Below are 125,868 nucleotides of genomic sequence, written 5' to 3' on the forward strand. Positions count from 1 at the left end.
CCACTATAAATAAACATTACTGCCAGCTAATTCCAAAGATTCACCTAACATAAAAACTGTAGGGTAGGTTCTTGAATGCAATGATTTGGCTGGAAAACCCAGATTATCCTTGGAAAGAAATGAGCACCAGCAGAGAAAATAAAGGGTGATTAGCTAGGAAAGGAGTGCTATGAAGGGTATCCTATTATCAGATGAAGGAACAGGCATTTGGTGCCAAATCACCTGTTATTTTATGCAGATGTATATACAGTCCAATTGTTTTACACTGTCTCAACCAAAAGATCATTATGGTCATTATTCCCAAGAAGCTAGATTCAAAGACACTTAGAACTGGAAGGGGATTATTGAGATCATCCAGTTCAGTTTGCTCATTTTCCAATAAGGAAACTGAAGATCAGAAATGTGACTTGCTCTCAGTAACCAGATCATGTGCTCCTTTTGAACCCCCCTGCTTCAGCAGCAACTGCACCAAGCATAAGTTATTCAGTAAGTGGTGCTAAATTTGTATTCATGAGCAAAGCATGGGAAGGGTCATTTTCATGGTGCTTATATTCTAGCTGTGCTTTTGGAAGAAGGTTTGTCAACAGAAAGATTTCTAAAACAGGGAGAAGTAAGAATATGATGTAGAATGTGTCACTGAGAAAAACCTTTAAAAAATTTTTATTGTGGAAATTTTAAAAAATTAATGAAAAGAGAATACAATGTATCCCTAACCACCTTAAACAATTATTGACATTCTGCCATTCTTATTACATATGCATTTCCTCCATTTGTTTTTTTCTTTTTGCTTTGTTTTGTTTGCCTAGAATATTTTTAAAGCAAAACTGAGACATTGTATCATTTTACCTATAAATATTTCTATATGTATCTCTAGGAGATGAGGATTTTTAAACAACATAACCACAGTAACATTATTATACCCTTAAACAGGCTAACATCTAGTCCAGGAGAAATTTAGTTCTATGAGAGTATTCAAGAATTGATCAAGATCTCAAGTTTTTCAATAAGGCTAAGAATTCAAAAGAGGAGAACTTCAAAACTAAAGATTGCAATCTCATTTTTTCTTGTATTGCTCTGCAAATACAAATCTGGATACTCAGATTCCAGAAGAAGATAAAAATAGTCTATGAATCAAAACCACTAATCATATCCTGTTATTTTTAGTTATGTTTCTTCCTGATATTTTAATTCAAAATCAGTTTAATATATTTAATCACACTTTTTTTTCAGGGAAAAAGTATTTTAGGTTGAGGTAGAAAATTTTGACCAAAAGATAAATTTAAAGCTAAATTAGGGTGGTTGTCAGAGCCTATATCCATGACCTTGGATGAGGTGCTTACTTACTCACTTGGAAAGTCTCGTGTTAATAGTCTATTCTACGACTCAACTATCTGCCTCATAGAGATAGTACAAAAACACCCTCAAAACACTCACACCCGGAAAGGTAAAAAATCACAAAAAATATATAAATGGTAATTGGGTGATAGGTCACATTACCCTCCATACTAAAAGCAGACACTAATAACAGGAATGTTGAGATAGCTTGTAAAAACATCTGGCTCTGCGTAAACTTAGAGTCAAAGTAAAGTACCAGAGTTTTACTTCTGCTGGAATATTTAGAAAGACCCCTCCATACACAGTAGATGCTCAATAATATTCACTGACTGGATTTAATGCTGGAACCAAACTTTTGCAACATAGCAACTATTAAATTTCCGATTATGTAAAATGTAATGGATATGTATTATTCTACATCCTGGAACTGAATAGGAGAAAACGTTTTTCTTATACATGCTTTTGCTCTGCACTCAGCACTTTTTCTGCTGTCCCAAACCTATACGTTCATATTCAGGGTTCATGCTGAATTTGTGTTTGTGTGGATGGAGACATCCAGCGTCTCTACTTCACCCCCATCCCCAAATTTCAGGGAAGCCAGAGGACTGTCCACAGAGTGAGTGATAATGGGGGCATTTTCTGGGCATTGATAGAAAGGTACTTACCGACACTTTATTTTTTACACTAATTCTTCAGGATAGACAGCCTACTTGGTAAGGATATCAGACCTCTCCAGACAATTCTATTTCATCTTTTCCTGACCTAGAATTCACTAAACCTAAGTAGACTTTATATTATCATGTATGCTTCTAATTACATACCAGCTTATATATAAACACATTCTATCAGTCCACATATTTGTCTACCAGCACACTTTTACTCCCAACAGTAACATAAAAAAACAATAGCACTTGGCCTGTCTGTGAAGCCTTAGGCTGTATTTTGCAGGAGGGATGATATGGACAAATAAATTTATATTACCTAGAGCCAAAATCAAACCAACAAACAACAACAACAAAAACTGATGTGGCTTGACTAAGTTTTCCTTATTAGCTATGCTCCTCTCCCAGTCATCTTTGTGAATAGGAACAGTGCCTTCAGTATATTTGCTTTCTTAGAAGAGTTCATCAGAATCACATAAAGAATTTTTTAAAAACATGAGTCCCCAGGACCTTGCAGCCCTTTACCACAAATCCCAGAGTGTGAGACCCAAGAATTTATGATCTTAACAATTCCTCAGGTGCTTTTTCTGTGGCCAGCACCAAGAGTGTGTGAGAATCACTGCCCAGAATACCTAAAACAGCACTCTACACATAGTTATTTTATATAAATGTTTGATAACTGAATGAATGAATAAGTCAAGATTGTGGAAATTAGCAAATCCATGTGTTCTAACCACACCCAAGATCTACTGGTTTACGTACCTTCTAAGTGTCTTGCATCTTGCATAGTCTGGCTTAGATAGACACTGACTCAACTCTGATCTGTGTAATCTCACCCCCATTCTACCCTGAGCAGCCAGCAACAATCCCACTTAGCCAAGAAACAGTGATAAGAAAACTGCTTTATTTTTACCCCTTGACTGGTAAGGTAAACAGACTGAAATCATAAACCCTAGCCTCACAGAAATACCTCCTGGCATTCAATGGAACTACTTATTGTTTATCTACTATAGACTTTATATATGTCATGCACAGTATAAGATACAAAATGATTACAAGGCTTGATACATGTCCTTGAATATTTTACATTCAAAGTTGATAAGACAAAAGGATGTGTCACGTCCTGTGCTGGGAGCTTTTTGATATCATCTTATTCATTCCTCAGAGCAATTCTATGGAGGGAAAAGTATTATCTCTATGTTATAGGTGAAGAAAGTGAGGCTTATAGAGGTTAAATACCATCTCAAGGTTATATATTGGCAGAGTTTGTATCTGAATTTCTCTTCTTTCTGACTCCAGAATTCAAGCTATTGCCCCAAAACTACTATGCACCGTGCAATGGAGATTACTATCCATTCAACATCCACTCCAGAAGTATGTAATAAGCATTTACTATACACTAGGTCCTGGCATAGATGCAGATCACACAGGGTCTCTGTCTTCATACAGTTTCTAGTTTAATTGGAAAGGCAGACATTAACAGTAAACACAACAAGGATTATAAGGGAGAACTAGAACTAGAACTAGAACTATAAGGATGTTATACAGGAACCTGTAACCAGGAACTTATTTTGGTCTAAGGATTCAGGAAGTAGCTGAATCCATGTAAACCCAGGAACTCCACTTCCTAGCTGCACAGTTTGGGGAAAATGACAGTTCCTTATTTGCAAAATAATGACAACACCAGTTACAGGTTTTGTGAGGGTTAAGAGACACAATGTATACGGGCTTCCCTGGTGGTGCAGTGGTTAAGAATCTGACTGCTAATGCAGGGGACACGGGTTCGAGCCCTGGTCCGGGAAGATCCCACGTGCTGCGGAGCAACTAAGCCCGTGCGCCACAACTACTGAGCCTGTGCTCTAGAGCCTGAGAGCCACAACTACTGATGCCCACGTGCCTAGAGCCCATGCTCCACAAGAAGAGAAGCCACCGCAATGAGAAGCCCGTGCACCGCAATGAAGAGTAGCCCCCGCTCACCACAGCTAGAGAAAGCCCACGCGCAGCAACGAAGACCCAATGCAGCCAAAAATAAATATATAAATAAATAAATATATTTAAAAGACCAGAAAGAGATACAATGTATGTAAAGCACAGAACCTGACAAAATAACTACTCAATAATCATTAATTAGCAGTTATTTAAAATATTCATTCATATTTAAGAATATACAAAAGCAGGGGTAAAACAGAGAAAAGAGCAGTAGAGGGAGAAGGAAAATGCAGGGCAAAGGCCCTAAGGCAAGAGGGGCAAAGCATCACATAACTTGGTTTAAGATCCAGTCCTGCTGGCTAGAAAGTAGAGAGCTCTGCCAGAGAAAGCTGGAAAGGCAGGTGGGGGACCACAGCAAGCCTTCAGGTAAAGATTTTTATCTTTATACAGAGGCAACTGAAGCAATTAAAGGAACTTAAGACGAGGAAGAAACTTGTTGAGATTCAAATTTTAAAAGATTACCCCAAGGGAGGGTGGAGCAAATTTCTGTTTCCATTTTCTTATTGTACATATATACATATATATAATTTCCAACTAGCTTGCACATGCAGCTTTTGTAATTTAAAAAATAATAAGATCAGTGATGAAAATGTTACCTTGCTTGTGGTAATAGTTTCATTTGACTACAGATGACTAAGGAATAATATACATTACACTGTATTCCATGTGCGATGCCAAGAAAATTCACCAATTTTACCTAGACTACATAATATCCCAGTGTATATTCATCCAAAGGCTCCTCTTGCCCCTGGGGTAGAATCCAGACTCAGTCTAGAAGGCTCTTTGCAGTCTGGTCTCTGATCACCTCTGCAGTTTTGCTTTTTACTTCTACTTCTCTTTCGCTTTAAGCAACAGAGCTACCAAGATACTTTCTTTTTTTTCAAGATTTTTTTGATGTGGACCATATTTAAAGTCTTTATTGAATCTGTTACAATATGACTTCTGTTTTATGTTTTGGTTTTTAGGCCACGAGGCATGTGGGAGCTTAGCTCCCCCACCAAGGATCAAACCCACACCCCCTGCACTGGAAGGTGAAGTCTTAACCACTGGACCACCAGGGAAGTCGTCCAAGATACTTTAAAATCCTCAAACATGCCATGTTCCCTTGGGTTTAGGGGTGTCTTTCCATATGATGCTTCCTCTGCCTGCACCATTCTTCACCCTTCTCTATATGCAAGCCAGCTGCCTCTCTTTCCCCAAACACTGTCCCACCAAATACTGCAATTACCTCCCCCATCACAGACACACACTCACTCTTAACATACACCCATATATGTAGCTAATTCCTATAAAATGTTAGGATCCATCTTCCCTGACCAGCCCTCTCTGCATATTTGGTTTAGGTGCCCATTCTTCTGGCTCACATGGTACCTTTTAATTCCCTCATCAGAGCATTTATCACCATTAGTTATAATTGCTTATAATTTTTTTAACCTCACCCCTTTCTCATCCCACTTGATTATACACTCCCTGAGAGCAGGAGTTTAGACTGTCTTATTTGTTGAAGGAAAAAAGAAAAGTTAAGTATAACATATATAAAGTTAAATGTCCCATACTAAAATTAAAGCAAATAATACAGATTTATGATATACATCATGACATTTACAAATAGCAAATACAGTTTGAGTAATGTATTAAGAATTCCCCCCCCCAAAAATAAAAAATGCTTATAGGGCTTCCCTGGTGGCGCAGTGGTTGAAAGTCCGCCTGCCGATGCAGGGGACACGGGTTCGTGCCCCAGTCTGGGAAGATCCCACATGCCGCGGAGCAGCTAGGCCCGTGAGCCATGGCCGCTAAGCCTGCGCGTCCGGAGCCTGTGCTCCGCAACGGGAGAGGCCACAACAGTTAGAGGCCTGCGTACCGAAAAAAAAAAAAAAAAAAGAATTCCCATTCCATTTATTTTCTGCGATCCACTTCAAAAAAGGTAAATTCTTCCCCTGACATTAGGTCATCTCTGTGACCTAATAAAGTTCTATGCAATACTTATTAGCAAGACTGATGCCAATTCTTTAAAGCAAAATTCCCTCTACGCTGATTTTTTTTTTTTTTTGGTGGGGGGGCCACACCTCACGGCATGCAGAACTTCCCTGATCAAGGATCGAACCGGCGCCCCCTGCAGTGGAAGTGTGGAGTCTTAACCACTGGACCACCAGGGAAGTCCCCTCTAGGCTGATTTAAGGAAACTTTCTTCTAATACAAGGCAACAATAGTTATGATTTGTTAACAATGCACTTCATCCTAATAAGCCCTTAAACCCTTAACTAGTACCATGGGCTGGCTGACCAGCCCAGAAGTCACACTGCTAGAGAACAGGCAACAGGCTGTTGCTCATTGTTTTTTTCTTCCACTGTTCCTGGAAAAAACTTACCTTTTGCAAATTTGGGTGCTGAACAAAAAGTAATAATAAAAATCTTGAGCCCAAATTTTCTTTCATTCTTCGACTTTAGATAAAGGTCAAAATGTTAAGCAAATAACTAGAACTTATATTTGCATGGTACCACGTAAGCGTAAATACTTTCTCACTATCTCCTCATTTCATAACATTGATAAAGTTGGATAATTAATGCATTGCTGAATTGTTGATTCAATTTGAATTTTAAGGAGAGTGACTGGGGATTTCACTCTAAATCAGTAATCTAGTTACTTTAGTGTTTTTAATTGTATCAGACCAAATTACTGATGATTTATTACTTAATGATTTTAAGCAACTGTATTTCTTGCTTTTGGTGTTAATCTTTTAACAATGGATAGTATTTGTTCATGCTTATTCTTTCTGTGCTTTTTAAAGAATCACTTTAAATCACCTTCTGTCATTGAGTTGAGGGAGATTTCACCAGCAATGGTCATGCAGCATAACGCTCTACCAGCAAGAAAAGAGCCTGATCCGGTTAACAGCATCAGTCACTGTACCTGAAGGTCACAGAGCAAGTGATGAAGAGATACAGTCCTTGAGTGAAGGGTCAGAGAAAGTATGCAAAGAACCTTCCAGACTGCATCAGCTTTGAAGTTAGACCTAAGTTCACAACACCAACTCTAGCACCGATTAGCATTGTGAGCTTAAAGCAAGCCCCTTATCCTTTTTGAGCCCAGTTTTATGATCCGCATTGCAATTTGCCACGTAAAATGATATGTGTAAAGGACCCAGAACAGTGCTGGCCAGCAAGCATGTGATAATTTGCAGCTATAACAGTGTAGAAGAAGTTAATGCAGCACTAACAGTCCAGTGAGAACCACAGAACTGATGTGTTCAGTTGCTGCCAGGGGCTCCTAAGGCCTAACTTCTTGGTTTGCTGCAGCCTGGCTAACCCCTCAAGATTAAAAGAACCTTCTCTGGCATCAGAAAAGGCTCCCTTCCTGTTAGTGGTCTCCAGAAAGGGCATCTTCTCAGGCAGATTGTAGAGATCAAAAGGAGACTTTAATGTGGAAGAACTTTAGAACTAAGATCTATGGCTCCACTTCATTGCAGCCAGCATAGGGTGACCAACAATCCCACTTTGCCCTGGACTGAGAAGTTTTTTGGATCATGGGACCTTCTGTACTAACATCACGAAAGTCTCATGCAAACTGAGATGATTCATTATCCCAGCATTTTCCAAGGTTGGGCAGGTGGCCTGGTAACATGTAGCCTAATAGGTGGTACTATTTTATTAATCATGATTAACACTTTCCAAGTAAAAATCTCATACAGGTAATAATGAATATTGAAGAGTTTCATTTCACTGCAATTTACCCAGTCTGTTAAATACTTTGAGAAGCTTTTTCTCAATTCTCTTTCAATCACTATTCCTCTTTTCTTTTCTTCCTATCAAGACAGTGCCCTATAAAGTTAACAATGGTCCAATCCCTCGAGTATTGTGCTTACTATTAATTCCCATTTGAAGCAATTATCTCACTGATACTCTCAGCAACTCAAAGAAGTATTTCTGAAATAACTGTTTAATTAACCCCAGCAGGAATAAAAATGGAGAATACAAAGAAATAAAATCTGAACTGCGTGTGAACTACCGATACTCTGTAACACATGAAATTCTATTTTCCAATAGAAGCCTGAAAGTTATTCAAAATACCTAATCCCAGTGCTAACAAAGAAATGTACTATCATGAAATAATGCCATTTACAGCAACATGGATGGACCTAGAGATTATCATACTAAGTGAAATAAGTCAGACGGAGAAAGACAAATATCATATGATTTCACTTATATGTGGAATCAAAAAAATCTTCAAAAAATGATAAAAATGAACTTATTTACAAAACAGAAACAGACTCACAGACACAGAAAACAAACATGGTTACCAAAGGAGAAGTGATGGGGGAGGGATAAATTAGGAGCTTGGGATTAACAGATACACACTACTTTATATAAAATAGATAAACAACAAGGTCCTATGTATTGCACGGGGAACTATATTCACTATCTTGTAATGACCTATAATGGAAAAGAATCTGAGAAAGCATATATATATACACATATATATATAATTTTTTTAACATCTTTATTAGAGTATAATTGCTTTATAATGGTGTGTGAGTTTCTGCTTTATAACAAACTGAATCAGTTATACCTATACATATGTCCCCATATCTCTTCCCTATTACACCTCCCTCCCTCCCACCCTCCCTATCCCACCCCTCTAGGTGGTCACAAAGCCCTGAGCTGATCTCCCTGTGCTATGCGGCTGCTTCCCACTAGCTATCTATTTTATGTTTGGTAGTGTATATATGTCCATGCCACTCTCTCACTTTGTCCCAGCTTACCCTTCCCCCTCCCCGTATCCTCAAGTCCATTCTCTAGTAGGTCTGCATCTTTATTTCCATCTTGCCCCTAGGTTCTTCTGACCATTTTCTTTTTTTTTTTTAGATTCCATATATATGTGTTAGCATATGGTATTTGTTTTTCTCTTTCTGACTTACCTCACTCTGTACGACAGTCTCTAGGTCCATCCACCTCACTACAAATAACTCAGTTTCGTTCCTTTTTATGGCTAAGTAATATTCCATTGTATATATGTGCCACATCTTCTTTATCCATTCATCTGTTGATGGGCACTATATATAGTTTTTTTAAAAAAAGGGAAATGTACTACAACCTTACTTCTCTTAATTGCTATGTAGCAATAAATGATTTGAATTGGTGGCTTCACTTTTACATTTTACATACAATTGGTTGGGCAGCAAAAAAATTAAAAGTGACTTATACTTTGAGAAATGCTACAGGCAGCAGCCAAAGTTACAACTTTAGAGGTAATAATTGACTACTGTATTTACATCCATCAGCAATACATCAATTTTCTCTTATCTGCCCTAAAACATTAAGAAATCACCTTTTCTGTATCTTCAATTACCACCTGCCTAGTTTCCTTTGTAATCTTTTCTATTTTGCATTCCCTAGACCCACTCCCTTTCCTATTGGTCTCTGGATCCGTGCCCTTTATCATTACTCACTACCTGACTTGTAACTTCCAGCCTAAGGCAAAACTGTGAACCAGTAAGTCTCTCTCCTCTAGTTCCTTCCTCTTCCCCTCCTTTCTTCTCCATGATATTCTCTGTTCATTAATGACATTATACCCTCTTGATTTAAATCCACTGCTCCAAGAACTTAGTTCCTCCTCTTAGCTAAGAAAATTGTGGGGAAATTTTGGGTGGACAGTAGACTCCACTTAATTCAAATTTCTTTGACATATGACTTGTGATAAATGAACACTTTTAGCCAAAAATGCACCTTTTATTCCATTATAAAAAGGGGTTGCTGAGCAAATTAAGAATAGTCTGATAAATAATGAAAATCTTTATCCTTTACATATATTTTTATATAACATATATAGTAATATATTTAGTATATAACATCTTACAAGTTGGCAAAAGGTAATTTTTCAAAGCACTGGCAATATGTTTTCTTTATTAGCAAAATTACAATATCTGTTGAGGTTTATATAATGAGATTACATTTTCATACAGTATTTGGGTATTATGGTTTTCATTATATCAGGCTCATACTATTTCACAATTTTACTAATTAAGATTTGCTGGGCCATTGGTGAAAGGAAACCAAAATTGTCATGTGCACCTAAATATTTAAGAAACACTATTACTAATGAAGAATGATACCTTCATTGGTTCTTTTGTTTTTCACCTCATACCCCATAAATGTTCAGTACCTATGGGTTTATAGAATCAATCCCAATGAGAAGGGTAGAAACAATAAAACTGCTAGCAAATAAGCCTGGGCAATCACAAACAAAGTAGGTCATACTGTTTGGAGAATCAATTTGTTTTCAGTAAGAAACTAGGTTGCCCTATTTCATATATCAATTGGCAATTTGATGTTAACCTAAAATTAATGTTTAAAAAGCAGAACTGGAAATTAAATGCAAGTTTTCATTCAAACTGTCATGAAAACATTTTTGTTATGACAAATTTATCTACACTAAAAGGGTGTTAGGAGAGACGCAAATAATCCAAAACAAAATAAAATTTTTAAAGAGTATTATTTGGCTTTGAACACTGTACCAATATCTAGAGATTGCAGTGAGATTTTCCCCAAGATATTGGAAATAAGGATAATACGACTGCCTCCTGAAAGCTAAACTTTAAGATTATATACAATGCATATGAGCAGAAGTAGGCAAAGTCACCTTTAAAACACAAACTGGGGCTCACCCGGTGGCGCAGTGGTTGAGAGTCCGCCTGCCGATGCAGGGGATGCGGGCTCGTGCCCCGGTCCAGAGGGATCCCACATGCCGCGGAGCGGCTGGGCCCATGAGCCATGGCCACTGAGCCTGCGTGTCCAGAGCCTGTGCTCCACAACTGGAGAGGCCACAACAGTGAGAGGCCCGCGTACCGGGAAAAAAAAAAAAAAGAAAAACTGGCCTGACTTGATTGTAACTTGACTTTTAATGAAGAATATTGTTAAGAGGTTTGGGTAGCCATGGAAACAGAGAAAAGAGCATACAGGGTCACTTTAGGGTCAATGCCCATCCAAATGCTGTCAGGAGAGAAGGAGCCCAAATCAACAGTGCAGCAGGATGCCCCGACTATATTGGAGATCAATGTACAAAGTTGCAACCATTGGAAACTGAGTATTTCTATCTCTGGGACAAAACAGTCTGATCATGGAGTTAGATGAATCAAGAAGTGTCTGTATACACAACTCCACTTGTTCTGAACCTGTGCTCATCAAGCAACCTTCTGTTAATGCCTTTGGTTTCCTGAGTAGGTTTGTCTACATAGAAAATGCGCTGGCTTTGCAATCTTGAGTATTCAGGTATATAAATTACAGCTCTTGGAAATTAACAACTATTCTGGCCGTATACACCAGTCTTGTGACCTCAGTTAAGGTAAGTTCATCTGATGGCCGGAGCTGTTCTACATTGCTAATGAAAGATATTTCTGTTCTAAAATACTCTAGACAACATCCTAGAGTATTTTGGAAAATTCACCAAAGTTATGCTTCCCTGTCTGCCTGGGGACAGTCAGCAGGCCTTTCGCTGGCAATGACCCTATATCAGCCAAGCTTTTCCATTTCAAAAAACTATTGATTATCAGTGGGGTGGGGGTTGAGTGCCTGTGATTTACCTCTCTTTATTATTTTATTTATTGCAACATTGCTACAGTGACAATTTCATGACCACAATGGTATAGAAGACAGCTCAGACCAGGAGAGGTGGTAGGTAACCTTTGGATATAAAATATACCATAAACAATTTATAAAGTGGACACAAGTTACCATCTACTACACATCCACCATATGTTTAAACACAGTATTATCATTACAGTCCCTCACTTACAGATATCCTTGCCTCCCTATGTTACACATGCCTGGTAAAACTCAGCATGGGTGAATCTTTCTATCTTTTCTGTAGCTGTACCAAAAGAGCTAACATTGCTGGAGAAATCATATGAATAAACTGAATGGCATATTTTAGATCCATAATCACAACTTCAAAAAATGCTCTCAGCAGATCATGCGAATCCTACTCTTCCTCACACTAGGTTTACTTTTTCACTCTCTGAGATAGCTTTTGAATCTCCTTCTCCTCAAACTCCGACATACCAAGCCCTCTCAACAGATTACTTTGCTCCCTACTTCGCTGAGAAAATAGAAGCCATCAATGGGATTTCCCTTATGCTCCCATCATCAAATCATCAATTGTCCCTAGAGCTGCAACTATCTTCTCCTCCATCAGTGCTCTGGACTCACCTCTTCACACCTTCTCATGGATTTCTCTCTTTTAGTTTCCCTCTCTCTATTACATAATTGCCACCTCTTCCCTCTTCTGGATTATTCCTATTATCATACAAACATGATCTATTGTCTCCAATGTTTTAAAATGTCTCTCTTTACTCCACATCTCTCCAGCCACTACTTTCTTTCCCTGTCATGACAGAGTTCAAGTTCTGGAAAGAATGGTTTATCTATAGTCTCCACTTTCTCAACATCTATCTAATTTTTAGCTCACTACCATATGGCTTTCTGACCTCAGTGCTCCACCAAAAATTCTTGTAAAAGATACCAGTAACCTCCATGTTGCCAAATACAACGGACACTTCTGGCTCCTTCTTCATAAGACTTGACCTCTCAGCAGCATTTAACATAGTCGATTGCTCACACTTTCTTACAACACTCTCCTCTCTTGGCTTCTGTGACATCATCCTCTTGGGTTTTCCAGTTCTCTGGCATCTGCTCAGTGTTCTTTGCTTAATCCTCCACCTCCACCTAACCTCCAAATGTTGTTGTTCTTTAGGTCTAGCCCTTTATTCTTTTGTTTCTCTAATCTCTCTCTCTGAGTTACCTTATTTCTTCCCACTGCTTGAAACACGTGAAGTACATATGAAACATGTCTATGAAGAGCAAATCTCTATCTCCAACCCCAACCTTCCCTCTGAGCCCAAGACATCCATGTCAACTGCATACTTTATCTACAGTTGGACACTATGTGAACACCTCAAATTTAACATGCCTAAAATCTAACTGTTCTCAATTTTTTCTTTTTAATATTTAATTTTTATTGCTCCACCAACCAAACTGCTTTCCTTCCCTCTCCCAACCCCATGGTCTCTATAAATGTCACTGTCATCCACCCAATTGTTCAAGCCATAAACCTATGTCATCGTTGTTTTTTTTTAATTTTTGGCCGCATTGTGCAGCATGCAGGATCTTAGGTCCCTGACCAGAGATGGAACCTGTGCCCCCTGCAGTGGAAGTGCAGAGTCTTAACCACTGGACTGCCAGGGAAGTCCCTAAATCTACGTCATCATTGATTCTTCTCTCTTCTTCACACCTTCCCCTCACTTAGAAGTGATCATCTCCCACAAGCAAATATATTCTAGCTCTAAAAATATATACCAAACTTGTCTACTTCTCTCCATCCCACAGCCTCTTATCCTACTCCAAGCTACTATCATTCTTCACTACTGTAATTACTTCATTACTGCCTAGTGGGGCTCCTTGCTTCTATTCTCACCTCCCTTTAATCCATTCTTCACACTCTTCACTCAGCAGTAACAGTGAGCTCCTTAAAATGGAAAATCAGACCATGTGACTCCCCTTCTTAAAATCTTCCAATGACTTTTCATTGTACCTGGAAGACATTCTGAACTCCTTACCCTGGCCTCCAAGGCCCCTCTATCTAAGCCTAGCCCTTGTCTCTCCTTTTAGTTTCATCTTGTGCCACTCTCTCTTAACTAAGCTCCAGACAGACTCCTCCTAGTTCCTAGAACATTCCAAGCTCTTTCCCAAATCAGGGCACTTGTAATTGCAGTTCATTTGGTCCAGAGCACTTTTCCACCTACTCTATGCATTGCTGAGTAGGTCCCTACTCTTATCATTTAGGTCCCAGTTTAAATGGCACCTTCTCAGAAAGGTACTCACTGACCACATAAAGTAAATCTGGAGTGCCTGTCTTCCTGGTTATTCTTTTCTTCCTTCCTGTTTCCCTTCCTTCCTTCCCTCTGTCTTTCCTTCCTTCCTGACCTTCTTTTCTCTCCCTTTTTTTCCCAGTTATTCTTTACCTTAATATCCTGTTTGTTTCCTTCACTGCACATATCCGAATCTACTATGTGATCTGCATCACTACACTGTTTCATTAGGACCAAGATCTTAACTTTTCTTTACCTTTGTATCCCAGTACCTAGCACATATAGTAGGTGCTCAATAAATATTTGGTGAGTCAATAACACAAACTTGAGAAGTAGGTGTTATCTTCTCCATTTTACAAAATGAGAAAACTGAATTTAAGGGATGTTAACTTATCCATACTACATAGTAATTAATTAGCAGAACTGTTCATTCATACCTGTTTGAGTCTTATTTTAAAGCCTAAAAAATATGTAATCCTTTTTGTATCTTAAACACAATGCTATATATACTTACATAAGCATGCACACTATATACACACATGTATGCACTATATATGTATACACACATTTATCATTTGTTTCTCATAACAATTTTATCACTCACAAAAATTTTTCTGATTGTAAAATCTGGAAATTACAGAAAGCCATGCATAAAATATTTTTAAACATCTGATGGCTCTAAGAAAACTATTGTTAAAGTATTTAGCATTATAAACATTTCAGAGTACTTTTTTTTTTTTTTTTTTTTGCGGTATGCGGGCCTCTCACTGTTGTGGCCTCTCCCATTGTGGCGCACAGGCTCCGGACGCGCAGGCTCAGCGGCCACGGCTGACGGGCCCAGCCGCTCCGCGGCATGTGGGATCTTCCCGGACCGGGTCACGAACCCGCCTCCCCTGCATCGGCAGGCGGACTCCCAACCACTGCGCCACCAGGGAAGCCCCAGAGTACATTTTAAAGTCTTTTTTTTTCTATGACTATGCATATATGTGTGTTTTTAATAGCATATTTAGGGCATAAGCGTATTATGGCTTAAGCATTCCCTTGTCCTTAAACATTATTCTGAATTTAATGGCTTCCAAATATTCCATAATATTGGTGTAACATAATGCATTTATCTCTGTATCTTTATTAACAAACAGGTTTTGGTATTATGAATACTGAGTATTGTGTATGTACATTTCTAGAAAATACTGATACTGCCAAATACCAAGGTTAAAGATTATGCATAGTTTTATTTTGATACACACTGCCAAAGTGTTGTTTTAACCAATTCACACAACTATCCAGCACCTACAAGAGTGCTCACTTCCGTGAGGCATAACAACCTGTAATGAGGTCTCTAAGAGTTCCTGGAGAGATCTCAGGCGAAATCTTCACCCTGCATCTTGAGCTCTGATCGCAGGAACTCCCTCGGTCCAGCAAGCGGCGCCGTCGCCTTCCGTCGAGGTTGGGTCGTCACGGAGACCTCACGTGATCCGGCCGTCTCTGCGCCGGGGGGCGGTCTTGCGGGGATTTGCCTTACGTACGCCGCCGCATGACGTCGTACGTAGGGGCTGGCTAGCCGCCATCTTGCTTCTTTTTCTCGCTCGCTATTTCCCTCTCGAGAAGGAGCGAAAGTGCTTTGGCGGTTTGTCCATCCGCAGCTTCGGCTCTCTGGGGCCCGGGGTCCTTACAGCCGCCCCCTACCCCTAATTTCCCCTTCCCCTTCCCCCTATCAGAGCTCTGCGGAGCCCCTCGAAGCGCGCAGGCACACTCAGCTTGACACTCATCCTGGCCGGTAAGGAAAGCGAGGGCGTAGGAGCTGCGATCAAAGCGGGCCCTATCCGGGAGGGCTGGCGTGGGGCGGCCCGGGGCGTGGGAGCACACGCCGACCTGGCGCCCAGAGACGAGGGAGCCGCGTGGAGAGGGCCTTGGGTCCGGGCATCCTCTTTTTCTCTTTGGCTACCATCATCTCTGCTTCTGGGGGAGCCTCGGCCTCCTGCTTGGGGAGCGGGAAAAACCGGAGTCAGACCCGCCCCATGTGGTCTGCAGCGGGAGTTCCGGACCCGTCGGCCTCCTCCCACTCAGGCCCTGTAGGGGGATTACGCGCGTTGCCGGGTAAGGGAAGGGAGTTTCCTTCCCGCGGGATAGGCGGGTGCGCGGTCTCTTTTCCTAGTGTGGGTATGTGTCCCCCCAAACAACTCAGAGGCTCATCTAGGCTCTTTAATGCCTACCTCTTCTTCATGTTTAGTGAGGGTGAAAATTGCAATGAGTAGTGTGCGGGAGAGACCGGGTTAAAGGCCGGGCTCGGTGAGAGGCTCTTCGGGGAATGAGGACCAGTCCTACTTCCGCTAGGGACGTGCTTCCCCAACTCCAGAGGCAGGTTCGGATAGTCTTTTCTCACCCTAGGCCTCTGCATCCGCTAACCTGCTTGGTGAATCTCACTCCGCAGCTTTCTCTCTTTGAGATAGCATTAGTGTTGGTGTTACGGTAAAGGCCCCACTTTAGGGCTTGAAGAAAAGGGCATAGGGGGCCAATAGGAGCACTGATAAATTCTTCCTTCCCTTGAGAGGAATGTGTCTAATTCCTTTAAAGGGATGTTAATTCCTTTAAAGGGATGTGTATATGTTTTGACTTGATCTGAGATTCTTTTGAGGTTTCCGACGTGTCTGATGTTTGCTGGCTTCTAAGGCTAGCCGGATTTCCGCATTGACCGATCTTCAGACTATGTCCATAGATTAATACCTCGCCAGGGTACTTAGAATTGTACAGTAGGCAACTGTGCTGTAAGATTTTCATTTGGAATGCCCCCAGAAGAATCGGGATTTTTGATTAAATGCTTGATAGCTTATTCCCGCAAATAAAAATGATAGGGTGATACTTAAACGCCGACTAAGCCCAACTCCAGCATTTGTTAGAAGTAGATTAACCTCCTCTGTTGGTAATTAAGATACTGCTCAGACTGGAGCCATTTTTAGGTGTGTGTCATAAATGCACTGCAGCATCTTTTCTGGTTCACTTCAAATGCATTGATCCCCTAAAAAAAGGAATAGGTTGAATTTGAGTTTCTAGCATATAGTCAACGAGTAATTCTCTCCTTTTCCATAATGGAATTTTCAGAATATAGACTTTTTACTTTTGTGTTTCGGTATGTGGCTGTTTTCCCTCCACTAGTTGACCTTTTACCATGTACTGAGCACATAAATAAGCTCTTTACAGACATTCTCTTTGTTAATCCTACAGCAAGCCTTTGAGGGAGGTACTATCATCATCCCCATTTTACAGATGAGGAAATGAAATCTGAGAAATTAAAGTAGTTTGACCAAGGTCACACAGCAGTTATTGATGGTGCTGTATAGATTCAAACCCAGGTTGTCTAAACGCAAAGGGGATGCTCTAAGCTGTCGAACTGCCTCCCTGTTTCTTGTAATTTTGCAAACTATAGGACCTAAATAAGATACAGCATTATTAACCTAGTTTTTGTTTTCCTTGACTTAGTATAGAAACATGGTTGCATGTGAAGGTTGAAGTGTTCCAAGGTGTAAAAAATACATTATAGCTACTCTGGGGATAGAAAAGCCAGTCGAGTAAAACTCAAATGCTGTGGTATGACAGATAAGTTTTAAATTTTGATATCTGGCCTATATTATTGATAAAATATTTCCTCATCTGTAAAATGGAGATGATAATAGTAGTAACTCCTTCAAAGGCTTGCTGTAGGTTTATCACAGATAATGTATGTAAAGAGCTTATTACTGTGCTCAGTACATAGTAAAAGGTCAACTAGTAGTGGAAGGAGAATGACAGAATACTGGTAGAAGAAAATACTCTTCTTCCAAGCAGTGGGTAACCTGTATATTCTCAGAATGGAGTATACCTTTGGGAACTTAAGAAATAGTTTTCCTTTTTTTTTTTTAAGGCTTTTTTGGACTTAAATATCTTTTTTTTCTTTTTTTTTACACTTATATATTGGGTTTTGTTTCTTAAAGATTTCTTCATGTTCTAGAGTCAGTACCCCTGTGATCAGTATATTGGGCATAGCTGAAAATACAGAAGTTCTGCCTCATTCAAAGTCCCTGTCTCCCCTCTACCCCTACCCCACCCCACCATCCTTATGGTAAAATGTCTTTGAAGATTATATTATGTCCTCCTCTCCCTCCAAGTGGTTTCCTTCTTCCCCCAGACCCCAAACACCACTTCAGTTTGTAATTCAGTTGAGGAACTCGTTTTTCAGATGCTATTTATGCCATATTTGTGTAAGGCACGAATTGATCATTCATAAAATGTTGACACAAACTGGTATAGAACCCTATTCTTACCATGAAGGAGATCCAAAAGTTGTGTCTGCCTGAGTTATGACTAATATACTTTCAGTAAAGCGAGCCTTGTCATCTTATGAATAGGCTGACACAATGAAAGCTTGTCTCAGTCTGTGTTAACTGTTGCTTCGAAGTCTTGAGAATTAATAACTTAGTTTTGAGTCATAACATTTAAAAATTCTCAATAATGCCATTGATGCATCAGTCAGGACATCTTTGGGGGTAAAAGTGTTCTCTAGAGAGGGTGATTTCAGTAAAGTTTTTATTGTATGTGTGTCCTCCCCCCTTCCCCAAAGGCTAAATGTAGTCTGACCCTTTTGCCAGTTATATTTCTAGTCATTATTTTGCTCTAGATTGACAGAATGCCTGTCACATTTTGGGGGCTTTGTGTGCACATATTTTCTGGTAAATCAGAACAAGGACTATTACTGAGTTTCAACAGTTGTCTAGTTGACAGAAACTTTTATGTGGTTAGCCTATACCTAGAGTTGAACACAAGATAGCAGTGGAATTATTACTGTTAATGTAATGTACTCACCCATGTGTGGTGCTGCTAGGTGCTCTATATTAAAGAAGAGCAGGACATAATCAGCAATTGTGAAGCACATCTAGTATTAAAAAAACACTATTGGGTGTTTTTTTTTAATTTATTTAATTTTGGCTACGTTGGGTCTTTGTTGCTGCGTATGGGCTTTCTCTAGTTGCGGCGAGCGGGGGCTACTCTTCGTCGCGATGCACAGGCTTCTCATTGTGGTGGCTTCTCGTTGCAGAGCACGGGCTCTGGGCATGTGGGCTTCAGTAGTTGTGGCATGCGGGCTCAGTAGTTGTGGTTCACGGGCTCTAGAGCACAGGCTCAGTAGTTGTGGCACATGGGCGGCTTAGTTGCTCCGCGGCATGTGGGATCTTCCCGGACCAGGGCTTGAACCCGTGTCCCCTGCATTGGCAGGCATATTCTAAACCACTGCGCCAACCAGGGAAGCCCCAATACTGGGTATTATTTACATAACATTATATAGTAGTTTTCTGTTTCTTGTCTGCCTTCTGATATTAGTCTGTTTTCCTTTACTAGACTGTTTCCGTGTCTTATCACTTTGTACAGTGGTTCGCATGTATCTAGAGTTTATTATATGTTATTGAATAAATGAGATTAGGAAACAGAAAGATTAGACCCACAACTAAGGTTCAACTGACAAATGCCTTAGTGGAGCAGAAGAATACCCCAGTCATTTTTCCCCCTTTATTTACCTATTAGAATAGTATCAGATGCTTTCAAATAGTTTGTGTTTATGTTCTGTACATTGTGAGATTTCTTTGCATCAGATTATCCTTACTAATTTTTAGATTTATTCAACAAACATTACAGATTCTTTTAATTTTGTAAGGCACAGTGCATGAGAGGAAAATGGCTTTTGGTTCGTACTGCCGAGATGTTCACAGTCTTAAGGATTAATATTAAAAGTTATCATGTGATCTTTGGATTCATACCAGAATATAAAAATAAAGATATACAGACAGGTAATGGAAATTTGGGGCAGAAAATTCATATATGGAAAATTGTCCATAGTATATAGGTCGAGTACCCAGTTGGTTACAAGTAAAGCCATGATGGCCAGGAGGGACTAAGAATAATTGTAATTATTAATATTTAGTGAGCACTTACCATGCCAGGCACTGAGCTAAGAACACTTTGAGGATTATCTCTTTCATTCCATACAATAAGCCTAGAATGTGGATTATTTTATTCCCATTACACAACTAGAAAACTGGATTTAAAGAGATGTAGTAATTTGTTCAAAGTTACTTAGCTAGAAGGTGAGATTCAGATTATTGACCCAGAGCCTGAGTGCTTAACGTCTATGCTACATGGATTTCCCAGTGGCCAGTGTTTCTCAAACTTCAGTCATTCACAATTTTTGCTTTATCTTCAAACCATCTGTCAATATTTTTGTTTAATTTAGCTTCCTATCTTTTAATTAAGTGAGTTTAAAAGAAAAATTTATGTGATTATTTGGTGTTAGAGTTTTTTCCCCCCAACATGTGTTAAACATGTAATTTTAAATATTCCTCTATGGACTACTTAAAATCATCTAATATACCATCAGTACTCATTTGTATCCTACCCTTTGGGACATAACTGCTATAAGAAATGAATACTGCATAGGATCAGGCAGCAGTTGGAATTAATGAAGGCCAGAAGTGATGAAAGCCTAAAAATAGAATAGATTCATCAAACAGGAAATTGCAGCATTACAGGAGTAGAGATATAAATTAGAGCCTTAACTACATACTTGGGACAACCATTTCCAGGATGAACTGCAAAGTGGAGTGGGTTTATTTAGACAGAGAAATGTAACAGGATGTCTAAGATAATCTATGGCAAGAGAAGGAGAACAAGAATGACTAACTTAAGAAAGAAGTCACTACAGAAATCAGGGTGGAAAAGGAAAATCTCTAAAATAGGATTGTGACAGCCAAATGTAGCAGAGTTCAGAAAAATATGTGAGATAGGGCTCTTGGATTTGGCTTGAGTGATCCTTGGTGACCCTAAGAGAATTTAAGTCAATTAATGAGGCTGAAAGGTTATAAGAAGGGAGGAATAAGTAGTGAGACCTCTTGATTTTTAGGTGTGTTGAATACTCAAAATGAGCTCTGGACTAGGAGTTTGAAAATCTGGGGTTAATCCTTTTGTCACTTGGGGGCAAGTGACTTGGCTTCTTCAAGTTGTGGATACACTATTCATCTGGAAAATAAGGATAATATCGGTTTCCCCTATCTTAGAGGATTGTTACAAAGATCACATTAAATGTATTTCTTATACTTTTTGAGTTTAATATTCTTTGATATCACATGAGTCTTAACCACATTTAAAACAAAAGGGACGCGTGAAAAGTAGAAAGTTGAATTACGGGAGGATAGGTTCTCAACGAGATTGGAAGATCTCCTCATGGTGCATATGTAGTTAGAGAATGGGTGTCTAGAGAGGTTAATAATCGATCTTCCTCCTTTCCTAATGAATAATCTGAAAGTGCAGGGCTGCTGTATATGGTTGTACCATTTGTGCACTGCACAAAGATGCCTGGCTGAAGGAGGCAACAAGGACTGAAATCTAGCCCTTGATCTGCTTTCAGAGTCCTGTGCCCTGGCTAGGCCTCCAGCAGAAATTGTGCCTCCACTTCTCTTCTCCCTCACAAGACATCAGCCCTCTCACCAAGATGAGTACCTGTATCTTCCCAGAGGGTGTGTTTTTCTATTTGCACAAAGGCCCTGTGGAGGCCAGTGCTCTGAAAGGCTCCTTAAGGAGACATATTAAGGATATGGGTTTAGAGCAACATCAAAAACATTTGGGAGACTGGAGAAATGGTCACTAGGAACAGAAAGCTTAGAACTTATTATGAAAATGGGTTAAGTAGCTGCCCAACAGCAAGTACAGAATTCTAGTTTATCCAGTGTATTTTAAAGATGGGCATTATAACTTATTAAGTGTTTCTAATAATTTGGAAACAAATGTTTATTAAAATATCATATGTAGATTATCAGCTTTCAAAGAGGAAAGAGAATATATGAATAAAACTATACTTAACATTTTAATCTTCAAAAAAACCACTTTATACTTTTTCAGTTGCAATTACAATTTATATTTTTGGCAATATGACTATTATTGCTTGGCCTATATTTGTATATATTTTTAATGTTATTTATTTTGATGTTTGAACTTTTTTTTGGGACTGTGTTGGGTCTTCATTGCTGCGTGCAGGCTTTCACTAGTTGTGGCGAGCGGGAGGTACTCTTCGTTGTGGTGCGCGGGCTTCTCATTGCGGTGGCTTCTCTTGTTGTGGAGCACAGGCTCTAGGTGCGTGGGCTTCAGTAGTTGTGGCACGAGGGCTCAGTAGCTGTGGCTCATGGGCGCTAGAGCTCAGGCTCAGTAGTTGTGGCATACGGGCTTAGTTGCTCCGCAGAATGTGGGATCTTCCCGGACCAGGGATCAAACCCGTGTCCCCTGCATTGACAGGTGGATTTCTTTTTTTTTTTTTTTTAAACACCTTTATTGGAGTATAATTGCTTTACAACAGTGTGTTAGTTTCTGCTTTATAACAAAGTGAATCAGTTATACATATACATATGTTCCCATATCTCTTCCCTCTTGCGTCTCCCTCCCTCCCACCCTCCCTATCCCACCCCTCTAGGTGGTCACAAAGCCCCGAGCTAATCTCCCTGTGCCATGCGGCTGCTTCCCACTAGCTATCTATTTTACGTTTGGTAGTGTATATGTGTCCATGCCATTCTCTCACTTTGTCACAGCTTACCCTTCCCCCTCCCCATATCCTCAAGTCCATTCTCTAGTAGGTGTGTCTTTATTCCCGTCTTACCCCTAGGTTCTTCATGACCTGTTTTTTTTTTCCTTAGATTCCATATATATGTGTTAGCATACGGTATTTGTTTTTCTCTTTCTGACTTACTTCACTCTGTATGACAGACTCTAGGTCCAGGCAGGTGGATTCTTAACCACTGTGCCACCAGGGAAGTCCCTTGGCCTGTATTTTTAAGAAACTGGGGTTGTTTTGTTTTGTTTTGTTTTTTGTCGTCGTTGTTGTTTTTGCGGTATGCGGGCCTCTCACTGCTGTGGTCTCTCCCGTCGCGGAGCACAGGCTCAGCGGCCATGGCTCACGGGCCCAGCCGCTCTGCGGCATGTGGGATCCTCCCGGACCGGGGCACGAACCCGTGTCCCCTGCATCGGCAGGCGGACTGTCAACCACTGCGCCACCAGGGAAGCCCTAAGTAACTGTTTTTAATGTTAGGTTTAAACTTTGTAGATCTTAATTGAACATAATATGAAGAATTACTTCTGAAATGGGACAGATAGAGAAATTTTATTTTAAAAGCAGGGAAAGGATGTTATTGAAATAAGCCTTTTGACAGAGATGTGGAAGGTTGGTTACATTGCTGTATAAGTGTTAAAATTTTGATTAAGAAAAATTGGATTTTTTGATATGTGTAGTTACATGTAGCCCACACCACAATTAGGATACAGAATGTAGAAAGATGAAATATCTCCCAACTGTAGAATCAGAGTCTTCTGACATTTTGGAGACACAAAATATCTCTCCTGATGAAGAAAGAGCTATTGAGTAAGGATTGAAAAGTCAAGAATAGCTTATATGTGCTGATTGCTTGATTTCCTGACCTGACCAAAAAATAAATAAATAAATTTCTTTGATTGTATAGTTATATTTATGACAAATTTGAAAACATGGAAAAAAATCAAAGTAGGAAGTAGGAGAAAGAGATGGGTAGGTTAACATGTCTCAAGACAGATAGTTTTAATGGTAGAGGAATAGAGCCAGTGCTTGGTGGGGAGGGATGCTAACCCATTCTCTACACTTAAAAATTTATACTTACAATTCCAACCCTTAAAGGCAGCCCTTTAGTTATATGAAAGGTTTAGAATAATTCATGATGTTGGATGAGCATCTTGAACAGAATGCTTCTCTTTTTCTCCCATAAAATCCAGCATACTTGCCTTTAAAAAATAAAGTTGACTAAGAACTTATTTATGCATTAGTTTTTATTTACTATCTATAAGTTTTGAAAATGTTATTACCGTTTATTAAGCTCATTATTAAGTACCAGACACCATCTAAAGCTTTATACACGCTTAAATCTCACAACAGACTAGAAGATATAGCCAACAGATGAGGAAATAAAAATTCAGGATTATATTTAATGACTGGAAATGCTTATGCCATAAATATGTGTATGCCACAATTATGCTATAAAAACACGTCGCTACTAAATGTTAGAGCTGGGATTTAAACTGAATCTGTTGTAAGAGAAGTAATTGTGTAATACGAACAGTTTTAAAATACTACAAGTTGTCCAAAAGAGTGCTCTGGCAGTCACCTTATAGAATAAAGTGATAGACACACAGCTTTACTTTGCTGGGATAGTAATTTATAATACAGAAGATTTGATAGCTACATTTCTTTTCTGATAAGGCTTTCTTGGCCCCAGAAACTTAATTCACATATTTCAGTTTCTAAGAACAGTCTGAGCCCTTCTACCATTTTGATTAAAACTGCAACAGATTTATTGGTATTACACTTTGTTTTTAAAAATAACAATTTTTAATGCTTTTGCTGTAGTGCTATTTGTAGTAGAGGCAGTCAACGTGGTGATATTCTTAGCTTTACTATTATAATAGCAGATGATCTTAAAAATATTGGATGTCACTCTAACTTTATTTTTTTAATTTATTTTTTATTGAAGTGTGGTTGATTTACAATGTTGTATTAGTTTCAGGTGTATAGCAAAGTGACTCAGTTATACACATATATATATATTCTTTTTCAGATTTTTTTCCATTATGGGTTATTACAAGATGGTGAATATAGTTCCCTGTGCTGTACAGTAGATCCTTGTTGTTTCTCTTATATATATAGTAGTGTGTATCTGTTAATCCCAAACTCCTAACTTATCCCCCCACCCTTTCCTTGTTGGTAACCATGTTTGTTTTCTATGTCTGTGAGTCTTTCTCACAGAAAGTGATATCTCACATGTAAGTGATATCATATATTTGTCTTTGTCTGATTTACTTCACTTAGTATGATTATCTCTAGGTCCATCCATGTTGCTGCAAATAGTGTTATGTCACTCTGAATAACTAAGTGATTATAACAGTTAGCAATGGAAGTGACCTTAGAAGTTGACCAGTTCAACCTCTCACTCAAAGCAGAAGTTACCTTTTAAAATATTTTTTGATAAAGGCTTATCTTGCTGTTGCTTGAACATATGTGGTGCCCAGGAAGACACTGTAGTCAACCTTTAACAGTCATTTTAAGATCTTCTACATTTCCAAATATTTGAACACCATGATAGCATTCAAACCTCTTCACTTTCACTTGGCTTCCATCATCTGCACGAGGATTTGGCTTTCTTTTCAGAGCTCTTTTTTCCCCCACAAAGAAACAGTTATGTATCTCTTCAAGAGAGTTACTGTTTCTTTAAAAAGCAAAACAAACTCTGAGGATGAGACAGCAGGAGAGATAGGGAGAGATGTCTAAGCTTATTTCCTAGAAGCATCCTTCTCTCACATACCTCATGGCATTGTGGCATTTTGTGCCTCAGGAAAATTACTTATCACTTCATTTCACAGCTCTTTGGGTTGCTTGGCTAATGGTGAAAGTAGAGAATGAGTTTAAGATATAACTTGTTTCCACCTATGGGTAAACTGAACAGTTACGAAATTTTTCTTCTGTATCCAATTTAGTTTGTTTTTAATGTTTGTCTTAATGAAGACCAGAATTGAGCGTAATGCTCTAAACAATGTGATAAACACAAGATTCAGTAGAACTGTCACAATTCTAGATTTGTGCATTAGATTTCTATCAAAGTAGCAATTTTTGTAAAGCAGTGCTGTCGCACTACTAGCTGTTACTAACTGTCCTGTTTTATATGAACAGGCTGGGTCTGTATTCTGTATGAAATTCAGTTCTTGAGCTATGACTAACTACCTATTCTTTTTTTTTTTTTTCTTTTTTTTGGTACGCGGGCCTCTCACTGTTGTGGCCTCTCCCGTTGCGGAGCACAGGCTCCGGATGCGCAGGCTCAGCGGCCATGGCTCACGGGCCCAGCCGCTCCGCGGCACATGGGATCTTCCCGGACCAGGGCACGAACCTGTGTCCCCTGCATCGGCAGGTGGACTCTCAACCACTGCGCCACCAGGGAAGCCCACTACTTATTCTTAAATCCAATTTAATTTTATCCAGCATTCCAAGAAAGTCATTAAATCTTAAGAAAGTCGTTAAGCGCATTGTTACTCTTTCAGATGTTTGTGTCATATGTGGTGTCTACTTTCCAGGTCTTTATTCAAGTTTTTGACAAAAGGCTTTGAAAAGGACAGGGTCCAATATATTAGTTTTTCTGGTCACATTACTTCATATTGACTTACTTGAATATAAAATAATTTTCAGCCTCAAATATTATATGATCCTATTTGTATTTAAGGAGGAGTGTATAAAGACTAGTACTTTGATTAATGTGTTTAAAGTCAAACTGCGGGGGGGGAGTTAGTCAAAAGTAAACTTTTTAGAAAGGTAATATTTTACATTATAAATCAACTATACTCCAATAAAAATTAATTTAAAAAAATTTTTTAGAAAGGTAATATTTTGTGAATGCTGATTGACCTGGAACTCAGAGGAGTGTGGTGAATGTCTTGACTTTTTATTTTAAATGAGTTAAAATTTGAGTTATAAAATGCTGTTTTCTGAAGTTAATACATCAATCCCCTCTATCTTTGTTAGCTACCATGAGAAAATACCATAGGCAAGGTGGCTTAAAAAACAAAGTTATTTTTCACAGTTCTGAAGGCTGGAAGTCCAAGATCACGGTGCCAGTGTAGTCGGGTTTGGCTGAATGCCTTCTAGCTGAGTCCTCGCATGGCTGAGTAGAGCTCTGATGTCTCTTCCTCTTATAAGAGAACTAATCCCATTATGAGGCCCCACGTTCATCACTTCATTTAACCCTAATTACCTCCCAAAGGTCCCAGCTCCAAATACTTTCTATTACATTGGTAGTTAGGGCTTCAACATATGAATTTTGGGGGGACACAGTTCAGTTCATAGTAACCCCCTCTTTTACAGTCTATAGTGCATTGATTTTTATGCTTTTTACATTGTTACACTTCAAAATAATATTTCTACAACAGTTGGAATACATTCATTAATTGAGATATTACTATGTTTTGTTGCTTTAATTTTTTTATCCTTGATATTCAACTCTATATGGTAACGGAGTAAGTTTTTTTTTTAATTAATTAATTTTTTGCCTGTGTTGGGTCTTCATTGCTGCTCGCGGGCTTTCTCTAGTTGCAGCAAGCAGGGGCTACTCTTCATTGCAGTGCACGGGCTTCTCATTGCGGTGGCTTCTCTTCTTGTGGAGCACAGGCTCTAGGTGCGCGGGCTTCAGAAGTTGTGGCACGTGGGCTCAGTAGTTGTGGCTGGTGGGCTCTAGAGCATAGGCTCAGTAGTTGTGGCACACTGGCTTAGTTGCTCCGTGGCATGTGGGATCTTCCCGGACCAGGGCTTGAACCCGTGTCCCCTGCATTGGCAGGAGGATTCTTAACCACTGCACCACCAGGGAAGTCCCCAGAGTAAGTTTTGATACGAAAAACTTGAATCTTTTAAAATCTCTTAACCTCAAATGACATGTTATTTATTACGTATTTTAAAGGTTTTATGCTTATCTCTTCTATAATGAAAATTGAGTTCTGATTTTCATACGGTGAGGTTATCTTGGTTACTGGCTTTGACAGTAATCTCGGCTCCATCACTTCCTAGCCTTATGAGTTTTACTTCTCTAAGGTTGTTTCTTCATTGGGTAAGTTTTGGTGACTTGGGCTTTGAGCTCTTCTTATTTCCAGTCTGATATTTTTACATTCTAAATCTCTAGAGCTCAGATTTTAAAAAATTGGCTTCAAGAGACATTACAAAATTAGAATGTATAGAAATCGGATCCCTCCTTATGTTAGAAATGGGAGAAATAAATATAGAAGATTATTCAGGGTTTTAAACTAGAGGTTAGGGAAAATGGTTATGGTGAAATTGGGAAGAACATGTTTGGGAAAACAGATAAGCTTTTAGACTTTTTTGGGGGTTGGATAGTCTTAATCTCAAAGAAATGTTGTAAAAATAATACAGAGAATTTCCATATTCGTTCATTCATATTCCCTGATTGTTAATAGTTTGCTGTATTTGTTTTACCATTCTCTGTGTGTACATGTACCTATGCACACACTCACACATATGTTCTTGACCTTTAATGTCTTGGTCTAAACCCTGTCATTACCTGAAACGTTACATTCAAATCACAAGCTCCTATGCCTCCACTTTTCATTCAGTACATTTTCTCCTGCTGTTTTTATTAAATGAACAGAGCAATCCATAGTAAGCTTGACTCAGCAAGCATTCAATAATCACTACTGTTAAGAGCTTTTATTCAATCTTTTTGAAATTTCCAGTTCCTTCTCCTCTCCTCCTTATTTTTTTTCCAGCTTGTCTTACTTCACTCTCTGATTTAGACTTCCATGAAATGTTAATCTAACCATTCTCCTGGCAGTATCCTCATCTCCCTTGCTTTTCTTTACACCTGCCTGGCGCAACTCTAATTTCTTATTCGATCCAGCTGCTTTGTGCCTCCCACCACTCCCTACTCCTAGACATGCTGCTGGACATTGTTAACAGTCTTCAAACTGCACAGGCTTGGGAATACTGTATATTCCCGGTTTCCAGCTTCTACTCAGGTTTCAGTGCTGCCTGTCAATGCCTCGTTTTACTAGTTGGCTGTCTTTTCTCCCAGTTCTTTGCAAATCTTTTCCAGCCTTCTCAAATCTCCACTCAGTTGATGAGATCAGCATGTCTCTTTTTCATTTGTTCCTAGTAGTGCCTGATTAGTAGGCACTGGGTAAATATTTTTTTTGCGTGGATGGCGGAATTAAACATTTTTAGTGCGTAGTTCTGTCAAGAAACTTAAGTGAAGATGTTTTGTTCTATACGCAATTAAAAATGAATGTCTAAAGATTGTAGCTTGAAGGAAGGATTTGGTTGGGAATTATCCTTACTGAAGCAGTGAACAGTAGATGAGATGGCTAAAGAGGTAAGCACATAGAGAAGAGAGCTGACAAAAGCAGCTAACATTTATGTAGAGGGATAGGAAAAAAAATGAGGCAGATGTCAGTCACAGAAACCAGTGAAAATGGTTTACACAGAAGCTCTTTATTTTTATATTTGTATGTGATACTTGACTGTTATTAGTATATATTCTTCCTATATTTGTTCAATAAAACATTTGTTGAATGTGTCCAGCAGGCTCATCTGGAAATGGTTGCAGTTTCTTTTTAATGTTAACAATTTGAGTGGGACATTGTGCTGTGTTCCCCAGAGGAACTAAACAATCACCATAAGAATAAGGAGGAAGGAGGTAAACAGAGGCTGGATACCTAGAAGCCCATGGAGGCCTGAAAGATTATGATTCTGTCATTTAATTGAATTTTGCAAATTGGTGATTTGCAAAAGTATGAGGTTCCTCCCTCCCCCCCAAATATACTAGATTTTAAATACTAGATTTTAAATACTTAATATTTTTGGTATCAAATACTTTTAATTATTTTGTAATCGTAGGTGAGTCACCTTAGAATCTTACAATTTTTGGCACTGATGGAATTTTAGAGGTGGTACCTAATCTCCTCTTGATGTGGAAATCTCTTACAGATTTTTTTTCCCACAAATTTTCCGCCTACAATACCTATCCTTTCATGAAAACCATCTTTTTGTTACCACTGTTTGTTATTCTTTCATTTCAAAAAGTTGATGTTTATATTATGGTAAACTGCTGCCTTCCAAATTTCCCTTGGACCTTTTGGAAACAGTCTGTTGGCTTTAAAAGCACTGGCTTCCTTTTTTTTTTTTCTTTTTTCTTCCTTTCTTCCATCTTAACTTTTTTTTTTTTTTGGTCAAAAAAGGTAATATGTATTTATTCAAAATTCGGAAAATGTAGGTGCATGTTTTGCTACATCTAATTTCAGTGAAAAAAATGCTAGTTTCTTACCAGCATTGCTCAGTTATAGAACCTTGAATTTAGAGAGATGTTTACTTTCTCTTTCCTTAAACAGAGAAAGGGGATGTGTTATTCAAAAAGCTTTATTTTGGAGACTGACCCTCAGCCCTTAATGATTTAGATTTTTTTAGGTACATAGTAGACAGGGTAGTAATATAAAAAATAGGTGGTTTTTTTGGCCATGCCGCACAGCTTGAGGGTTCTCAGTTCTCTGACCAGGAATTGAACCTGGGCCACAGCAGTGAAAGCCCAGAATCTTAACCAGTAGGCCACCAGGGAACTCCCAGAATGCTATTTTTAAAACAAAGACAAGCCTTTGCTCAGAATTCAGTGGTTTCCCATTGTTTCAAAGATAAAGTTTTTAATCCTAATAGGCCCACCTCATCCAACCTTCTTTCTCTCCTTCAGCTGTCCCTTTCTTACTAGCTTCTGCTTCCCCAGCTTTTTTGAACATGGTTAGCATATCAGGGCCGGAGGTCCTTTGCATTTGGTTTTTCTTCAACCTTGAAGCTGCCTGTTTGCCCTTTAGATCCAAGTCAGAAGCTCTCTCTTCAGAGAGGCCTTTAGTGATCAACTTATCTAAAGTAGTTCCACCCTTTCTAAAGTAGTTTCCACCCTTTCATGTTGTCCTGTTTGGTTTTATTTATGGCATTTGTCACCATCTGAAATGATTTTATTTACCTATTATTTGAATCACCAAACTAGAAAGTAAGACCGGAGAGAGCAGATTCTTACCCCTTGTATCTCCAGTGCACAGAATAGCATACATAGTAGGTGTTCAGTAAATGTTTCAAAATATGGATCACTTAATGACTGACATAGATTATAAATAAATTTTACCACATACCATATTGTAGTGAATATCCTTACGTGTATGTGTATTTTGCACGCATTAGTATTTTTTTAGGATAGATTCTTAGACTTTGTTTTAAGCTATGCTGCTGGGTTCTAAACCATTCTTAGCTCTCTACCCAAGCCTTACAAAACAGACCACAGACTGGATTTGGCCATAGGCCTTAGTTTGCCAAAGCCTGCCTTTAGTTCATTGTAAATAGCATGTGAATTGTCTCTGTTTAATGTCAGAATTCCCTTGTGAAATCACCTGGGCCAGACACTTCGGGGGTGGGCAGCTTTTGGACAACTTTTTTTTCCCCATTGTTTTTACCTGTTTATTTTGAGCCAAATCTGGTAATTTCTGTTTTCCTAGAAAACCCTTATTTCAAAGCCTTCTCTTCATGTGTGTATTTTATATCATCTTTCTCATTCTTAGTGTTAACTTAAAATTAGAGTGATTCAGCTAATTTATATATATTTTTTCCAAAAGAGCCAGCTCTTGAATTTATCAGTAGTTATTATTTTTTTTTTAATTTGATTTTTCTTTTCTGCTTTTTTTTGGGTAACTTTTAAAACATATTGTTTTGTCTGGTAATGAAAGTCCTTAAGAGCATTCCTTTGAATTATATGATTCTGCGCTTTATGGTCTGATAAGAGGTGTGTTTGTTTTTCACTTTCAGTTGATTTTCTTCTACATTTCTAGTTTTGTCTATTAACTTTGTAGCCACAGGAATATTAAACTACTGTCTTATCAATCCCAGGAACAAAAACAGTTTGTTGATTCCTTGTTTATGATGTTCTGACATTTTTTTTTCTGCTCTGGTATGAGCTGTATTATTACATTGTTCTTCATTACTCCTTCTCAGAGCTACTGATTTCTCCAATTTCATATCTTGCCAGCCTGTTTCCCTCCCTGCCATCCCTGCCCTCTTCCCTTGTACAAATGAAAAACACTACTGTAGGGACTTCCCTGGTGGGGCAGTGGTTAAGAATCCACCTGCCAATTCAGGGGACATGGGTTCAATCCCTAGTCCAAGAAGATCCCACATGCCGTGGAGCAACTAAGCTTGTGTGCCACAACTGCTGAGCCTGCGAGCCACAACTACTGAGCCTGCGAGCCACAACTGCTGAAGCCCGCACACCTAGAGCCCATGCTCCGCAGCAAGAGAAGCCACCGGAATGAGAAGCTCACGCACTGCAGCAAAGAGTAGCCCCCACTCACCTCAACTAGAGAAAGCCAGCACACAGCAACGAAGACCAAATGCAGCCAAAAAAAAAAAAAACAAAAGAAAAAAACCACTATTGTATATCTCCTATATTAATATTCTACTTTACTTCTGACATTTCTGGTCACCACGTGGAGGGCAGGGTTCCCCACACCAAGCAGTTAGATTCTCCAGCCACTGTCTGGGTGTCCTGAAATTTAACTCAATTCTGATCTAACTACCCAGAGATAGCATTATATCCCAGAGATTAATAAGGGCTCAGTCCCACAAGACTGTCCCCTCAAATACTTCAGATGCCAGTTGAAAGTCCAGATTGTTAACGATTGTTAACCATGCTGCTAGCTAACTGGCTGGCTGGCTGTAAATCATGTTTGATTAATTTGCTAGAGCAGTTCACAGAACTCAGGAAAACAATTTACTTGCTAGATTACTGGTTTATTACAAAGATATTAAAGTATGGGAGTGAATGAAAAGATGTACAGGGCAAGGTCCAGAAGAGTCCCAAGCACATGAGTTTTTGTCCCTGTGTAGTTTATGGAACTCCATCCTCCAGGAAGTGCTCCCAACCTTAATGGAGGCATGAATAATTAAATCTTTGGCCAATGGTGATTAATTCAACCTCCAGCTCCTCTCCCTACCCTGGAGGAGAGGAGGATGGTGTTGAAAGTGCCAGCCCTCTAATCACTTGGTTGATTCCCCTGGCAACCAGCCCTCACCCCTAGAGGCCTTCCTGGAGTCACTACACTAACTTATCCTCAGGTGTGGTTGTAAGGGGCTTGTTATGAATAACAAAAGATACCTTTATCTCCTATTATTTAGGAAATTCCAAGGGTTTTAGCCCTGTGTCAGGAGTGGGGCTGAAGACCAAGTATAATTTTCTTATAAATCACAATATCATACCTTGCAGTCTACACTCCACTTACAATAAATTTGTGTAAATATCTGTAATAACTTCATTTCTAATCCCTCTTGTTTGCTTGGAATCTAGGGGTCCTTGATCTTTTAAAAAATATTTTTTATTGACATAAAATAAACTGCACATACTTAAAGTATACTGTTTGATGCTTTGCATATACACATCATGAAACTCTTACCACAGTCAAGATAATGAACATATCAAGAAAAATTTCCTTCTGTTCCTCCCAGTTCCTATCCATAGGCAATCACTGATCTGCTTCCTGTACCATAGATACATTTGCATTTTGTAGTGTCGACTGAAAAAAAAGCACAACCTAAAAGTTGAGAATTACGTTTTATTTGGCGGACAAAACTGAAGACTTAAGCCTGGAAGTTAGCCTTTCAGATGGCTCTTAGGGACTAGTCCAGAGAGGTAAGGGAGGAGCCAGGATATATAGAAGTTTTGCAACAAAACCCAGGTAGTTGGAACATCAAAAAAGGTTAAGGTTAATTAAAGAAAACCAGATGTCTCAAGTTAATGAATTTAGCTCTTTTCTAGTATGGGAAGATGCAAGGGTCTGGGCTTATTGAAATCATTCCTTTGATATGCACCTTAACTCTCTAGGACCAGTATCCTCCTTTTTCTCCAACCTGGATCCCCTCTGGGTGCACAGTTGGCGGTGGCTGCTGTAGCTACTGGCTTGTTGGCCTGCGGCAACATCCTTTGTTTACTGATATGGGAGGCAACATTTTTCATCCACAGTTGAATTCAGTATATAGTGTATATGTTGGGAGTCTAGCTTCTTTCCTTCACCATAATGACTTTGAGATTTATGCATGTTGTTACATTTATCAGTAGTTCATTCTTTTTTATTACTTGGGTATTCATTCCATTTATGTATATACCACAATATGGTTATCCAGTAACCTGTTCGTGAACAGTTGGGTTGTTTCCAGTGCTTGCCTATTACAAATAAAACTATGAACCAGAGTACAAGTCTGAGTCTTCATATGGACATATATTTTCATTTTCTTGTATAAACATTGGGAATGGAATTGGGATTGTACGGTTTGGGGATTTTTTTCCTTTTAAAGAAGCTGCCAAACTGTTTTCCCAAGTGGTTATACCATTTTACATTCCCACGAGCAGGCTATGAGAGTTCCAGTTCTTCCACATCCTTGTCGACACTTGGTATAATTATTCCGTAGTTTTAGCCAATACGGTAGAAGTATGGAGTTATCTTACTGTGGTCTAAATTTGCATTTCCCAAATACTAATGGTGCTGAAATGCTGAATATCTTTACACGTGTTTATTTGCCACTTGTGTATCTCTGGTGAAGTGTCACATCCTGTGCCCTTTAAAAATAATTGGGTCATGTGTTTTATTATTGAGTTCTGAGAGTTTTGTACATATTCTGGATAAAAGTGTTTCGTCAGATACATGATCTGCAGATGTTTTTTCCCAGACAGTAGATTGTGTTTTCATTGTCAACCGTGAGAACTTTCAAAAGGCAAAAGTCTAGTTTAAAAATTTCATCTTTTATGGATTGTGAGCCCCGCCCCCACCCCCACCAGCATGCGGCTTGCAGGATCTTAGTTCCCCAGCCAGGGACTGAACCCACGCCTTTGGCAGTGAAAGCTCTGAGTCCTAACCACTGGACTGCCAGGGAATTCCCTATGAATTGTGTTTTTAGTGTACTATCTAAGAAGTCTTTATATTTAACCCAGGGTCACAAAGATTTTCTCCTATGGTTTCTCTAGAAGTTTTTATAGTTTCAGGTTTTACCTTTTGTCTGTGGTCCTTTTTAAAAAATTTGAGATATTTTTAACATATGATGTCATATAAGTTTAAGGTGTATTTTTGTGCATTTATATATTGCAGTGTGATTAATTATGCACGTGATGTGTGGAGGTTAAGCATTAGCTTAAACCTCCACACATCACGTGCATAATTATCATTTAAGATCTTAGCTCGAAAAATCTACAAACAGTAAATGCTGGAGAGGGTGTGGAGAAAAGGGAACCCTCTTGCACTGTTGGGGGGAATGTAAATTGATTCAGCCACTATGGAGAACAGTATGGAGGTTCCTTAAAAAGCTAAAAATAGAACTACCATACGACCTAACAATCCCACTACTGGGCATATACCCTGAGAAAACCATAATTCAAAAAGAGTCGTGTACCACAGTGTTCATTGAAGTTCCGTTTACAATAGCCAGGTCATGGAAGCAACCTAAGTGTCCATCGACAGATGAATGGATAAAGATGTGGCACATATATACAATGGAATATTACTCAGCCACAGAAAGAAACGAAATTGAGTTATTTGTAGTGAGGTGGATGGACCTAGAGACTATCATACAGAGGGAAGTAAGAAAGAGAAAAACAAATACCATATGCTAACATATATATATGGAATCTAAAATAAAAAGGTTCTGAAGAACTTAGAGGTGGGATAGGAATAAAGACGCAGACATAGAGAGTGGACTTGAGGACATCGGAAGGGGGAAGGGTAAGCTGGGACGAAGTGAGAGTGGCATGGACTTATATATACTACCAAATATAAAATAGATGGCTAGTGGGAAGCAGCCACATAGCACAGGGAGATCAGCTCGGAGCTTTGTGACCACCTAGAGGGGTGGGATAGGGAGGGTGGGAGGGAAACGCAAGAGGGAGGAGATATGGGGATATATGTATATGTATAGCTGGTTCACTTTGTTATAAAGCAGAAACTAACACACCATTTTAAAGCAATTATACTCCAATAAAGATGTTTAAAAAAAAAAAAAAGATCTTAGCGGCTTCGAAATACATATACAATGTTGTTGACCATAATCATAATACTGTACATTAGGTCTCCAGAACTTACCCCATCTTCTAACTGCAAGTTTGTACCCTTTGCTATGGTCCATTTTGCATTGAGTTTTGTATATTTTTGTATTCATTCATTCATTCAGCTAGCTAGCTGCACTGGGTCTTAGTTGCGGCATATGGGATCTTTGTTGTGGCATGTGGGATCTAGTTCCCTGAACAGGGATGGAACCCTGGGCCCCCTGCATTGGGGGCACGGAATCTCATCCACTGGACCACCAGGGAAGTCCCAAGTTTTGTATATCTTTCTATATTCTGTTCTGTTGATCTGTTTTACACTGTTATTACAGTGTCTTCATTGCTGCTTTATAAGTCTTGAAATCAGGTGACATTGGCCCTCCAACATTATTTTTCTTTTTAAAATTCTTTTGCTTATCGTAGAAAAACTCCCTCTGAGGTTTTGTTTGGGATTGCTTTGAATCTGCAGATAAACTTGGCAAGAATTGACATATTATTGGGTCTTTTGACCCACAGATATGGCCTATCTCCATTTATCTAGGTCTTCTTTAGTGTTTTGTAGTTTTCAGTATACAAATATTGCACAATTTTTGTCAGATATATCCCTAAGTATTTCCTAGTTTTAATTGCTGTTATAAGTTGTACTTTAATTTCTGATTGTTCGTTGCTACTATGCACTGATATAATTGATTTTTATATGTTGATCTTGTATACAACCTTGCTTAACTCTCTTCTTAGTTCTAGTAGCTTTTTTTAGACTTAGTCAGATTTTCTACGTATATGATCATGTCAGCAAATAGACAGTTTTATTTCATCCTTCCCCATCTGACTTCCTTCCCCCCCCCCCCTTGTCTTACTGCACTGGCTTAGAAATTCTAGAACAGTGTTGAACAGAAGTGGTGAGAGTTGATAGCCTTTCTTTGTTCTTTAGAACATGGGTTAAGCATTCAGTCTTTTACCATTAAGTATGATGTTGCTATAGGTTTTTGTTTTTTATTAGTAGACTATTTTTTTTAAATAGGTTGTAATAGATGCCCTTTATCAGGCTGAGTCTTAATTTCCTGAGAAGATTTTATCAGAAATGGGTGTTGTGTTTTGTGAGATACTTTTTCGGCATATATTGAGATAATTGTGTGTGTGTTTTAGTTTACTGTATGGTGAACTGTGGCTTCTCCCGCTGCGGAGCCTGATGCACAGGCTCAGCGGCCATGGCTCACGGGCCCAGCCACTCCGCGGCATGTGGGATCTTCCCGGACCGGGGCACGAACCCGTGTCCCCTGCATTGGCAGGCGGACTCTCAACCACTGCGCCACCAGGGAAGCCCCTGTTGGTCATTTCTGAAAGTATTTTTGCTGGATATGGAATTCTAGGTTATCAGTTTTTTCTTTCTAAGTATGTGGCTGCAACATTTTCTCACTTGCATGGTTTCCAACAAGGATTCTGCTCAAATTTTTTTGTTGTTGTTGTTAAACCTCTTAGTTCCTCTTAGTTTAAACCAGGGATTGAACCCGCACCCTTGACAGTGAAAACACAGAGTCCTAACCACTGGCCACCAGGGAATTAATTCCCTCTGCTCTAACTCTTATGTTTGTTTCTCTTATTGCTTTTCAGATTTTCTCTTTATCACTAGTTTTGAACAATTTTATTATGATGTGCTTTGGTATGGTTTAGTTCATATTTCTTATGCTTGGACTTCGTTGAGTCTTTTGCATCTGTATTTATAGTTTTCATCAGATTTTGTAAGATTCTGGCCATTATTTTTTCTTTCACCCCACCTCCTTGAGCGACTCCAGTTACACATAGATTAGGCTGTCTAACTCTGTCTCAGGGCTTATCTTTCATGTCTCTGTATTTAATCTTTTTACTTGTTGAACATATAGAATGCAGTTATATAAAATAACTTAACATTTTTGTCCACTAATTCTGATACCTAGGTCAGCTAGATTGGTTTCAGTTGATTGATTCTTCTCTTCAATAAGGTTCATATTTTCCTGCTTCTTTGCCTGCGTAGTTTTTAATTAAATTGTTCAATGTGGATTTTGCCTTCTTGGATGCTGGATATTTTTCCATTTTTTAAAATAAACATTCTTTAGATTTGCTTGGGACTCAGTTACCAGAAACAGTGTGATTTAAAGTCTAGCATGTGAGAATTGGTGCTATTCCCAGTCCTTCCTGAGCAACAGGCACTGTTCCCTCTGATTATTTCAGATGGTTCTTTCCTGGCTTTGGGTGGTTTCGTCACACACGTACATATTGATACTCTGCTGAATACACAAGGGGGAACAGATCCTCTGCAGATCTGTAGCATTTTCTCTTTGTATACCTCTCTTCTTTCCAGTATTATATCCTAGCTACCTTGGTCATCCTGAATGCCCAGCTTCATTTCTTCAACTTAGGGAGTCTCCCAGCCTCCACTTGGATTCTATTCTGAGTTCCCTTCTCAGTGCCATGACCTGGGAGCTCTCCAGGCAATAAGCTCAGGAAACCATAGGGCTCACTTCATTTCTTTCCTCTCTGTTAGGGATCACATCAATTCAGTATCTTAAGTTCTTGTTTTATTTATATATAAGTAAAATTATACACACCTACCTGCACTGGACAGTATATATAAACACATTACATATGCATGTGTACAAAGTGATTCAGGTTTTATATATATATATATATATATATATATATATATATATATATATATATATATATATTCTTTTTCCTACTCTTTTCCATTATGGTTTATTAGTTCCCTGTGCTATACAGTAGGACCTTGTTGTTTATCTATTTTATATATAGTAGTTTGTATCTGCTCATCCCAAACTCCTAGTCTATCCCTCTCCACCCCTCTTACCCCTTTGGTGAAACCACAAGTTTGTTCTCTATGTTTGAGTCTGTTTCTGTTTTGTAAATAAGTTCATTTGTATCATTTTAGATTCTACATGTAAGTGATATCACATGGTATATGTCTTTCTCTTTCTGATTTCACTTAGTATGATAATCTCCAGGTCCATCCATGTAGCTGCAAATGGCATTATTTCATTCTTTTTTATGACTGAGTAGTATTCCATTGTGATACATATCACATCTTTATCCATTCATCTGTTGATGGACACTTAGGTTGCTTCCATGTCTTGGCTATTGTAAATAGTGCTGCTATGAACATAGGGGTGGGGTGCATGTATCTTTTCATATTAGAGATTTCTCTGCATATAGGCCCAGGGGTGGGATTTCTGAAAGTGCCCACATATAACTGGCAAACCATTAGAGTGCAATTGGCTTTTCTGATTTATCCAGTCTTATTGTTTATGGCTTTAAATTCTTTGTCTTTAGAAATGCATGATCTTTTATAGAAATAGGTACATTGTGATAGTTTGTTCTTATCTTTGATTGAATTATCTTTTGAATGCATTTGTACTAGCTTCAATCATGTATTTATGATTTACTTTTGGAGGGGGGTAGTAGGTACTATAAAGTCTTCTTGGGTTTTATACTGGAAAGGCTCATAGGATATGAAAGAATAAATTTATTCTCTATTCTAATGGCCTGAGAAGCTGACTCCCTGGCCATATTTCTTACCTCAGAATATACCCAGTATGTATTTTGTTTATCTGTTTGGTGAAAGAGCATGTACTGAAGGGCATACCATATAGGCAGTAGTTTATTAATAGGGGAAGGAGAAACTTTGTACAGAATTTTGAACCTTAAAAAGAACTACTCAAACTTGAATTTTATTATATATTTACAGGAATTTTCTTTTTTTTTTGTATTTGGAAATTCCTTATAATTTAAAGGAAATTTTTTAGTTTATTTAACTCTTAAGTAGGAAAATTAAGGTTCATTTTGTGATTATTTCCAGGCTCTAATGTTTTGTGATGGCTGAGTTGAATTAGATATTCTGTCACCCTACAGTTAAATTGTGTTATGTTAACTTTGTTTTCCTTGTGTAAGCCTATGGACAAGCTGAACTGCCCTATCTTGTTAATTTTGTTTACTTATAAAATTGAACATTTTAATACATTTGCTTAGTGGTATTTCTCTATAGTGAATTGTTTGTTACATATAGCATTAATATTTGGGTTTCTGCAAGTTTTTTTCTTCAATTTGTTGACTTCTTACATAACATTTGCATTTTGTCAAATGTTGAGGTATTTTCCCTGTTGACTCTCAACTTAATATTTTTAACTACAGTTTTCCTCTCGTGATTTGTGAATATTCGGTAGGTTTGCTTCTGAAACGTTTAATGTGAAATACATGCCTGTGTTGTAGGTAAAGTTGAAACTTTATTCAAAACAAAGGAGAAATGTAAACAGGAAGTAGAATTATGTAGGAACACAGAGTTCTGGGCTGGAGATATAAATTTGGCATGATCGGTTGGTAGTTGAAGCCTTAGAATTGGATGAGATTTCCTACAGAGATGAATCTAGAAGGAGAAAGAAGGTGAGGACAGGATGGGTAGCACAGAAGGAAGGATTGGCCTTAGATGGAATGGGAGGAAAGATACACTTCCTTTATTGCAGTGGTTCTGAAGACTGCTTACATATTAGAATTGACTGAGGAGCATTTTCAAAATAAGGATTGATGATGAGATCCCACCTCACATGCCTAGAAACTTTTTTTTTTAATAAATTTATTTATTTTTGGCTGCATTGGGTCTTCCTTGCTGCACGCAGGCTTTCTCTAGTTGCAGTAAGCAGGGGCTACTCTTCGATGTGGTGCGTGGGCTTCTCATTGCAGTGGCTTCTCTTTGTTGCAGAGTATGGGCTCTAGGTGCACAGACTTCAGTAGTTGTGGCATGCAGGCTCAGTAGTTGTGGCTCACAGGCTCTAGAGCGAAGGTTCAGTAGTTGTGGCGCACGGGCCTAGTTGCTCCATGGCATGTGGGATCTTCCCAGACCAAGGCTCGAACCTGTGTCGCCTGCATTGGCAGGCAGATCCTTAACCACTGTGCCACCAGGGAAGTCGCAAACTGGTATGTTTTAAATCCCCAGGTGATTTTAATGTGTGGCAAGAGTTAAGGACCGACCACTGCTTAGCATATATCTGTTTGTAGTAAGTCAGTGAGTCTTGAACTTTTGTGTTTTTCAGAATCACTGGGAGGGCTTTCTAAGGCACAGTGGTTGGCCCCATCCTCAGTTTGATTCAGTAGGTATGGGTTGGAGCCTGAGAATTTGCATTTCTAACAAGTTTCTAGATGATGCTGAGAACCACTGTAACAGTAGGTGAAGGAAAGGAAACCCTTAGGAAAGATGGATGTAGATGCTGGTGGGCTTGTAGGTTTGCCCCTAGGAAGTTTAAGGAGTTTCTTTCTTAACGTTGCGTTGTTTATGATGTAGGCACGTTAGGGTCTCCACTAAGAGTGCTGCATGAGTAGTTGTAGTGTTAAGAGGGGTTTGAGGATTCTTAGGTGTTAAAATTGCCATCAAATGACGGTGAAAGAACAAGTTGACTTTTTATTATATGTCAGTTAATTTTTTTTCACCTTGAAGAAAGATCTCCTTGAATCTTAGTTCTGTCGTCTAATGAATATGCACTGTCCTCTTTTGTCACTGGAGCTGAATATTCTTCCTGTATATCTTTGTCCATGTTATTGGTGAAAATATGTCAACAGGATAGATTCTCGGAGTATATAGATAGCTCTCTTCACACCGTCATCGTTAGCACCCTTGGGATAAAATTAATTATATACATTCTGCCACATATGATTGTAAGCCATCTTATATTCATTAATGTAGTTCTTTTGGTTTCAGATGAGTCGTTTTCACAATTTATTTCAAGGAAAGATGGTCTATCGTAAATGTATACTTGGAGAAGCTAAGTGATTACAGTTACATGGGGAGGAGGCAGCATGGTGTAAATGGACTGACCCAGAAGCCTTGATTTCAAATCCAATCTTGTTTACCTATGAACATCAGTTTCCTTATCTGTAAAATCAGAATACTAACTGTATCATAAAGTTACTAGACTGAAATGAGATAACAGATGTGAAAATTATTGATAAATTTTATGGAACGCCATAAATACTGTGGCAGGTGATATGAATATAAAATCACGTCTCTGCAGGTGATGCTTATTCTGCAATTGACAAATGTAAAACCAGTACATAAAATGATTTTTATGATGGTAGGGTCTACACAGGCATTCCTTGACTTTGAATGCTTTTTGCATTATATACTACTCTGTGTTATCTTTAGCTCCCATGCTTTTAGCTGTTCATGGTTTATTGGTAGAATTCACCGCCTCCTGTCCTACGTCCACCCTGAAAACAAAATAAACAAAACAAACAGAAAAAATCCAACTCCTAAGGTTGATAATGTACACCTCACTAAATTGAAGGGAAATAGTATGAGAGCTAATTTGTGTCTTTTGCCCTGTTTATTAATAAACTAGTTTTTAATTGGGTACATGAGTTCCAAAGATGAACATTCTCTTTGTATATGAATGTTCATTAAAATACTATGTACTTCTAATAACTTCTTATATATACAGAGATTTGTTTTGACAAGTGTACACCATTTCTTGAACACTTACTCCATAGCCATGAAATAGAATATTGTTTTTATGTACTTTGGGTTTATAAAGAAGTATCTACCCTTTGCAGAACATCGAGAAAATAGAATGTTCTTTCTATTCTAAACTGTTAAACTAATAGATCTTTGTTAGACACATACTGCCTGAAAACACAGGCATGCAGTTTATAGGGAAATGATGTTATCCTTCTGTCATGTTTGGATTCCATATGTGTAAGCTGATCATGCCAGTCATCTCAACCCTATTAAGTTGAATGATATTTGTTTATTAAATAGAAAGACATTATCCATAGATTCACTGTATTTGAACTGTTCATCTCAGTATGGATTGAAACCCTTATTCTCTATAGTGTAGTTAAATGGTTACAAATCATAAACAATATACTCACCAAGCACATGGAAGTTTATTTTGATTAATTTTGTCACATTTTGGTTGTTGGAATTTTACAGGCTCTTGAAATTATTGTTGATGTGAGTTATTGAAGATTGACTTAATTTCTCATGTTTTTATTTTTCAGAATTTCTGTGAACATTTGAATTTACTAACAGCATTTAGTAAACTAATTCTAAAGTTTTCCTCCTTGTTTTTCTTTCTTATGTGCATCTTAAAGACTGGTTTTAAGGGGTGTGGCAGGACGTTCTGGACTCGATGAGTTTCCACTGAAATGTCGGAGAAGTCAGGCCAGAACACAAAAGCAAAGGATGGGAAAAAGTATGCGACACTCAGTTTATTTAATACTTACAAGGGTAAATCATTAGAAACTCAGAAAACCACAGGTGAGTAAAATCAAGTGGCATTTATATTTTTTATAGTTTTCATGGTTTTGTTTTATTACTGTAAATGACACACTAGGGCTATTGCTATTAGGATCTAGGGCAAACATATGTTAATGCAGCCCTGTTTACATTGGGCTTTTTATATACGTACACATCTTTGAAGGGATATGAATTTTTTTAGGCTGAAAATTTATAAATGTTATAAAATATGTTTTTTTTTCCTGCTTGTTGTCATCAGAAAATAAATAAAACTGTGTGGTTCCAAAAGGGAGACTTGGTCAATGAAATTAATAGGCATAAATATTAGTGGATTTATTCTACCACTTTTAGTTATGGACTAGAGAGTACTGTGGTTCTTAGTTTTGTTTTGTTTTTTAATACCTTGAACCCAGTGTTTACAGTGAAGAGTGAAAACTGGACCATGTACACATGATAGCTATATGGTGCATTAACAGTGTTCATTATGTACATAAAGGTAGCATATTTCTTCTTTTCTAAAATTTATTCAAGTATAGTTGATTTACAGTAGTGTTAATTTCTGCTGTACAGAAAAGTGATTCAGTTATACATATACATACAATCTTTTCATATTATTTTCCATTATGGTTTATCACAGGATATTGAATACAGTAGCTCCTTGTTGTTTATCCATTCTGTATTTAATAGTTTGCATCTGCTAACCCCAAACTCCCAGTTCACCCCCCCACTCCCCTCCCCCTTGGCAACCATGAGTCTGTCCTCTATGTCTGTGAGTCTGTTTCATATCATGTTTATTCTTTAACGTACGAAGTTTCTAGTTTAAAATCGATTCCCTGGAAAAATTAAAAAACAGCATTGTCAGTGTTTTCTTTTTCATAGTTTATAGAGTTGGTTCAGTTGTTAGAATTTTCTTTTTTTAATGTATGTTCTATTTTATTTATTTTCTGTATACTCTATTTTATTTATTTATTTATTTTTGGCTGCCTTGGGTCTTTGTTGCTGCGCGCGGGCTTTCTCTAGTTGTGGCGAGCGGGGGCTACTCTTCATTGTGGTTCCCAGGCTTCTCATTGCGGTGACTTCTCTTGTTGCAGAGCATGGGCTCTAGGTGCACGGGCTTCAGTAGTTGTGGTGCGTGGGCTCAGTAGTTGTAGCTCATGGGCTTAGTTGCTCTGCGGCATGTGGGATCTTCCTGGACCAGGGCTTGAACCCGTGTCCCGTGCATCGGCAGGTGGATTCTTAACCACTGTGCCACCAGGGAAGCCCAGAAGCGTGGAGTCTTAACCACCGGACTGCCAGGGAAGTCCCAGTTATTAGAATTTTTAAAGCATCTGCTCAGTGGCTTGATAGTTAATTTTAGTATAATTTCTACATTGGGTTATGTTGCAGGTGTGTGGCTTAGTTTTAATTTTTTCATTTTAAAATAGAAAATAATAATTCAAGATCCCGTTAATTCCTATTGTCTTTTTATTTTGTTTTAAGAATAAAATAGTTACTAAGAAAGTTGATGTTACTGATCTTTAGTTGCAGCTCGACATGGATTGCAGAGTCTTGGAAAAGTTGGTATTTCACGGCGTATGCCTCCACCTGCTAACCTCCCAAGTCTCAAAGCGGAAAACAAAGGCAATGATCCTAATGTGAACATCGTACCTAAAGATGGCACAGGATGGGCATCAAAACAAGAGCAACACGAAGAAGAAAAGTGAGTCAAAGTCTGTTAAAGAATGAAATCATTCCCCTTTCTTTGTGGGAACTTATGTTTGAGTTCGTTACGTGCTAGGTGTTGTGCTATGCCCTTTTTTATATAGTCAACTTTTGTGTTTTATATAGTCAACTTTTGTGTAATTTTTCCTATGCGTGGGTTTAGTGGCAGTATTTTTATGTGTCAGGGTAGAACAGTTGACAGAATTGCTAATCACAGTTTTCCTTGTATCATACACTGTCGGGCTCCCTCCTATCCCATCCTCACCAAATCAGGCATTCTCTTTCTAAAATGATTTAAGAGTTGATTCTGTTAACTACTTTTCATGAAGCTAAGAGTTTCTGTCTGCCTGATTCATTGAAACTATACCTGATGCACATCATAGGTGCTCAAGTAATATTATTTGAATGAATAAAGAATTCACAAGAAAGCTGGCGTGGAATTAGTAATATCCCGCTTAATCATCATTCATTCAATAAATATTTAGCATTCTGTGTCATGGATTATTCAGGGCTCTTGGTTTATTAAATGACCAATCTAAGTAGTGGTAGTTTTTAAAAATAACACAAGAACATGAATACTTAATGCTTTTTGCCTATATCTGTTACTAAATTTCTATATTCTGGTTTGGGGAGCTTTATATAGTAAATACAACTGCTTGGGTGAAGCTTACTAAAGACTTATTGTTCTCTACTTCTTAGTTGTTATAGAATTATTTTATAGTAGCAAGTCAGTTTTAGATCTAAGTATACCAGAAATATATTGCATTTCTTAAGCCTGTTAACTGCCTTTTTCATTTTTAAGCCTTAACTCATTACAAGAATTGAATAAAACTGTAGACCCCTTTAAAACACCTTTTACTCATGGGGATGCATCAGGCAGGTTGCTGTTACCTCTTTTGATTAACAGTAATATGTACAGTCGTGAAACTGTGGACTGCCAAATGGAGAGCTTGCTTAGCCTTAGCCCCTGGTTAATCCCACCAATCCAGACTGTATGTATGACTATAATGTTATTCCTAATTATAAATGTTCACTTCTTCAAAACAAATTTTTGGTAGCTATGTTCAATAATGAGTGCTTCTTTTTTATCTTTCTTTCTCTTCTTTCCTTCCTTCCTTCTTCCCCTCCTCCCCTCCTCCCCTCCTCCCTTCCTCCCCTTTTCTTTCCAAAGTTAAAAACAAAGCTGTCATCTCCTTGGGTTATTCATGGGTAGAAATGAAAGGAGACAAAATTTAAAGGAATGTTGCAGAGGGAAAACATGGTGGCGTGCATCTGAGTAAATATGTAGCCAAAATAATTTGTATACAAATTTAGCTTAAATGCAATATTTATTTTATTTAAACGTATAATATCTGAAATAATGGAGTCATATTTTTTTTAAGAGCACCAGAAGTTCCACCAGCACAACCAAAACCTGGGGTTGCAGCTCCCCCAGAAGTAGCACCTGCTTCCAAATCATGGGCCAGTAACAAGCAAGGTGGGCAAGGAGATGGTAAGTGGACATTAGCTGGTGAAACTGGTTAGGCTTGATGGTTACTGAACAGCCATGCAGGAGATAAGGGGCGAATTATGGTGTTTTGGCAGGGGTAGAGAACACTGTCAAAAGGTATTATCAGGCCCTGAAAAAAAGGGTCTTGTAAAAATTCTCTTGGGCTACTTAAGTTTCAGTGTTAAGAGCCATGTATGAGCCAATAATAGAGATTAAAGAAGGAGCCTTTAAGGTACCTTGTGCCCCACATTACTCTGTCTTTACCCTACATGACCAGAAAAAATCTTGTGCCTTCAGCTCTGAGACATAAAAGTACCCAGACGTTATGTTGATTGCTAGAAACCATTTTATTTTCCATCTGTGCCCCTAAACCTCTTCTGTTTCAAATATGCTGTTCACGATTTCCGTGGTAGAGAAGACCTAGAGAGTAGCCATAAAGCACAGTAGCTGTAATACTTCCCTCCCTACTAGAAATGATTGGAATCCCCAACAAAACTTAATTTTCCCACTTGCAAAACATATCTATAAAACATTGTATGGAAAAACCCATCTGGGCCCTCAAGCTAATAAAATCAGCTCTTTTAAATATATGGAAGTATAAAAATAAATAGGCGGGCAGGTAGGTAGATAGGTGAATGAGTGAATAGTGAGGTGCAATCAGTATCTCTGCAATAAATTAAAATGAAGCATTTTAGTCTCACCATGATACTTGTAGTGTTGATTCATAAATTCTATTTTAGCAGTATTATTTGAACTGATTCTTAGAGTTATTTATTAGTAAAGGAATTTTACTTATGTTGAAAATGAAAGGAGTCATAATAAAAGAGAAACAGAAGTGAAATTCTCCTTACTTTCCTCATTATCTTTAATGAGTCCACTGGAACAATGTCTGGCAGATTCCTTTCTTAGATTTTTATTTCCTCATGGCTGTTCATTAACTTTCCAAGGAATTCTAATTCTAGATAAATTTAAAAGTTTTATGGATACAAACAGTCATCATTGAAATGTGGAATAAATTATCAAAAAAAGACAGAGCTCTATCCTGGGAGGGTTTTTGAATTATCTTCAGTATAAAAGTTACATGTAAGGTTTTTTTAAAAATATCCATAGGAATCCAGGTGAATAGTCATTTTCAGCAAGAATTTCCCAGCCTGCAGGCAGCTGGGGATCAAGAAAAAAAAGAAAAAGAATCAGTTGATGACAGCTATGGACCTGGACCCAGTTTACGCCCACCAAGTAAGAATACTTTCTATTTAATAAAAATACAGAATGAGATTATATTTGTGTTTTATCTTGTGATATAACCTCCTGTCTGCTATTGTTGTATGTATGATGACTCACCTAGTTTGAAAAGGCAGATAGTAACTGTAGTTGCTTGCCACTCAAGTATGGTTTTTACATGAACAGCATCAGTTTAACTTGAGAACTTGTTGGAAGTATATGTCTTGGGCCTCACACCCAACCTACTAAATCAAAAGTCAGCATTTTAACAAGATGCCTAGGTGACTTGGTTGCACATCAATATTTGGTCATTTTTACAATAGTAAAAGTTTTTAGCACACCTCCCCAATATGCAAATATTTGTTTATAATTTATATCCATTCGTTTGCTTTCTGTTAATATTCTGAAATCAAACCGAGGAACCAGTCAATTTGGATAGTAAGAGATACTCGTATTATGTACATTATAAAGCAGAAACTAAAAATAGAAATATAAAATCTTTGAGAGATTTTAAAACATCTTATTAATTATATTGGATTCATAGTGTTGTCACCAAATATCTCAAAGAACCCTGTACCATGTACAGGGAAGTTCCTATTTACAGTAATGATTACAAATTCATGTTTTTGATAACCTAATACATTTTCTATCTCTTTGGCTCATTTCTTGCCAGGTCTGGGTAAATCACCTTTTTTAATTTTTATTTTTAATTACTGTAATGTGGTTGATGAGTTTGTATTAGGAATAGATGTGTCAGCTCCACTGTTCTCTTGTTTAGTTTCTTTTCACCAGTTACCTGTTGCTGTGTAACAAATTTGGCAGCTTAAAAAGACAAACTGAACTGGGCTTACCATTTCACACAGTATCTGAGGGTCAGGAATCTGGGAGCCACTTAGCTGGGGGTTCTAGCTTAGGTTTTGTTGGTTCTCTGTCAGCAGAATTGCAGTGAAACTGTCATCCGATGCTGACTTGACTAGGGCTGCTGTTTTAAGCTCTCTCATGGTGGCTCATTTGTATGTGGGCGGCTCACAACGGATTTCCTCAGAAAAAATAAGGAGGGACAGACAGACATCTCTCACCCGAGATGGAACCCCTAGGCTTTCATAGCCTGTTCTCAGAGAAGACAGCCAACACTCCTGCCTTATTCTACAGGTTACACAGACCAATCCTGGTACACTGCTGAGAGGGGACTACACAGGGTGTGAATAGCAGGAGGTAGAGACCATTCGAACCAAACAAGGTTTCCTTGTAAAACCATTTATCTCTTTTATTTGGTTAAGTGTAGTTGAATCAGGTAATGCAGTCACTAAATCTGCTCACTTGGGCACATGTAACTAGCAATAGTAGACTGAAAACGAATGAGAGCATGCATCACTGTCAATCCTTCTGGGTTATGGAACTCCCTCTGCCCTTCCTTAGGACACCTCAGGTATAACAGTGATTTTAATCTCTGTATCAAAAATTGGTGAAGCTTAATAGGGAAGTTCTAATATTTTCTTCCCTGACCCCAGTATTTGCTTTTGGTGGTACCCTCTGAGGCAGGGGTCCCCAACCCTTGGGCCGCAGACCAGTACCAGTCCACAGCCTGTTAGGAACCAGGCCACACAGCAGGAGGTGAGCGGCTGGCGAGTGAGGAAGCTTCATCTGCCGCTCCCCATCACTCGCATTACTACCTGAACCATTACCCCCCTCCCCCTGTTTGTGGAAAAATTGTCTTCCATGAAACCGGTCCCTGGTGGCAAAAAGGTTGGGGACCGCTGCTCTGAGGTACATCCTCTCTGCTTTGGAAGCCACTGCTCTTGACTACCTAAACACCTTCAAAGTCTAGATTTCTAGTACAGCCTAGATTAGACTTTCACTATTCCTTCACTATGCTTACTTGCTTAACTTCTCTTGAAATGTGCCTAGTTTGGTTTCACTCTGTTCCATTTTCAGATTTTTTTCTTATTTTTTCTCTCTCTTCATACCAGATGTTGCTTGTTGGAGAGATGGTGGTAAATCTGCTAGTTCGCCTTTAACATCTGACCAAGATGAAAAGTCTGGCCAGGATGAAAGCACGACTGGAACATCAGAGCAAAATGATATCCTCAAAGTGGTGGAAAAGAGGATAGCTTGTGGTCCTCCACAGGCTAAACTGAATGGACAACAGCCTGCCCTTGCTTCTCAATACAGAGCTATGATGCCTTCTTACGTGAGTATTGTTGAATCAGCAAGTGGTTAAAAAAGAGGTTTTTGATCTGGATTCCAAGGAAAGAATTGGAATGGGAAAAAGTTGAAGTCTTTATTTTCATTAACATCTAACTAAAAATTAAAATTTTCTTTGATTATGAATTTAGGAATCAAATCACAGAAAGTATCAGTACCCATGTTTTATCCTTAGGGATCATAGGTATTTTCATATCACATTACATTGTTTTTAGGTATTGCAAATATTGTTTATACTCAGCATTCCTTCAAAATAGTTATTAGTATTATTTAATAAAGCACATACATTACTGTATCACAAATTTGTTTTTTAAATATTGTGGTAACAGAATTTTAGTATAATTGTTTCCTTAGTAATACTGTGTTTTTAATTATACATTTAAAAACATTTCTGTGAGAAGAGGTCCGTAAGATTTATCAGACTGCCAGAGGGGTTGTTCATGGCACAAGAAAAGGATAATACCTGCTTTAGTTCTAAAGTTTTTATTAGTATACCTTGAATTTTTTAAAAAAACTTTTTATAATGGAATATTTTTAACATTCAAAAATAGAAATGATAAAAGAAAGCGTGAGCTTTCTTCCTCCCATAACTACCATACATCTTCAATGGTTATCGATTTGTGGTCCATCTTTTTTACCTGTTTCTCACCACCTGGGATTACTAAAATCCTAGATATATCATCTCATCCATATATATTTTAGGTTATATTTTAAAAGATAAAGACTAGGGAAACGTCCACAGTGCCATTACCACACCTAAGAAGAAATTCTTATTTATTTATTTATTCATTTAATTTTTTTTTTTTTTTTGGCTGCATGGGGTCTTCGTTGCTGCGTGCGGGCTTTCTCTAGTTGTGGTGAGCGGGAGCTACTCTTTGTTGAGGTGCATGGGCTTCTCATTGCAGTGGCTTCTCTTGTTGTGGAACACAGGCTCTAGGCTTGCAGGCTTCAGTAGTTGCGGCATGTGAGCTCAGTAGTTGTGGCATGTGAACTCAGTAGTTGTGGCTTGCAGGCTCTAGAGCGCAGGCTCAGTAATTGTGGCACACAGGCTTAATTGCTCCGCGGCATGTGGGATCTTCTTGGACCAGGGATCGAACCCGTGTCCCCTGCATTGGCAGGTGGATTCTTAACCACTGTGCCACCAGGGAAGTCCCTGAAAATTCTTTTTAAAATACCAAGTCAATATTCTAGTTTCCCTGATTATCTCATAATTAGGATCCAGGTAACATCTATTCTTGAGATGGTTTATATTTTTGTTAGTAATCTTGTTATCTATGGGTACCTCTTTTCCTTTATCGCTTGTTTTCTTTGGAGCATATCTATTACAATTTATTTGTTTTCCTGTGCAGTTTCTCATAGTCTGGATTTTGCTGATTCCATCTTTGTAGTTTCATTTAATATATACTTCTGAGGGGAATTCCCTGGCAGTCCAGTGGTTAAGACTCCACACTCGCAATACAGGCATGGGTTCGATCCCTGGTCAGGGAACTAAGATCCTGCATGCCACACGGTGCAGCCAAAAAGAAAAAAAGAAAAAAGAAACAGGGGAAATTTAAAAAATAAACAAATATATATATATATATATATACACACACACAGACACACACACACACACACACACACGTATACACGCACACACATATATATATACTTTTGACCCCCATATTTCCTATAAATTAGTAGTTAGATTTGGTGCCCTCATTCATTCGTTTGCTCTCAGTCTACTGTGAAATTTTATGGCAAGTTACATGTGCTCAAGTAAATAACTTTACATTTTTTGAGAAAACCATTAATCTCAAAGGAAAGAACAATCTAGTTCATACATTTATTTTTCTTATTACTTAACTCCTAAGTAGTCAAGGTCCAACCATATTTTCTATTTTTTCTTTGTATCATTATTACTTAACCATTCTAAGGTAGAGGGAAATAAATTATTAAATACAATTACTTGTTAAATATTTTCTTAAAAATTTGGGGTGTATGATAAAACAGTCTTATGTGCTAACCTGACCTTGAATAATGATTTGCATCCAAATACTTGTCTCCTAAGATTTTTCAAATTGTGCTTCCAAGGACCCCTGCCTGAATTTCCGGGTGTAGGGGTGGAATGGGATAAGGGGGAAAGGTGAGACCAAGTGAGCTTTGTTCCCAATTTCATCAATGAGTTTATTCAAATAAAACGTTTCACTAAACAAAAACATTTAAAACACCATTATTATGTGTTGAGAACTTATAGTTGTTTCTGCATTTTTTTTTTTTTTCTGGCTGTGTTGGGTCTTCGTTGCTGCGCGCGGGCTTTCTCTAGTTGCGCGAGCATGGGCTACTCTTCGTTGCAGTGTGTGGGCTTCTAATTGCGGTGGCTTCTCGTTGCGGAGCACAGGCTCTAGGCGTGTGGGCTTCAGTAGTTGCGGCATGCAGGTCCTAGAGCACATGGGCTTCAGTAGTTGCGGCGTGCAGGCTCAGTAGTTGCAGCATACGGGCTCTAGGGCACGCAGGCTTCTGTAGTTGTGGCTCGCAGGCTCTAAAAAGTTGGCGTGTATGTAACTCTAGTGCAGGCTCAGTAGTTGTGGTGCAGGGCTTAGTTGCTCTGTGGCATGTGGGATCTTCCAAGACTAGGAATCAAACCCATGTGCCCTGCATTGGCAGGCGGATTCTTAACCACTGCTTCTTGTTGCGGAGCACAGGCTCTAGGCACGGGCTTCAGTAGTTGCGGCACATGGGCCCTAGAGTGCATGGGATTCAGTAGTTGCGGCGTGTGGGCTCTAGGGCACGCAAGCTTCAGTAGTTGTGGCTCGCAGGCTCTAAAAAGTTGGGGTGTATGCAACTCTAGTGCAGGCTCAGTAGTGTGGCACACGGGCTTAGTTACTCTGTGGCATGTGGGATCTTCCAGGACTAGGAATCAAACCCGTGTCCCCTGCATTGGCAGGCGGATTCTTAACCACTGCACCACCAGGGGAGTCCCCTGTTTATGCAGTTTTTGTGGCAAATTCCTAAATTTCAAACATTTATTAATACCACATGAAATTAATACCTATGCCTAAATAATCAGAAAGATCTAATGCAACTTATCCTATGAACATTTGCCTCCAATAGTGTATTTGCTAATTTCAGTGTAAAGTGTGATGCAACCGAAAATTCTGCAGTGTTCCCCAAACAAAAAACGTCTCCTGTTGTGTTTCAGCTGTTGCTTATCTTAATTAACTTTTGCTCCAACCCTGCTTAGACATTTCTTGTTTACACAGTACAATCATATAAACATAGCCTTTCTTCTAGTATAAAGTAATTCCCTCATCAGTTTTTTTAAAGAAAAACTAAACTATTTCAGGATATAAATTATGTATTTAAGATAATACAATTTCATTTTTTTAAACATAATTTAACCTGGATATAAGCAAATAGTAAATAATCAAGCACTCCTTGACACTTCTTCCCTTCCAAATCATAGGATGAATCCTTTGGTGTTATTATTTGTCTTCATAATCTTAGAATTCTCCTAAAGTCAGATTCTCAAAGCCAAGTTCCCGTGGAGAGCATCATCTTTGCGCCTCTGTATATAATTACTATCTGTGTAATGACTCAGAATCCACCTATGCCCCACCCATAGAAAATCTCTCAATTAGCTCCCTACCCACTTCCTCCTTCAACTCTGTTGGGTTATGGACTATCCTTTTATCTGAACTGAGTTCCTCTTTATCAGCAAATCTGCAAATCTACTCTTGCATTAGGATGAGGTCTCACATTATATCATGTCAAGTATTGATATTTGAACTTGGTTAAGAAACTGAAGTTTTCTGGTGTGCATGCATGTCGTCGTTTTTACTTTTTCATTTCAGTACACAGTCATTTTTATGTAACTTAATTAATGGGATAACAGAAGTTCTTAATAAGATGTGTCCTAGTTATTACCTGTATTTGTAATGACTTGTTGGAGGCAGTAGATATTTAAATGGCTTGTTATTGAGGGTGAATGATCATCTATACCAGTAGATAAAATTATTTATTGACAGTACTGTTTATTTTAATCATTTCTATAAATTATAATTTCAGGCTTAGTCAGGGTGATCTTTTTTTAAAAAAATAACTGGGTAGCTAGATTTTATCAATTTTTGTTTCTTTTATACAGATGTTTCAGCAGTATCCAAGGATGGCCTATCCTCCTCTACATGGTCCCATGAGGTTTCCACCTTCTTTAACTGAAACAAACAAGTAAGACTATTAAATGATTAAAGTTTGCAGGGTATATGTATACTTGTTAAGATTTTCTGGAGGTTGAGTGGATTATGGGGATTTATTTTTCTGTCCTCAAGGTGCATTTGCCATTAACAAGTAATTGGCTAACTTTCGTAAGACAGAACAAAAATACTTTATTCTTCTAAAACTTTAAATCAGCTGACATAAAATTCTAAAAACTGAAAATTGTGGCCCCAAAAATGTATGGCACTTGTTTACTCCTTCCTTCCATGATGTTGATAACCCCCATTCTCTTTTTTTTTTGCTTAGTGTATTTTGAGATTAGTATTAGTCTTAGCCATATCATCCTTTAACATATATTTGTTTTATTTTAGATGTTTGAAAACTTTGCTATTAAATATCTGCATAAGAAATATAATTATGTATTATCTTAAATTTCTTTGTTAATTTTATAATCTCTTCATACATGTCAGGTGCAAAATATTTTGTATATCACGGTATAGAAAACTAATGCTGAATTGAAATGAACTAAATTCCAGTCTTTTAATATTTTCCTAATTTAGTATCATTAAAACTTAGTATCCTTTTCTCTCATAACCTGTCACTGGTTAGAGGCCTTCGAGGAAGAGGCCCACCTCCTTCATGGGCCTCTGAGCCTGAACGCCCCTCCATCCTTAGTGCATCAGAACTGAAGGAGCTTGATAAATTTGATAATCTAGATGCTGAAGCTGATGAAGGTTGGGCAGGTAAGAGGCAAGATTAATTAAGCACTTTTAGTTTTTAGATGCTTTGAAACAGTCAATCTGAGTTCTCCTTAATTTAATAGGTGCTCAGATGGAAGTAGATTATACAGAACAGCTGAATTTCAGTGATGATGATGAGCAGGGAAGTAGTAGTCCTAAAGAAAACAACAGGTAAGTTGTGATATCTCTTACTAATAATAGTATGAATTTGTTGATGTGACATGAGCCATTTACGCAGAGAGGTTTCATTAATAGGTATTTGTTCCCCGCTTACAGAATTTCTACATTCTACCCCAAGGAGTTTTACTGAGTGGGAAGGCGATTAATGAGCCAAATTTTAAAAGTACAGATAATCAAGGAATTAAGAGTTTGATGTTTCTAAAGAAAATACATATTTTTAAAAAGAAGCTATTTAGATGCTTGTCATCTAATTGGAAATATTTTGAGAAACCGTATTTGGGACCATTTAAAACTTGTTACTTACTTGACCTGATCCATATTTATAAAATTGGAGAAAAATTACTTGGGTTACAACAGCTGCTTCAAGTCTTTGATTTTTTTTAAACTTAGCAAGGAGCAATAAGATCTTTGAAAATAGGAGCTTTCTCTCTTTTTTTCTGGAATATAGGGGCATCAGAGTCAGGAATATATGGGTTATGTAACATAAAAATTGGGCTCTTAAGATAAACAGGAGTTTGCATGCACATATTGGTATAATTTTTCAGCCATAGTGTTATAATACACTGCTGTTTCGTGATCAGTTGTGAGATGCCTACTAAAAATACTGTAGTTTGATTTCTCTTTTCCATTAAATCAGAACAAATTAGAATACATTAATTAATTAATTATCTGGAATATTAGTTGTGTTCAGATGAGAGTTTTGGGTGGGGGTAATAGAAAATGATGGAATCATATTGTGTGTCAGGTGTGAGTGTCCGTATTTGATAAGTACTATATCGCATCTTGTATCTTGTGGTGATAAATCTGGCCAAGCCCAGGCCCCATCACATTATAGATATATAGCATATATTTCTTGAATGAATAAATTAACACTGCTAGGTTACAACACCATCTCATTCCTTGATACATTTTTCCCCTGAAATTGTATGGAAATAATGTCTTTTTTACGTTGAGAAAATGCATTTACTTATGGTACATTCTGTCCACTCTATTTTTTATTTCACCTGGATTTTGATTCTTCAGTGAGGATCAAGGTTCAAAAGCCTCTGTAAACACTGAAAACCGAAAAGAAGCAGATGAAGTTTTCAACACTAAGTCATCTTCTCAGATACCTGCCCATCCATCAGTAGCAAAAGGTCCCTATGGGAAAGGACCTCCACTTAATCAGGTTTGTTGGACTCATGGAGATTCTTGTCACTGCAGACAAGTGACAAGGATGAATTAATCATAATCATAGAGTTAGTTGGAAAAAGACCTAGGGAATGGAAACTATATATTTTTTCTTAAATAGCTCTAGACCTAAACCATAATTTTATTCCATACCAACAGGAATTATCAATGCAGTAGCTAAAATTATAAAGTAGAAACTGAAGTTTCACTCTTCCTTCTTAGAGCAGCTTGGGCATGTCAGAGTGGAGGGATAAATTGTTTTTCCAAACTAACATAACTGAAGTGCTTTATAGTTTACTGAATGCTTTGTAAATCCTAGTTAGTATTCATGTGTGAAATTGTATGTTATCTGAGTAGGGAAATCACACTAGGGAGTAGAGCAGTCTATGTAGTCTGAGCCATTTTGAAGAATGTTGTTAAAAAGGGGGAAGTATGTGGGCAACAGATACACTTGATCCTACCTCAAAGATGTAGCAAGAACTGCACTGCAAAGTGAGAATTTAACAGGGCTATCTTCCAGAGAGCCTACTTAAGTAATTCATAGTATACTCAGCATGTATTTGTTGAATTCATACCAAACAGATGGAGGAATCGGTGCCTTCAGGGAGGTAAAAGTAAGTAGCTAACAGTGCCGTGATAGGGTGCACATAGTTCTTAGAAAATTCTATGTAAAACATTTCACAAAAGACTTGATACTTGAAGCAGGAATTAGCCAGTAAACAGAGGGAAGAGGGTGCTTCCAAGCAGTGGGAACATGTTCAGGGTAGAGAAGTATAGTAAAGCATGGCCTAATCAAGAAGTCCCCAACAGTTTGACGTGGGAGAGGAGTAAGAGAGCTGTGTAAGAACTAGTAGTTGTTAAGTCTTGTATGCTATACAAGAGGTTTGAATTTTATTCTTAAGGCATTGGTTAGCCATTGGAAAATAAATTTGTGAATTCTGGAAAAGAAGGATTTTTAAAGTAATTTTTAAATAAAATCTGTTGTTTTGTGTGATTTTTAACTTACTGGCATAATGGGGAATGATAAAAGAATAGAAAAATATAGACCATATCTTGATGTTTTGATTTGCATGCGTGTGACACTGATATGTATAATAACAAGTGAATAGTCTATATATATCTGGTTCCAATGTTTTAGATGTTTCTTTTCCTTATATAAATTTGAAAGGTTTAGTTTGCCATTAGAAAAAATATTGGGTTTATGTAAATAAAAATTTGAAATTAGAGGCATACTTCTTCACAGCCAGATTACCTGGGCTAAAATTCTAGAATTTGTACACTAAGATTCTACTCTTAACAAAGTTAATTTGAGATTGTAACCTTAATTAAGGTGGCTGAGTGATTGTATAGAACATAAAGTTATTTTGTAGAGACTGATGTACTTTTATTTAAAAAGAGAAAAGGATAAAGATGTTTTACTTTTTGCAGTCTTTTGGTCTCACTGAAAAACATTGCAATCAGAAATATTTCAAGTAGATATTTTTTTATCTTACTTTGTAAAAATCCTTTTCTTTATAATAGGAACGTGGACCATCTTCACACTTGCCACCACCTCCAAAGTTGCTTGCACAGCAGGTAAATTTTAACTAAATGCTTGTTAATGGTCTGTGTGTATTATTCGCCCTATTTGTTTTAATGGAAACGTCCTCTGTGTGTTTCTTATTTATAATTTTTATGAAACAGTTGTTGACTTTACTTTGTAGCTCCTGCACGTCTTCCTCTTTAGCCTGTCCCTCTTCCTTCTCAGCTGATAAGCATATTCCTAATTTTTCTAAGAAAATAAGAAGCAGCTCTTCTTCCCATTTGAGTACCCTTCCTGGTCTGACTTCTTTCCTGTTGCCCTTGCTCCTGAGGACGACCCTTCTACTTGTTCTCTGGATCCCATCTTCTATCAGTTACCAGTAATATTCTCTCTCATCTTTAAAAAAAAGTTTTAAACACCAACCCTTCTTTAACTCCCACTACACTCCATTTCCCCAGTTTCCTACCTGTATCTCTGTTCCCCTTCATGGCAAAATTGTTTTAGTGAGCTGTTTACACTTACTGGCTTCACTTTGTCTCTCATTAACCCTCTCCAGTTACGTTCTCATCTCCCCACTATACCTTTGAAACTGTTAGTATCAAGGTTAGTAATGACTGTTGCATCTTGCCAAATACAGTTCTCTTGTATTCATTTACAAGATTACTCATCTCAGCAGCAGTTGACATAGTTAATCTTTTCATCCCTCCATCCTTCTTAAAACTTTTTGAAAACTTGCTTTTGAGACATCATACTGTTTTGTTCTCTTTTTAAAATTTATATTCCTTTTGGACCTCCTATACTTAAACCTTTGGGTGTCGGAGGGCTCAGGGCTGTGTTCTCATTTCTTTTTCTAACTATATTCTTTCCCTGGGGGATCATCTGATGGCACTCAGTAAGTTTCTTGAGCCCTTAAAGCTCTATCCTGACTTCGAAAGTCATGTATTCAACAGTCGGCTCAGCATTTCCACTTGGATCTCTGGTAGATATCTGACAGTTAATAGTCCAAACCATAACAACCCCCACCCACACTTAGGCAGTTCAGCTACTGTCTTCCCTATCTTAGATAATGACATTGCTGAGGTTAAAACGTGGAAGTCACTCTTAAATCTTTCTTCTTTTTTACCTTACATCCAACCTAATCTATCAGCAAATTGTCACCTCTACCTTTAGAATATATTCCTATACTGAGTACTTGCTGCCACCAGATATATTTCATTTGGACTTAACAGGTCGTCTTGTTTTCCTGTCTTGCTGCCTTCTCACCCACTACGTCCACCCCGAATTCTCCTATAGCAGATATAACTTTAAATATGTATATATTTATATATCTTATATTACATGTATATGTTTTACATATACACACACACACACACACACACACATACATACATACATACATACACTAGGTCAGTTATTCCTTGCTCAGGTTCTTTTCATGGTCTTTAAAGTTTCTGTCTCCTTTTCTGACTTCATCTACTTTTCTCCCTCTCTGTTCTTACCACACAAGCTTTATTGCTCTTGTGTTAATTTTACCCTCAAGACATTTTATTTGCTGTTGCCTCTAACCAGAAGACTCTTTCCGAGGTTCTTGCTGTGGTCGAGTTCTTTGCTCAGGTGTTAACAATGCACAGGCCTTCCCTGATCACTGTACAATGACAGTGCACATACCATCACCATCACCGTCATCTCCACCAGTCATTTTCCTTTTAACCACTGAATGCTCTTTGTAGCATTTCTATACACATAGAAGCTAAAACTAAAACATCTAGCAGAAAATGTAGAAGAAAGTCTTTATGAACTTGGGCCAACAAAAATGTCTTAGATAAGACAAAAAATTCAAGAATTAGAAAGAAAAAGGAAATCGATCAGTTGGACTTTGAAATACATCTCTAAGGCGAAGAAAAGATATCACAGGAAAGATATTAATACATCTGACGAAGAACTTGTATGGGGGTGTGTGTGTATTTAAAAGCCCTTACAAGTCAATAATAAGACAAAAAGTCCAACAAAATGATTTGGACATTCACTTCTTAAAATAAGGTATACAAATGGCCAATAAGCACATGAAAAGATGTTCAGTATCTTTAGTCAGCAGGAAAATGGAAAGTAAAACCACATTGAAATTCTGTTACACATCCAGAATTTAAAAGGCTGATGACACCAAATATTGCGGAGGATGCAGAGCAGGTGACACCCTCATATATTGCTCATGGAGCTGTAAAACCTTGTAATCAATTTGGAAAACAGTTTGGCAGTTTCTTATAAAGTGAAACACATAGTTACTATATGACTTGGCAGTTCCACTCTTAGGTACTCATCTAAGAGGAATGAAAACATACATTTACACAAAGACTTAGGCATGAATGACCATAGCCGTCTTATATCTAGTTAAAAAAAAACTAGAAGCGGGCTCCCCTGGTGGTGCAGTGGTTGAGAGTCCGCCTGCCGATGCTGGGGACACAGGTTCATGCCCCGGTCCGGGAAGATCCCACATGCCGCGGGGCGGCTAGGCCCGTGAGCCATGGCCGCTGAGCCTGCGCATCTGGAGCCTGTGCTCCGCAACTGGAGAGGCCACAACAGTGAGAGGCCCGCGTACCGCAAAAAAACAAAACAACAACAACAAAAAAACTAGAAGCAATCCGTATGTTCATCCACAGATGAAACAATATGCCTATGATGCCATACTATGCAGCAATAGAATGGAGTAAACTCCTGCTACACACAGTGACCTCAGAACCATTACCCTGAATGCAAGAAGCCAGATACAAAACAGTATATAACTTGATGTATCCATTTTTGTGAAATTTTAGGAAAGGCAGATCTACTCTATACTGCCAGAAGTAGATTGCTGGTTGCTTGAGCTCAGGGATGCAGGCAGAGGACTGATGAAAAAGCTCTATATGTTGATTGGGGCAGTAGTTACCTAAGTTTATCATTTGTCCAAACTCATCAAACTATACAGTTAAAATATATATATCACATTTTATGTAAATTATACTTCAGTGAAGTTGCTTTTTAAAAAATGCTTACTCTCTGAGTTTACAGTGTAAATTAGGTGTGTTTATATAATTACTTTGTTTTTGCAGCTTGTCTTTCAAGCTATAGATGAAGTAACTAAATACCAGAGAGATTAAACGGTTTGCCTAAGACAGCACTGTTAGTAAATGGTAGTCTGGATTCATGGTTTGTTTGGGTTTTTTGTTTTGTATTCAGTCCAGTGTTTTCACCATATCATTATTTTCTCTTTTGTAGGGATTCTGACTAATGGCTTTTAAGGTTTCTTCACCCTAATACTATTAAAAATCTTTTTTGTGGCTGCGTCACTGAGCACGGGCTTCTCATTGCAGTGGCTTCTCTTGTTGTGGAGAACGGGCTCTAGGTGCTCAGGCTTCAGTAGTTACAGCACATGGACTCAGTAGTTGTGGCACGTGGGCCCTAGAGCACGTGCACTTCAGTAGTTGCGGTGTGTGGGCTCATAGTTGCGGCATGTGGGCTCTAGAGTGCAAGCTCAGTAGCTGTGGCGCATGGGCTTAGTTGCTCCACGGCATGTGGGATCTTCCCAGACCAGGGCTCAAACCTGTGTCCCCTGCATTGACAGGCGGATTCTTAGCTGCTGCGCCGCCACAGAAGTCTCCAAAATCAATATTTTTTAAACAAATTTTTTAGTTCCTTGATATTGCAGCTCTTCATGTGCTTTTTTCATCCTGCTTGTCTTTGCAAAGTTGCTGGCATTTTTAGGCTTTGTAGTAATTGTTTTAGAACATGTTAGTTGAAAATTAAATCATTAATACTCAGCCTCTCAGGTCATCCTCCCATTCTTCACCATGGGATCTAGATACGCCTTTCTGGATCTTTCAGTTTAAAGATAGAATTCTCTCTACCCAAGCTGCTTTTTAGGAATTTCCTCTCCTTTGGCATGTCAGCAGCAGCAATGTCTCCATGTCCTTTACTTAGCATCTTTGACTGTGTGCTCTTTCCTTGTAACTGTATCTCAACCTTCTCAGGGCTCATGTGGTGCCATGTTGCATCTTTATGGACTTCTTTTCTCCCTCTTTAGGCATTCCATCTCTGGAAGTTCCTGCTAAAGCACTCACATTCTAAATTTCCTTTGTCTCTAAATATAGATTTTGAAATTCATGTTGTGGCAATTTCTAATTTTATTCAACAAATACTGAGTGAGCAGTAATGTCTGGCACAGTAAATAGGTACACTCTCAGTAAATATTTATTAGATGGCTGGATTAATTATTCTCGAAAATTAACTAGATTTACTATTTTCCCCACATTGTTACTTGTTTACATTTTAACGTGTATGTTTTTCAGGAAAATTTCTGACACACTGGAGAATTTTGCTCCTGCTCCGTGTCTGTGATATATCCTTTGTTGTCATACTCATCTGATAATTTATCTTAATGTTTCAGCATCCTCCTCCAGACCGACAGGCAGTACCTGGAAGACCAGGCCCTTTCCCCCCTAAGCAACAGGTTCCGGATGAAGATGAAATATGGAAGCAAAGAAGAAGACAACAGTCAGAACTTTCTGCAGCAGTGGAACGTGCTCGTAAACGGCGTGAAGAGGAAGAGCGAAGAATGGAAGAGCAAAGGAAAGCAGCATGTGCAGAGAAGCTTAAACGATTAGACGAAAAGCTTGGTATAGTGGACAAACAACCCTCTCCAGAGGAAATTCGAGAAAGGGAGCGAGAAAAAGAACGAGAAAAGGAACGGGAACGTGAGAAAGAACTTGAAAAAGAACAAGAATGGGAGCGAGAGAAGGAGCGGGAAAAAGAAAGGGAAAGGCAACAGGAGAAGGAAAAAGAACTGGAGCGAGAGCAGGAAATACAGAGAGAAATGGAGAAGGAAAGAAAGCAAGAAAAAGAGAAAGAACTAGAACGGCAGCAAGAAAAGGAAAAAGAACTGCAGAAGATGAAAGAACAGGAAAAGGAATGTGAGTTGGAGAAGAAAGAAAGGGAGAAGGTGGAGGAAAAAATTGAACACAAAGAACCTACTTTAGAGCCTATGGTAGAAAAACCAGAAAGTGAAAACAGCTGTAACAAAGGTATGACAGTCTTGTTTGTCTTTATATAAGCTTTACAAAAGGCTTCATGTTACATGTGGATATTGGATATTTTTGTATTTTTAAAATATGTAATCCGAATAAAAGTGATTAGTGTTTTTTGGATAAGGTTGAATTTTATTGGATACTTTAAAATGTTTTTTTGTGTAATTTTTTTTATTATGATAAAATACATGTAACATAAAGTTTAGCATCTTAACCATTTTTAGGTGTACAGTTCAGTGGTATTAAAAACATTCATAATGAACCATCACTACCATCCATCTCCCGAACTCTTTTCATCTTTTTTTTTTTTTTTTTTTTTGCGGTACACGGGCCTCTCACTGTTGTGGCCTCTCCTGTTGCGGAGCACAGGCTCCAGACGCGCAGGCTCAGCGGCCATGGCTCACGGGCCCAGCCGCTCCATGGCATGTGGGATCTTCCTGGACCGGGGCACGAACCCACGTCCCCTGCATCGGCAGGCGGACTCTCAACCACTGCGCCACCAGGGAGGCCCCTCTTTTCATCTTCTTAAATTGAAATTCTGTATCCATTAAACAGTAACTCTCCCCAGCCCCTCCCTGGATGGTGATTCTGCTTTCTTTCTGTGTGAGTTTGACTATTCTCAGTACCTCACGTAAGTGGAATCATACAGTATTTGTCATTTTGTAACTGGCTTTTTTTGCTTAGCATAATGTCCTTAAGTTTCGTCCATTGTAGCATATTACAGAATTTCCTTCCTTTTTAAGGCTACTAATCATCATATAAATACACACACACACCACATTTTGCTTACCTAATCTGTTGATGGACACTTGGGTTGATTCCATGTTTTACCTATTTTAAATAACACTGATGTGACTGTGAGTGTACAGATATCTCTTTGAGACCTTGCTTTCATTTATTTTGAGCACAGGCATACCTCAGAGATGTTGCAGGTTAGGTACCAGACCATTGCAATAAAGCAGATATGGCAATAAAGCAAGTCACATGAATTTTTTGGTTTCCCAGTGCATATAAAAGTTATGTTTACACTATTCTATAGACTATTAAGTGTGCAGTAGCATTCTGTCTAAAAATACATATATGCTGTATGTACATACCTTAACTTAAAAATACTTTATTGCTAAAAATGCTAACCATCAATGAGCCTTCAGTGAGCCATGATCTTTTTGCTGTGGGGGTGAGGGAGGGTCTTGCCTCAGTGTTGATGGCTGCTGACTGATCAGGGTGCTGAGGTGGGGGCGCTGTGGCAATGTCTTAAAATAAGACAACAGTGAAGTTTGCTACATCGATTGACTCTTCCTTCCACAAATGATTTCTTTGTAACGTCCGTTCTGTTTGATAGCATTTATCCACAGTAGATCTTCTTTCAAAATTGGAGTCAATCCTCTCAAACCCTGCCAATGCTTCACCAACTAAGTTTATGTAATAATGTTCTAAATCCTTGGTTGTCATTTCAACAGGCTTCACAGCATCTTCACTAGGAGTAGATTCCATCTCAAGAAAGCACTTTCTTTGCTCATCTATTGGAAGCAGCTCCTTATCCATTCAAGTTTTATTGTAATATTGCAGCAATTCCACCATATCTCAGGCTCCACTTCTAATTCTAGTTCTCTTGTTGTTTCCACCACATCTGCAGTTACTTCCTCCACTGCAGTGTTGAATCCCTCAAAATTATCCAGTACTAAGTTGAATAAAAGTGGCAAAAGGAGGCACCCTTGTCTTGTTCCTCATCCTACAAAAAAAGCTTTGTCTGTCAACATTGAGTGTGGTATTAGCTGTGGGTTTCTCATAAGTGGATTTTATTCTGTTGAGGTAGTTTCCTTCTGTTCCTAGTTTGAGTATTTTTATCATAAAAATGTGTTGAATTTCGTTGAATCCTTTTCTGTGTTAATTGTGATGATCATGTGTTATTTTCCCTTCATTCTGTCAGCGTATAATATATTGATCGATTTTTGTATGTTAAACCATCCTTGCATCCCAGGAATATATCCCACTTGGTAAACGGTGTATAACACTTTCAGTATACTGCTAAATTCTGTTTTCTAGTATTGTGTCGAGAATTTTTGCATCAGTGTTCATAAGATATTTGTCTGTAGTTTTCTTGTAGTGTTCTTGTTTGGCTTTGGTATCAAGGTGATGCTGGCCTTATAAATGAGTTAGGAAGTGTTCCCTCCTCTTCAGTTTTTTGGAAAAGTTTGAGAATAATTGATGTTATTTGTTTAAATGTTTGGTGGAATTCGCCAGTGAAGCCATCAGGTCCAGGGCTTTTCTTTGTCGTGAGAATTTTGATTACCAAGTCAGTCTCCTTACTAGTTAAAAGTCTATTCACATTTTCTATTTCTTTGTGACTTAGTCTTGGTAGATTTTTTGTTTTTAGGAATTTGTACATTTCATCTAGGTTATCCAGTTTGTTGGTGTACAATTGTCCATAATTCTCTCATAATCCTTTTTATTTCTGTAGAATTGGTAGTATTGTCCCCATTTTCACTTCTAATTTTAGTAACTTGAGTCTCCTTTTTTCCTTAGTTCACCCCCTCCCCACCCCAGCTAAAGATTTGTCAATTTTGTTGATCTTGTCAATGAGCTAACTTTTGTTTTCATTGATTTTTCTCTGTTTTTCTATTCTCTTATTTTCTTGATCTCTGCTGTGATTTTTATTTCCTTCTAGTAACCTTGGGTTTAGTTTGTTCTTCTTATTCTCATTCCTTAAGTCATAACTCTAGGTTACTGATTTGAGAGCTTTCCTGTTTTTTAATGTAAGCATTTATAGCTATAAATTTCCCTCTTTGCTTTGCTTTTGCTGCATCCCAGAAGTTTTGGTATGTTGTGCTTTTGTTTTCATTCATCTCATAGGTATTTTCCAATTTCCCTTGCACTTTCTTTTTTGATCTTTTGGCTGTTAAAGAGTGTATTGTTTAATTTCCACAGATTTGTGAATTGTTCAGGTTTACTTCTGGTGATTTCTAACTTCATTCCATTGTGGTTAGAGAAAATATTTTATGTGATGTCTATCTTTTTAACTCTTGAGAGATGATTTGTGGCCTAATGTGATCTGTCTTGGAAATGTCCCTCAAGAAAAATGTGTATGCTGTTTTGGGATAGAGTGTTCTGTATATGTCTGTTGGATCTAGTTGGTTTATTAAGTCCTCTTTCCTTATTTATCTTCTGTGTGGCTATTTTAGCCATTATTGGGATTGGAATGTTGAAGCCACTATTTTTTTATATATATAAATTTGTTTGTTTGTTTATTTTTGGTTGCGTTGGGTCTTCGTTGCTGCACACGGGCTTTCTCTAGTTGCAGCAAGCTTGTGGGTACTCTTCGTTGCAGTGCGCAGGCTTCTCACTGTGATGGCTTCTCTTGTTGTGGAGCACAGGCTCTAGGCACATGGGCTCAGTAGTTGTGCTTCACGGGCTCTAGAGCGCAGGCTCAGTAGTTGTGACACATGGGCTTAGTTGCTCTGCAGCATGCGGGATCTTCCTGGACCAGGGCTCGAAGCTGTGTCCCCTGCACTGGCAAGTGGATTCTTAACCACTGAACCACCAGGGAAGACCGAAGCCTCTGACTATTAATGTGCAACTATTTATCCCCTTAATTCTGTCAGTATTTTGCTTCATACGTTTTGATGGTCTGTTACTAGGTGTATAAGTGTTTTATAATTGTTGTATCTTGCAGTATTGAACCTTTTATTAGTATTTAATGACTTTCTTTATCTCTTGTAAAACTTCTTTGATTTAAAGTCAATTTTGGGGCTTCCCTGGTGGCGCAGTGGTTGAGAGTCCGCCTGCCGATGCAGGGGACGCGGGTTCGTGCCCCGGTCCAGGAAGATCCCACATGCCGTGGAGCGGCTGGGCCCGTGAGCCATGGCCGCTGAGCCTGCACGTCGGGAGCCTGTGCTCCGCAACGGGAGAGACCACAACAGTGAGAGGCCCGCGTACCACAAAAAAAATAAAAAATAAATAAAGTCAATTTTGTCTCATGTTAGTGTAGCCACCCTGCTCTCTTTTGGTTACTGTTTCCATGGACTATCTTTGTCCATCTTTTCATTTTCAATTTATTTACATATTTGGATCTAAAGTGAGTTTATTGTAGATACCATATAGTTAGATGACCTTTAATTCTATTTTGTCTGCAAAATTATATTAGCTTCATAGTTAGGAGATGCTGATTCTTCTACTCTTTTCTGATTCCAAGACATTTAACTACTAAATAAAATCTCATTTGTTCACATGTGTTAATACCTCTAAAATTTAAGTTGAATAGAGGTTAATGGGAATTTTGGATTGTCATAATTAAATGACTGTACTCTGTTCATAATTTCATATTTGTTTTTCTACCAGTGGGAATAGAAAAGCTTCCACAGGTCATTTATAAGCTTACCAGACAGTAATTATGCTTTTTGAAAAGAGCCTTTGCTGGACTTTCCTGGCAGTCCAGTGGTTAAGACTCTGCGCTTCTACCTCAGGGGGCATGGGTTCAACCCCTGACTGGGGAACTAAGGTCCTGCAAGCCACACAGTGCTGCCCAAAAAAACCCAAAGCCTTTGTTAGCTATAATCAGCTTTTTTGTTCTTTCCCAACTTAGCTTATAAACTCTAATTAATAAAACTTTGCTCCAAACTTGCTGTAAAATTCAGTCTTAATGAATAGCTTGAGTTAACAGTGATTTAAAATAGAAATAGTTTTATTTCAGTATATTTTCTGTTACGGAAATACTGAAATTTTTTTTACCTCAAAACCAATGCTCTTTCTATAAGACCCTGCTGCTTGAAGTTATAAAGCTGTTTAAAGTTTTGCTTTAAGTTTTTAATCTATATTCTGGGTTACCTTCAAACTTGGTCCTTAATGTAACTATAAAAAGAGTAAGAGTGTTTTATCTCAAATTTTTAAAAAAAATAAGATACAGCCCATGTGGATTATTTGTTTAGTTACCAGATTTCACAAATTTTTATATTAAGCAGTCTAGAGATAAGTTGATATTGATAATGGGCTTTTATTATATATCTTAAGCACTTTGCTCAAAACACTCAAAAAAGGTAAAGTAAAATTTCTCACCACAGAAATGAAAAACATTTATATACTTTAAAATTGATGAATTCTGAAAGAGAACAACCTTAGGGAATCTCATTCACAGTTAATGAGAAAGGACCATGGATTAGAAATAAGGAAATGCATTTTAGTCCTAGTTCTGCCAGTGAATACATGTAATGACCCTGATTAATTAATTTAACCATCAGCAGCCACTATATATACTTAATTAATTATGCTTTTGTTTTTAATAATCGTTATTTAGTGACACGTTTATTTTCATTCACATTTTATATGTCTTCTGATGGCAGTTTAATTTTAGCTGGGTTTATCATGAGATGTACCCATTTCATTTTTAAATGTTGCACCTACTTGGCTCTCTTTTCTCGCTAATATTTTATTTTTTTAGCATTTTTAATATTGAATGTAATACAGACAAAATGTGATTTGTGATTCTTTACTGCATCGTTTTACCATTGGCATTACATTAACTTTCCCATTAAAATCCACCCCTAATTATCTGAGAAAAGAATTTATAGTATGCATGGCTTTGTAGTTGTGACAAATAGCATTCTCTAGAATGTATATATGGCTCTGGTTTTCTTTGGGATGAGAACATTTTTTGTGTGTGGGGGATGTGTGTGATTCTCCTTCTCGTGTATCATAATTGATACCCTTTACATAAAATAATGATTTTAAACTCTGATGACAACAGAGTGATCACCATCTATCTTCAGATATATCACAGAATAATGATTTATATATTTGAAGATAGCTGGTGATCACTGTTGTCATCAGACTTAGATTCATTAGTTTTCTTTATAGATAACATCCCCTGATCAAAAAAATTTTTAAGTAAACCAGTATGTTCTGTTTTAAGTATTTATAGGCCATTTATGTTTTCACCTAAGTCCTAGAGGACCCCAAGTAAATTTTGACAGTAGTGTTAATATTTAGTGAAACAGTGCAAAATAGGTAGTATTTGAAATGGTTTATTATCACAAAATATCAAATACAGACATTTGTATGGTAAAGCATTTGGGCATGTGATTTCTGTCTTAAGAATCCAGCTTTGAGAAGGTCTAGGGTTTTGTTAATCTAATGTTACCTCATTGATGGTTACCAATATTAAAATACAAAAGTGTTTTAGAGTAAGGATGCTTTCTTCCTTGTTAACTTTTTAAATATATCAATCTAATTATTTCACTCCAGTACAAACAACATGTATTTGTCAAGTGTCGTTGATGAGTATAATAATCTTTCACCTTTTCTTTGGGCAGAGGATGACCCAGTTTTCAGTAGACAAGATAACAATCACAGTGAAAAAGAGACCACACAAGCAGCACATGAAACAGAACCAGAGTCAGGGTCTCAGCCTCGGCCTGCTATATTATCTGGCTATTTTAAACAGTTTCAGAAGTCTTTACCACCACGATTCCAGCGGCAGCAGGTAACAATAAAAACATTTTATCTTGTATGTGTGATTAAAAAGGTTTATTGTTCAGTAGTATAAGAAATAATTTGACATAAAACTCAAAATACACAAAGCATACAAATTTTCCCTGAAAAATTTCCTCCTTTTAAATTAGTAAAAGTTTGTTGATAAGGGCTTTACTGTGAAACTTCTGTGTCGTTCCTTTTTTCCATCTGCCTCATTTATAGAAACCATCTTCCGTTCTAGGAAGTGGTTTCTGCAGTATAATTAATGAGTGATTAGTTGCTTAAGTCACGTGTAAGGCAAAATGTCATAACTTATTCTTTGTTCTTTTGTCTTGCCACCTCTCACTGTCAAATGTGTTTGGAATTCTTTTCCCTCAAGGTTTCAAAAAAGCCTGTTTTCTGATTGATTGTATTAATTTATCACATGGAACTAAAGTCTCAGATGTAGGGTCCTGCTTTTTTTAGGAACAGATGAAACAGCAGCAGTGGCAGCAGCAGCAGCAGCAAGGTGTACTTCCACAAACGGTTCCTTCACAGCCATCCAGTGGTGCTGTCCCTCCACCACCACACAGACCTCTTTACCAGGCCATGCAGCCTCACCCTCAGCATTTGGCTTCTATGGGTTTTGATCCAAGGTGGCTCATGATGCAGTCATACATGGATCCGCGAATGATATCAGGTAGACCTGCTATGGATATTCCACCCATTCATCCTGGTAAGTTTAAGTTGGCATTGTCTCATGGCTCACTTGCAGTTTTGCAAGTTCAAAGTTTTTCATTTTCCCCACGTTTTTAGTCCTAATTCCTTTGAGAGTTATAATCTAGTCAGAACTTAAGTAGGACTTTTTAATCATAAAATTATGTGTCTTCTCTCAGCACAGAGTAGTTAAATGCCAGGTACTGTACCAACAGTGTGGTAAGACCAAAGAGAAAATATATTTTCTCTCTTGCAAATACTATTTTAAAATTTTCAGGTGGAAAATTGCTATCTTAGTTATAATATCTGTTATTCGCTACATTGTTTTTTATTCTTTCAGGTGTTTCAGCATTTGAATTTTGTCCATATATTATATATTACAGCTTTTCAATTTTCTCTGTCATTTGCCAGCCTAACACTTGGATTTCCTAATAGTTTAGCTAAAAACAAATAAAATAGCAGTCTTTATCAGAATAAATCCAGATAATCCAGTACCAAGACAGTCTAGAGGAAAATTTAGAGGTGACAAAAATATGATCAAGAATCACATCTTTATTTTAAAATTTACACTGAAAATTTTAAATTTAAGAGGCATAATTTATAGCATATTGATCAACTAAACTAGATTAATGGGATTTTCTATAGAAAATGTTTTTCTGAAAATTTATCACTTGGTGTAATTGTCATAATGTTTAACATGCGTAGAGTCACGGTGCTTGTTATCTGATTTTTATAGGCATTATCTTTTCTTTCCTTTAAAGTAAAATAGGCTGTTCTTATGGTTTTGCTTGCTTTGCTACCTCAATTTTTAAATCTATTTAAAAGCAACGGTAAAAATTTCATTCACAGAAAAACTCAATATAATTTTCACTGATTATTTTTTTGAATTAATCAGTTTTACTTGCCAAAAGTATTTCTTTGGTTTAAATATAGAATGTCCAAATAGTAATTAAGTAATAATGTAGATTCTACGTCTATAATGATTTTGTTTCCTTCGTTCTCCTACCCCTACCCCCCAATCTTTTTCTGATCTTTTGTATAGGAATGATGCCTCCTAAGCCATTAATGAGAAGAGACCAGATGGAAGGGTCACCGAGCAGCTCTGAGTCATTTGAGCATATAGCTCGCTCTGCAAGAGATCATGCAATTTCCCTTTCTGAGCCTCGTATGATGTGGGGGTCAGATCCCTATCCTCATACTGAGCCTCAGCAGGCCACCACTCCCAAGGCAACAGAAGAACCTGAGGATATAAGGTAATTATTAAAATTATTAGTAGACCAATAGAATATTGTGGGGAAACGAAAACTGTGTAGTCTCTCTGAAGATCTTTCTGATTTAGGACTGAGCCACCGATCTGATTTTCTCCCATTTTAGTATGCCTTATTTCATTCTAGGACGTATTTTCCTTTTTCTGGCATTTCTGTATTGATTAGGGCATTTTGTAACGTAGTTCTGTACACTTAGTTAAATGCTGAAATTCAGTGGTAGATGTTAAAATTGGCAAGATTCTGCTGTTGATTAAGTACTTGACATGTAATGTGGCTAAAGTGTGGATGTAGTTCTTCCACTAACGAGAAATATGGTAGACATTTAATTATCGATATCTTATGGAAGTTTTCTAAGGCTGAGTTGAGGACAAACACTAATTTACAGAGTTACTATGAAGTGTCAGACAATTGGTGATCTCTAACAGTTTATAACCATGAAGTTAGAACTTCTGCCCTTTTAAGGAGTATGTTATGGTGTTTTAAAATTCTGATTCAGTGGGAAAGATGGACCTACTCTAGTGCACTCTCGTTATAAGTGGAAATGACTAGTTTCGGTCTTAAAAATTCACATCAGCATGGTCTAAACTTCCTCTTAAGGAATGAGCTTCATTTGTTTTTAATTGTGGGGGTAGAAACATAGCATATCTGCCCTCCTATCAGAATTTTAAGTGTGTAGTATAAGCATAATGTTGTACAACAGATCTCTAGAACTTTTTAATCTTGCACAACTGAAATTTTTTACCCATTTAATCATACTCATTTCCGCCTTCCTCTTAGTCCCTGGCAATCGCCTTCTGTGTGGATGAGTTTGATTACATTATATAGTATATATAAGTGGAATCATGCAGCATTTGTCCTTCTGTGACTGGTTTATTTCACTTAGTGTAATGTCCTCATCCATGACATAGCATATAGCAGGATTTTCTTTCTTTTTTTAATACTAAACAACATTCTATTGTATGCATTTACCACATTTTCTTAAGCCATTCATCTGTCGGTAGGCATTTAGGTTGTTTCTGTCTGTTGGCTATTATGAATAATGTTGCACTAAACTTTTTATAGAGACATATAAAGCTCTTTATGATTAGAATCCATTTTTTTCTTTTTAAATTAGAGGGGTTATTTTGCTGTACGTGTACCTGTGAGAAAGATTTTTGCCTTGATGGCTGTTATTTCTTTGAATTCTCCTTATCATAGGCCTGAAGCCCCATTGGATCAGGAACAGATAACTGCTGCTTATCCAGTAGAACATAGTCAGTTAGAGGCTCATCCAAAAGCAGACTTTGTCAGAGAATCAAGTGAGACAGAAGTACAGAAGTTTTTAAGCAGATCAGTGGAAGACATTAGACCTCATCATACTGACACAAATAATCAGCCTGCTTGTTTTGATGTACCTGATCAAAAGACTGTATCCACTCAAGAAGAGCGAATTTCAGCTGGAGAAAGTCAGCCTGCCCGGAAAAGAAGTGTTTCCCATGGATCTAACCATACTCAAAAATCAGAGGAGCAGAGAAATGAGCCATCTGCAAGCATTCCTAAAGTAACTAGCAGATGCATTGATTCAAAAGAACCAGCAGAAAGGTCAGAGGAAAAACCAAAAAAAGAGGGCTTTATACGATCTTCTGAAGGACCAAAACCTGAAAAACTGTATAAATCTAAATCGGAAACTCGTTGGGGCCCAAGGCCTAGCTCCAACAGAAGAGAAGAAGGTAATGATAGGCCTGTGAGAAGATCAGGTCCTATTAAAAAACCTATACTTAGAGATATGAAAGAAGAACGAGAGCAAAGGAAGGAGAAAGAAGGAGAAAAGGGAGAAAAGGTCACCGAAAAAATGGCAAAACCTGAAAAGACAGAAAAGAAAGAGCCTCTTCCTCCACCCCCACCACCTGTAACACCGCTTCAGCCACAGTCGGTTCCACTGCCACCTCAACCAGAACCAGAGAAATTTCCTTCAGTAGAAACTTCACCTTCAACTTTGGTGCAAAAGCCACCTCAGGATACTGAGAAGCCTTTGGAACCTGTAAGTAGTGTTGAGGTAGAGCCTGCAGCTAAAACTGTAAACCAGCAAACTGTCCCAGCACCAACAGTCAAGGAAGAAAAGCAACCTGAGAAAGTCATCAGCAAAGACCTTGTTACAGAGAGGTCTCGACCAGATTTAAGACCAACCGCTAAGAAAGAATCAGCTTTACCCCCTAGGGCCTATTGGAAAGAAGCTAGAGATAGAGATTGGTTTCCAGATCAAGGGTACAGAGGTCGAGGCCGAGGTGAATATTACTCCAGGGGGCGAAGCTATAGAGGCTCTTATGGAGGGCGTGGCCGGGGTGGTAGAGGACACACTCGAGACTATCCTCAGTATAGAGACAGTAAGCCACGAGCAGAGCATGTGCCCCCAGGGCCCCTCAGACAGCGAGAAGAAAGTGAAACACGAAGTGAGAGCTCTGATTTTGAAGTAGTTCCCAAAAGAAGAAGACAGCGAGGTTCAGAGACTGACACGGACAGTGAAATTCATGAAAGTGCAAGTGACAAGGATAGTTTAAGCAAAGGTAAACTTCCCAAAAGAGAGGAACGGTCTGAAAACAAAAAACCTGTAAAGCCTCCATCTTCTTTCAAGCCTGAAAATCATGTCCGAATAGATAGTAGACCTCTAGAAAAACCTTTTGTAAGGGATGATGATAAATCTAAACCAGGCTTCCTTCCTAAAGGAGAGCCTACAAGGCGAGGCAGAGGGGGAACATTCAGACGTGGTGGAAGGGATCCTGGAGGTCGCCCGTCACGCCCTTCCACTTTACGAAGACCTGCTTATCGGGACAATCAGTGGAACCCAAGGCAGGCAGAAGCTCCTAAACCAGATGATGGAGAGCCACCAAGAAGACATGAGCAGTTTATTCCTATGCCAGCAGATAAACGGCCTCCAAAATTTGAGCGAAAATTTGACCCAGCTAGAGAGAGGCCCCGAAGGCAGCGTCCTACCCGACCACCGAGGCAAGATAAACCTCCCCGATTTAGACGGCTAAGAGAGAGGGAGGCTGCTTCAAAAACCAGTGAGGTGGCAGTGCCCACAAATGGCACAGTTAGTAATGTGGTTCAAGAACCAGTTAATACTGCTGGGGATGTTTCTGGGAATAAGACACCAGACTTATCTAATCAGAACTCTTCAGATCAGGCAAATGAAGAATGGGAAACAGCTTCTGAAAGCAGTGATTTCAATGAGAGGCGTGAAAGGGATGAAAAAAAAAATGCTGATTTGAATGCACAAGTGGTTGTGAAGGCTGGAGAGAATGTTTTACCTCCAAAAAGGGAAATAGCAAAGAGAAGTTTTTCTAGTCAGAGACCTGGCATAGATCGCCAGAATCGGCGTGGCAACAATGGTCCACCCAAATCCGGAAGGAATTTCTCAGGTCCTAGGAATGAAAGAAGAAGTGGCCCACCATCAAAAAGTGGAAAACGAGGGTGAGTATTTTGTGTTAGATATAATTACTTACGCAACTTCTCTTTTTTTTTTTTTTGGCCGCCATGCGGCTTGTGGGATCTTAGTTCCCTGACCAGGGATTGAACCTGGGCCCTCGGCAGTGAAAGCACAGAGTCCTAACCACTGGACCACCAGGGAATTCCCTAGTTTTGTACCTTTAGCGAAGCTAAAAGTATACTTCTTGGTTGAACTGTGCAAAGGAACTAGCCTATAGAGGGCCAAGACATTCTTCTCCTAGAATTTTTTTCTATTCTAAAAGTGTAAGGGTGCTTGAGAAAGAGGTTAGTGTGTCTCAGGAGTCTGCCTGTTGTTACGTTACATTTCCCAAAAGAGTCCTGTTAGGAATTTGTAGGTTTGGGAAAATCTACACACCTAGGGCAGGACCTATACAGTGTCTTCCATTTGGTAAATCATCTTACTGATGATGAGCAGCCTGCCTTTCTTTCTTGGTTTCTCTTTGGAAAACTGGTGCTCACAGGTGTCCTCTGGGACTTAAATTAATATGTTGTAACCATATACAGTCACTCTGTACTGGTTTCTGGAGAGTGAATGTTGAAAGTTAAGGATAAATTATATTCCTCACTCAAGTTGCAAACCTACAATAAATGATCCAGCTTAGAGAGAGGCCTAGAAAGCAAAGTCCTGCCCAACCACCAAGGCCACCAGTAACATAAATACCATGTCATTGGTGGTGTTTTTAAAAGAATTTTTCTCAGCTATGCTAAACTTGGTCTGTTTTTTTAAATATTAAAATGTTGGTTATAGTAAATTATTATTATTATGTTTAGTATTGGGAAACATTATAAAGTAGCGTTATTCCTAGTTTTAAATCTAGACTCTGGTATTTACGAGTGGTATAAACTCTGCTTCCTCACCAGTAAAAGGGGGAGAAAGTAATAGTACTTATAAAAATGTGTGAAGATTTAGTGACATGATATTTGTGAAACACTTAATGTAACACCTGGTATATAGTAAGCAACTATTATTATGGCCTGCCCGTTTGTTCTTTTTTTTTTTTAAAACCAATTCCCAGATTTGCAGCCTGAGCTGGTAGGAAATTTATTCAGGCAAAGTATCTTAATCTGCATTGGTTAGTTACTGACACTTAGCATTTCAGGTTACTATACCAGTCAGCGAAAATATTTTTGCTTTCTGATAATTTAGACGAAGTTCCAGGGAAATAATACTACCAGTTGTGTTTGAGTACCTGCTTAACACAGAATTTAAATCTCCCTTTAAAAGTCAAAAGAATAGGATAACATATAAGTTAAAATAACAACGTATCAATAGTTGTTGACTGTAACCAAACTATTAGAATTTCAAGTAATAATACTCAAGGGAAAAATTGATCAGATTTGTGTGCACTGTAGATCTCAACTACTTAGCAAGACTTTTGTGCTATGTAGATGATAACAACTTTGAACCTGCAGAAATAGCAGTTACTGGCTGTAGTGAAATGAATGTTTTGCAAGAGTCCCATTTAGAAGAAATGAATTCATTCTTCACCTGTTTGAGGTCATGCTTTTTGTCAGGCTCTTGTTAAGCTTTTATCTTGAGTAATACTATAGACTGAGCTGGAAATGAATTGGTAAGGCCATTTTTCATGGTGTATTTTCATGAAGTTTTTATAAAATGAACCCAAGAAAAGAATCTGTTAGGTAAAAAAAAAAACCCTGTAGAAATACCTTTGGTTTTGTGACGTGAATCGTTTCCATATTAAAACTGGTTTTTAAAATGTTTACATGTATATAAATCTGATTGAACTTTTAAAAAAAAAAATACTTGTAGTATAAGCATAGAATTCTTTAAAAAGACATTTTCATATGCTGCCCTCTTGTGGAGAAGATCCACTAGTGAATACTTTGGACTAGCTTGGATCACAGAAATTTTCTGCTGTAAACAATGTTGATAGCTCATTTATCACATGATAGACACAGTAAGAATAGACACGATAAGAACCTTCAGAGGATAATTAGAATTTTAGAATTTAATTGCTGGAAAGAATCCTAAGGAGCTTGTCTTATCTCCTTTACTGGGAAGCTCCATCTTAGTGAAGTTGTACCCAACCAAAGTCACTAAAGCTTGTTGGTTTTAGAGTTAGGGTCTTCTATCCCACTGTTATTTCTTCTTAGATTGAACTTTAGAAACTGCCACTAAGAGCATTTTTCTTTTGTTCGGATATGTAGAGGTAGTAATAAAATCTCAAATTATTATTTTGTAGGCCATTTGATGACCAGTCGGCAGGCACAGCTGGTGCTGATCCTGTCAATGGCAGCTCTGCACACCACCAGGAAGGAGCCCCTAATGGTACAGGACAAAAGAACTCCAAAGATTCTACTGGGAAAAAAAGAGAAGAGCCCAAACCAGGCCCTAAAAAACCCAAAGAGAAAGTGGATGCACTATCACAGTTTGATCTCAACAACTATGCAAGTGCGTCTCAGGTCCCTTTTATATATCTATCTGTTTATCTATTTGTTACATTTAAATAGATACTGTAAATAAAGAAGTCATCAAAAAAGAAAGAGTTGGACTTCAAGGTAGAGATGGAGACTGGTTATGAATCACCGATATAGCTTTAACTGAAATAACACCAGCTTTTAGCATAGGCTTGAGTGCTTGATAAAATTCTTGTTAAAGATAACCCACAGAGTTTCACTGTTCTTCTTTAAAAAAAAAAAAAAGGAGGAAATTAACCACGCTACCTTGCTAGACAGGTGTGGGGAAGCACAGAAAACCAAATGTGAAGGTGCTTAGTTATATCTGTACATATTCTGTGTCTGAAAGGAAAGAAATATTAACCTCAGTGAGTTATGACCTTGATAAAATTGGCATCTAAGATACGATGAATAGAGAATAAATAATAGGATGGGAGGTAGTGTTGCTATGGATAAATGCTTTCAGAAAGCCACAGAGTGATAGGATGTCAAATATGAAGGACAACACAGCAAGAAGGAGATATTTGATGAAGAAGTTAACAAGGAATCTCTATGAGTAGACACTTATATTGATACATGTAAAAATGTGCTATTTGCCATTCATTCAGATGAGACTTAAGCTGGAAATACTGAATAAGATTGAGAGATTTACTAAGTTAAGACCAGATAGTAGTAATGGGAAACTTGGGTTAGGTACTTTTGTTATATCAGTATTAGAGATGTAGATGAGAGTTTTCTTTCATCTAGTTAATACTTATTTATACATACTAAATTTGATTTGGGCCCAGGACTTTGGCATTATTATTTCTAGACCAGCGGTTCTCAAAGCGTGGTCCTCAGACCATCAACATCACTTGGAAATTTGTGAGAAATACAGAATCTTGGGCCCTACCCCAGACCTGCTGTATTAGAAACTCTTGGAGTGTGAAGCAATCTGTGTTTTAACAAGTTCTCCAGGTGATTCCAATGCACGCAAACTTTTGAGAGCTAATTCTAGACTACCATTTTAGGATTCACATGGGAAAGAAAGAAACTTATCTTAATTGCGCGTCTTAAGAATTTTTAGAACTGTGGTTCTTAACAGGGATGGTTCTGCATTTGGCAATCTCTGGAGATATTTTTTGTGTCAAAACTGGTGGCCGGATGCTGCTGACATCTTAGTGGGTATAGGCCAGGAATGCTGCTAAACATCCTACCCTGCACAGGACAGCTAGCGCAAAATGTTAATACTGCTAAAGTTGGAAAGTTCTGATTTAGAGAGAGCGATTAAAGTAAATCCATAGGAAGCTTGGATGCTAATCTTATTGTGGTCCATGAGAAGAGATTAACATCCATCTAAACACTACATTTGGAAAATGACAAGTGAAGATTACAAAAGTCCACAGAACATGGCAGACTTCTCAAATATTTGTTTACTAGTTTCTCTTTTTCCAAACAACTTCTGGAGTAGAAATTTTGCAAAGTATTATATTATTGGATTAACACAATATAAAAAGGTAAGAAGTCAAATTATTTCTGAATTGATAATGGAAATTGAGCTATTAGTTTTAACTTGTTGAAGTTAATTTTAAGAGTCATCTTTAGGTTCTTTTCCTAAAAATGTTCTATAATTTCCTAAAAATGGTCTTCCTAATAATGTCCCATTAGCCCAAAACGTTGCAAAGCACCAGGCAAGAACAGGGTGTTGAGAACAAAGTATTGTTCACATGTCCGTAAATGCTTCATGTAATTGAGTGAACTATTCAAAAGGTTTCTAACGGAGCCCTTAGGCAAGAAAATTAAAATAATGAGTGATGGGGCTTCCCTGGTGGCGCAGTGGTTGGGAGTCCGCCTGCCGATGCAGGGGACACGGATTCGTGCCCTGGTCCGGGAGGATCCCACATGCCGCGGAGCGGCTAGGCCCGTGAGCCATGGCTGCTGAGCCTGCACGTCTGGAGCCTGTGCCCCACAGCGGGAGAGGCCACAAATGAGAGGCCCGCGTACCGCAAAAAAAAATAATAATAATGAGTGATGACATGACTATGAAGATGAGCTTTAAACACACACACTTTTTAGTTTAAGTGAAAAACCGAGATGAATTTAGAATTGTGAAGAGGTCTCTTCACAAGTCTGAAATACTGGAGTGCATGACATCCTTAGAAATGTTGGACTAAAACCTTGCATTGAGATGAGCATATGCTCCATTTTACACAGTTAATTTCTTTTTTTTTCTTTTGACAGCTTTATTGGAGTATAATTGCTTTACAGTGTTGTGTTATACACAGTTAATTTCTTAAAGGATTTAGAACACAAGTAGAAGCGTCATAGATAAATCAGAATCAATTGGCTTTTTCCTTTGAAATTAAACTTTTATTAGAAAAACAGTAACAGTAATAGGTTTATAAAGAGTGAAAGCCAGTCTTAGTATTTATTTTTTGTTTCCCTGTCAGTGTTTCTATAAATGCAAATTTTTAGCTATTTAAAAGGAACTGTTTGCCAGTAGATTCTCTATGATCCACTCCATGGTCATATTCTCTTGCCAGGCCCCGCAAGTTATCACCATTCTGAATTGTATATGTATCATTCCCAAGCGAGTATCTTTTTTTTTTTTTTTTTTTGCGTTATGTGGGCCTCTCACTGCTGTGGCCTCTCCCGCTGCGGAGCACAGGCTCCGGACGCACAGGCTTAGCAGCCACGGCCCACGGGCCCAGCCGCTCCGCGGCATGTGGGATCCTCCCGGACCAGGGCACGAACCCATGTCCCCTGCATCGGCAGGCGGACTCTCAACCACTGCGCCACCAGGGAAGCCCAGCGAGTATCTATTTTTATTATGTGTTTCCCGATCAGAACATATTATATATTTATATTTGCAAAATTAAAATAATTTATTTGAATTGCCTCACCCTTTTCTTATATTTATTGTGCAAACATTATGCCTACAACCCAAAATCACATCACCTGGACTATTTTTATTTTTCTTCTAAGTATTAGTTAATGGATCTAGATTTCTTATACTCACTGGAATATAGAATTTTTTTTTTTTTTTTTTGCTGTACGGGGGGCCTCTCACCGTTTTGGCCTCTCCCGTCGCGGAGCACAGGCTCCGGACGCGCAGGCTCAGCGGCCATGGCTCACGGGCCCAGCCGCTCCGCGGCATGTGGGATCCTCCCGGACCGGGGCACGAACCCGTGTCCCCCGCATCGGCAGGCGGACTCTCAACCACTGCGCCACCAGGGAAGCCCTAGAATAATTTAACAAGATAGCCAGAATAATTGTTAGAGAATGAGTTGAAAGTATATCTTGAATTATTCTTCCACTGGGTTATTATGATGTATGTACATCTATGCCACTTTACATTCACATGGAACTTTAACATGTATTTCATGGTATTTAACAGCTCCACATTATAGACAATAGTCTACGTAAACTAGAGGCATTAAGAATTATAAGACCAGCTTAGTTGTTCAACACCGCGTTGTTAGCACATCAGCCTCTCAGAGCTTATTACATACATCCTTTGAAAAGGGGAAACAATAGTAATACCCACCTCTTAGAATGGTTAGATGCAAATGAGATAAAGTACTATGTAGATCTTTAATAGCACAGCACACATCTTGAGGCTGGGAGAGGTAGAGTTTAAGTGATTTGACTACGATAAGACAATTTTGATTTTTCTTTCTTTTTTTTTTTTTAATAAATTTATTTATTTTTGGTTGCGTTGGGTCTTCGTTGCTGCATGCGGGCTTTCTCTAGTTACGGAGAGCGGGGGCTACTCTTTGTTGTGGTGTGTGGGCTTCCCATTGCGGTGGTTTGTCTTGTTGCGGAGCACGGGCTCTAGGCGCCCGGGCTTCAGTAGCTGTGGCTCACGGGCTCTAGAGCGCAGGCTCAGTAGTTGTGGAGCACAGGTTTTGTTGCTCCACGGCATGTGGGATCTTCCCGAACCAGGTCTCGAACCTGTGTCCCCTGCATTGGCAGGCGGATTCTTAACCACTGTGCCACCAGGGAAGCCCTTGATTTTTATTTTAAAAAACAAGGCACTACCACTATATTGCTTAAGAAAAAAGGATGTATAATATATCATTCAAAGTAGATAGTCTCAGGACTTTTAACCTGTTTATGAAATTTTTTCATATATCTATGAAATCTTTTCAAATTTTGCTGCTAAATGGCCATTTTATGGTGTGGGAAATGACTTATATACTATGAGTTATGAGAACTAGATCTTTGCCATATCTTTTATTGTTTAATCACTACTGAACTAAACATTTCTATTTATCTTTTCAGTTGCAAAAAAATATCATTTTAAATCTTTTTGTATATCTGTAGGTGTTGTTATAATTGATGACCATCCTGAAGTAACAGTAGTTGAAGACCCCCAGTCAAATTTGAATGATGATGGTTTTACTGAAGTTGTATCCAAAAAACAACAGAAACGTTTACAGGATGAAGAACGCCGAAAGAAGGAAGAACAAATCATTCAGGTATAGCGTTTCAATTTGTTACTAGTTATTTAGATTGTTGCCCAAAATATACTAGGAAATGGTCAAGGTTTCTATCCACCTATAAGGTCAGGGCTGCAGTTATTATTCAAGTTTTGAGAATGACCCGAGTTTTCACAACTTTAAACTTTTTAACCAGAATGAGGTAAATTTTAAGTAGAATGTAATCACTAGCTCACCATTTGCCTTAGAGAAGACCATCTTTACTTTATTTCAAAATATATCTTATTTGCCCCATCATACTTCATTGCAGAGTTAGGGTTAATTTTAAATCATCTTGGAAACTTAATGAATACAGCTGCCATGATCTCTAATAACTTGCAGATTCTTGACCTATACAAGTTTCTGTTGTAATCTAAATTAGTTCTTTGAAATACATAGTATGAATCACGATACATTATTTCCTTTAGATCAACCCAACACCCATTTTACTAAATGCTGACAGAGGATAAAAATAAATAGAGCACATAGGTCATACCGATAAAGAGCCCTAACAGGTGAGAGGCTTAAAAGCAGGAAACACTGTAAAAATCCTATGTGGTTGGTAATATTGAGTTTAATTGGATATAATTCTTGGGACTAGATATTTTCAGAAGTCATTTATTTGTTATTATTGTTTAGGAAGATACATTGGTGTGTGTTTTATATAGCATAATACCTAGCAACACTCCCAGGATTAATGCTTCTGTGGCAAACATGAGTTGAGTGAAGTCAGTAATTTTTTGTCAGGTGGGGTCAGATTTTGCTGCCAAATGAATTTAGTGCGAATTTCCTTAATTTCTTTAACTTCAGAATAGTGGAAAAGAGATTGTGGACCTGTATGTCAAGAATATATAATACATATTTGTCTTTTTTCCCCTATAGCATCTTGTAATTTAAAATCTCATTGGCAACCTTGATGTTTTTATTCAAGTAGCTATTTTGTAAAGTAAAGGAGCTAAATTAGCTATTTTGTAGCTACTATATCAAGTAGCTATTTTGTAAAGTAAAGGAGCTAAATTAGCAGTAGATAGCTTTGTTGGAATGTCTGTGTATGAACTATTACTTTCAGCTGTGTTACTGACACAAATGATTCCTGCAAATTTTTTAAGGTCTGGAATAAAAAGAATGCAAATGAAAAAGGAAGAAGTCAGACTTCTAAGCTCCCGCCAAGATTTGCCAAAAAACAGGCTACGGGAACCCAGCAAGCACAGCTTCCAGCTTTGGCTCTAGCCTCAGCTCCAGGTCCAGGTTCAGCCTCAGCTCCAGGTTCAGCCACAACCTCAGCTCCAGTTCCAGCCTCAACCCCAGCTCCAGTTTTAGCATCACCCTCGGCTCCAGTTCCAGCCCCATCTGCAGTCCCAGTCTTTACCTCCACCTCAGCTCCACTCCCAACCTTAGCCTCAGCCTCAGCTCCAGTTCCAGCCTCCACCTCAACTACAGCCACAGCCTCTTCTCCAGCTCCAGCTCCAACCCCAATCCTTGCCTCTGCTTCCACCCCAGCCTCTGTCCCCATCCTTGCCTCAGCCTCAATTCCTATCCTTGCTTCAGCTCTATCACCAGCTTCAGCTCCACCTCCAGCCACCTCAGCCCCAGCTGCCCCCACCTCAGCCCCGACTGTCCCTGCCTCAATCCCAGCCCCAACCCCTGCCCTAGTCCAAGTCTCAGTCCCAGCCCCTACTGCCCCAGCCCAGACTCAGGGACAGACTCACAAACCAGTCCAGAGTCCACTACAGACTACAACACAGTCTTCAAAACAGCCACCTCCTTCAATTAGACTGCCTTCAGCTCAGACACCTAATGGCACAGATTATGTAGCCACAGGAAAACCCATCCAGACCCCACAGTCACATGGCACTCTTACAACTGAATTATGGGATAACAAGGTGGCCCCACCAGCTGTGTTGAATGACATCTCTAAGAAATGTAAGTGTGCAACAGGAAGTGAGGGGTGGGATATGGCATGGGAATTGGGGGTTTGTTTTCAATTTTATTTATATACTCAGTATGTTTTTTCCTAGGCATTTCTTTTTTGTCAGTAGGAAGCAGTAACAGTAATCTTTTCTTAGCTTCCTTTCTTAACACCTTTGTTTCTAAGACAAGTGTGTTATATTTTTAACAGCCATATTTTATGGACACAACTTTGTGTTGATAAAACAATGGTACAATGTTTTGGAGGAGATTATATTTATTTTGGTATGCAAGAATCTCTTTAAGTATTATATACCATGTGAAAAGTCATTGTTTTATTATCTAGCTACCATTAAAAGAAAGGGTTAAATGGATTAAAGATTATTAGCCTCTAAATTTTAATGGTCATATTTCCTGTGGCTTCTCCTTCTCAGTAGGTCCCATTAGTCCACCGCAGCCACCTTCAGTCAGTGCATGGAATAAGCCCCTAACATCATTTGGATCAGCTACTTCATCAGAGGTAGGAACAGACTTAATAATGGCTTTTGTGGGGTTAGTGTGGCAGAGTTTCCTTAAAACAGTTTTTCAAACTTTGGCATGCATCAGAATCACCTGGAGAGCTTATTAAAGTAGATTGCTGGGACCCATGCCCAGAGTTTCTGATTCATTAGTTCTGGGCTAAGGCCTGAGTACATTTCTTATAAGTTCCCAAGTGATGTTAATGCTACTGAATCTCAACAGTTATAAGCTGCTTCTCACCTTTAGACATATTAAGGTTAACATTTTAAAAGTTCTAGCTTTGTGACACAGAGAGTATAAGTGCAATTACTATTTTCTGGACTGTTCTATGTTTTTAATGATATGCACGTTTGAATAATCAGTATAATTACCTAGAAGCAGAGTTTCCGGGAGGTTGTTCTAACGTAATTTCTCAAACACGCAGTATTGGTAATTGACTATTTAGGCCAGCAATTCTTCATTCATTGAACAAACATTTATTGAGCACTTGTGATGGTGTCAGGCACTGTCCTAACCTGTGGCCTTAGAAAAAGTGGGTGGTGATGTGAAAACAGAATAAAAACCCTGTGCTCATGGGGCTTCCATTGTAGTTGGGGAGAACCAACAATAAACAACACATAGAATGTTAAATGGTGATCAGTGCTGAGGAGAAAAGCAAAAGCAAGGAAGGTGTATAAGGAATTTCCCAGGCGGTGTGGAGACAGCTTAAAATAGGGTGGCCAGAAAAGGCTACTTAGGTGACACTTGAATTAAAGACTTGAAGGAGGTAAGAGAGCATGCTATTCAGTTGTCTGAGGAAAAGTGAATTCCTGGTTCAGAGAATAGTAAATACAAAACCCTAACACAGGAGCATGCCTGGTGTGTTTGAAGAGGTCCATATGGCTGGATTGAAGTAGGGATGAAAAGAGAACAGATGAGGTTGGAAAGATAATAGGTGGAGGATCCGGTAGGGACTTCGGGCATGGTAGGAAGACAGTAGATAGTTTTGAGAAAAAGAGTGACAGCATCTGACTTTTTAAAAGACTATTCTAAGTAGTCTGTTAAGAACAGTCTGTGGGAGCAAAGAAGAGATGGTAAGATGCTGTTGCAATAATCAAATGATGATAGCTTAAACCAGGGAAGTGACATTAAAAGTGATCAGAGGGCTTCCCTGGTGGCGCAGTGGTTGAGAGTCCGCCTGCCGATGCAGGGGACACGGGTTCGTGCCCCGGTCCGGGAAGATCCCACGTGCCGCGGAGCGGCTGGGCCCGTGAGCCATGGCCCCTGAGCCTGCGCGTCCAGAGCCTGTGCTCCGCAACGGGAGAGGCCACAACAGTGAGAGACCCGCGTACCGCAAAAAAAAAAAAAAAAAAAAAAAGTGATCAGAAATGGTTGGTTTCTGGGTATTTGAAGATAGAGCTCATAAATTTACTGATGAATTAAATGTGATATGTGAGAAAAGGGAGTCAGTTATCTCCAAAGCTTTTGACTTGAGCAACAAAAGGGATAGAGTTCCCATCAGTTGAGATTGGGAAGCTGTAAAATGAATCATCATTGGGGAAGAAGATCAGGGAATTCAGTTTTGAACTTGTTAGATTTAAGATGTTTATTACACATCTAAGTGGAAATGTCAAGTAGGTAGTTGAATATAAGAATTTGTAGGGCTTCCGTGGTGGCACAGTGGTTGGGAGTCCGCCTGCCGATGCGGCGGACACTGGTTTGTGCCCCGGTCTGGGAGGATCCCACATGCCACGGAGCGGCTAGGCCCGTGGGCCATGGCCGCTGGGCCTGCATGTCCAGAGCCTGTGCTCTGCGGCGGGAGAGGCCACAGCAGTGAGAGGCCCGCGTACCACAAAAAAAAAAAATTTGTAGTTTGTAGAATTTTGTAGAATTTGTAGTTCAGAGAAGATAGTCTAGTTTGACTACATAAATTTGTAAGTCTTTAGATGGTGCTTAAGTGATGACGTTGGTTGAGGTCACGAAGGGAGAATGAGTTATAAAAGTAGTTAGAAAAAGAGAAGAGAAACAAAAACCGAGTCCCAACTCAGGGAGTTGCGGGAGATGGAGAAGCTAAGTGATGAGAAAAGTGTCCTGGAATCCAAATGAAAGATGAGTTTAAAGAGGGATAAATCAAGTGTGTCAAATGCTGCTGGAAAGTCAAGTAAGACAGACCCTGAGAATTGACAGTTGGCATTAACAATGTGGAGGTCACTGGTGACTTTGACAAAAAAAATGTTGGTGGAGCACTTGGTGCAAAAGCCTGGTTAGTGTGAATTTAAGAGAAAATGGGAGAAAAGATGAGTACAGTCGTCCCTCAGTATCGCAGCGGGATTGGTTCTAAGATCCCCCACGGATACCAGAGTCGAATGATGCTCAAGTCTCTTGTATAAAATGGCACGGTATTTGCATATATTTATCTCTAGATTACTTGTAATACCTAATACGATGTAAACGCTATGTAAATAGTTGCCGGTGTGCAGCAAATTCAAGTTTCACTTTTTGGAACTTTCTCGGGTGTTTTTTTGGTTTTTTTAATCCAGGGGCGGTGGAGCCCATGGATGCTGAGGCAAGGCTGACTGTGTAGAGAACCTAGAGTAGTTTTGCCATAAAAGGGGAGCAGAGAAATGTCAAGGAAGATACAGTTAAGAGATTTTGTTTTTCTTCTTTTTTCCTTTCAGGGAAGTCTTCCTGTTGTTCCCTACCCCCAGTTCAGCTTTCTGACTTAGGTCTGGAGTAGGCCTCATCATCTGTTTTGATTTTTTTTAAGTTCTACAGAGAACTCTTTGTAAAAATAGAATTAAGAATCACTGGATTCTGTATCTGAGATGCCCAGTTTAATCGTTTTTCCTCTGCCTATTTGTTTTGACATTATGATTAATTAGAACATTTCTTGTATAGAAAGTTGATTTTTCATTACTAATGAGAAGGATGGAGTAGAAAGTTTCTTTTCTTTGTTTTGGATGAGTGTACTGGTTTAATAATTTTATTAAAATGTTTGGTCCAGGTTTTTAAGTTGACATTAAAGTACAGGGACCATAATCTCTCAGCTGCAAGATTTTTGTTGTAGACATTCCACTACAAGTTGATAATACTAGAAGGATGCTTACATTCTTCTTCAGCCTCTTGGAGCACCAGGATATTTTGTTGGTATCTCATTTTTCTCATGCATATTTTTCTTCATCCTCTTTATGTTCTTTATATTTTCTGGATAGAATGATTTTATCATCTCTCCTTGTCTTATCTATATTTTATAGACATTTTTTGTTTCAAAGAATATAATATTGTCTAACGTTCTCTAAGTCCCATTAACTATTTTAACTAGTCCCATTAACTATATTCCTATTCATTTAACTATTTATAAGTTCTTAATTGTTTTGTACATAAAATCAAGAGCTTTCAGTTATTAAGTACTGCACCATTCTCTCTTCTAAGATTAATTGTACATTTATATTGAACTGACTAGAAAATTTCAACATTGACTAAAACAGAGATGTTTATTCTAAGTTATATCAGTACTGTTTGTAGTTGAAAGTGAATGTTCAGATATTAAAAATAGATCTGAATGACATGCCTTATTCCTACTGTTGACATTGTTATACTGATAAATATAACAATAACCTTACACAGTAATTGCCACACTTAATTCAGGGGTACCAAAAATGATATGAAATAGTGATATGATTATAAGACCAAGGCCTGAAGTTTAACTTTGTCCCTAGTTTTGTCTTTTTGTTTGTTCTTCCATGAAAAGGTTAAGTACAGTTTTTGTGGTTTCAGTTAACTGCAGTCAACCACAGCCTGAAAATATTAAATGGAAAATTCCAGGAAAAAACAGTTCATAAGTTTTAAATTGTGCACACCCTTCTGAATAATAGCGTCATGAAATCCAGTGTTCCCACCCACCCATTAGTCATTTAGTAGCCATCTTGGTTATCAAGTTGGTCGTTTTGGTGTGTTTGTGTTCACATAACCCTTACGTAACTTAATAGTGGCCCCAAAGCGCAAAAATAGTGTGACTGGCAATTTGGCTGTTCTCTTACTGTGCTTAATTTGTAAATTAAACTTTATCATCAGTGTGTATGTATAGGGAAAAAAACACAGTATGTGCACTGTTGAGTACTATCTGTGGTTTTGAATGTCCACTGGGGGACATTGTTATAAACATCCTCAGGCTTACAAAACCCCATGTCATCTAACCTTCTGCTTGTCCATCTTCTGCCACTGTTCCTAATACCTGCTGTGTTCCAGCCTCACTAGGTTTTTTTTTTTTGTTTTTTTTTTTAAATTCCTGACCTTTACACTAGATGTTTGCTCTGCCAGAAACACCTTCCACTAATCCTATAGTTTAGATTCAGTTTCAGTATGACCTCCTAGGGCCTTTTTCTAAGTGGTTTAACCATATTTTAATTTTTGCATATCCCTTATCTAACTTTTTAGTTGTTTATTTTCTTCATCCATTATAATGCAAGTTAGATAGGTAGTGTCTGCCTGGATCAGCGCCTAGCACAAAGAAGGTATTACATAAAGTAGCAGTTTAATTGATGAATGAATTTCTGATGTGTGTGCACGCCATTACCAATCACGAAGTACTTTCATGTATATTAATTCATTTAATTTTCAAAGCAGAAGTGGGTGACACTGGAATTCCTATCTTTTTTCTGTTCCATTAATTCATTCCTTTATCTCTTGCTGGTGGTGCCTTTCTGTATTTGTTTTACATTTGTTTTAAATGATGTTTTACATTTGTTTTAACTTGAGGCTGTGATTTGCCCTTCAACCCAGGGCACTTAAAGCCAGGACTTTAAAACTTAAGTCTTGTCCTAGTTTTTATTTTATCTGTTGTGTTCTAATACAAATCAGTAGGGTTAAGGGAGTGTTCTCCTAAAACATAAACCAAGGTCAGTTAATCTCAGCTGGATGTAGATTGCTTCAGACCTTCTATTGTACTTTTAAAATGTGTGCTATTACATAAATCATTCAAATTTGAATTCTGCTTTGAAGCAAGTATTTTTTTTAAAGTTTTTATCATTATAAAACCAGAGGGGTTTTTTTTTAATATCTTTATTGGAGTATAATTGCTTTACAATGGTGTGTTAGTTTCTGCTGTATAACAAAGTGAATCAGCTATACATAAACATATATCTCCATACCTTCTCCCGCTTGCTTCTCCCTCCCACCCTCCCATAGGTGGTAACAAAGCACAGAGCTGATCTCCCTGTGCTATGTGGCTGCTTCCCACTACTAGCTAGCTGTTTTACATTTGGTAGTGTATATATGTCCATGCCACTCTCTCACATCTGAAGCAAGTTTTTAAATGTTCTCTTACTAGGGAACAAAGAATAGTCAAGAAAGTGGAGTTGAAATTGGAATTGACACAATTCAGTTTGGTGCTCCAGCTTCAAACGGGGGTGAAAATGAAATTGTTCCTGTGCTTTCGGAAAAAACTACTGACAAAATATCTGAACCTAAAGAACAACGGCAGAAGCAGCCACGGGCAGGCCCTATCAAAGCCCAGAAGGTAAATATAGTTCATGTTCCAGATATAATTGTATGAAAGCCACTAACACTTAAGGAGAATAAATAAGTTTCAAAATTGGATTAGTTTTCAATGAATGTCTTTGATCATGATGTGTTTTTGTCATAAACATTGAATTTAGCTTCCAGATTTGAGTCCAGTAGAAAACAAAGAACATAAACCTGGTCCTATTGGAAAGGAACGTTCATTAAAAAATAGAAAAGTAAAAGATGCCCAACAGGTGGAGCCGGAAGGACAAGAGAAATCAAGCCCTGCTACAGTCAGAAGTACAGATCCTGTGGCAACAAAGGAAACCAAAGCAGTTTCAGAAATGTCTACTGAAATAGGAACAATGATCTCAGTATCGTCCCCAGAATATGGCACTAACGTGAAGGTAAGCAATGTGCAATGATTACCAGTTCAGTTGATGCAAATCACGTCTAAAATGAATGGGGAAAGCAATAACAAAATACTTTTTTTTTTTTCTTGAGGCATATAATTCTATAGCTTATAAGGGTTATTATTTCTTACAGAGAAGATTTTATTTCATGGTGTGCATATGTGATCTAAAGAAATTCCTTACAGTAAATTATTTTTCTATGGCAACTTAATTCTGGACTATTGAGTAGTTCAAAGTGAAAAAATATTTACCAAAGATTAGAATGCTTTTCAGCGTGTTTATAGACTTTGAAAGAATTGCTCTATATTACTTTTTATTTTGTTAATGGAGTTACAGTGGACCCCTCCTTATCTTGCACACTAGTGAGATTCTGAAGTCAGGAAAGATAAACTAAAAGATAAACTTTTAGTAACTCCAGTATAGCCAGTTTTCTTTCAGGGTTGGAACAGATCATGTTTCATTGGTTGAGCACCAGAGGAATGGTTGACTTGCATTTAGGAACTACATTGAATGAAAGATGCATATCTTTAGAAATAGTCATTAAGGCAAGATACACTGAGTGACTTTATGGGGACTGACACTTGTGGGAGTAGCAAATTTATATCTGCCATTTGGTGTTCACTCCAGAACATGTATTCATGGAGAAGAAAGGTAGATGGAATCTTTCATATTACTTGAATATTTTTCTCTTTTTAATTGCCATACAACTCAGTGCATAGAAGTGAAAAGCTTGTGTGATCTAACTCTGCCATGTTTAAAGAAGAGATTCATGATGATAAACAAGGAGTTTATCCTAAAACCTAATTAATTGTGACAACTAAGATCTTGACATTCGTTTATCCATGTTTTATTTTGAAGAAAATAAAAAATCAATAGTTGAAAGTAAGCTATAGATTAAGAACCACACAGAGTTCTTTTAGAAATCCATAGAAATAACTATTTGACACTGTTGACAACCTCCTAGTACTATACAGTATATTTTTTAAATGTATAGGACCCCAGCAGTGGTTGGAATGTGGTAGGTCCATGTTTGTTTTATCCCACTTTTGGTCTTTAAGATTTGAGTCTTAAGATCTGCTCTTCTCTCCTGCTTTCTTCCAAACAACTTTACAACTGTTAGGCTGTTATCAGAAAGTGACTCTTTAATTCAGTTTAAAACGTATTTTTTTCTATTACCACTCCACAGGAGTCTGTAACAGACTATACTACACCTTCTTCCTCTCTGCCTAACACTGTGGCTACTAATAATGCAAAGATGGAGGATACTTTGGTTAATAATGTAAGTAATCAACCTGAGATGTGGCAAGTTTGAATAGGAACCTGGCTATTGTTATCTAATACACACTTTATAACCAATATTTAACTCTTCTTAGGGAAAAAGTTGACAGTAAGTTTGTATTTAGGAGCACTGTAATATAATTAGGGGAAATAGTCAAAGCTGAGTTGTTGCTTTTCCCCTGAAAGTCATCAGCTTTATGTTTAATATACAGGCTTGTGATGCTGAGGCTTGGTTTCATAAGTACTAATCCTATTAACCTGGTTTGGTAAGAATTTTTGTTCTTAGCTTTCACATTCTACAGATTTGGCATTTATTTGGTTGGTAATTTTGTTCTTAAATGACACCTTTTTATAATGCAGTGAAAGGTCATTCACTTAAAAAGACAGTTAGATTATTACCAAAGATTTATGTGTTTCTTTTTGAATTTAAATTATACTGAACGTTAACAACTTCATTCCTCTTGTGAAGATTGAGCTGTAATGTATATCTTCATATAGCCTTAAATGCTCTATTAACACATTATGGACCAGGGGATTTTTGCAGAAACTAACGCCTGTGGCCGTAATATGTCTCCGTTCAAAAATGTGTTAAAAGATGACAGTAAGTTATGTAAATTTAGCTCTAGTATCCCAAAGCAACCATGTTATAATTCAAGACTGTTAAAAACCAGTAAAGTCCAGTATTTGGCCTAGTTCACTAACTGACAGGTGAAAAATTGTGAGCCAAAAAAAAGTTAGGTAACCTCCCATGGAAGAAGAAGAGCATTTTAGAAGTTACGTGTATGGCTCTTGTTTTGGAGAGCAGGTATGGTGGAAATTCATCTGGTCTCTTTTTTATATATAGCCTTCTATATTAAACAAAGGCTTCTTTTAAAAAAATAACCTTTACAGATATATTTAAAGATCTCTTAAAAAGCTTTAACTCTATTATTTTAGAATAAAAATCTCAATTATCTTTTATTACAATGTCTTTCCCATGTTTTCTGTTTTTCTCTCTAGCATCAGGTATATAGACTTTTAGGTGAGATGCATTAGGGATCATTTAATCCAACTTTTGTAGTCCAGCTGAAGGAAAAAGGAGAGAAAGGAGGAAGACACACATTTTCTCTTTGTGATAAGAGAACACTTTTGGAGCTGATTAATGTAATTTGTCCAACTTATGTTATGAAGCTTCACTTCATATGCCAAATCCTCTTCCCCTGACCTTTTGGAGAAAGGTTTATTTAACCTCTTATAGCAAGTAATAGAAAACTTGGGAAGGGCAGAAAGACTTTCTGTCAATTTACTTCCTGATGTCACTACATGGATTCTCAAATATTGAATTAGTAACATTTCAGTAAGGTTTAATTATACTTGAATCATGCTGTCTTTTCTCACTTTAGAAAAATGTAGAGTATGTTACCTTTTCCAGAAAGTATATGATGCTTTCTGCCAAACAACTCTTTTCTAAAAATATAATTTATAAAATATGAATATGGAAGGGAAGATCATTATTCTCAGAACCCTTAAAACTCATTGAAAATATCCATATGAGCATTTTAATGGTTTCTGTCTAATCTGCAAGGCTAATTAACATAGTGACTTGTACACACAGGACTACTGAAGGGAAGACGACCAGTCTTGGGTTTAAGTAAATAGTCTATATTTGATTTTTAGCAGTGTATCCAGAGTATGTTTGAAAACAAGATCAGTTTGGGTCAGGGAGCATTATAAAAGGTGATAAGTTTGGAATGATTTCACAGTGTTGCTTATTTGTGCCAAGTTTGGTGGTGATTCTGAGCTTAATGTAGTGTTAAAAACAAACGTCCTACATGGGAAAAAAATTTAGGACCTTTTGAAATGTCCCTTTCTAATTCATTAGTCTGGGGGCTCCATTTTATGCATAGAACTTTTGTCTTTTTAAAAATTAAACTGGGGAATTCCCTGGTGGTCCAGTGGTTGGGACTCTGCACTTCCATTGCAGGGAGCACGGGTTTGATCCCTGGTTGGGGAACTAGGATCCCACAAGCCGTCTGGCGTGGCCAAAAAATTAAAAATTAAAATTAAACTGAAAAAAAGCCTTATTTCCCGAGGCTTAACGCACTTTTTAAGGATCTTAGCTAATATTTATTGGTTGTAGTACCTTATATTACAATTGTTTGGAATCTTGAATGTCTTGAAGATTTAAATGCAGGTGGTGTTTTGATTATTATGGCACAGCTATTTTAAAGATTTATAAAATAATCTCCATTAGATTGTCCATAGTACCACAAAGTGATTATCTGAAACCCACCCCCAACAACTCAGTCTTTGTGTTTAAACAACTGACTGAACCATCATGTAGTAGTACAAATCAATCATATAGTAGTACATAATAAACTCTCAAGATCCAGAGACTTAGAGGAAGAAAAGAGATATGAGTAGTGCATTTCTAGTATCTTCAAGTTTCTAACAGTACTTGCCATAATCATGTCTTACTATAGCAAAGCAATTTGGTTAGTGTAATGAGGTGGGGGTGATACTATATATTTTCCTCTCAACATTACTTTTGTTCTTGAATCTAGTTATAAGTTGACTAGGTTGCTGTAAAGAGAATAATTTCTTATACTTACCCTATCATGTTAAATGCTTCTCATAGGACCTGTGGGCCCTGTAAATGGTGGAAATTATATTACTTAGAGCTTTGCTATACAGCGTATGGTCCAGGGACCAGTAGCATCAGCATCACCTGGGAGCTTGTTTGAAAGGCAGAATTTCAGGCCTTCCCCAGGCCAAGTGAATCAGAATCGGCATTTAACAACACCCCCAGGTGTTTTGTATATATATTAAAATATAGGAAGCATGACCTTTGAGTTTTTACCTTGTGTTTGCGACAGATTCTTTTTCTGTCAATTTATGCATAAATAAGCAGATAGTATTTCTTCTCAGAAGTTTTATCTAAGATGTCCAGAATTATCAGTTACTATAAATACAGTGTAACTAAGCAGTCAAATATTCCTCTTGGCTCTGATGAAAATAGCCTTAGAATACATTAGCATTATCTTTAATGGGGCTTTTGTAGCAGACTTAGTTAGATTATAATATGTGTTGCCTACCTTTTCAGGTGCCCCTGCCCAACACCCTCCCCCTCCCTAAGAGGGAGACTATACAACAGAGCTCCAGCCTAACTTCAGTTCCTCCCACTACTTTCAGCCTCACCTTCAAGGTATGTACTACATCCATTTCTAAAGGTCCTTGATTATTGCATGCAAGGGGACATAAGTTAACAATACTCTCGGTATTTTTACTAGTTTTGTGTGAAAAGCAGCAACACTAAGCTGAAGAAATGATGTCAAATTATACCTTAAAATTGTATTCGTTTCTAATACCACATAGCAGTGACTTGATATCCTCATATTTAAAGTGAGGCATATTATGCTTGTGAATTTTGTCTTAAAAGTACAGGAGAGCATTTTATATTTCATGTTTGTACTGAGTTCCTCTTAGAGATCTTAATAGTTATTAGATACATAAGTTGTATAGAAAACAACTAACTTGGTGTTGCATGTTTTTTTATCCTAAGTACTAATAATGGTAAGAATGCTAATTTTCTGTCTTTCCTCTAAGTCATGTGTGAATTGAATGAATGTAATGTAATTAAGAATATTTTATGAAGATGTAATTGATTAGATTAATACAAGTGATTTTGATTTGATTTTTGTTGGATAATTTTTGAGTAACGGTCCAAAAGAGTTTTACACAACACATGTTTTTTGATGTCAAGAAGTTTAGGCTTTTTTTTTTTAAATCTCCTATTCTTATAATTTTGAGCTATGTTACTAATACTTTTTTTTACAATTGAGTTATTTGAGAGTATTTTAAATCAGTTGTTCACCTCAAGATTAGTCAGTGGTTAAAAAGTACAGATGTGGAATTAAGTGAGGACTTTTTTTTTTTAACTGCATTTATTTATCTCTTTGGTGCTGTTTGTTTAGTTTCATAACCTGGGCAAGTATTTATCCTCTACTGTAGCAGGGCTTTCTAATGCTACACTGGTTGCCAGTGAATCTTTTTGATGATCTTCAGGAGAGGGAGTAACTAAGTTTTTTTTAATAATGTGACCAGTGTTTATTTCTAGACTCTTTCTGTTTGATTCTCCAGCCTCCTGACCACTTGTCCCCTTGCCCCCCCCAACTTTTTTTTAATACCCCCAACTTCTTTTTAAGAAGCTGCTTAAATACAAGTTTGAGACTATAAGATTTTACAAGACAACCGCTTCTGCTTTGTGTCATCTCCATCTTTACCCAGTTCTTACTGTTTACTGCCAGTTCCTACTCAGCCTTTTTTGTTGTTTTTCCACCTGAATGACTGTCTTAACCTGTGTTTCATACTATATCTTACATGTGGTTTTTACCGTTATTCTGCTTAAGGCAGTCTCATTTCGCATAAGCAAATACAATATCATCATTAATTATTCTTCAGGCCAGTTGTTGATTCTTCAGAAAGCCTTTCCTCATTGCCTTTCACTTAATGTTTTTAACACCCCAAAAAGAAATAATATGCATTTGAATTAAAGTAAATTTAAATTAAATTGTATTAGCTTAAGGCTTTTTCTGGTTTATTTTTACTTTTTTTAATTTAATTTTTATTTTATATTGGGGTATAGTTGATTTACAATGTTTTGTTAGTTTTGGGTGTAGAGCAAAGTGATTCAGTTATACCTATACATATATCCATTCTTTTTCAGATTCTTTTCCCATATAAGTTATTACAGAATGTTGAGTAGAGTTCCCTGTGCTATACAGTAGGTCCTTGTCAATTATTTTCACTTTTTTTTGGACACCTTTATTTGAGTAATTTATGAAGTATGGAAATTTCTATTATATGGGTATTGTCAACAGTATACTTGCCAAAAGGAAAAATGAATGTAGTTAAGTAATTATACTTTTTAGTTTCCTTGAATTTCCAAAATTAGAATCTAAATTTTCATGCTGCTTAAGAAATGAAATGAAACCACTGTATATGGCTTAAGTATTATGTAAGATTGATAACCTATAATTTATGTATTTCCCATACAACAAAACTGGTTGTAAAGGCATTGTAGTCTATAACATTGCTCTAAGCTATAAAATCTCAGACTGTACAAGCAAATTGCATTTTGTCTAACTTGCTAAGTGGTGGTGTGGGGGTTTTTTGTTTTTGTTTCTTACCCCCTAAGACTTTTGTTTTAAAATAAAATACATTTGAAACCAGCAAGGTGATTGTGAGGAAAAGGAAAGAGTCAAGTAAACCTAAAAGTGTCCTATGTTTTGAATTTGTAGTAATGATATTAGCCATCAAGAAGAGGTTATATTATATATAGTGTGTGTTTTAACAGGAAAGTAGGGAGATATGTGATACTTCTCAAATACTTAAAATCAGGTTGAAATTTTTAAAGTTGGTACTTCAGAGACCTACAAACTTCCCAACAGTGGTATTTTTAAATCTTATTTGTGAAAAGTACCCTGGTGTAAGTCATTGCAGCTGAATTTTATAGGTTATCTTAGATTTTTCCTCTCAGCTCAGTATTTTGACTAGTAGAACTAAAAACTTCAGAATCTCTCTGTTTGTTCCTTTCCTGTTCAAGGAGCCTCAGGATAGTTGAGGATCTACATCTGTGCTCTCCAGTTCAGTATCCACAAGCCACATGTAGTTATTGAGCACTTGAATGTGGCTAATCCAAGTTGAGGTGTGTGCTGTAAGTTTAAAATTAAATAGATGGTGGATCTGAAATGTTAATTTTTTTAATTAAAACATCTCAATGTTTGTATTGATTATAGGTTTTAATTATTATTGTAGATATATTGGGTTGAATAACATATGTTACCAAAATTAGTTTTACCTCTTTATTTTTATTTTTTAAAGTGTGGCTACTAGAAAATTTAAAATTATATGTGGCTTGCATTTGTCTGTCTGTTGAATAGCTCTAGATAGATTAAACTAAGCCTACAGGTAAAACCAGCAGCCACAAATACAAATGGTGGCAGTCAGAACCCAAAATGCTTGATGGGGTCTGGAGGTGAAACAAGAAGTGTTTCTACTGTACCCAAGCCTAAAACCTGTCTGGTTACACTGCCTTTTAAAACACTGAGCATAAAACAGCCAAACAAAAGGTACCTGTCACTTGCCATTTGAGAACTGTTGGTTTAAAAAGAAAGACTGGAGAGAATGGATATTTATTTAATGGAGGGCCTTTAGTGTCTTTCCTACTAGAATCAGAGCCTTATGTCAGTCCTAAAGGGACATGGTATTTCCATTTCCTTATTCACTGGTAGGAATAGGGACTCATGTTTAGATGATACAAGAGCTGTGACTATATTTCACTGACCTGTTTGCCAAAGCTTTCAACAAGTTCTCTATAGAGACATAATTAAAGCCCACTGCCTCCAATTTGAGTAAAGGAGTAGAGATAAAGGAGAACATGAAAGCTTTGAAAGCCTTATGGTCCTAATCTTTATATGTGGTTTTTGAAAGGTTATAGTTGGAACACATTTATGTATATGTATTTGTTTATATATGTGTATTAGTTTTGTTAGCATAGTGATTTTCTTTTTTTTTTGGCTTTAAAAAATGTTCATTTGGTTGCAGATGGAGTCTGCACGTAAGGCATGGGAAAATTCTCCAAATGTTAGGGAAAAGGGATCTCCAGTAACTTCCACAGCACCTCCAATCGCAAGTGGAGTCAGCAGTAGTGCCAGTGGACCAAGCACTGCTAATTACAATTCATTCTCAAGTGCATCGATGCCTCAGATTCCTGTTGCTTCAGTCACTCCCACAACTTCACTATCAGGTAGAGGTCTTGTACCTTTTCTTTAAATATCTTAAATTATTTAAAGTTTCTTATGATCTTTTACTGTTTACTATCCCTCAAAGTATTATTTGTAAAAGACAGAAGATTGCACATGAGATAATTATCAGCTGGTTTATAAACCTCTTCCCTCCCTCCCCTCTCTTGCCCTCTCCCAATTTTAATTTGGCAAATATTTAATGATGGCTTACTAAAATACTTCGCTTGACCCTCTCTTCTTCCCACCCCAACTCCCAATACACATACGGGTAAGGAATTGGTGGGAAATTTTCTGTCTTGTTCCTCTAAATTTTTCTATAAATTTCACCTTTTAATTTTTATTATTTAACTCATAGAGCTAATTAGACCAACTCGGAAATAACATAGAATCACAAAGCTTTTAAGTTTTGTGTGATCTGTATCTAATTTGAAGGAGCTCTTGGCCTAAGTCTGTTGGTTTAACATATTTTCTGGGGAAGAGTTACAGGTAGAGAATTTCCAGTCTGTGTTATTTGAGTAAATGATATCCATTAGTTTCGGGGTTTTGTTTTTGTTTTTGTTTTTTAAAGGAAAGTCCATCAGCATCCCAAGTTAAAAGATGTTTTTCTTTCTTAAATGTTTCTCTAGTGTGTAATCCTTTCATTGAACTATATTTCATGTGGGGCTTTATCATTCTTAAAGAACCAGAGATGTTTCTGAAATATTTGACTCTAAGAAGGTATACCCTTTTACCATATGTATAACCATGTTTCTTCTACTGAAAATAGAAATTCGTTTTAAGCTTTCCTAATACTCTCTAATGTTTCCAAAACAGTCGGGAAACTCCTTTCCAATACATGTAAAATATATACAGCACAGAATTTACTTGCTTTGGCTAGTTCTCATTTAATGAATGCAGTAATGATTTTCAGTATTCTGGCTTTCTGTGCTATTTTCAAGCACCAAAAGGACTGAGGTTGTACTATAGTTATTTTGACATTATCTGGAATCAGATATATGTATTAAGACAAGCCCAGATATTCAAATCAAAAGAGAGTATTCCAACTGTACTTCTTCCCTCTTTAAACCCTTTCAGGCACTCCCCATCACCCATTTCCAAGGCATCTTCATTATGCTTACCAGCTTGGGCCCCAGACTACTTGGGTGGATAGGGGGTGAGGCTATAAAGGAACCAGGAGGAGCGTATGGTAGGAAGATTAGGAAATAAAGGGACTAGGGAGGTTCCTAGTTTTTTCTTTGGAACCCAACTACTTCCTTTCCTTTGGGTCTAGTTTCCCCACATTCCCCTCAACTAGGATAAACTTCTAACAAGGACCTTCTTGGCTAGTCATCCTACTGGTAGATTCAAGTGCAAGAACAGAGGTACCTCAGTCTTGGTCCTCTCTTAGAACATCATTTGATATCTGAAAATAATAACTACTACATCACACTTTTGAATCAAATACCTATATTGTCATTTGCTCTAGTATTATTAATAGTTTGTCTTGTTTTTAACGTATCACTAAATACCAGTTTTTGCTGGTATATATACAAGGAGAGACAGGAATAGTCTTATGTTTATATGACTTTTTAGGAGCAATTTACATTAAATTTTTATATTACATTAATAATTATTCTTAAGGCAGTTTATCCTTCTGTGTTTTTATGTCTATGCCTGGCCTTTAATAGATGTTCAAATATTTATTTATAAATAAGTGAACTTCTAAAGATTATCCTTAAGGTATTTTGCCAGAAAGAGGAAAAAAATTCTAACCTTAAGTTTATGTGACTTTTTAGGAGCAATTGTGATCTCTCAAGGCCCATTTTGTGCTAATATTTATGCCTCACCATAAATGAATGAAGCTCTTGATTATCCTTTGTGATGATTAAAAAACTAAATATTAGTTTGAGGCTAAACTATAACAATGTTGTAGGCTCTCAGCCTCCTTATTTTGTGAGTTTATTTTTAAATTTTCTCCTCATTTTAATTTTGTATTTATATTTCTCCAGATTTTATAGTCTTATTTGCATCTGATAAATGTGTCTTCCTTTTACAAGCCCCCTCATATCCACTTGTTGTCTGAGGTACCGTATATAAGCGCCTAATAAGTACACAGTGGGCATAAATATTAATTTTCCAGTTTCTGGTTGGTGCTTGAGTTTACTGTGAACATCAGTGGTACTTTAAAATATGCTACATTTCACCCTTATTTTATCCCTCCCCCGAATGTAGGAGCTGGTACCTATACTACCTCTTCTTTAAGTACAAAATCTACAACCACGTCAGACCCTCCTAATATTTGTAAAGTGAAACCCCAACAATTACAGACAAGCAGCCTGCCTTCTGCAAGTCATTTTTCACAGTTAAGCTGTATGCCTTCCCTTATTGCCCAGCAGCAACAGAGTCCACAAGTCTATGTGTCTCAGTCTGCAGCAGGTAAGATGTTTGAATATAAGGAATTTAGAAAATGAAGACGTTTTAATGCTTTTTTTTCTCTCTTCCCTTACCTTTCAAGTTTAAATATTTTTTGATCTGCTTTGCAAATTTGTTTCCTCATAGAATTGAGTGCTGTCTCTCCTTGGCAAGCATTCTGGGGTGTGTGGCAATTGTTTCTTACACATATGTTATATATATAATAGACATATTAGTGTCCAGTACAGTCTATATCCATGGATTCCGAGTCTACGATTTAACCAACTGTGGATTGAAAGTAATTCGAAAAAAATGTTCACAAAGTTCTAAAAAACAAAACTTGTATTTTCTGCACACAGGTAACTATTTACATAGCACTTACATTGTATTAGGTATTGTAAGTAATCTAGAGATGATTTAAAGTATATGAGAGGGGACTTCCCTGGTGGCGCAGTGGTTAAGAATCTGCCTGCCCTGGTCCAGGAAGATCCCACATGCCGCAGAACAACTAAGCCCGTGTGCCACAACTACTGAGCCTGTGCTCTAGAGCCCACGTGCCTAGAACCCGTGCTCCGCAACAAGAGAAGCCACTGCAATGAGAAGCCCACGCACCACAACAAAGAGTAGCCCCTGCTCTCTGCAACTAGAGAAAGCCTGCGCGCAGCAACAAAGACCCAGTGCAGCCAAAAATAAATAAATAAACAAATTGGAAATAATTAAAAAATGAAGTATATGAGAGGATGTGCTTAGGTTATATGCAAATGATATACCCCATTTTACATTTGCAGGTTTTGGTATCTGGGGGGTGGTCCTAGAACCAACCCTCTACAGATAACTGGAGTTTGTTATCTGAAACCTGACAAATTGATGATAAAGTTCATGAGGAAGAATAAACCTAAGAACAGCAAAGAAGAGAAAAAAATATTTATTGGCAGGGGGTAACTTGTCCTCCTAAATGTCACAATGTTAATCTGAGTTAAATAGTAAATAAGCATTTGAAAAATATTCAAGCTCACTAATGATTTAAATTCAAAGTAAAAGGACAGTGAGGCTATTTTTTGTCTTTCTATGTGGGAAATATTAGGAAGATTGATAATACCCAGCATATTTAATACCCACTATCGATAAGGATTCACAGGTATTATTAATAGGCTCTTAAAAGTACATTGCTGGGCTTCCCTGGTGGCCCAGTGGTTGAGAGTCCGCCTGCCGATGCAGGGGACATGGGTTTGTGCCCCGGTCCGGGAAGATCCCACATGCCGCGGAGCGGCTGGGCCCGTGAGCCATGGCCTTTGAGCCTGCAGGTCCGGAGCCTGTGCTCTGCAATGGGAGAGGCCACAACAGTAAGATGCCCACGTACTGCAAAAAAAATTAAAAATAATAATAAAAAAAAGTACATTGCTAGTGAGCATATAAATTGGCAGAATTCTTTTAGAAAAGTATCTCAGGATATTTTATGTGTACATAGTCACTGTAGTAGCAGTTTCATAGTTGGGAATCTTATTGTACTGGTAAACTTACTTATTAATCAGAGATATATGTATCAGGGTGTTCATTCATTGCAGTATTGTTTATAATGATAATAAATTAAAAACAACATGGGAAGTTCTCCCAAACATACTATTATATAGAAACAGCATAATACAAAGTAGTGAGTATAAACATAGAGAAGAAATCTGTTAAGAATCTATACCAAATTCTTTCAATTATTAAATGTCAATTCTTTTGAAATATTTTGCTAAATTCTAGTTGGTAGATTTAAAATTGGAGTGGATTTGCTGGTAAACAGGTTCATTTTCAGTTTTAGTGGATTATGTAAAATTTTACTAGTTTATACTGCAGTGGCGGCACTGTATGAGAGTGTCTATTTTCGTCTGCCTTCACAAGTTCTAGAGTTTCATTGTTTTAATTTTGCATATACCTGTCTGAAAGAAGTTCTACATCTTTTTGCATTTGTATCTTTCCACGTTTCTAGTTTTTCCTTGGCTGTATTAATTTTCAGAGGGCTCACTTTATTTGAAATCCGCTTTTGGGGTTTTCTGTTACTATTTGGAAAATTCTGAAGTTTAGACACTCATCGCTGCTTGTTTTTCCTGCCAATCTAGCTCAAATCCCAGCTTTCTATATGGACACAAGTCATTTATTCAATACCCAACATGCACGATTGGCTCCACCATCCTTGGCTCAGCAACAAGGCTTCCAACCAGGTCTCTCTCAGGTAAGTATCACAGGCTTCTTCCATTCTGTATTTGTTTCTTTGCATTTTTGTGGTGTGATAGTATTTGGGGGCTCAATGTAGAACTAGTAATGTATTGAAAAGAAATTTTAGATGTTTACATTTGGTTTTGTTTTAAAAAGGAACTGATACATAGCATTAATCTTTTGTTTCATATCTCGAATGTTTATTTTCCAGGTGTTGTCATTTGTGTATATGGTGTTCATATATTGTTTTTTTCATTGCATTGCAGCCAACTTCAGTTCAGCAGATTCCAATCCCTATTTATGCACCACTGCAAGGGCAGCATCAAGCCCAGCTAAGTTTGGGTGCTGGACCTGCTGTTTCCCAGGCTCAGGAACTATTCAGTTCTTCACTTCAACCATATAGGTAAAAGCTTTAAAATTATGTCTGTGATGTTGGAAACAATGTAATTGCTGAGCCTTCTTACCATATCCTTTCTACTCCCTCCTTCCCCTCCAAAACTCAATGACCCTCTTACAAACTACATTAAATAATTGTGTTGAGTATATGTCATGAACTTCAGCCTCTGGTAATTTCTGTCAGTCTTTATTGAACAAAGTGAACCGTCAAAGCGTCTTGAAGAAGAGGCTAACAGCAGTCCTATAACAATTAGAAATCACAGAAAATAGCTGCTAAAGGACCTGAAAGTTTGAGTGCCATCTCGCTGCTAACAGCTCTAAATCCAGACCTGCTCTGTGTAAGAGCTGAGGCATGGCAGATATCATTACAGTATGTAAGGGGGCAGAGGCCAGGGTGAAATATAATAAAAGCGAGAGAGTAGAGTGTCAAAGAATAGAAGTAGTGGTGATGAGTGGTGATGCTCTGTAGTGTAGAAGAAACCATTGTTTTGAAAGATTCACTACTGTAAGTTATCTTTGCAGTTAAGCAAGTAATGAAAACTGATCTTTATTGAACTTCTTTATATATGATAGTTATTCAGCCCTTTACATACACTAATTTATTTAGTTTTCACAAAACCATATAAGGTAAATTAAGTCATCCCCATTTGACATTCGAAGAAGTTGTGGGGGTTTTTTTTGTTTTGTTTTTGGATTCTTTGGTATTTTATCCTAATGTTACACTGAAAATAAGTGGCAGAGCCTGGATTTAACCCAGGTGTCTCTCATCTCCAACTTAATGAGAGTGGAAGGGTGGGGTAAGAGTTGAATGACAGCAGTGATCATGGCATAACTCAGTCATCATCATGGTATACCTGTCATTGATACTCATGGTAATGGCCCTAAACCATCAAAAAGAAAAATAAGGGACTTCCCTGGTGGCGCAGTGGATAAGACTCCACGCTCCCAGTGCAGGGGCCCGGGTTCGATCCCTGGTCAGGGAGCTAGATCCCACATGCATGCTGCAACTAAGAGTTCGCATGACACAACTAAGGAGCCCGCCTGCCGCAACTAAGGAGCCCGTGAGCTGCAAATAAGGAGCCTGCCTTCTGCAACTAAGACCTGGTGCAACCAAATAAATATATAAGTAAATAAATATTTAAAAAAAAGAAAAATTCCTTTCAGGACATTTACTGTAAAGAAGGTTGCAAAACTAGGCATTTCCTTTTGGAATTTTGCTTTTTAAGTGGTTCAGGTAGAATTTCCATACTTTATAGATTAAACTTGGCATCAATTGATACAGCTCATTTCTTTCAGATTACGTTTTACTCCTAAAGAAGCTAGGCTCAGCTAATCAAACTTTCTCAAAGGAACGGAGTTATTAGTAAACTTAATAAATGTGGCTCTCACTTCATTTTTTATTAAAGATTATTCAGTAGAATTTAGTACATCTGTATAATTATATAGTATGTTTTATTTTCTGGTATTATTCTGTCATACCAGAGTAATGGTATAGTATGACAGTTTGGGTTTGGTTATTCCAAGAAATTCTCTCTCACTACAAGTAAAATTATTTACCCCAACTGGAATTATAGGCAATCTCTTTCATGTTATTAAATTTGAGGTTATCTTGAAATTTGTGGTAAAAATTAAAATTTTAAGGCTTCCCTGGTGGCGCAGTGGTTGGGAATCTGCCTGCCAGTGCAGGGGACGTGGGTTCGAGCCCTGGTCTGGGAAGATCCCACATGCCGTGGAGCAACTAAGCCTGTGAGCCACAACTACTGAGCCTGCACGTCTGGAGCCTGTGCTCCGCAACGGGAGAGGCCGTGACAGTGAGAGGCCCGCGCACCGCGATGAAGAGTGGCCCCTGCTCTCCGCAGCTGGAGAAAGCCCTCGCACGGAAACGAAGACCCAACACAACCAAAAATAAATAAATAAATTTATTTTTAAAAAAAAAAATTAAAATTTTAAAACTTCAGTAGATTTAGATATAGCAAATAGATTTAATCTCAGCACTAATCTCCTTTTAATTGGTACTGGCTGTTTGAAACATTGTTGAAAAGTTTGCTACTTTTCAGCTCTGTTAAAAAGAGTTTAGTAATTAATAGTAAGGTCTTCCATAGCCATGGGAGATGGATTAGCAATGCAATTCTGTATTTGTAACCCCCATTTTAACAATTGCCTTGGAAGATGTACTTTTTTTTTTTCAGTACGCGGGCCTCTTACTGTTGTGGCCCCTCCCGTTGTGGAGCACAGGCTCCGGATGCGCAGGCTCAGCAGCCATGGCTCACGGGCCCAGCTGCTCCGCGGCATGTGGGATCTTCCCAAACCGGGGCACGAACCCATGTCCCCCTGCATTGGCAGGCGGACTCCCAACCACTGCGCCACCAGGGAAGCCCCAGAAGATGTACTTTTTAAGACCAGACCTGTTCAATAGAAATATAAGCTGTATATGTAATTGTGGCAAATGGCTACTTGGAAGGCACCAGTTTCAACTTTGAAAGTAGTTGTTTGTATCCCTACCGCATCATTCTGCTGTTTCTTGTTCTGAACATAACTAGCGTAGTGTTTATTAACAGGGAATCCTTGAATTAATTTCTGCCAGGACCAGGGTAGTTTTAACAGTATGTTTATGTTTTACATTTTATATTTGAAACAGATTATAAGTGGACATTGTAAAGAATACTTGTGACCCTAGACTAGTGCTCCTGCTTAATGGGTTTTGTTCCTGTCACATGTGTAAAGATTGGACGCCTCCATCCCAGAAATAATAGGGCAGTCTGAGGTTAGATTTCAGCATTGTATTTTTTTTGAAACCTTTCAAATGTGCAGTACAGTATTATTAACTATAGTCACCATGCTGTACATTACATCCCCATGACTCATTTTATAATGGGAGGTTTATACCCTTTGACCATAATAGTGTGTTGCATATCTGAACATTGCTAAGAGAACAGATCTTAAAAAGTTCTCATCACAAGGAAGAAAAAAATGTGTAACTGTGTGGTGACAGATGTTAACTAGACTCATTGTGATCATTTTGCATACATACAAATACCAAATCATTATGTTGTACACCCGAAACTAGTGTAATGTTATAAGTCCCTTATACCTCAATTAACAAAACAAAATTTTGTGGGTAATCTTGTTGCTAACTACTACTCTGCTTCATTCCATAGAGGTCTTGAGACCTCTTAGAGGAAAAATATATGTACATATATATGTATGTATGTATATACACACACATATATGTGGAAGTAATGAAATACGAATAACGAAAGTCAGAGCTATTGGGGTCTATAAATTTGAATAGAATGTCAATACCAAAGAGAAAAACAGCAGATTTGGTTCTGAGCTGGCTAATGAACACATGAAAAGAGAATTATTCTCATTGTTAAAGAGAAGGAAATCTTACCATTTCCTCAGGAAGAGCAAGCCTTTTCCCAGAACTTTTACATGGGGAGCTTTGCTGTATACAGGGCTCTAAATCTTGAAACAAGTGCTTTAGACACACTCTGCCTCTTTAATTGTGCTGATTAGAGTATTTGGTCATTTGAGATACTCATTCTTAAGATTCCAGATAGAATTAACTTCTAACACAAGCCTTTTCTCTTTAATACTTCTGTAGATCTCAGCCAGCCTTCATGCAAAGCAGTCTATCCCAGCCATCTGTGGTACTTTCTGGTACTGCCATCCACAACTTCCCAGCTGTCCAACACCAGGAACTTGCCAAGGCACAGTCGGGTCTTGCCTTTCAGCAAACTTCAAATACTCAGCCTATTCCTATACTGTATGAACATCAGTTGGGTCAGGCATCAGGACTAGGGGGTTCCCAACTGATTGATACACATCTTCTCCAGGTAAGGCAGGAGCTAGAATCATGCACTGTCTTTGTATTCCTATGCAGCAAATTATTTAAGAAAACAGTTTTGAAAGAAAAAATGTTAAATGGCACAGTGGAAAAAACAAGATCTTCCTTTCTATCTAATGCTAAAATTCTTAGAGCTTACTTTGAAGTCATGATCTTGATATCTGAACTGAAAAATATTTCAATCTTACTTCTTACAAAATATTTTCTAGGCTAGAGCGAATCTTACCCAGGCTTCAAATCTTTATTCTGGACAAGTACAACAGCCTGGTCAGACAAATTTTTATAACACTGCCCAGTCACCAAGTGCTCTCCAGCAGGTAAACTATGGCATGGTAAATTTCCTCAATTTTCTTTACTATTATTGTTGTTGTTGCTGCTGTTGCTGTTGCTGTTGCTTTTGTTATTGTTGGGGAATTTAAATAGAACCAAGATGGGGAAGTGGTGCAGTGGTTTCAGACTTCTCTCTGAGATGTCTCGGAATTCCATGGGGTCCACTAGTAGTGGGACATGTTTCAGTCCTATACCACCCCTCTTCTCACCCCCACTTCAATCCATTATGTTTTTTACCTCTTTTTAAAATGGATTTCTGTGTAATCATTTATTTTAACAAAAGATTCCACAAATGTAAAAATTTGAAAACCATTGTCCAGGATATGCAGTTACATGTAAGTGTGATAAATGCTTTACCCATTCGTGCTAGAGGTGAAGGAAGACCCTGAAGACCACCACACCGGTTAATATAATACATAGGACTGTGTGGCAGAGTTATGACAGTAAAAATGACAAACACATTTCTTAAGTATATGAGTGTAATAATAATTTTCAGTGAAAAATGTATATTTTTATGAAACTATCTCCTCTGGCAATGTCATTAATCAGCTTACTCTTTGAAAGTTGGTAGAGGGCTGGAGGAGAGAGGCAAGCCATTAGTCATTTTCTCATAACTATTTTTGGTGGCTATTTTAGGGGGTGAGAATTCAAAAAATATCACCACATTGACGTTCAAATTAAATATTATTTGTATGAAAACTGAAAGACTATTTTTTTGTCAAAGCTCATTTTGACCACACCTGAAAACAGTATAAAAATGTCTGTTATAAAAATGAAAGTTGTAACTGCTTTCTTAAATTGTATATTCATAATTTTATTGTATTTTGTGGTTATTAGGCATGTACTATGGGTTAATTCAAAGATAGTCATAATTATTTTATATGTGTAGTTTCTCTACTGCTAATCTGTTTTATTGTTGCACATTTAATAAAAGAATGGAGATAGTCACTAAGCAAACTATTTATATGTGAAATATAGTAATAGATTGAAGTATTCTGTTTAAAACATTACTCAAAAGTATTTGAAGAGTCATGTATAATATATAGTAAAAGGGATATACAACAGGTCTAAGCAAATAGTTACAGTTTCTGTTTGCTTATTTTCTAGGTTACAGTACCTTTACCAGCCTCCCAGCTTTCCTTGCCTAATTTTGGATCCACCGGGCAGCCTTTAATTGCTCTGCCTCAGACTCTTCAGCCCCCATTACAGCATACCACCCCACAAGCACAGGCCCAGAGCATGAGTCGTCCTGCACAAGTAAGCCAGCCTTTCAGGGGATTAATCCCTGCTGGAACACAGCACAGCATGATCGCAACCACAGGAAAAGTAAGTGAAGAGAAATTTACGCAGTTTCTTTGAGAATTTAAGGCCATGAGTTTAGATATGCATCTGTGTAGTATATAAAAATAAAATGCATCAGTTTTTACCACCCTCCAAGAAATGTCAAACTCAATATACTTATTTTTTATCTACTCTCTGTTAATGTGTTTGGTCCCCTCTGGTTTTTACCTAATAACAAAGAATTCATAAATTTTGTGGAGGAATTTTGTACTGAGGTTCTTTGCACTTTGCCAGATGAAGTTATCATATATAGAATACTAAACACAGCACTTTAGTTTATGGAATTGCAGAAATATTAAGTTTACTTTATGCTCTTTCTCAGATGTCTGAAATGGAACTAAAAGCCTTTGGAAGTGGCATTGATATAAAACCAGGCACACCTCCAATCAGCGGTAGAAGCACCACACCAACGTCTAGTCCTTTCCGGTAAAATGGGCCTTTAAATTTGCTTATAGAATATCCGAATAACTGAGCACCATTTGTTTGTTAGATACTTAATGCCACTTTTCCTATAGTAAGTATAAGACATTCTGATAGTTTTACCAAAATGTTAAGCTATTAAGTTATTAAGAATGTATTTGCTGTACTCTATTTTAAGAAAAAAAAATTTAACCCAGGGAAAATCTAGCTAGTGTGCTTTCTCACATCTGCACCTCCAGTGTCTCTTCATTACCACCATAATGTTTGGTAACTCACCTTGGTAAATTTGCATCAACTACCAAGTATGATGAATCTACCAAGAGCAATGTCTCTAAAAATCTAACAGCATCATTTATGTGGCACTACCGTACTGACCAGTGATGGCTTCTTTCCAAGGGCTACTTCCACAAGTCCGAACAGCCAGTCCAGCAAAATGAACAGCATTGTCTATCAGAAGCAGTTCCAGTCAGCCCCTGCCACTGTGAGAATGACACAACCTTTTCCTACACAGTTTGCACCCCAGGTGGGCAGATATAAGTGAGAAATGAGTATTATTTACTTGCAGGTGATTGCTAATCTGGCTAATTCTCTGATTTAATAATCTTGCCGTATTATAACCAGTTTAGAAACAGTTTTTAGTAAATTTATGACATTCAAATATATTCTCTACAATCTTTAGCTAGACACAAGTAGTAACCATATAGTTCTAAAGCAGACAATTGAAATATAGTCATAAGATTCCCCACACAGCTCTGATCATTCATTTCAGTCCTGATCCTTTTATCTTTTTGAAGATGACTTTTCAGAGAAGGGTCCCAGTGCTTAACGTTTTCTAGTTTTAAAGTTGGGGGGTGGGAGGGTTGGTTTTTGTTTTTTTAAGATAACTATATGTAGTTGAGCTGGAAATTCAAAAAGGTGTTCTATTGTATGTGTAAAAATGTTGGCTTCCCTTTGCTAATCATATGGAAGGACTAAAGTTAATAAGCACTCTCATATATTTGTTGAATTAGTATTATTTTCATTTATCTTCAGATTATATTTGGTATAGGTATGTGCCTTTTCTGCAGTTATATCTTTTTTTAAAGATATCCTAATTAATAGCCTTTCTGTCTCCCCTTCAGAATTTGTAGCTGAAATGCTAGAACCAACTCAAGTGCCATAGCATGCTTTGCCTAATTTTTCGGTTAGATTCTCCAAGCATGGCCCATTTGTTCTTGGTCCTTGTAATAGAATGGCACAAACCCATACACTTCCTTTCACTGACAGAATGGGCACAGATTTACTCTGGGATAAGCCAACCTGGTCTAGTTGGCAAATTTTTTCTTTTTTTAACAGTTCAATGTTGTATGTTTTGTTTTTTTCACTCAGATTCTCTCTCAGCCTAACCTGGTCCCTCCATTGGTAAGAGCCCCACATACTAACACCTTCCCAGCGCCTGTTCAGAGGCCACCAATGGCACTGGCCAGTCAGATGCCTCCTCCGCTGACCACAGGCCTCATGAGCCATGCTCGTTTGCCACATGTAGCCAGGGGTCCTTGTGGATCACTATCTGGAGTCAGAGGTAATCAGGCCCAGGCTGCGTTGAAGGCTGAACAAGACATGAAGGTTAGTACAGTGTTAACAGCCAACAGAGCAAGAATCTGTCTCTGAACCATGTCTTAAGATGCCTCTGGACCCATAACTGCATATCCAGGCATTCATTGTCTTAGCAGACTTTTAACCGAACTAACTACTTTTATTCATCCTACCCCGCCCCCCTTTTTTAATTTCTTTTTTTTCTCCCTACCCTCCCCACACTTTTTTCTTTCTTTTTTTTAATGTTTTTGTTGTTTTTTGTTTTTTGCAGCTATAGTCAGCAAACAAGTTAACATTTTAAACTCTGTGGCCAAATGAATTGCTTACAAAATAAATATTTGAGGGAGATCTAAGTTTAGCTACTACATTTTTTGGAAGAGCAAATAAGTAATATGAATAATTATAGGCTTCCCCATTTTCTTTTTTTTTTTTCTCCCTTTCCACCCCACCCCCATCCCCCCATCCCAAGATATAAATCATGGTTATGTGAAAACTCTGGAATGGGTGAGGCATTTACCTATCTTGATTTTTCTTCCTTCATGAGTCATCCAAGTATAGTTTTCTTCTCAAACTGGTTTCATACCCTTTTTTTTGCCTGCCACCTGAGGCAGCCATATTCCACAACAGATTGTATAGTGTAGATGAAGAACTCAAAAAGCACTTTGGGATCCTTCGTGATAAAAGGCGCTGATAAACTTGAGGTTTGCTAATGCAGAAGGGTGCCTTTAGGAGTCTGTGTGGGGACAGTTTTTATAGCATAAACCTTACCTGTCTGCCTGTACAGCTAGCTGAATCAGTTTATTTCTGTTTCTACACTTAACTTCAGAGGTCTTAATAATTTTGCCAATTTTGTCACTTTATATATCAGGTCAGACAAGAACAAAGAAAAGCTTACTGCTTTCAAATGGGAAATGTCCATAGTAAATGCTTTACTCTGAATTAGAAACATGTTTGTGACAATCCTGCTAGAAAATTCGGTTGACTGAGTAAAGTTTCTTTCTGGGTGGATATCCCTTGTTTCTGATGCTGAGTAATCAGATTTAAAGACTGCCCTGCAGTGAAATGCTTGTTAAATGTTACCCATTTTAAAATAGGCTGTGTGCCTAGGATTTCCATCCATTCATAACTATTAAAAATACTAGTATGTGTAGAAATCTTTGGAAACCATTTGGCCTTGGTTTCCAGTTCTCTTGCCTTCTTGGCACTTGATTTTCATACATCCCCATGTTGGAAATGACATTAGAGCTTAATAATGAATGGGCTGGGGAAGGATACAGATTTCATGAAAATTGCTTTAGATCTTTGAATATAGTACAGGTTACCTATAGAACATGAAGGGCTTTTGTTATATGCAAGAGGTGTAGAAACTTTAGTTTTAATTGTGTATGTTATACAATGGTATAATTTACAGATTGACGTAAGTATATTCTGTGGGGGCACAGAGTCAATAAAACTAGGAAATTATTTTACCAGCTCAGAATGTGGTAGGAGCTATCAGAACTTAGTGATCAAGTGAAGTTGTAGTTACTAATTTCTGATGCTCTTCCCCTGCAGAAGAGAGCTGTGGGAAGAGGACTCAGCCACAAGACATTTGGTCCTAGGTGTTGGTAATGCCACAATATAAGTGCTTCCTTTTCATTTTATTGTAGACCACATATTGATAACTAGAAGTTTTAAGTATTACATATATGTTTTCAAATTTGCAAGCAGCCTCCCTAAATAAAATTTAATATCAATAAGCTTTGTTCCAGAAAAGATACAAACCAACAACAATTTCTATTTTATTATTTTATAAAAGGGCAAACTTTGAAAAGATGGTGGGAGGTGGTCCTGTTCTTTTTATATTTTTTTTTATTTTTTTTTTTAAATCACATGGAATGTTTTCAAAAACAGGAAGAAATCTATCCATTAAAAGCCAAAAGATCAGTGAGGTACTTTGGGGCCAAACCAACATGGGGAAAACTGATTTGTGATTGGTAAAAGAATTTGAACTGAGCTTGATTGACAAGCTTTGGTAATACTGTAGCATTTTCAGTTGTTGTTTCTCATTTTTTAAGGCAAAGCAGAGAGCAGAGGTTCTTCAGTCCACGCAGCGGTTCTTCTCTGAACAGCAACAGAACAAACAGATAGGAGGCAAAGCCCAGAAAGTGGACAATGATTCAAGTAAACCTCCTGAAACACTGACCGACCCTCCTGGTGTCTGTCAGGAAAAAGTAGAAGAAAAGCCACCCCCTGCACCCACCATAGCCACCAAACCTGTTAGAACTGGACCAATCAAACCTCAGGCAATCAAAACCGAAGAAACAAAATCCTAAAGGCTGTGGGCTGTTGCAGGGGGTTGGGGGAAGGGAGAGGGGAAAGAGGGAGGATGAAGTCAGATAATGCCAGCAGCCAAAGGGGTAAAATGGTCTCTGACGTTATCCTGTCCAGAGCTTGGAGGTGCACAAGGGACATAGGAGCAATTTACACTGACACACAGCTGCTGCACCAGTAAAAATGAGGCTTTGCCAGCTTGCACCTACTATATAACATGCATTCTGTTGATGGCCATGCATCTTCAGTGAGAAATTTATATACGAATATGTGCACACATTCCTTGAGTGCATATAATTTAGAACTAAAATCCTTATGGTTAGATGAAACACCAGAAATGTGAGGGCAGTAACATCACAGAGGAATAGCTCAGCCTGAACAATGCAATGATCCCAGCTAAGACATCAGACGTGGTTTCTTTGCTCCGTTATGTTCTTTGGATATGGTTATAGCATTTATAGGCTTGGTGGTGAAGAACAGAAGATAACTGGTGCTGGATAGAGGAGCCTTATTTTTTATTATGGCAGCTTGCTATTTTTGTAACGTGGTGATTGAGTTGAACACAATCAAAGTACAGTAACTGATCTCCCCTTCTTCCTGAATGAGTGAGCAGATGATGAAATATTGTCGTCAGCATCCTTGAACATATCCAGGTGGGCAGTGTTTGGCTACTGCTTCTGTTTGAAAAGATGCTGTGTTTTGGTTGTGGCCCAAAGGTTTGATGTGCTACTTGGCGTTTTCTTTCTTCCGTGGAGCTCTTACGGTTCAGACACAACAGAGTTGGTCAAATACTAGTTAGGTTGAATCTTGCTTGCCTCTACTCAGTCATCTTTGTATGAATCCAGTAGTTTTTTTTATTTTTTAAAACGGTTTTTAGCTGATGTTCATGAAGATCAGTGAGTACCTAGAACTGTGCCACTAAAGAAAGGAAATCCTATCTAAGAAGGTGCATTTCTGCACTAGAGCTGTGTTATAACCATCCTTTGGGCCCTCTGCTGGAAAAGTAGAATCAAGTCTCAAATAATGCCTTTTTAATTACATCCTCTAGTATTATAGATGTAGGACAGTACTGTATCATACCTCTGTGAATGTAAAATATCTTGTACCTGCTTTATGATACGTAGTAGTGACCGTGCTTTATCAGATCTGTTTTTAATGACGTTATTCTAGAATGTTTTCTTTCCAGATGATAATTGAGAAGCTAATTAAAAAAAAAAAATGGTGCCAGGTACCACAACAGTAACAGAATTTGCTGTTTTCTGAGGTTTTGTTTTTTACTTTTTTTTTTAATGGAGTGCGCTGGATGTCTCTATAATTTTGTTCAGATGACTGCAGAACCTGGAAAAGCTGTTGCTGCTATTGATGCATAACATACTGCTATTGGTCTTTTTATATAAATAAATAAATCTATCTATATATATATATACATATATATATAATTTGAATTTTTGGAAACTTTAGCTGTGCTGTCAACTTTGGAGAAGTATCCCAGTTGTACCGTGTTGGGTTGGCATTGTACAGAAATCAACAGCCATATTGGTCTAGAAACATTAAACATAATTTTTTCCATTTGTACAGGGGTAACGCACTGTATTAAATATGTAAGGTCTTATCTACATGGGTTTGATTACAGAAACTAATAAAGTATTCTCTAAATAATGAGTCTTGGAGCTTCTTATCCATTCCTAAAATCTGAAGCAAGAAGGCTTGTCACATACCAAAAAGAGTGATCAAGACTACATTATGCTCTAGGAAAAAAGTCATCATCCCAAGACTTGATTTCTAACTTTCAAAAACTCTAAAGCTTATTCAATCAAAGTAAAGATTGTTTCAGAGGATAATGTTTATGGCTCCTGTTCTCAAGGTAGCCATACTCCTGTTGAAAGCAGTCTGCCAAGGAGGAGGAGAAGAGAAGTCTTTCTTGATGATGCAAAGTGCTGAATGTAGAAAATAGAATCGCCATGCTTCTGGCTGGAAATGGAAGGACCCAAAATAGATCTCAGTACTTATATTTGTATTTTTCTTATTTTTGCTAGCACATTCATAGCCATTATCACCCACACAAGCAGACAGTAAGGGAGTTTGTTTTATCATTCACTCAATTTGTGAAGTGAAGTACTGAGGGATTTCAATTGCCTAAAATCCTGTATCCAGAACGTGTGGCTTCCAGATCCAGCTTTAGGAAAACTAGTAAATTCAGTTACTAATAACCTGTGTGCCTTTTTTACTCATAGATGCTGTGATTCTTAAACATTGAAAGTATGCAAGTACTAATAAACCCTACCTTGATGTCCAAGCTTTCCAGTCTCAGGTTTTTCTCTAAATGTGCTCTAATTTGGTATGATGGAGAAGGCTGGGAACACAAGCCTCTACCAAAATGCTGTAGTCACTACTTCACATATGTGCCTTCTCACTCACTTCCATTACCACTCTTTCATATTCTCATCCTTAAGTTCAGTCCTCCTAAATTTTAGGACTTTTAGGACTTACAGAGTGACCAACCAGCTGTATAGTGTGCACCGTCTTCACTTACAAGCCACCAAGTATGTGCTGTTCAGTTGGTTGTGTTAATTTGAAACCATTAATACCTTAGGCCCTTTATTAGCTAGGATCTACAGTGGAAAAAATGACAATGAAAGTATAGCCAATGAAAGAAAGATATTTGTATAAGTTCTTCTCCACAGTTTGGTCATATAAATCTTATCTCTGGCTTGAGGTCTTTCAGGTTGCCATCACTGATACCTGACCTCTATTTCCTGGGTCCCTCAAGCTGTCTTCTTCCAGTCAATCTCTCCCTTCCCCTGCCATATATCCATACTGCTTAACTTCTAAGTATGATTAAAACCTTCTAAAAGTATTTAGGTAATACTAATCTGGTCTTATTTCTCACCATTTCTTGATACACTAGGTAGTAAGTAGTAGAATTATATGTAAATTTTGGTCTTACTGGTTTCTGAGCAAAAAAAGCAAAGTCAACAATTTGTTCATCTGAGATGAAAAGGGAGCCCCTAAATGAGTTAATATTCAGTGGAGAATTAGAGTGCGGAAATTTCATTAATCAGGCCTGAGGTTCCAGATGAATAAGTCTTAGGTTCAGGTTCAAGGATGATGTAGAGGGACAGAAAAAGGATGGACAGATGTATCTTGGCCCGCTGGAGTTAGATTTGGAAGTGTTCAATTTCAGTTAATTTCACACTGTTAGGTGTGGAATGATACGTGGTTTACTGACTTAGGGTTGTGGTTTTCAAATTGGAAGTACACATACTGTTCAACTGAAGCAGTTTTACTTTAAAATTTTGGCCAAGGGATTCATCTGCTACAAAACACAAGCATTAACATGAATAAGGTTAATTGATTCCAGAGAGGAGCTGCCCTCTCAAACTCTTTAATATGAGAAGCCAAAAAGACGATTGTACCAAGAGTAAAGCCACACTTCCCACAGAAGCTGGTAGTGATACCCATTGGGGGGATTGATTGGGTCTTGAATTTCTATAACCTGGGAATAGAAATGGATGTTATAAAGTTCCCTCTTAAACAGCTCAGTTACCAGAATTTTATATCCAGCTTAAAGCCTCATGGGGGAAAAACAATTCTCATAGACATTACCACCTTTTTTTCCTCAGCAGCCCAGAATCAGGGCATAGTTCAGGTGCTTGAGTTTTGTTTTAACCCTCCTGGCCAAGTAGGCCTCCCACATAAAGCAATCCTATTCCTAACCATAGGGAAAGGCAGACGGGCACTCCTATTTATTCCAGAAACATTTGTGCAGCACCTAACACATGGGAAGCATCATCCTTGCTAGGTCCTAAGTGTTTAAAGCCAAAGGCATGATTCCACCCTCCAAGAAGCTCACAGTTTAAGAGACAGTGTGACCAAACAGTAGTGGTACTTCCCTGGTGGTTTAGGTTACTGAAGGGACAGGACCTAGCCACCAGTGCCAGACCATGCTCATACTCCTTCTAAAGTTCCCATCCACATCCATAGTACAAAGGCTTCTCCCAAGTACATTCTGACCAGAGAACACAGGGAAAAGTGGTAACACAAAGAGTAACACTCTCCGGCCACACGTGTCCAAAACTAGCTTCTTCCTTAGTCCTCCTGCTATGTCTGCATAAAAGTAGGAAACAGAAAATGCCAATGTGCCAGGGACTGTCCTAATAACCATGTATCAACTGATGCCTCCCAATACCCTTAAAAGGTATTTTTATTCTCATTTATACTTGAGGAGAATGAGGCATAGATAACTTGCCCAAGGATATGCAGTAAGTGTAGGAGCCAGGATTTGGTCCAGGAAGTCTCTGATTCTCAAAGCACAAGCTCTTAACTACTGAGCTGAACTGCTATGAAAGCACTGGACTTGAAGTTACTAAGAAAATCACAACTCTTATGTCTGTTTCTCCAGCTCTAAAACGGAAATGATTCAGTCTTCCTCACAGGTTTTGATTAAATGAAATAAAATATATATACATACACACACATATATCCACACACAGTATGCCTGGTGTTTGGCAGGTTGCAATAAAGTGATTCATGCCTTGCTAAATCCACATAGCTTAATCTAAACTAGTATCTATGCTCTTCAGAAAACTGGAATTTCTAGCCCTTCCACTATGTGAGCATAAAATAAGTCTGCATCTCAGAAGAGGACACTTACCTGACCACGCTGGTACCCTGACCTCAGCCTCCAGAACTAGATAAGTTATAGAAGAGCTGCCAAGATGGCAGAGTAGAAGGACCCTAAGTTCACCTCCTCTCACGAGCAGACCAAAATCACAACAGTCTGCAGGACGACCATCACTGAAAAAGACTAAAACCTTCCAGAAAAGATCTTCTACAACTAAAGACATAAAGAAGGAACCACAAGGAGACCAGTAGGAGGGGCAGACTGACAATACAATCAAATCCATACCCCCGAGGTGGGTGACCCACAAACTGGAGAAGAATTACATTACAGAGGTTGTCTCATAGGAGGGAGAGCTCTGAGCCCCACATCAGGCTCCCCAGCCCAGGAGTCTGCCACTGGGAAAAGGAGCCTCCAGAGTATCTGGATTTGAAGGCCAGCAGGGCTTGATTGCAGGAGCTCCATAGGATTGTGGGAAATACAGACTTCACTCTTAAAGGGTGCACATAAATTCTCACGTGCACTGGGACCAAGGGCAAAAGCAATAATTCAATAGGAGCCTGGGTTGGACCTGCCTGCTGGTCTTGGAGGGTCTCTTGGGGAGGTGGGGGGCAGCTGTGGCTCACCCTGGGGACATAGACACTGGTGGCAGACATATCAGGGAGGATTCATCCGTGTGAGCTCTCCTGGAGGCTGTCGTTTTGGAACCAAGACCTGGCCCCACCCAACAACCTGTAGGCTTCAGTGTTGGGATGCCTCAGGCCAAACAACCATCAGGGCAGGAACACGGCCCCACCCGTCAGCGGACAGGCTGCCTAAAGTCTTCGTGAGCACAGCCACCTCTACACACGTCCTTAGACATGGCTCTGCCCACCATCTCTAGAAGACCAAGACCCAGCACCATCCACCAAGGGGCAGATAGAGGCCCCTCCCACCAGGAAGCCTGCACAAGCCTCTAGACCAGCCCCACCCACCGGGGGACAAAGAGAAGCAAGAAAACTACAGTTCTGCGGCCTGCAGACAGAGTCGGCAAACGCAGGCCAGACCCTACCCTGGGACCAGCTGGCCCTTGGCCCTTGGGTGATAATAAGGGAGTGCACTGCTGGGACACATAGGATGTCCCCTACAGAGGGCCACTTCTCCAAGGTCGAGAAATGTAACTAACCTACCACATATATAAAAATACGAATAGCAATTTAGACAAAATGAAGTGACAGCAGAATATGTTTCAGATGAAGGAACAAGATAAACCCTAGAAGAAGAACTAAGTGATGTGGAGGTAGGTAATCCACCTGAGAAAGAGTTAAGAGTAATGATCGTTAAGATGATCAAATAACTCAGGAGAAGAATGGATGCACAGAGCGAGAAATAAAAGTTTTTAACAAAGAATTAGAAAATATAAAGAACAAAAAAACAATTGGAGAATACAATAACTGAAATGAAAAATACACTGTAAGGAATCAATAGTAGACTAAATGAAGCATATGAACTGATCAGAACTGGAAGACAGAGTAGTGGGAATCACTGCCACTGAACAGAATAAAGAAAAAAGAATGAAAAGAAATAAGGACAGTTTAAGAGACTGCTGGGACAACACCAAATGCACTAATATTCACATTGTAGGGGTCCCAGAAGGAGAAGAGAGAGAGAAAGAGCCTGAGAAAATACTCGAAGAGATAACAGTTGAAAACTTCCCTAATATGGGAAAGGAAACACTCACCCAAGTCCAGAGAGTGCAGAGAGTCCCATACTGGATTAACCCACATTAGAACACACCAAGACACATTGTAATCAAAATGACAAAAATTAAAGAGAGAATATTAAAAGCAACAAGGGAAAAGAAATAACACACATGGGAATTCTCATAAGGTTATCATCTGATTTTTCAGCAGAAACTCTACAGGCCAGAAGGGAGTGGCATGATATACTTAAAGTGATAAAAGAGAAAACCTATGACCAGAATACTCTACCCAGAAAGGCTGTCGTTCACATTTGATGGAGAAGTCAAAAGCTCTACAGACAAGCAAAAGCTAAGAGAATTCAGCACCACCAAACCAGCTTTACAACAAATGCTAAAGGAATTTCTCTAGGTGGAAAAAAAAAAAGGCCACAATTGGAAACAAGAAAATTACAAAAAGGAAAAGCTCACTAGTAAAGGCAAACACAGTAAAGGTAGGAAGGAAATCATCCACACACAAAGCTAGCAGGGAGGTTAAAAGACAAAAGTAGTAAAAATCACTTGTATCCACAGTAAGCAATTAAGGGATACACAGAACAATTAGATGGAAAATATACCAAAAACAGTAATCATGAGGAGATGGGAGTATAAATGCAGGGTATCTAAAACGGAGTTGAAATTAAGAGATCAGCAACTTAAAACAAGTGCATATATATATAGACTGCTATATAAGAACCTCATGGTAAAAGCAAAACAAAAATCTATAATAGATATACACACAAAAAAAGAAAAAGGAATCCAAACATAACACTAAAGATAGTCATCAAATCACAAGAGAAGAGAACAAAAGAAGAAAGGAGGAAAAAAAGACCTATAAAAACAAATCCAAAAGGAGACATCACAACCAACACCACAGAAATACAAAGGATCTTACGAGACTACTACAAGCAAATATATGCCAATAAAATGGACAACCTAGAAGAAATGGACAAATTCGTAGAAAGGTACAGTCTCCCAAGACTGAACCATGAAGAGACAGAAAATATGTTCAGACCAATTACAAGTACTGAAGTTGAATCAGTAATTTAAAAGCTTGCAACAAGCAAAAGTCCAGGACCAGATGGCTTCATAGGTGAATTCCACCAAACATTTAGAGAAGAGTTAACACCTATCCTTCTGAAACTATTCCCAAAAATTGCAGAGAAAAAAAAAATGCAGAGGAAAAAATTGCCTCTTATAGGAAAACATAGGAAGAACACTCTTGGACATAAATCACAGCAAGATCTTTTTTGACCCACCTACTAGAGTAATGGAAATAAAACCAAAAATAAACAAATGGGGCCTAATGAAACTTAAAAGCTTTTGCACAGCAAAGGAAACCATAAACAAGATGAAAAGACAACCCTCAGAATAGGAGAAAATATTTGCAAATTAATCAATGGACAAAGGATTAATCTCCAAAATATACAAAGAGCTCATGCAGCTCAATATCAAAAAAACAAACAACCCAATCAAAAAATGGGCAGAAGATCTAAATGGACATTTCTCCAAAGAAGACATACAGATGGATAAGAGGCACATGAAAAGATGCTCAACAGCACTAATTATTACAGAAATGTAAATCAAAACTACAGTGAGGTATCACCTCACACTGGTCAGAATGGCCATCATTAAAAAATCTACACGCAGTAAATGCTGGAGAGGGTGTGGAGAAAATGGAACACTCTTGCACTGTTGCTGGGAATGCAAATTGATACAGCCACTATGGAGAACGGTATGGAAGTTCCTTTAAAAAAACAAAATATAGAATTACCTTATGACCCAGCAATCCCACTACTGGGCATATACCCAGAGAAAACCATAATTCAAAAATACACAGGCACCCCAATGTTCATTGCAGCACAATTTACAATAGCCAGGTCATGGAAGCAACCTAAATGTCCTTTGACAGACGAATGGATAAAGAAGATGTGGTACATATATACACTGGAATATTAGCCATAAAAAGGAACAAAATTGGGTCATTGGTAGAGACGTGGATGGACGTAGAGACTGTCATGCAGAGTGAAGTAAGTCAGAAAGAGAAAAATATTCTATATTAATGCCCATTTGTGGAATCTAGAAAAATGGTACAGATGAACTGGTTTGCAAGGCAGATATAGAGACACGGATGTAGAGAACAAACGTATGGACACCAAGGGGAGAAAGGGGGAGTGGGATGAATTGTGAGATTGGGACTAATATATATACACTAATATGTATAGAATAGATAACTAATGAGAACCTGCCATATAGCACAGGGAACTCCACTTTGCTCTACAGAAGAAACTAACACAACATTGTAAAACAACTATACCCCAATTAAAAAAAAAACAAAACAGGAATTTCAGGTTGTATTTCCCCCTTTACTCAAGAATTATTTCATACCATGCTTCCTTTAATAAATATTGAGGAGGGACTTCCCTGGTGGCGCAGTGGTTAAGAATCCACCTGCCAATGCAGGGGACACGGGTTTGAGCCCTGGTCTGGGAAGATGCCACATGCCACGGAGAAACTAAGCCCGTGTACCACAACTACTGAGACTGCGCTTTGGAGCCCACGAGCCACAACTACTGAGTCCGTGCACCACAACTACTGAAGCCCGTGTGCCTAGAGCCCGTGCTGTGCAACAGGAGAAGCCACCACAATGAGAAGCCCATGCATCGCAATGAAGAGTAGCCTGCACTTGCCACAACTAGAGGAAGCCCGTGCACAGCAACAAAGACCCAACACAGACATAATTAATTAATTAATTAATTTTTAAAAATTAAAATAAATATTGAGGAATTTTCTGAATAAATAAATAAATTCAATGGTGTCTGTGATAAGAGTGGGCAGTGGACCTAGTATATGGAAATTGTGGGTAATTATCAGAACATTTCAACTGTTTCCATTGGTACATTTTCTCTTTATATTTCTCTTTACATCTGCAAACTGCTGATTCATTCCTTTGCTATTTTCATGTTGGCATATTTCTCCCATGCATTCTTTGCAGGTATTATCTCCAAGATGGTGCCTCAATTGTGTCTTCAAAAGGCCATTCCATTGCACTGTCGGGGTGGCAGCTTCTAGTTGGTACAGTATGCAATAGGACAGTGGACTCTATGGTTATGCGTCCATTGCCACATCTCCTTTGAGGTAAGGTGGGCTCCTTTGTTCAAAGAGAGGTAGGAACCCTTGAGGGGAGAACACACATTCTGTAAGCTCTCTGATGGTGCCAGTTGAGGTCCTGCAGGCAGCGACGGCAAACCCATATACAGAATGGGTCAGTTCCAGTCACCAAAGGGTTGGATGGTCTTCCAGGCATTTTTCCTTCCAAGCTCCTGACCAACAAGCCAAGTCTTCTCCCATTGCTATGAGTTTGCAGATATTCTTGGCTTGGGGCCCTTCTCTTTCCACACAGAGTAAATGGCCAGATGAATTGCCCAAAACTCTACTGGGACAATTTTCCCTTGTCCGTATCATTTAGGGCCACGACTAACAAGAGGTACGGCACAGCAGCCGTCCAGTTTTGGCTTGCATCCACATATTACATTGACGGGACCAAACTTGAGTTTTCCCCTTCTTTCTAGGCTGACCATAAGGGACACTTCATGCAAACGTAGAGATGATCTGAGGGAGAGGTGCTGTGCAATATTAATGAAAGATATGGGGGTCTGGGCCACCTGCTTGTAGCATGGGCCCTACTTATGCCCAGTTCTAGATATATAGCTTATGATAGATTGCTGCTGGGCCTGCTCAACTTACGACCCTGAGGGCCTAACAGAGCTGCTCAAGATGAACAGTCCTGGCCATTTGGTCACTTCGCGTCCTGAGGTCAGGTGATCTGTTTCTCCCAGGAGCCTTGTATACATAAAACTCCATTGCAGATGGTCTTGCATTGTAATTTTCCTACTGTATCTTGCCACACAGATCTTTTTCCCGTCATCAATACCTTTGATGGGGTCTTCTAGTCAGTTATCAACCAAGTGGCAAGTGAGTACACTTGCCTCACTGTACCTGCAGGGGCCTTTCCTGCTCTAGAACCTGCTCAAGTTTGGCAGACTTTCATGTCACTCAGTACTCCCAAGTATGGAATATGCTGCCTCAGAATCCAACAATTGTGCTTTTGTGAGAGGTGTAAGGTGCAATATTTTGTCCTTTAATTTGGAGGTGATGGAACGGCATGACCCCAGATCTCTGGATCCCTAAAAACTTCACTGATGGGGTAGACCCACGTCGACCTGCTCTAACAAATGTATTACTTGACTCAGCAGTGACAATTAGGGCTACAGCTGGATTGAGTTTGCAGTAATCTTCAGTCTGGTTTATTGTAGAGGCCAGAGGAGCGAATTAAATGGGGATATTATGGGAGGCAGTATCTCTGCACCCTTTAGATTTCTAAGGGTGGTACCCATCAGGGCGATAACCACCCAGCACAAGATATTTGATTTACTATATTGACTGGGAGGAGACAGTTTCAGAGACTTTCATTTAGCAACTTAGTATTTCCCACAACAACAGCTCCTACCTCAGGCCCAGGCACAATGGGAGAGGACTGCCGACTTCCAAGTACGTCTGTTCCAATCATAAAAAGCATATGGAAAGCATGTGGAAAGGACCACTGGGTAGGTCCTGGACCCAGTGGACTCACTGTGATTCAAACCTGGGCCAGGACTCTATCCCTGGACTCCATGTGTTCCCAACTCTAACAGAAGGACCATGTTGGCACTTTAAATATCAACGTCAACTTGAATCCTGTATCCAAAAATCTTCGAAATGTGTAGGTAATTCCCAGTATATGGTTACTTGGGTAAATGGCCCTAGATCCCCATGAGGAATCATTATCATACACTCTCACCAGGGTATTGCAAGGACCTCCTCCTAGAACTTGATTTCTCTTTTATTGATTGATTTGTAAATAATTAATTAATTTCTTTTTTTGGCCACTCTGTGCAGCATGCATGATCAGGGATCGAACCCGTGCACCCTGCATTGGGAAGATGGAGTCTGAACCACTGGACCAACGGGGAAATTCCTGATTTCTCTTTTAGTGAATGTGGGTTATTAAGGTGGCTGCCCTTGGCCTCATCATCCAGCATTGATCTGATTGTAGAAACTGAGCAATACTTGCTGACTCTTCATTCCTGGGAAGGCTGTGTTCTATGAACCACTTCTATAGTTGTGTGGGGGCCAAACCACCCAGCTGCCACTCTGGTTTTGCTGCTGGTTATGATAACATTATCCACCTGTTCCTGATCTTTAACCACCTGACCTCTCTTACTTTAGTATCTATTATGCTTGCTGCTATACGTGAGGCCAATTCCAGTCATAGCATCTCCCACTGTCAGCCCTTGCCTACAGAGGACAGCCACCCCTGGGCTTCCTAATGACACTGGAGCCCTTTTGTGCAATACATTCTTTGTTCCTTTGGTAAAGGGAATGTCCGCCATGTGCATCCCCAGAGCCTACTCAACTGGGTTTTCTGCCCTACACAGTATATCCAGTCTAGAATGCCCATTTCTCTGAGCCTTGTGTTACCTTCCACCATCCATCCTGGAATTTGTACTTCATTTGACATGGGCCAACTCTTACTGCCAGCTTCCAAGAGCCATCATAGCAGCCGGTGAGCACTGTCTCCCAGGGTCCTTGCTGGGGAGTTAAAACATGTATCGCAGGACAGGGCTCTCCTAAACCCCCCTTGAGCCGGCAGTCACAGGATCCGGTCTCAGATGTAGATTAATACCAGGCCCAGCTGGTACAGGTTAGCCGAGTGCTGTAGCTGTTTCTTCCTATAGTCCCTTTGGTCCCTTAGCAGTTTCCTGGCAGGCTATGTGGTGACTTGACTCTAGGTATTGGTCTGGCAGCCAGAATGGAGATCCTGAAGGGTGTGTGTGTTACCCTACAACACAGAGGCCTCTGCAGCATCTTTAATCAAGAGGAGTGCTAGTCTCCAATAGGGAGGACTAAACCATCTCGGCAGGCCCTGAGGATTTGCTTATAAATTTACTTATTTATTTATTTTTGGCTGCGTTGGGTCTTCGTTGCTGCGTGCAGGCTTTCTCTAGTTGCGGCAAGAGCGGGCTACTCTTTGTTACGGTGCCCGGACTTCTCATTGCAGTGGCTTCTCTTGTTACAGAGCACAGGCTCTAGATGCTCGGACTTCAGTAGTTGCGGCATGTGGGCTCAGTAGTTGTGGCTCGCGGGCTCTAGAGCGCAGGCTCCGTAGTTGTGGTGTGCACGGGCTTAGTTGCTCCGCACCATGTGGGATCTTCCCAGACCAGGGCTCAAACCTGTGTCCTCTGCATCGGCAGGCGGACTCTCAACCACTGTGCGATCAGGGAAGCCCTCTGAGGATTTTCTTCATCCCAAGTCTCAGGATCCTGTTTTTTCCCAGCCCTGCTGGAACTGAGAAGTCAGCCTCCTCTGGAATGCTACTTTTTTTTTTTTTTTTTTTGCAGTACGCAGGCCTCTCACCGTTGTGGCCTCTCCCGTTGCAGAACACAGGCTCTGGACGCGCAGGCTCAGTGGCCATGGCTCACGGGCCCAGCCGCTCCACGGCATGTGGGATCTTCCTGGACCGGGGCACGAACCCACGTCCCCGGCATCGGCAGGCAGACTCTCAACCACTGCGCCACCAGGGAAGCCCATGGAATGCTACTTTTATAATTACGTCCTCAGCCTTATCCTCAATGTCTTCTGTCCTTTGGCTGCAGAAACTAAGCTGTTGCCTAAGAGGCCTCTGACTTTCTCACTTCACCTTCAACTGCTGATTAATGACCCCAATCTTTCATCATCTTTGTCAGAAAGAGGCATTGTCCTTATAATTGGTTCTTCCCCTGAGCCTCTGAAAAGCTTGAGATATTAAACCTTCCAGTTCATCCTCTTCCAACACAATCCCATCCCAATTCACCATCAGTGAAAAAACTTTTTTGGAATATAATTGCTTTACAATGTTGTTAGTTTCTGCTGTATAACAAAGTGAATCAGCTATATGTGCACCTATATCCCCATATTCCCTCCTTCTTGCACATCAATGAAAATTTTAACCACTGGCCATTACAGCTTGCCAGGGACTGCTAATGCTCCACATACCATCAGTGATAAGGTTCTCTTTGCCTGGTAACCCACAGCCAAAATCTCTTTTTAGAGTCGTCTTCCTTAGACCACTGCTGGCACCTGCTGTGCTAGACTGAGTTTCCTGGGAAACACACTGAAATGTAGATTTATGTTGCGGGAAGCTCATTGGGGGAGTGCCCTC

At 38.4% G+C, this 125,868-nt stretch overlaps 1 protein-coding gene and 1 non-coding gene across 18 annotated transcripts; one reads left to right on the forward strand and one right to left on the reverse strand.

Moving 5' to 3' along the window:
• The first annotated feature begins 15,109 nt into the window (after positions 1–15,109).
• PRRC2C (proline rich coiled-coil 2C) lies at positions 15,110–114,605 on the forward strand. Of its 17 annotated transcripts, XM_060033950.1 has the most exons (36): positions 15,110–15,622; positions 42,672–42,837; positions 44,338–44,515; positions 45,900–46,009; positions 47,117–47,242; positions 49,198–49,418; positions 53,556–53,638; positions 54,236–54,369; positions 54,450–54,537; positions 55,570–55,714; positions 57,238–57,291; positions 61,659–62,292; positions 68,601–68,770; positions 69,226–69,475; positions 70,499–70,709; positions 71,922–74,174; positions 76,415–76,623; positions 80,934–81,088; positions 82,198–83,011; positions 83,431–83,516; positions 88,824–89,012; positions 89,152–89,403; positions 90,596–90,688; positions 93,770–93,871; positions 97,273–97,474; positions 99,684–99,887; positions 101,969–102,081; positions 102,332–102,468; positions 106,069–106,300; positions 106,521–106,643; positions 107,749–107,967; positions 108,305–108,408; positions 108,799–108,925; positions 109,771–110,007; positions 111,532–111,584; positions 112,035–112,253. In XM_060033950.1, exons 2-36 carry the CDS (start codon positions 42,726–42,728, stop codon positions 112,105–112,107), a joined length of 8,493 nt encoding a protein of 2,830 aa, XP_059889933.1. In that variant the 5' UTR covers positions 15,110–15,622; positions 42,672–42,725; the 3' UTR covers positions 112,108–112,253. The 17 variants fall into 17 exon arrangements, with proteins under 17 accessions (XP_059889933.1, XP_059889869.1, XP_059889895.1 ...); XM_060033886.1 differs by lacking the exon at positions 111,532–111,584 and having other exon boundaries at positions 112,035–114,605; XM_060033912.1 differs by lacking the exon at positions 111,532–111,584 and having other exon boundaries at positions 106,521–106,628; positions 112,035–114,605.
• Positions 74,259–74,331, reverse strand: TRNAE-UUC (transfer RNA glutamic acid (anticodon UUC)). Its single transcript has one exon. It is a non-coding gene; the product is annotated as a tRNA-Glu (tRNA).
• Positions 114,606–125,868: the final 11,263 nt, after the last annotated feature.

This window comes from Delphinus delphis, chromosome 1 (genome assembly GCF_949987515.2).
Source record: "Delphinus delphis chromosome 1, mDelDel1.2, whole genome shotgun sequence".
In the NCBI taxonomy this organism is placed as follows: domain Eukaryota; kingdom Metazoa; phylum Chordata; class Mammalia; order Artiodactyla; family Delphinidae; genus Delphinus; species Delphinus delphis.

Bases quoted from the DNA above. Each gene is read 5' to 3' on its own strand.
- PRRC2C (XM_060033886.1), top strand. From the start codon at position 42,726: ATGTCGGAGAAGTCAGGCCAGAACACAAAAGCAAAGGATGGGAAAAAG. The intron at 76,624-80,933 runs GTGCGTCTCAGG...GTATATCTGTAG, and splicing joins TGATCTCAACAACTATGCAA to GTGTTGTTATAATTGATGAC. The intron at 99,888-101,968 runs GTAAGATGTTTG...CTGCCAATCTAG, and splicing joins TGTGTCTCAGTCTGCAGCAG to CTCAAATCCCAGCTTTCTAT.